General features: G+C 42.1%; 3 protein-coding genes across 11 annotated transcripts in view; all 3 read right to left on the reverse strand.

Annotated features, from left to right (window-relative positions):
* Positions 1 to 5,122: 5,122 nt before the first annotated feature.
* On the reverse strand, positions 5,123 to 69,216 carry PLOD2 (procollagen-lysine,2-oxoglutarate 5-dioxygenase 2). Of its 2 annotated transcripts, XM_083739441.1 has the most exons (20): positions 68,442 to 69,216; positions 49,311 to 49,402; positions 45,807 to 45,943; positions 33,985 to 34,148; positions 31,095 to 31,207; positions 29,694 to 29,757; positions 28,835 to 28,932; positions 28,467 to 28,568; positions 27,142 to 27,267; positions 22,877 to 22,998; positions 20,059 to 20,163; positions 18,563 to 18,688; positions 16,495 to 16,636; positions 15,281 to 15,343; positions 11,305 to 11,418; positions 10,909 to 10,974; positions 9,936 to 10,040; positions 8,777 to 8,923; positions 7,624 to 7,749; positions 5,123 to 6,206 (listed from the first exon to the last, which is right to left on the reverse strand). In XM_083739441.1, the coding sequence occupies exons 1-20, from the start codon at positions 68,548 to 68,550 to the stop codon at positions 6,051 to 6,053; spliced, it is 2,277 nt and encodes a 758-aa protein (XP_083595567.1). In that variant the 5' UTR covers positions 68,551 to 69,216; the 3' UTR covers positions 5,123 to 6,050. The 2 variants fall into 2 exon arrangements, with proteins under 2 accessions (XP_083595567.1, XP_083595568.1); XM_083739442.1 differs by lacking the exon at positions 15,281 to 15,343 and having other exon boundaries at positions 68,442 to 69,187.
* Positions 69,217 to 97,639: 28,423 nt separating this feature from the next.
* On the reverse strand, positions 97,640 to 120,404 carry LOC310844940 (phospholipid scramblase 1-like). Of its 8 annotated transcripts, none has more exons than XM_083739743.1 (10): positions 119,842 to 120,404; positions 114,011 to 114,043; positions 111,835 to 111,945; positions 110,323 to 110,441; positions 109,646 to 109,688; positions 107,627 to 107,853; positions 106,568 to 106,729; positions 103,539 to 103,700; positions 100,384 to 100,470; positions 97,640 to 98,872 (listed from the first exon to the last, which is right to left on the reverse strand). In XM_083739743.1, exons 1-9 carry the CDS (start codon positions 120,140 to 120,142, stop codon positions 100,423 to 100,425), a joined length of 1,206 nt encoding a protein of 401 aa, XP_083595869.1. In that variant the 5' UTR covers positions 120,143 to 120,404; the 3' UTR covers positions 97,640 to 98,872; positions 100,384 to 100,422. The 8 variants fall into 8 exon arrangements, with proteins under 8 accessions (XP_083595869.1, XP_083595874.1, XP_083595873.1 ...); XM_083739748.1 differs by having other exon boundaries at positions 119,728 to 119,910; XM_083739747.1 differs by having other exon boundaries at positions 119,591 to 119,906.
* A 15,256-nt stretch (positions 120,405 to 135,660) lies between these two features.
* Positions 135,661 to 144,179, reverse strand: part of LOC310845023 (phospholipid scramblase 2-like) — a 24,424-nt gene continuing 15,905 nt past the window's right edge. The window contains exons 5-10 of the mRNA XM_083739896.1: positions 143,193 to 143,235; positions 141,060 to 141,280; positions 139,664 to 139,825; positions 139,096 to 139,257; positions 137,828 to 138,150; positions 135,661 to 136,834 (exon numbers count right to left, since the gene is read on the reverse strand). Of these exons, the coding sequence (XP_083596022.1) occupies positions 138,091 to 138,150; positions 139,096 to 139,257; positions 139,664 to 139,825; positions 141,060 to 141,280; positions 143,193 to 143,235 (648 nt within the window). The 3' untranslated portion in view covers positions 135,661 to 136,834; positions 137,828 to 138,090. The remainder of the gene's footprint in view (positions 136,835 to 137,827; positions 138,151 to 139,095; positions 139,258 to 139,663; positions 139,826 to 141,059; positions 141,281 to 143,192; positions 143,236 to 144,179) is intronic.

Raw genomic sequence — 144,179 nt, forward strand, 5'->3', positions numbered from 1 at the left:
CCCTTCAGAAGGATGAGTTTGGTTTTTTAAAAAAGGAAAATAACTTTTCTCACATAACTTCTCTTGAAGAAGTGTAGGATATACAAATATGATCGACGATTGTTTTCTTTAGAGTCAGACCATGCAGAAATTTAAACTGGAGGCTAGTTTGAAATTACTCCAGAAATTTGAGTAACAGATACTCATTACTCTCCTGTGGAAAAACTGGCAAATATTTTCAGTACAAATGTGTCCTACATAAATAATCTTGCTCTTGGAAAGCTCTCTCAAGAAAAAGTATAATATAGGAAAGGGGTCAATGGAACTTTGTGGTGGCAAAATTCAGCAGCCTATGAAGAAACTCTATGCCCAAGAAATATATATTGAGGATAAGATAGAGGCTAGCTGACAGGACTTGATTTACATGTATCTCTTCTTCTAGATGTCAAAGCCATTCGTTATTTATGCTTGATATTTGCAGCCAGTTTCATACAGTTGACATTTAAAAAAGCACACACTCCAACAAGGAAGTTTGTTGCTTGTTGTGTGTGAGCTGCATGACAAAACAGAACATCCCATTGGTCAACTTTTTGGATTCCATAGCCAACTTCCAACTCAGAAGATCCCTGGCCTCAGATAATCCTTATTTGGGGATTTTGTTTTTGTTGATCATCAGTAAACTGAAGGTCAGTCAGTTTTCATCTCCTCCTGTACTTGCATTTTACAACATTGTACTTGCATTACTAGACAATTTCCTTAAAAATAAAGTTTGATTTAATTGGAGGAAGTGAAGTATGACCCTGGTTGTGCAAAGAAGAAAAGGCCAGGTGAATGATTTTCAGCAAGAGCAAAGCTGAGCTATTTGTGATATACAACACTTTGAAATAATAAAAATAAAAAAAGTTTTACTTGTTGTAGATGAAACCAGTGGTGTTTGTTGTGTGGGAACCAATTAAAAGGCAAGTCTTAGCTCAAGTGGGATGTGCTGTGTGTGTAAGTAAAACTAAATCCTAGTGCAGACATTAAGGTTTAATCTGTAGCAGGTTGTAGAGTTGTGTGTTCATTCTTGAAAATTTGTTCTACTTTACCTTCACATCATGTCTGACATTTCTTAACCCTGCTGAAAATGAAGGATACTTCCAAACCCCTTTTCAAAACTGACTTTTTAAAGACAGTACAGTAAAGCCATGAAATATAACAAAAATATGGAGAAATGGTTTGGAAAAGCTTTTTTTGTAGTTATTGGGTTGAACACCTGACTCCTTGCTATTAAGTTTAAGCTTGTTTACTTGGAAACTTCACCAAAATGCAGACAAAGGCACACACTTTTAAATACTATTGATTTTATGGGAGAGTTAAGTGTGTATTTAACTTTCTCAGCCTGAAAAACCAATGGAGCTGAAAACTCCCTTACTGTGGGTGGATCATGCCCTTGAATTTGTTCAAAATAAACCAAGCAGGAATAGGCAGGTAGCAAAAATAAACCTTGCAAAATTGATGTGGTTCTTCAACTATATTCCTTCCGTACCTTTTCTGGGCATTTGGTCATGCAATAGTTCCATTCATCTGTTCCTGTGGAAACTATGAAACTTTCACATTGAGTCAGAAAATAACTTCTTTGAAGTTATGGGAAGATTCTGATTTTCTTCTCCTCAGGAGCCCTAAATAGAAATGCATTCCTCCCCACCTCCCCAATGCTGTGGCTTGGTTCCTTTTAGATTTAAAATAAATACAGAGGAATGATTTGCTTTTAGTTCACAAAAAAAAAAATCAAGAATTTATTTTGCTCACCCTATTCCTAAAGCTCAGATAAACCAACACTGTGTAAACTCAACTTCTATATTTTTAAAACTCTGTATAGGTGTAATGTCTGCTCATATTTTTATACATACTCATATTTAAATATAAACGAAATGTACCAAACATAAATATGTACTAGGAATATAACTGCAGTCATTAAAATAAATGTTTTACATAAGCCATGGGGAACCTATGGCCCTCCAAATATTGTTGAACTACAACTTCCATCATCCCTGACCACTGTTTTCCTCTTGTGTTTCATCATGTCTGGAAGAAGTACAGAAGCTGATCTAGGGGAGCACAACCAGTTTAGTCAAATCAGGCCCAGAGCTTCTGGGGTGCTGCACTGAGTGCTGCAACTATGAAGTCCAATGGACTGTGAGAGGCAGGGGGCAATGGATTTTGGCGTTGCACAGGACACCACTGAAATTTGAGATGCCAAGGTCCACCACTGACAAAAGTATTGAGTTTAGAGAGTGGAGGCCTCCATGATTCTTGCACCTGGAACCTTTCTACAGCATGGTTTTGGTGCAGTTGCACAGACTTGAGTAATGATATAAAGGACTGGAAGCTAGTAAGGAGGTGATATTAGACATTCCCCATCCTTCCTGCCCCTCTTTTTCCGTTTGCTACTTACCTAGAAGCTGTGTAACATATTAGACCATATTAGAGGTTTTTCTAAGGCGCTTGCTACAGAATGACATCATGTTTCTTACTATTCTTGGGATAAGTTTGACTTTTTTTGTTTTATTATTATTATTATTATTATTATTATTATTATTATTATTATTACCTTAAACCAGGTTCATAGCATCCATTGGAATCAAGGCCAGAAAAGTGGCAGACCTAAGGCAACTGTGCCAGGAAAACATGCAGACTTTTCCTGCTCCTCACCTTCCATCCTAAGCCAGTGCAAGCTGAAGGGATCTGGATGTGGCAGCAGATCAGCCATTCTGCCAAGCCTTGCCCCTCCCCACCAAGTATTAGGATTGTGCCCTCAAAGTCATTTGTGAGGAAATGATGCCAGACAGGGCAATAGTTCCACCTTTTGACTACACTGGGGGAGTTTCTGTACAGTGCATAGTTAAACCCAGGAACTTGGTCCCACAGAAGGCAGTGAACGACACCAACTTGGATGGATTTGAAAGAGGATTGGGCAAATTCATGGAGAATAGGTCTATCAGTCACTACTTGCTATGATGGCTATGCTCTGCCACTGAGGTATGAGGCAGTAATAATAATAATAATATTTTTTTATTTATATCCTGTCCTCCCCGGCCAGGGCGGCTAACACGAAATATGAATTACAATAAAACGTAATAGAAAAACAAACCAACCAACAAACAAAAACAGTTAATTAAAATACGGCTTAAAATGCAGCCTCATTTTAGTAGTAGCCCATAAATCAATACCATAAAGGGAGGAAACATCAGATATTCACCCGAGCCAGCTATCCATGCTGGTGCTACATGGGCCAGCAAAAAAGCCAAGGGAAAATTTATATACCAAATCCCATATAAGGGGTCAGAGTGAGTCCAAGCCAGGTGGAACAGCTCCGTCTTGCAGGCCCTGCAGAAAGATGTCAAATCCCACAGGGCCTAGTCTCTTGTGACAGAGCTTCCACCATATCGGGGCCAGTGCTGAAAAGGCCGTGGCCCTAGTTGAAACTCCTTGAAGCTTGGGACCTCCAAAGTGTTGCTATTTATGGACCTTAAGGTCCTCCGTGAGGCATACCAGGAGAGGCGGTCCTGTAGGTATGAGGGTTCTAGTCTGCATAGGGCTTTAAAGGTCAAAACCAGCACCTTAAACCTGACCCTGTACTCCACCAGAGTAATGCTTCTGAATTCTAGTAATGCTGGAAACCACAGGAGAGGAGAGTATTCTTGTCCTTGAGTCCTTCTTGAGGGTTACCCTCAGGAATCTGAGTGGTGACTGTGAGTACAGGATGTTGGCTTGGATAGGCCACTGACCTTATTATTATTTATTAAATTTGTACACCACCCTTCATCCGAACATCACAGGGCGGTTTACAGCATAAAAATACAAAATGAGAACACAAAATACATGATAAAACAAAGCAAAACCAATAAACCCTCTTCTCACAAACACATTTAAAATGCCATAGAATGTTAATCAGCCAAAGGCCTGGTTATAGACAAACATTTTCACATGGTAACTAAAGGTACCTAAGCTGATCCAGCAAGTTCTTATGCTCTAATGTATTTTTCTTGAGCAAAACAAAATAACACCTGTGGAACATAATATATTGGAGCCCTGCCTGGAATGGTGATTGGCAATGGTGACTGAGTCCCTGTCAGGGAAAAAGGTAGGGAATAAATTATTAAATGATAATACAGTGGTACCTCGGGTTACATACGCTTCAGGTTACAGACTAAGTTAACCCAGAAATAGTGTTTCAGGTTAAGAACTTTGCTTCAGGATGAGAACAGAAATTGTGCTCTGGTTAAGAACAGTTTCAGGTTAAGAATGGACCTCCGGGACAAATTAAGTACTTAACCCGAGGTACCACAGTACTGACTAAATGGCTGTTTGGTGACTATGCAGACCATCATAGCCCAGAGGGCTCTGAACTTTGGAACCATTATTGTAAAAAGAAATGTATTTTGAATGACTAAATGCAGAAGCAAAAGTATACATCATAAATCACTCATACTGGGGGGGAGGGGATGTAAATAAAATTGTTCATTTTAATTTGGGAGCTCCAACAGTTAATCATTAGGGCCTGCCCAAACAGTCTGAAGTACTTTGCTTGGAGTTCAGTAGAGATTGTTTTAATAAATACAGTTCTTTTACGGTAACTCAGCTAGGTGGGCCACCACAGGGTGCTGCGCTACCCCAACAGATAACAGTGTAATGCCAAAAATAACCTCATGAAAACAAAGATCACTTTCATGATCACACAGAGATGTTTGAATTTCATAACTTGCAGCATAAATCTTATTAAAAGAGGCCAGTCATTTGGTAGCGTTCACATTTAAAGGAATCTGGCCAGAGCTGAGAATCCACTAAACCAGCACTCTTTTGCAGTCTGTAAACTAGGAAATGGTAAAGTAGGAAACAACCCAGCTGCCCTGAAAAGTAAGTTAGGTTTCTTCTTACTGTAGTTTTCAGCAAGCTAGTCTATTGCATCTTTTCCACAGTGGTGGCTGCTGATGTGGGGGATGCAAGACAAATAGCTTTTCTGAAAAGTAAAGCATTTGTTAAGATGTAAAACATTTTCAATTTACTGAACACCCTCCAAAATGTAATAAAAGCTATCATACTCCGCTTATAAAACAGAAACCAAACACTGCATATTTTTAAAAGCAGACACAGCAAAAACTTTTCTTAATTTAAGACTTCTTTATTTTCCATAAAACTTAGAAAATATGTGCATTTTAGCACCTCAGGTTTCATGCTTCAACATTCTTTTTTTTTCAAGTGTAACCTTTAAATTACAAACAGTAGGCACAGCAGGAATAATTTTAAACTGATCCCTTAAAAAACAAAGGCAAGTCAAAACCCTGCATGTTTTATAAAAGAGCAACTTCAACCTCTTGATCTCCTGATACAAAATTCAAGTAGTGTTAAATAAGAGTAGACAAATTTGGTTTCCCAAGACATCTTGGTATTAGAAAGTTTTCAAAAAGAGAGCTTGGATTTCCAGCACTGAACTGATGCAAAAAAAAAAAAAAAAAAAAAAGTTGCAGAATAGTTCCCAGCCTGATCAAAGGACACTTGGAGACGAAAAGATTTCCAAGTTGTGGATTTCTTCTTTTAAAGGCTTTTTTTTTTAAAAAAAAAAAAGTACCCATATGTGTATTTTTGCCAATGCTTTGCATTTATCTATCATGCACTTCTTTCTTAGAAGAATATTCATAGATAGCTGGATATGCAAATATTTCTTTCTTTAATCAAGATATATACAAAAGACATATTCGTAATGTTACTGTAACGGACGGAAAACCCACATGAAAAGTTTTATAGATAATCGGCATCAATGATTTTCCCCTTTCCTTTTAGACTCCCTTTTCACAAGAGGGCGAAATTATAATTATTTAACTTTGCAACTCAAGGCTCAGATCAGATGCTTGAAGGTTTATATTATTTTTTAAGAGTTTGGGTTTCTTTTCCTGCTCATTCTTTTAGCCCAAAGAGAAGCAGCAATCTAGAAGAAGTTTCTTTTGTCACCATCTTCTGGGAGTAGAACTATAAATAAGAGTTTGTCATAGATTGCCAAACGTTGTCTGTAACAGGCCAGGGAAATAAGATTAAGGGTCAATAAATGATACTGCGATGTATCTTGTTCCTTTCAAAATGGGAAGTCCTTCATGTAAATGCGTAAGTCTTCCTGGATGCATGAAACTCCATCCTTTCCTGGGTGATTCTATGGAGCAGTTGTACCTCAGAAATTTGCATCCACCTCCCTATAAAAAAAATCAGAAACAAAAGTCTTTAAATCACCATCTGGCAGAAATCAATAGAAACTGGGAGGGTTTTTTTTTTTGTATATAGCCCAAGACAATAATCAGAAGTGCAATCAATCCCAAGTGCATTAATTTGCACCAGGAATATACTGCATTTGAACAATAACACACCTTAACATTTCCCTATTCTAATTCATATGTAGATCAACATCATTGTGGAAATTGCATGATAGTGGCCCTGTTTGCATCAAATTCTAAGTCAAACCATGCCTTAACATGTGTGTTTTGGTAGCAAAGGTTGCAGCTACTACTGTTCACCTGATCCTGCAGTTGTTCCACCCAGGCATAAGCTATGGTTTGGCTTAGTGTTGTATTCAAACCTGGGTGTGTAGTTTATCTACCCCAGAAAACCCACAAGCAGTTAACCAAGGACAAACTTTGGTTACAACTCATGGTTTGTCCAGAGTGAAACAAATCATGAGCCCTGCTTTGGATGTAGCACTAACACAAACTATGACTTAGCACTGGATAGCACAGCAGCAGCAGCAGCAGCAGCAGCTGCTGCTGTGATCTGCATACCAAGAATCAACACATGTGCTTGTTTGTGCTAAGCCAGGCTACCTCAACCTCGGCCCTCCAAATGTTTTTGGCCTTCAACTCCCATGATCCCTAGCTAGCAGGACCAGTGGTCAGGCATGATGGGAACTGTAGTCTCAAAACATCTGGAGGGCCGAGGCTGAGGAAGCCTGTGCTAAGCCATTGTTTGGTTTAGCGTTACATGCCAACCAGGTCAATAGCTTTTCTAGTCTAGGCATCAGTAGTGGGAGGTCGCTAGGCCTACTCCATCCCTTCAAATGCTGCATCCTAGAGGAACAACCTAGAGGAAAAAGATTGGAGGGGGTGGTTTCCGAGGCAACAAGTCATATCACTTGGAGAGACAAGGGAACTTTGCCTCTATTCCTAAACCACCCTGTGCAAAACTGAGGGATGTGGTATCTACTTCTGTTGCCATGTGCCAGCTACTGCAAATCATTCTGCAATCTACCTTCTGCTGGCCACTGTCTTAAACTATTTGTAACATGATCCTTCAAGAAAGCAATTTTTTTGGTGAGGGATCTGCTCCATCTCCTTCTCCAACAAGACACTCCTCACAGGGAACTCTTTCAGCAGCCATACAAAATAATCCTATCACTGATTTCAACACTGAATACAGCTGTCTGCTTAAACTGCCATGTCACCGCAGCTTGATGCAATTATACTGTCACTGTAAGAAACGCTGTTCTAATACTTTAAAAGAACCAAGAATTATCATTGTGGTGTCATTTTCTTATTTGGGACTTCTAAGCAAGCTTAGTGGGAAATGAGTCAGAGAAGTTGAAAGCCATTGCTGCAATAAACAGATTTGCTCCAAACGTACTTCAAAATCTCTTCCCACTTTGTTGAGAGCTATGTTGATAGTAAATGTTGAGGAGTCGTGATGAGGTCTGAGGGAACGTTGTCTCTCAGTAGTGTATTTCACAACAAAATTCAGCAAGGCATGGCCCTATAAAGAAAGAACAGGACAGTTAAGAAAGGATAGCTCATGGGAATCCCTCAAGCCTACTCCCTGTGATGATAAATATCTGTGATTTACTGTCATGGATCTCCTCCCACCCACTGTTTATAATAACTCCTTCACTTCCAGATGTCCTCAACTTTTGTCTCTCTCTTCCTTTTTTAAAGATTCTGAGCCTGCAGACACAGAGTTCACCTAGCACATACTTCATAGGAAACTATTGATAAATGGAATAAATAATATTTAGCGTCTAATGTTGGCTCCTGCGCATGAGAACATAAGAAGAGCCTACTGGATCGGGCAAACAGCTCATCTTAGTCCAGCATCCTTTTTTCACAGCCGCCAACCTGATGTCTGTGGGAAACCTGGACACAGGACTCAAGCAAAAGAGTACTCTCCTCTCCTGTGCTTTTCAGAAATTAAATAATTTGCATGGTACAGAAGCTGAAGTAGGGATAGTAATGGTAAAGGGACCCCTGATCATTAGGTCCAGTCGTGACCGACTCTGGGGTTGCGGCGCTCATCTCACTTTATTGGCCGAGGAAGCCGGTGTAAAGCTTCCGGGTCATGTGGCCAGCATGACTAAGCCACTTCTGACGAACCAGAGCAGCGCATGGAAATGCCGTTTACCTTCCCGCTGGAGCGGTACCTATTTATCTACTTGCACTTTGAGGTGCTTTCAAACTGCAAGGTTGGCAGGAGCAGGGACCGAGCAATGGGAGCTCACCCCATCGCGGGGATTCGAACCGCCGACCTTCTGATCAGCAAGTCCTAGGCTCTGTGGTTTAACCCACAGTGCCACCCGCATCCCGGAAGTAGAGATAGGAGAGGCATGAATAGCTCTCCTAGTCTCTGCAATGCCCCCTCCTGTTGCTTGCATGTTCTTGGTGCATCCACATTGGCAGAAGGACCTGTGGGGTGGACATACTGGGTCTGTCGTGACTACTCTGTGTTTGGGTACTGTACCTGTGCTTGAGCCTTTAAGTCTTACTTTTTAATAACCATTTTAACCTACCTTTGTATAGTAGCCGGCAAACACTTTTAGTGTTACAGGCGCTATGTATTCTCTAATGAAATGTAGCCACACGCTTTCCAGCCCAATTTGTTTCATGTGAATGTCATCAGTTGGAACGTTTTCATATCCTCCAGAAATGCGGCTGTCCTAAAACAAGACATCACAGAGATGTTCAGATACATAGGGCATAAGGTTATGTTTTCAAATCATATGGGACACTTTGTAAAGTAGCACATGCCTGTCTAATTCTAAAGCTTTCATACACCGTTACCTTGAGACAGATCCCAGTGAAGAAATATACTCGTCGTATGGCTTATTTTATGGGACCAAAATGGCAATCTCTTCTTCCATCAAATGTATTGTATAAGGAATTGGTACAACAATACATTGTTTTGCTCACCAGATAATTCAGTAGTGGCTGAATACATCAATAGATGTTTCATTAAAAAAAAAAAACGGCACTTGAAACTATCAGCTGATTATTAAAACCATCTTAGATGAATGAAAAGGAGCTTTTTAATATACAGAAAATGTAAACTGCCTTACAATGTTGAAGAAAATAGTAAAGATGGCCTTTCTTTTATCATTTGTTATAGTAACATAACTGGACCCACCCTGGGACCTCATGCTGAAGAGTAAGTAAGAAACCCAATAAATAAAAAATCACAATCTAACCCTTTATCAAATTTACAAAGTCAAAATGCCATATGGATTTGGATATAAAACTAATTGTGTACTTTGAGGTAGATGTATTATGAATGGACTTGTAACAAAAATAACACTGTATCTCCATTATTTCTATAATACTGTCATCATTGCATTGTGCTTGGTATTTTTTTCATAAATAAAAATAGTGACATAAAAGCTAAAGTGTTTTTTTTTATATATAAGGTAGCCCAAAACTCTTAATATCACTGATTAAAATTTGCCAATCTAAAATTAAATTTTGCGGTCCTGATGGAAACATTGGACACAATCCTGCGCCAACGAACTCCCCCTTAGATGAGTGTATGTGAGTACCTGCAATGACAGTCCCATGGGTGCCTCCCACAGGGCACATCTGCATGTGGATTGTGCTCACCTTTTGTCAGCAGCACATACTTTATTTTCAAAAACACCCATATAAAAAATAAAAGAAGTCTCCAACTATTATGCTTACATGGTGTTTTCCACCTGACCAACGTCCATAATGTTCCATCTCCTGGACCAGTTCATCACAGGCTGTCTCAGAAAATATGGGGAACCAAAACACATCTGGGCATGGCTATAGGTGGGAGACATAAACCTGTGTGTTAGCATTTTGTGCTCCTTTGTATGCCAGATAAGGCTGTTGCGTAGCTTATACTTTACATCTCTGAATCTAAGGTGGAGGAGGGCTGCAGGACTACTTGGTCCATCACTACAGCAACTAGCCTGACCCCTTTGATTTTGTTTTGTTTCTTAAATGTCATTTCTTGTCCTTTAGCTTGTGGATACAAGAGTTATGCAGCAGTTGCTCTGCATCATGCACTTGGCCAGCTACGTAAGAGAAAACACAGCGAAATCTCTAATTATCTGAAAGGAGAAACCATTTCAGTGGCTGCTTGGGTCAGTCACTGTAGAGCAGTTTCCTCTCATGTGCCCACAAATACCCACAGCAGAAGGTTACATTTGTACTGATCTACCCAGTGTTCCCATATTTGAGGAAAGGAACATTTTCGGCTGTGGTAATTTGGTTTCCCCTAGCAGGACTGGCACTACAATGTAGTGAAGAACAGCTGCCCAGGCTTCCAGCAACTCAATTCATCCAAGTTTATGGGACTCTTGATGCTAACCTGCTGATTCTTCCCACATGCACATGAGAGAGAGAGAGAGCACAAATTAGCATGGCATGGAAAGCCAGGTCTGCTGAAGAAGAAATGGTTTTTGAGTGTCAAAGCAGAGAAGTATTGGGCCACCCCAACCCTAGGTGGTTTCCATTATTAGTGGTGCTGCTGCCAAGTTTCGGGTGGGTGTGGGAATTACAGAAACACATACAGAGCCCATAAATAATTAGCTCACTCCAATCCAAGTTAAAACCCATTTGTATTTTAGTTCAGCTCATAAATGAAGTGCAGTCCCTTTGTGAGTCCCCAAATAGAGGTTTTCCTTACCTGTTCTACTATGTGCTCAGTGAAAATTTTTGAATAGTTGGGGTTTATGTAAGTTTCCTTCCAATCCTGAGAACAAAGATTTGTTTGTTAAATTAAAAATAGAGAGAGAGAACAACCCACACAGAAATGCTTAGAATGTAGGGTTTCAGCAAAGGATAGTCCTACTCAAAGCAGACTCACTAAAATTGATGAACATGACTAACTTTGTTCCATAAACCCATAGGATTATTTTTTTTCAAACTGAGCAATGAAGGTTAATGTTGAAAAATTAAATGGATTAAGATCCCCATGTAAGATAGCATTTTGTGATTTGTTTGCTCACAAAAGAAAGGTTATTCGGGGTTTTTTAAAAGAGATGAAAATACTGGTAATTCTATTGCATTTTTTGATACATACCACTGGATTTTCAAAGATCTGCCAAAGGTCATTGTTGTAGTGAGATATATTGTAGTTGGCGGTTGATAGAAGTCTTCCAAATTCATGTCTGTTAGTGATGTACATAAAGACACCCTACCACCAGACAAAAAACATCCTTATGTTAGTTTACATTTAATATTTAGAAATACAAAAGAAGTTATATTATCCAGTCTATATTAATACTCATCACCCAAACTCACTATCATCCCCATTCTGAATATACAAACTACTGTCCTCTTTATCTGAAATTCTAACTAAGCTGTACTGCCAACTGACCAGATATAGTCAGTAAACAAAGCATGGATTCTGATATGGGCTGAGGCAATTTGGTTTTTTTTCCTACATGCAGTCCATGCATACAGAGCATTCCCAATTCATGAAAATGTAGGGAGGAGAAGCCCTGAACATAAGGCGATCCATACCTGTATCAGAGACCCACACACAGCAATCTTGGTTATGTTCTTAATATCTATACATTTATATAACTGATGATGAGTGACCAGATTGATTTATGAAGGAAAAGTGGGTATATTTCCTTCTATACATTTTTATGTAGTTGTCTTACGTCCTAAATATTTAACTAATATTGATCTGTTGAATTCAGGTAAAGACATGAATAGAGAAGCAAGTGTCAGAGCTCTATAGAGTGCCAATTTCAGCCCATTTCCTACCAGATCCTTTGATGAGTTGACCTGTAATGAAAATGTTCCCCTTCAAATAGTTATTTTGATGAATATGATGAAAACAACAAACCACTGTGCAATGCTTGAAGAAGGATGAAAAGCAAAATAAACTGGAACAGTAGCAAAAGCCACATGATCCTTGTAGGACTGATTAACTTCATATTAAATTGAACAAATCAAATTAAGTAAATTGGGAAGGTATGTTGTTTTCCTTTTCAATATAAACAGGCCCATGTTTTCAAACTGATCAAAGATACTGTTGCATTTGTCACAGCCCAATCGCTTGCCATTTTGAATAATGGTGCTTCAAGACATTTGCTGTTTCTGACACTTGTGGTTTTGTGAATGGCTAGCATGCTGGTCACCTACAAGCCAGACATCAGCCACACTGGTCCTCATTTACAGATAGGTAGCCGTGTTGGTCTGCCATAGTCAAAACAAACAAAAAAAAATTCCTTCCAGTAGCACCTTAAAGACCAACTAAGTTAGTTCTTGGTATGAGCTTTCGTGTGCATGCACACTTCTTCAGATACACTGAAATAGAAAATTCACCTTCTCACCCCTTGCTTTTTCCTGTAAGACCTATTGCAGTCGTTAAGAGTCGTCAACAGGCTCATCACAGCTATCTGCCAATCACCCATTCCCACCACCCTTCTGAGTAATACCCCTCCCCACCTTCTCACTATATAGAAGGGTCTGGAAACTTCTATTTCAGTGTATCTGAAGAAGTGTGCATGCACACGAAAGCTCATACCAAGAACTAACTTAGTTGGTCTTTAAGGTACTACTGGAAGGAATTTTTTTTGTTTTTGTTTTGACTGGTCCTCATGTTGATGATGATCTCTGTCCAAGCAGGCTAGTAGAACTAGCCAGGGGCAGCACCAACTGAACAAGATATGTGATAGTGACTTCAAACCTACATGGCAATACAGGCCTATCCTATAATGAGGTACTTCCTGGTTTGGTTCTGGGTCTGTGGCTACCGTCTCTAAGGAAGCAGATGTCTATGAGTTTCCTCAGTGATCAGGATAGGGCAGCCTTTCAAACCTGGAGCTGCTGGGATTGGCATTCCAAAACATCTGAAGGCTACCAGGTAGACATAACAAATACTGTCGCATACCATGTTGTATAAGTAGCGAGGCAGATACATAAGGGTACATAAGGGTTGGGTCTAAGTCTTTTGGGGGGATTTTTTTTTTTAATGTTGTAATGTTCTTTTTAAAAACACGAACATAATAAACATGTACTCAACCCCTGGCTCTTATTAAACAATAAATACGAAAAGCTGAATCAAAAAAGCTCTGCCAAAAACAGTTAAGTGATGATTATGTAACACTTCCCTCTGCTACAAAAATACACCACACCACTGTCCAGTTTTATGCTCCATTACTTCCAATGGAATTGCATCAGCATAAAACTGTAGAAATACAGTGGTAAAGCATGCTTTTGACAGTGGGTGTATTGAAAACCATGTCATTGCGTTAAAGACATAATTTCTCATGAGAAGTGTAGGGAAACCACAGTATGTTCTGTTTTTACAGCACAGGGGAGCTTCAGTTTTAATCATAACAAGATATTGAAAAATGTGCATTAGGGGAACAGGGAACAGCAAGCAACCCTTATTAAACAATGGATTTTCTGGTTCCTACAGCTACAATGGATAACAGAGTGTGGGTAACTTTGTCTCAACAACAAAAAGCCATTGAATTACATCCAGTTTTAACTAGAAAGAGCCCTTTAAATTGTATGCAACTGTATGCAGTTTATGAATGACTGTTTGGTTCTTGACTTAAAGACTATTTTGGCATTATATTTCATTATTTTTTCTACACTTCCATAAAAAAAATCATTCTGATATTTTGACTTTATTATGCTGCTAATAGTTGTGGCTTCTTCTATTTGCTAACGGTGGGACTACCTCTCGAATGATGTGGAGTGGGGACAATCATAGATTCATTCATTTATTAATTAATAGGGTCACATAATTTGGGTTCTACCAGCTGATTGTAAGGCTTCAGGGAATGAAAGAGTTTCCTGCAATTAATCCTCTCCCTGCAGCGTCTCTTCCCCTCTAAATCTGGGTTAAGAGTCCCTCTGGGTTTTTTGGAAAGTGGGACAAGCGGGGGAAGGGAATTTCCAAAAATCCATTCCCTCTCCACTCTGCCAGCAGAAGCTTTACTGTCAGCTGAGTGAAACCCATTGGATGTAGCCTTTTAACATCCAAAACAAGTGAAAGTGATATAGCTAAATGAAAGACAAAGAAAGTTCAAAAATGAAATCCTCAATCTCCATTAGTATCAATGGAACATGAGCAGATGCCCACAATGAAATTAATGGAGACTGAATCTTAGAAGCAATGGTCAATACTAAAATGAGTTGTTACTTAAGACGATACCAAAAAAATTGTGATTCTCACATGTATATAACTAGGAAGCAGGGACTTGTAGCACAAGAATGATTTGCATTAAAAGAATGAGGATAAGTTTATTTTTTGCGATTACGGCACATCAGAATTTTGGGTGTATGTTTAAGTACACTAGCATATTGGTTTACAAACTCAACAATGTGGAAAACGTGCTACTGTTTGGGCTGAAACTTGCCCTCCTGCATGCAGAAGGCATCTTCTACTCACTATTTTACGTGAAACACAGAAGAAGCAAAAAGCATGTTCTTCCATTTGGACAAAAGGCTTCACAAGGCTTTGGGCAACCTCCTATGCAAGCATAATAATGAAAACTGCCGATCAGCAGTGGTCGCTCGAGTGGTGGCACTTACCTGACCTCCTGACAGCCCCATTGGTGGGGCATGCCACAGAGTAGGGACAAGGAAGAGGTGAAGTTGGTTTGGTACACACCAACCAGGCAGAGAGTGCTAGATTGGCTTTGCCAGTATGTCTGCATCATAGCGGCCTTTCCTTTCCTAATACACTGTAGCGATGAGGATGACAGGAGGTCAGGTAAATGCTGGCAGCCAGTTGACCACCATCTATAGAACCTACTCAACATATCCCTGTGTGAATTATTGTACACAGGTTTGTGTGGGGCAGCAGTGACAGCTGTTTTTCCTTCCATTCATGATTTAATCTTTTGAACAGCCACAGGGGAAAAAAAACAGATTGGTTTTTGCAAAAGTTGTATCCATGGGGCTAAAAGCTCAAGACAAAACAATGCCCAGTTATCACTGGGATACAGGGAATGGAAGGAGACACCTCCCTCTAGGAGACTAAAACCGCATTGTAATAAATGAGTAAAAAAATGAAAAGAAAGAAAAACCTTTGGGGGTCTGAGCATATGGAATGTTTCCGCAGAAGGGGAGCCTTTTTCCCTTTGTAAGGTCTAAAACAAAGGAGGAGAAGGACCACATCAGTTGACCTTTCATTGCTCTCTTTCGCACTGTTAGAGCTGCATTCGCTTTCTGCTGCCATGTTAGATAAACAAGATCCTTTAATCAAAAGCTGGTATTCTGAAATACCATTTACGGACATCATGCAGCTCTAAGCAAAGCTAAAAAACGTACGGGTTAAAAGCTTGAACTCTCAGCCTCTTATCTGCTGCAACAAATATATACATATATATGTATATGTATTTTTAAAAACATACACACAGAGACAAGCTCGTACCAGGCTGTTTCACAGCATAAGAATGAGAAAAAGAAGACTTTTTCTGATGAGCCACCAAGTCAGATTAGTTGGACGTGAGCACATGGTAAGCACAGATTGCAATAACTGATGCAGGAAAGGTTGAGAACAAGAGAATGTTGATTGGACTATTCTGCAGAACGAGTACAAACAAAAGAAAATCATGCCTTGTTAAAGGAGGGAATAAACTTCAATACTTGCCAACTTTTCTTGTTCAATTCAGCAAAATTATTTTTCAATGCTACATTGCCTGGAAATAGCTGTCATTTGATTCTGCTCTGGAACTAGTGTAGATATCAGTACAGATACAGATTTACATTTGTATTGCAATGATATTCATATATGTTCTCATAATGCTAGCATCCATTAAACACTAATAACGACAAGGAGCATTGGTCCTGTTTAGCAAAATTTAATCTGCCTTGAAATAACAAGATCAATCATTCCTGCCCTTGAAAAAGACAATTCTACAATGCAATAATGTGACATCAGTTCTATTGTATCCTTCATACAATATATAGCATTTGCGATGGTTTATTAACTCAAGAACAAAATTTAGAAAAAATAGAAAATCAGTGCTGAGCTACAATTACCATTTGAAATAGGTATTGATTAAGTTCACAAGTAATTTTGCATTCAGAAACAGGCAGCACACAATATTTATGAGTGTTAACTATACTCAAAGCCAAAAAGTTGTGATGTGAATTGGTTTAACTGCTGCCATTGTGAGGAGGTAACAAAGAGTCAGAAAAGTGATTGTAACTCACAAAAAAATTGGCTAGTACTTTAAATTGGAAAGAAAGAACAACCAAAGTGTAGCGAGACATTTTCAAAGCTCATGCAACTCACCATTTCCCTGGCATTCCTGCAGAGGGCCATATCAGGATCCAATCTGTCCCTTGCAAAATAATTTCTCTCTTTCATCTCAGATCTGAGGGTTTGTCCTTTGATCAAATATATGTTAGCCACATAAGGGATGTTCCATACACCCCTGGGGGGAAATGGTAAAATGAGTTGGGTGTAATATACACTTGGATGAATTTCATTCAAGTTTCATCATTTGTTCATCATTTGTTTCCTATGGTGAGAATTTTCCACTCATGAAACAGGATGAAAATACTATAGAGCATAATTCTTTTTTTTAATCATTTGTACTCTTGTTGCGGAGAAGCTCCACAAAGCTCCACTATACAGAACTGAGAGAACATTATCCATTTGTAAACAAGACTAAGGAGACCAATAAGTTACTGTGGAATATTTGGTAATGCAACCACATGGAGAAAGGCACAAACTGAACCATTATAAAATTATATTTAACACCCAGCTGTAGAACCACATGTCCCAGAATGCTACTTGACCCTGTGGCGGGTTTCTAAAGCTGGACAAACAATAAACAAGCAAAATCAATCAGGTTTCTCGCTCACAGACCCATATACAAGAATAAAATCAAGAATAAAATAGCTGAATTGAGAACATTCACTTTTAAATCTCCCTTCCATTTTTTATTCAATTAAAGCTATTGACAGAGCACATATTCTTCAAAATCAGCTTATAAATTAAAATATATGGCAATTACAAGGAAACAGAATTAAAAGCAGCCTTTCCAATAACTAACGTCTTTATATGTCACTTCTTTTATGGTTGTTGTTTTTTTCAAATAATTTTTTATTAGTTTTCCAATATTCCCCCAATAATAGCCAGCTTATAACAATATCAGTTAATTCCTTCTTTTATGGTTTCTGGCTGAGGAAAAAGCCAGAACTGAAACATGTGGGAAGTATGGGGAAAGTAAATTGTTTGGGGGTATGCTGAAGGAATTTAATACACAGTCAATGCAAGCAATTCAAACTAAGTTACAACCCAGGGTTATGCAGAACTTTACAAGCGTTAAATAAAGTCCTTCTTACCGGATTCTTCTTTGGTTTTTATTTTTTACTTTGACTGTGGGGCATGCATGGAGACGGGTTTTGAGGATATCCACAGGATATTTCAACACGTTACAGGGATTAGTTAGCCAAAAAAGGGCTGAAAGCCACTCACAGCTGACTGTGTCTTAAAAATAACTCACTTTAAGAAATGTTCACTGAAGCAATACTCAATACAGCCACCACAATTGTGTCCGTCCGTCCCCCAGAACCAATTTATTTAACACATACGTTGATGTGGCATGTTATGTATGTTTTATACCCCACCATTCCTCCAAAAAACTCAAGGTGGCATACATTGTTCTCTTTGTCCCCATTTCATCCTCACAACCACCACGTGAGGTAGGTTTGGTGGACTACGACTGGCCAAAGGTTACCCAGTGAGTTCTCTGCTCAGTCACGAAGCAGCTCCTTGGAGCAGAGCTGGAATACAGTGGTACCTCAGGTTACAAACACCTCGGATTACAAACACTGCAGGTTATAGACTCCACTAACCCGGAAGTAGTAACTTGGGTTAAGAACTTTACCTCAGGATGAGAACAGAAATTGTGTGGCGGCAGCAGGAGGCCCCATTAGCTAAAGTACCTCAGGTTAAGAATGGTTTCAGATTAAGAACAGACCTCCGGAACAAATTAGGTTCGTAACCAGAGGTACCACTGTATAGACATGATCAGTGCTTACATACGTGCCAAATCCAAAAAAGTATGAACAAGGTGGTTTTTCAACAACTACTATTGGGATAGCTGTTGGATGTCTGTATGTGGAATTGCATGTGCCCAGGGTGTGCTCATGTGCAACTCTGGCACACTCACGGTGGGCCAATGTCACTCCTGCACATCACAGGGGTGTGTCGATATGACATCAACATGCTCCAGAGTGTACGCATGCCACCAAGTCGAATCGGAGGGGGGGTAGCAGCCCCTTCATTTTAAATTTGCACCCAGGGCCCCACATAGTCGGCACCTATACAAAAGAGCAAACAGTTAACTTACACTCTGTTTCCTTGGACAATATCCACGTAGTCTTCAGACCGAGCATAATATCCATCAGGGCTCAGCGCCCCCCAAAAGTTTGACCAAAGCTTCCCATGGCGCAGTACAAGAGGGGCAATCATCTTTCTGTTTTAAAAACATGATTGCATTGAAAGTTAACAAAAAGATTGAAATGTGAGGCAATCACAAGGAGACACTCTATAACTGGGGAACAGACGGGTGTTAATAGCTGTCACATATTCTAAATAGGCCTCTTTGCTTCCAGTCACTGCCTCTGGGATAGTGAGAAAAACCAATTCTTTCTGAATTCTGAATTTGTAAAGCAACAACTGCAACGTGAAATTTCAAGGGCCATAGCTCAGCGAAGCGTATATGTTATGCATGCATGCATGCATAAAGTCTTATATTCCATCATTCGCATTCCCACTGAAAGGCTTCTGCTAGAATAGCGATGAAAGATCTCTGCCTGATGTCTAGGAAAGGGGCTGCCAATCAGGATAAAATAGATTAACGGTGTGAATGATAAAAAGCTTTTTAAAGCCTTAACTGACACATAGTGAAACTGAGTCTCTCTTCTAGACACACTGTCGTCAAAGTCAAGAAAGTTGACGTGATCAAAAAGGAAACATGCTGAAGGAAGTGCCTTTACTGCAATATGTGCAGAGAAGCATGGGGGAGAGGGTCTCCATCCCAGCAGCACATATCCACCAATGACAGAGCATTCACATGATTAAGAAGAGCCCCCTAAATCAGAATTTTTTAAAAAAGACTGGGAACCTTTTATCATGTATTTACAGAAATACTGTAAAGATATGGACTCACTAGCAGGGTTTGATTAAACACTTACAAGAAAATAATATCAACGGTTAAGTAAGGACAACATGGAATGAAATTGACTGTAAGATGTAATCATGAAAGAAAATTTGGTATACAGCTGATAAGAAAATACAAGTATTAAGGTATAAGATTATAAAAATAAGTTAATAAATACTCAGAAGTAGTAAATATTTAAAGAACCAGAAGGGGAAGTTGAGGGAAGTCACGGGGAGGGGGGGTGGGATTTCTTTTTCTTTTATATGACAAATGTTATATTGTGTTGTTTGATTGAATATAAAACTGTAAAAATCCAATACATTTTTTTTATTTTATTTTTTAAAAAAGAGCCCCCCCTAAGTCATAATGGAAGGCAAGTCTGCACATAAAGGAGTGCATTAATATTCTCCTCTGCCCAGACATAATGGGCGATATCCAGTGATGCAGAAGTAATTTTCCTCTCCTCCCCCACTGCAGCTCTCCACAGTTCTTATGGGAAACACCACTGCGCAAATGGAAATCTACTCTACCAGTAGATGAACACCACTGGATGCCACCCGATATGTCTTCTTTCATGAGAAATCTATTTCAAGGAATTACTAACCAAACCTATAGTAGTCAATGAAACCAATAAAAGAACCTAGAATTGATAAGTTCCCCAACCCCTCCTGCCATAAGCGTACCGATTCTGTTCTATCAAGAGTTTTAAAGTCCTGGGGTTCGTTAAAACAACATCCGCATCTATGCTGAAATAATAGTCGCATCCTTCATTCTGCCGACAGATGTCCCTTGAAAAGGAAGAGACACACAAGGCATTAGCAATGCAAACATGTTCCATTCCAAAGAGATGATAATAGTTTTAAGCATACAGCTGCAGTGTGCATTTAAGAAGTTATTTTGCTTAATAGCTACCTGAATTGGCAACTCGACTCCTGAAACAAGTCTACCTAAAGCAACTGTTAGTAGTTGAAAGTAATAGGTTTTATGGCTAATAATACAATCTGGGTTTTGCTTGATTTATCTATCCACCAGAAGGAAGTTTTTCAAAATATCAGTCTCACTCTTTGCACAGAATGTCTTGGATTTTTGAAGATGATGTTACTACCAATTTGGGGAAATTTGTCCATCTTCTGGAAGATTTGCATAGTGAAATTCTTCTATTTCTCCCAGATTTGGAGAGCTGTATTCCCAATATTTTCAAAACCCCAATTTTTTTCTAAATTCACATTCACTGTCATTAACTTGTCCCTTCCCAGTAAATGAAAAAAAAAAATTCTTAATAACAATGCCATCAATTAATCCAAGTGTACACCTAATATGTTGAAAATTAAATATGGCAATACAATAGCAATTTATGGATACCCACCATACCTATTTCATACCTATTCCTGAATACATGATCACAAATATAAATTACATATTAATACAACCATTGTCTTCTATGTACAGCTCTAATTTCTGATCACAATATTATCCCCCACATAACAGACAGGTAGGTAAGTGGTAAACATAACCCTAGTTTACTGTTTTACTATTGGACTGGAGACTCACGCAATAGCTCAGTTGGGAGGGCCATGGACTTGAGCCCCACTTTGTGCAAAATGATTCCTGAATTGCAAGGGGATTAGACTAGATGACCCTACTGCAGTTAAACTGTGGATGTTAACAAAATACTGACATAGATAGTTGGCTGGTTTAATACCAGGGAATTCTGTTGGAAAATAAAATGTGATATTAAACTGCTGTGCTGCACTGTTAAAGTAAATGACCAATCCAGTACACATGTATATGCGCGAGAGACAAAGAGATGTGATACCGGGATCTGATTATAAAAGCTATGGAACATAGATCATTTTGAAGGCTATGAACATTCTCGTTCCCAGAACTTTCATAATTTATAACAGCTGCATCTTTTTTTTTTTCCTGTGGTGCAACCTTTCAATGAAAGAGGAACCAGCTGTATGTTATCATCCCAAACATATGTTGCAGGTCATACAATGATGAGGGAGCTATTCTGTTCAGTGGAAAGGTTGTTTGAGAGTGAAAGCCACAGGGATATTTTTTTTCCAGGACGCAGCCCCCCTCCACAGCAAAAAGACACTCTGTTGAGCCGTGGCAGCGTCCACCTCTGCTAGAATTGCAACAAGCTTCTCACGTCCCAGGGGAAGTGTCTGGGCCTTGGGAGAGGCAGCAAGAATTCACAGGATCAAGGTGTGGAGGCCAGTGAATGCTTGGAAAGAAGAAAACCACAGCTCACAAGCATGGTAACAGGTGCCTTACTTATAAACATCTGAGCAGGGCAGCCCACATAACACTGTTAGAGATGGGTAGAGATTGGAGAGAGAGTAGTTTGGGGAGGGGGGTTGGTGGTGCGGACCAGTTCTGGACCCGTTTCCCTAGAGCAGGCATCCCCAAACTCAGCCCTCCAGTTGTTTTGGGACCACAACTCCCTGTTAGTTTCTGTTTGCCACTAAGCAGTGCTTTGGAGTCACAAGACTCTGTTTACATTCCACACATTCCATACTGTTGGAAGTCTCACGGGAGATGGGAGACGGATGTGACGTTAGTGGTTTCCTGTTCCTTTGTTCCTTTGTTTTCAGTTGCTCTCTGCTTTCATAGAGAGAGGATGTATTTTTCTTTGCTGTCTGCGTAGCTAGAAAATAAAGCATAGCATGTAGCTCATACTATCTCATCCTTCCACGTGCTGCTTTGATTCTCTGCTAGATGGGAATGTGCCTGAGGCCTCATCAAAGGCTCAGGTCGTTAATCACGTTGGAGGGCAATTCTGGAAGATGTGCTTTATCAGCTCGGTCGTAACTGAGATGCTGACACTCCCATCGTCCTAGCTAACAGGACCAGAGGTCAAGGATGATGGGAACTGTAGTCCCAAAGCAGTTGGAGGGCCGAGTTTGGGGATGCCTGCCCTAGAGGCACACAGCTGGTGCCTATGTTGTTAGCTTCTTGGTGCCAGATCAAGACAGTTTTATCATCCTGAACTTCTATTGGATGATCTATTTTATACCTGCTGTTTCCCTATTTTTATTGCTAGTCTTTCTGCTTTTTAAATGGCTTTTACAATTGTTTTATTACTATTACTACTGTATTTTACATTACTTGAATGTAAATGCTAGATGTTGAATTTTAAAAGAAGTTAGCCAACCTTCTTAAAAAAAACACCTAAAAATAAAATAATGATCTTAACAGAGGGGCTGATGAATAATCTACAACATCTGCTGAGTTTCAACATGAACTATTAGTCTTAGCACTCTAAAAACATATGTTGGAAGTCTCAATGATAGATCATTAAATCTTTGCCAACAAGCAACGGCCCTACAAGAAAGCAGCAGGAATTGCTCATAAACACAATACATTGTTGGGGCCACTGCATCAATGATTTGGTTGTGTGTTCATTTTAATTAGACATCTTCCCATCTAAATCTACACATTTCATTCCTGTCCATATATAGATCTGAGGAGATAAATCGTTAAAAATAAAATTACATTCCCATGTTCCTGGCATCAGCTTGACTCAGATATTCTTCAGGCCCCACAATTTGTATCGTTTTGAACATGTGCTTGGCTTTTTCCCAAAATGTCTTGATATGTCTTTCATGGTGAACTTCCTGAAAACGTAATGAAATAATAAATAAATGAGAAATCGGTAATACCGTGTAAAGGCCAGTACTAGCCTGTGGTATAAGTTCTCCATAGAGATGTAGCAGGTGCCTTCACTATACCTCCTGCAGAAGGGCATCCTTGACCTACAGACATTTGTTTCAAGGTCCAAAGGAAGGCTAGTTGCATAAACTTGCTTCAGACACTGAAACATATGCACACAGATTGGTGGTGGAGCCCCAGGCAGGAATGCCTCCCCTCCCCATACACATGCTTGTTTCCACCAGGGACACCAGAAATCAGGAATAGTAAGAGAAAGAGACCCAGAGGAAAGGAAGATATACCGTATTTTTCCATGTATAAGACGCCCCCTATTTTTGGGGACTCCAAATTAAGAAAACACCCCTCAGCACTACCCATGTATAAGAAGAGCCCCAATTTCAAACCTAACTTTTCGGTTAAAGAAAACACCTAGTCTTATACACAGAAAAATATGGTATTTTGTTTAGGAAGCAAAAAAAGAATCAGAAGAACACACAGCCCAGTGACAGGAAAATACCATACCTGAAAAAAGAAGGTGCTAGAGGAAATAACATTTTAAAATACAGTGGTGCCCCGCAAGACGAATGCCTCGCTAAACGAAAAACCCGCAAGACGAAAGGGTTTTCCGATTTTTTAGCGGCTTAGCAAGACGAATTTCCCTATGGGCTTGCTTCGCAAGACGAAAGGCCATAGGGAAATCTCTGGGGACAGCGGGAAAGCGCAGCGCGCCTTCTCCTCTGTTCCCGGACCTGTCCTAAGGCTTGCGGTGGGAGGTCCGGGAACAGAGGGGAAGGTGCGCAGCGCTTCTCCTCTGTTCCCGGGGCTTGCGGTGGGAGGAGGGTTTTTCCTCCCCACCGCCAACCTTCAGAACAGCCTTCTGCATGTTGGCGGTGGGGAGGAAAGCCCTCCTCCCACCGCAAGCCTTCAGGACAGGTCCGGGAACAGAGGGGAAGGTGCGCAGCGCTTCTCCTCTGTTCCCGGACCTGTCTTGAAGACTTGCGGTGGGAGGAAGGTTTTCCTCCCCACCGCCAACATTCAGAAGGCTGTTCTGAAGGCTGGCGGTGGGAAGAAAAGCCCTTCTCCCCCGCCAGCCTTCAGAAGAGTTCCCGCCTAGGCTGCGGATAGCAGCCTGCTGCCCCGCGCAAGGGGCGCTCTTAAGCAGAGCGCCCCTCGCGCGGGGCAGCAGGCTGCTATCCGCAGCTTGGAGAGCCCTCTGGACCTCTTCTGAAGGTGGGCGGGGGGCAAAAGTCTTTGTCCCCCCTGCTTGCCTTCCCGGGGGCTTTTAAATCGCCCCGGGACAGCGGAGAAGTCCTCCGCTGTCCCGGGGCTTTTAAAATGCTGGAGGACGGCAGCGAAGGCTTCGCTGGCGCCCGCCAGCATTTTAAAATCGCCCCGGGACAGCGGAGAAGTCTCCGCTGTCCCGGGGGCTTTTAAAATGCTGGGGGACGGCAGCGAAGCCTTCGCTGCCGCCTGCCAGCATTTTAAGATCCCCCGGGACAGCGGAGAAGTCTCCGCTGTCCCGGGAAGGCAGGCGGGGGGAAACAAATACTCCCCCCCCCCCGCCGGCCTTCAGAAGAGGTCGGGGGACAGACTGTCCCCGGACCTGGTCTGAAGGCGGTTTCCATAGGAACGCATTGATTGATTTTCAATGCATTCCTGTGGGAAACCGTGCTTCGCAAGACGAAAAACTCGCAAGACGAAAAGACTTGCGGAACGAATTAATTTCGTCTTGCGAGGCACCACTGTACTTTTGTTTTATCTGCATCGCGCCTATAACACAACTAGATCTCTGACAATTGATTTTATAGTTACTCATTTTTATAATGATGGTGAAAAAATAAGAAGAGCAATAATCATTCTAAAAAGTCAGTCTACCTTTACAGAGTTCCTCTTTAAATATTATTTTGCCTCAAATAAGTTCCACTTTGAACTTGGATGTTAGCACTTACTAAAAATATTATGATAATCAGCAGGAACCGTCACAGTAAAAAATAACACTGGAAATTTAGCAGCAGAATAAACAAGCCCAAGATCAACTACTATTTTACGTCACTCCTGCTATTTTACAGATGCGTTAACTCCTTAGGCTCCAATCCTATAAAGTTCAACCTGGGTGTATGCCCCATTGAACACAGTGGGAGTAAATCTGAGTAGACATGCCTAACATTAAGCTGTTAATGTATTGGATTTTCTTATTCTTAAAAGAAGCTGGGTGGAAATGGAAGGTTGTAGCCAGTTTTTGTTAATTAATGTAGAATATATGGTTGTGATATTTTGCCCATGGCATTACCTTCTATACTATAGAGTGACACTACATATTAAATATTCCCTAACTGGGATTTATTATTCCTAGAGAGATCTTATCTTTTTACACATCAATCAGAGTAGTTAAAAAGTGATAAAGGGGTGGACTCATTGCTTGTGGAAAGTCAGTTTCATTAGATAAGCTCTAAAATCTGGGGGGGGGGGTGTAAAACTATTTCAGTATCTTCCCTGAACCACTAAAACCATACTAGTTAGCGAATAAAAGATATGTGAAATTGTGCCAGGCATAAATTTATAAAACTTTGTTTTCAGTTTTGTGACTCTATTTGAGTTGCAAGCCTCAGTATATATAGAATTGTTTGCATTTGTAAAAATGAATAGCAATGGTTCTCCATAATTCATTATTTGCTCATGAATAAATTGGGATGTAACCTAAGCAAGGTCTTTGATTGGACCAACCTTTTTTTAGGTGTGGAAGCATGCAAACATCAATTCCACAGAACTAACTGCTCATCAGGGTGTGGTGGTGGACATTGCTGAGGTCAACCCTAGGTAAGCGTGCTGTTGCTGGGTGGATAAACTGCCCCAGCATGGCTGAGGGTGCCTGAAGTCATCAGATGTGAGTATCCAGCCATACACTTGAATGGTGCAGCTGCAGCAACCCATTTCTTTACTTCTCAGCAATTATAAAGTTAAGAGAATTCTTCTCCCTCTCTATTACCATGCAGTTGCCACCAGATATCACATTGTGAACTGCTTCACCAGTCGTTGCTTGCTCCCCTCTCAATATTGACTACCCCAAAGATATTCAGACAAAATAAGCAAAAAATGTAAGATGCGCCTGTTAGATCAGGCCAATCACCCATCTAGTCCAGCATCCTGTTCTCTCAGTAGATGTCTGAGGGAACCTGCTAGCAGGATCTGAACACAAGAGCATTCTCCCCTCCTATAGTCTCCAACAACTGATATTCAGAGGCAGTGGCCTGAGCTGTGTATACTTTCTATGAGAAATAGGTGACAGTGAAGTTAAATGGAAGGGATAAGCAAGAGATGAGGAACCTTTTTAACCTATTGGGCAAAGATCCTTGTCTTCTACTGAAAACATTTGGAAATGGACTTCAAAGTGCAAAGTGAAGGTTGTGCCTTTACCTCCTTCCCATGGGCATCAAGGGTTGAAGAGGTGGGCATGGTTTGTGGGAAATGGCCTCATGGGAAATTAGGCCTGTGGGCCATTGGTTCCCCATCCATGGTATTAAAAGAAGGGGGGCAGCAGAGAAAGAGAGAAAGAGAGAAAGAGAGAAACTTTCAGATCTGAAGGTATACTGGAAAATAAACTGGAGAAAAGCATCTAGAGGCCACACAAGGAGCAGTCCAAATAAAATGCTCTTTCACAAGTGAGGAGCTATACCCCCAACACACACCAACATTCCCCCCTCTGCTTATACTTATAGATGCCAAAACACAGGAGCTTTAACAGCTGCCCTTAAAAATTATTTGGAGGAGCTATTTAATATTTATTGGTAGATGGTGTAATTCCACCACTTTCAAAAACCAAAAGAACAAGTAGTTTAAGTCATGGTGGCATAGCTGCATGTCTTATAAACAGTACTGAAGTGAGGAAGAATGGAGAAGTTAACATGCTTTTGATGAAATTTTATTCTAAACACGTGTGCATGTACATACATGCATGTGTATACATATATGTACACACACATTATTTTTCTGTAATAAGAGATCAATTTAAATGTTTAAGAACTTAACTTTGTTGTCAATCTACATAACTAGACCAACTTCATTAACTAATTTACAAATGTAACTCTTCAATTACCACCTAAAGTACTTACATTATTGTGAATGAAGAGGGTAATTTTTTCCTTTGCATAGTCCAGAGTCAACAATCTGTCTAGAAACTTAGGCAGGAAAGGAGTTGGTTGTTCAATGAAAACACCAATTGTTACTGTTGGAGTCTCCTAAAAAAAAAGTGCACAAAAATAAAAGAAACCACGAAAAGCTTTTACTTTAAAGTTTAAAACAGTATGAACAATCTTATGAAGTTTAAAACAGTATGAAGTTTAAAACAGTATGAACAAAATGATCCATATTATATATCTTGGGAAATAACCTCCAGTTTTACACAAGTTATAACTCTGAATACACTTTTAATTGCTGTTTTGAGACACTAATAGCTAAAATAAAATGATACAATAAGAATCAATGAAATTCCTCCTGAAATAAGTGAGCAAAATGCTGTCTGAGAAATTAGTAAGTTTTATGCTGCATTCCTATACCCATATTCCTGAAAGCAAGCAGATGTTCTACCACTGAGCTATGACCCTTCTCAGGCTGTATATAAGTGTATTAATGATGCAATCAGAATATATAATATAATCACTAAGGGGTAGAGTGTGAAGGATGGGGTGGGAAAACTCACTGAGAATTTTGAACAATGGAAGTAGTTTCCTTGAGTTCTAAAGTTCTTATGGGATCAGGTTTTTCCCCTGAAGACTATGGTAGCCTGGCAATGTAGCTGACCCAGATGGCATTCAGGAGTTATCTTACCCCTGACACTGATGGAAGAACTGCTGCCAGAAATTACAGTGGACTGCAAACGTATAGCCAATAAGCTTAACAATCCAATTAGCCAGTAAGAATCCTGACGGTTGCATATGTAAAGTGTAAGATTTGATGATGTCTATGAAATGCCAGCTAGCAGTCGGTTCTCTTTGAGTGAGTGCAAAAAAGCTTTGTCAGCTATTCCCCCCCCCCCAAATGATACTTTGAATCATGACTAGCTGTCAGTGCCAGGAAAAACATTTCGTATATTATCTGAATCAATGAAGACCAAGAATGTACTGTAACCTGCACAAACATGTGCCAAAAAGACAAAAAAAATATGTTTCTACCGCTGTACCAGACACGTTATATAAACATCTGGAAACTGTGAAGCATTAAGTGATTCAGACCAAAACTAAATATGGGCATGAAGGGCCTGGAAGAAAACTGTGAAGATGAGGGAAAGGTAGGTGGTAGCAGGATGGGAAGGGTTGATAAAAGCAAGGAGGGAGAAGCTGGAGCAACAGTCCAGGTGCACAAGGAGGTAGACAATGCCATGACGATCAATATGTAGCTCAACATTGAAAGAATTCAGCCACGTGCAACAGATACTTACCTCAAGTGTGGCGAAGTCTAATAAATCTGTATCACAGGCACCACATCCAGTTTCACGGGTCCAGCCATTAGGGATATAATTTCCAAAGTAATTGAGATTAAGCTACAATTGGGAGGTGGGGGGAAAAACAGCCCTAATTAATTCAGCAGTATAATAAAATCTTGTCTCTGTACCTTTCAATTAAAGGCCAGTTCCACAAGGCTCTGCTGTTGTGCTCACTCAGCTTAAATGAGTGGAAACCAGGGGTGAAACAGAATGTGATAATTCTGCCCTACTGCCACTGTCAACTAATTCTCATTAGGCTGCTAGTATCCCAGTATCATTAAATAAATAAAAAACTTAGCTGAAACAAAGTCGCCGTTACTCACTTTGGTTGGGCCGTTTCCATGGAGAGTGATTGGCAAAGTGTCATACAGTGAATTTCTCGCTCTGGCTCTTCCATCTTCAAATTTCAGGAGCACTTCATCTGCAGCCCACCAGGAAGTTAAAGATACATCATCTGTAGTTTACTAAAACAAGACTCTCACAGCATTCTTTGCATTCCTCTGAGCATCCATTAAAAAAAAAAAATCTCCATATTTCCTGTCATTTCAGCCTACGATCCACAGGCTGTTAATTTCTACTAGGAACATTTTCAGTTGCCAAATAAGAACCACAATATTTTGTTTGTTTGTTTTAAATATCATTATTATTCCCATATTTATCATATTTATGACAATGGGACCTCCTGCTTCCTCAGAGGATCATATTTATGACAATGGGACCTGCTTCCTCAGAGGAACAGGGTGACTATTTCCCAACACTTGTTGTAAGTCAGGGCCTGTCCAGATACAATCTTTCCCCCTCAGGGCTGTTCTGGTAACAGTGGAGGCAGACTTACTTCTGCCACCTCTCTCCCTCTCCTTTGCCTACTTCTATTGTGGGGAGAAAAAAGCTGAGATATCTTTCTAGGTTTTATTTTTCTGGGATGAGGAGTGATCCAATGTTCAAATAACTACATGATCTTCCAGTTGGTCAGTCAGTTCTCCCACTGGGAAGCCAATGAAAGTCTACATAAGCCAGGGGGCATGTAACCAAACTCCACTTGATGTTAATTCCATATGAAGTATAAATGTACAGAAAGCCCCTTGGATGTATTGTATTATATAATAGGTAATGCAGAAATGGCAAGGAAGAAATCTGAGAGGCATATCCTTCATCACTCAATAGACACTTCAGAATACATACCAACTGCTCCATTGAGAGTCTGGAAAATGTTGCACTTGTGATCCAACGTGATATTAATGCGTTCCTAAAATGTAAGTATATAAAATATGCTAAATGAGGTATTATAAAATCAAGGGCAGTACAGTGGTACCTCGGGTTAAGTACTTAATTCGTTCTGGAAGTCCGTACTTAACCTGAAACTGTTCTTAACCTGAAGCACCACTTTAGCTAATGGGGCTTCCTGCTGCTGCCATGCCGCCAGAGCACAATTTCTTTTCTCATCCTGAAGCAAAGTTCTTAATCTGAAGCAATATTTCTGGGTTAATGGAGTCTGTAACCTGAAGCGTATGTAACCCGAGGTACCACTCTACAAACAGAATTCTAACCATCTTGACAAATGTAAACTATCTGTAAACATGACTGGATGTTTTCGCTGACAATTCATTTTAATATCCTTAATTCTTATGCCAGATGTTTCCCAATCCCTCATATATCCTCATAGTTCAGCGTGTCATACAGATCTGTCCCTCGTCAAGAACATAGAATTCATTTAGCCAACGGTTTCTATCATCCTACAAACAAAGGCTTGCTTTCTGTTTTGTAAGCCAAGCAAATTAAGTTCATGACTTCTCAAAGAATGATGAGTCAGCGGTATAGGAGAAGAGCTGCCAATTGACACTAATACATTAACAGCTTGAAATAAAGAAAATTTGGAAATATACCAGGATATATACAGAACAATTTGGGTGACTTCAGATGTTGCTGCTATACATATTGACTTTCTTGTTTGTGCCTTGCTTTGAAAAAAGAGAACGAGCAGCAAACCGTGTTCTTCAAAGGGACCACTGCAATAGAATTCTCACCCAAAGATCTGCTAAAATCTCCACTAAAATCAATACAACACCCATGTAATACTAGAATTGTGCAGGAGTTTATTTCCTGGATGTCCAAAAGTCCTTAGGCAGACTACCTCTAATTTAGGCGGATGACAGCATGAAACTAAACACATCGAACCTACAACAAAATGTTACAGTGAGGGGTGTTCTTGTCCAGGTTCCTATTGACCAGGTCCTTTTCTAGAATACTCCCATATGCAACACCCCCCCCACACACATAATCTGCCAGCATTCCACCTGGCCACTGAACATGCACAGTCATCATTGGAAAAAAGAATTCCATCCCAATGAAAAATCTTGAAATTTTGGGGTTCCAAAATTTTCCAAAACCCTGCATCCAAACCCTCTTGTTTGTAGATGCCATTTGAGCTAATATAGGATATTTATAGAAGATAGAATCATTCTTTCAAGTGACCTAAACATAGCCAGAATTTTAGCTTGGTTCATCACTCATTTTTCACAATTGTGTGCAAAGCTGATGTACTCCAGGAGTCATAAAAATGATTCATAAAGTGGTTCAACATACCCTCTTTAATTGGTCGATATAGATTTTTGTATAAAAAAGCTGATCGTCATCATTATCTTGGAGGTCCCATTGTTGCACAATACTGTTTACAGATGGAGAATATCCAATAAATCCTGAAAGAGACCATAGATTGAACTAAATAAAGACATCACTGTTTCCACTTGAAAATGAGCTGCCTGCACCGAACATCTAACTTCAGGAAGTCCCAGTAGATGAAACTAGGTAAAGTTTTCCCATCCATTTATGACCAGAGACTTGTCTTAGTACAAATTCCCTGAATCTCTGTGCAAGTAAAATCCTCAATGATACACTGGGCAATAGATATCGGTCATAATATAGATATGGAAGTATGGGAACAATTGTGGAATATGGATATAAAATTTACAGCACGTAAATGATATGAAAATGATATATCATTGGTATCTAACACTGAGTAAACTAACAAAAAATGTATAAATCTAAATCAAACAAGTGTTGGAAATGTAAAGAGAAAGAAGGTTCTTTTTATCACATGTCTTATAGTAAGGTTAAAGCATACTGGGAAATGATATATAATGAATTGAAAAGGATGTTCAAAATAACCTTTGTAAAAAAAACAACAACACCAGAGGCTTTCCTTTTGGGAATTATAGAGACAGAACTACCTAAATTGTATAGAAATTTATTTATGCATGCTACTACAGTGGCAAGAATGCTACTCGCCCCAAAATGGAAAGAAGCAGAAATCCCAGCAAAGGAAGAATGGATATAAAAACTTATGGAATATGCAGAAATGGTGAAAATTACAGGAAGAATAAGAAATCAAGATAACAAACTTTTAATAAAAGAATGGAAATGGTTTATTGAATATTTACAGATAAATTGCAAACAGATAAAAACATTGGCAGGATTATTGTAATAACCTGTAGTTTCATAAGAGTATCCATTTAAAGTAGATAATCAAATGAGCAAATTAAATGTAGTTGGATATGCAGAATAATAATAATAATAATAATAAAATTTATTTATATCCCGCCCTCCCCAGCCGAAGCCAGGCTCAGGGCGGCTAACAACAATCAACAATCAAACAATCAGATATTCACACATTCTAAAAATATTTCATTATAAAAATCAATTAAAATCAAATTAATGGCAACTAATTAAGCAAGATTCTAAGCAGGTTGCCAGAGGAGGGAGTCAGGCTGCGCCCTGACCAAAGGCCTGGTGGAACAACTCTGTCTTGCAGGCCCTGCAGAAGGATGTCAGGTCCCGCAGGGCCCTAGTCTCTTGTGACAGAGCGTTCCACCAGATTGGAGCCGCAGCCGAGAAGGCCCTGGCTCTAGTTGAGGCCATCCTAACCTTTCTGAGGCCTGGGACCTTGAGGATGTTATTATTTGCAGACCGTAGGTTTCTCTGTGGGGCATACCAGGAGAGGCGGTCCCGTAGGTACGAGGGTCCTAGGCCGTATTAAAAAATAAATTTAAGGAACCACAGAAAGAGAGGGAAGGAAGTCAAACTTTGAAATGTTAAAATGAATGTAAAATTAATGAAATATATAAATTTGAAAATATAAATAAATTAAGGAGGAGGAGGAGAAGTGGTGTGGAATCTGTGGTCTCCCAGATAATGTTAGGCTTCAACTCCCATAATCTCCAGCCAGCATGTCCCATGGAGTCAGGAGTGATGTGAGTTCTAGTCCAACATGACGTGGAGAGCTTTAAGAATGGCATCAAAGTGTAAGAGTATGTCAGAGTTCATTAGCTGCTAGATAAGTCCTGCCCTGGATAAATAGAAAACATCTAGTTTTCAGAGTGGGTGGAATCTGGAATATAGAATCACAGAACTGTAGAGCTGGAAGGGACAACCAGGATCACCCAGTCCAACCTCCTGCAAAGAGTGTTCTCCTTCATGGAAAGCACATGTTGCAGTGGGGTTTAACAGGACACCCCATCTTGGTTACTGGGTGGGACCATTTGGATGGCCATGACTGTGACTGGGCCAATTTGGGTTGTTGGGGAGATTTCGATGTTACCATTTAGAGGGTTGGCCCAAAGGTTATATATTCTTGGCATGCAGCTTTTTTCAGTCTCTTTTGCTGCATGCATTGGATCGCCCACCCTCCCTAATTTAGGGCTGTTGCGTTTGACCTTGCTATGCCTGTCATGGGGTCGTCTGCTTCTGGGGCAGGGGCCTGGTAGGAATTTTGTCCATTTGGCAGATTGGCTGGTGCCATTTGGTTTTTGCCTACTGCGTAGCAAATTGTCACAACTTGTAAGGTTGTGGTTAGGCATTGGTTAATTTTTGGTTGGTGGAGGGGATGTGGTTGGCAGTGCCTGCAGCCTCCAATGCTGCTGCTGCAAGGGAATTGTGTTAAAGGAATCCAGGGGCTCGCCATGCTTTTGTCTGAATCCCTGGTCTGGGGCTGCGCAAGCCCCTGGGAGCATGAAGAGAGGTGAAGGCCTGGGGCTCATATCCATTTTCTCCCCAATATTGTTTTCCCTTACTGGCTTTCGCTGGAATCTGGGAGTCAGTTCTGTCCCTGGCCGGGGACAGATAGTCGGAACCAATGCCTAAGCAACCACTTATGTTTATGTATTTTAATAAAGTTGTGGCCAAAATTATGCCAAAAACCTTAAACAAAAATTCTGTGTGAATTGTGATTTATTTATGGGGTGGCTTGGAGATCTCGACACTCAATGCAGGAATCTTTTTGCCCAATGTGGGAGTCAAACCCATGATCCGGAGTCTCATGCTCTACCAACTGAACTCTGGGATCGGCAGCTGCCACAGAACTCTCCAGAAGCAGTAGGAACACCCTCAGCACTAAAGAACCGTTTTTGAAGTTTCATTACGATCAAGCATTAAATAAATATTGTGAAATAAATCAAACAGTTTTGACGAAACTACCTACCTCCTGCATTAAGGTACCGTTTTCCACTGCGAACAACAGGGTACTTGTCTGCTAGTCTTTTATCAGGCCATATCAATCCATCTGCTGCAAACACTACCTTGTGATTAGCTTGCTGGAACTTCTTTAACAACTCTTCAGGTCCCCCAGCAAATATAACATCATAGCTGAAGTTTGGAGGGATAAAAGGATGACCATTAAGGGCACATCTAGGCTTAACATAGACATTCAAAACAGGAGTGAGTGAGTGTACACACACAGACACACACACACAATTAGAATAAATCTCATTTTCAAAAAGTTATTTCATGTGCATATTTTATTATTTAGAAAAGATGATGCATGCAACCTCAAAGAGATGCATACAATTCATTTACTCCGAAAATCTGGCTAATTGTCACCATACCATTCACTTGAGCTGCATTCATACTGCAGTTTATTCCATTTTATTGACATGATATTTTGTGCATTATATTTGAGCTTTCACACAACATAAAATGTACTTCCAGAAAACCAATTTTCTCGCCATGTATCATTTCCCAGAATACCGTCGCTGGATGCCCTTTCTTCAGTTCTTCCTTTCGCTACCACACAACAAAACCAGTTTGCTTCGACTTACACAAGGCACACTGAAGTATGCAAGTCTAGTTTCCTGCAGTGAGCACAGATGAGCCCCCACAAGAAGCAACATATCAGGATATAAATAATAAAATTATTATTGTTACTACTACCTATACACTACACCAGGAATGGCCAATGTGGTTCTCTCTCTCTCTCTCTCTCATTAATCCTTGCCAGCTTCACCAATAGTCAGGGTCCTTGGAAGTTGTAGCACAACAACATGTGGAGAACACCAGGGACAACCAGAAAGAACCAATTAGAAGCCATTTTTCTTCTTCGACGTTTGTTTTAAATTAAGTGAGCTTTGTTCTCTAGAAACTGGTTTCTATTCAAAAGATATGGTGAAGTGGAAAAATAAAAATAGGCCAAATTATCTGTGTTCTCCACACCTGTACTTGACAAGCCCTGAGAAACATTTGTGGTCATGTCTCAGAAACAGTAAGGTTTTTTATTATTATTATTTTAAAACATTCGTTTTCTTGTAAGAATGCCTTGTAAATCTAGAAGACGGCAATAGGGAGCTGCAACAAATTTAGCAGAGCCATCCCTGTGTGCCTCTTTCCAAATTTTATGAAGGAACTTTTAAGAACCGATAAGCAAAATCATTCTAATAGAATGTTCTTTCACAATCATTTTAACCTCAGGAGTCAGCATAACAGTCACTAATGTGATTAAGCTTAGCCCCAAACTTTTCCATCCATTTAACGATATTGTTTTGTTTTTACATATTTGTCTTAAATTCAGGAGTGGGAAAGCATTATTTTCTGTTGAGGGCAGCATCTTCTTTCTGCTAAGGCAATGTGGCCCTCAACAGAAAAGGCCAAAGCCAGTAATGGGTGAGGCCAGAGTCGGAAGTGGGCAGGTCCACTCTTTCTCCTTCTGTGCCCCCTGCCACTTCCCCCCATTTTCTTTCTAACAGCCACTTCTCTCCCTTCCTTGTCTCGCTCCCTCCCACTCTTCCACCTTCCTTCCTTGTCAAGGAAAGTACAAACTATTCTGCTCAGAGGTTGAAACTAATCACTTGCAGAGAGCTATTGAAATTATGTAAAGCCTCAGGACTTCAGGTTCTCCACCCCTGTCTTAAAGCAATAGCTGCTAGGTTGATTTTATTAATACAGTGGTACCTCTGGTTAAGAACTTAATTTGTTCTGAAGGTCTGTTCTTAACCTGAAACTGTTCTTCACCTGAAGCACCACTTTAGCTAATGGGGCCTCCCGCTGCCACTGTGTGATTTCTGTTCTCATCCTGAAGCAAAGTTCTTAACCCGAGGTAATATTTCTGGGTTACCGGAGTCTGTAACCTGAAGCATATGTAACCCAAGGTACCACTGTATAAGAGGGCCCTTCATACATTCACCCTCCAACTTCTGAATGGGGATGGCGATAGAGTGTGTAGAGTTTATCAGGCTCATTCCTGCTCTCGTGTCTGTTTTGTACACAAATGAGGTGCCTGAAAGGGGCTAGTGCAGGCTTCCTCAACCTCGGCCCTTGAGATGCTTTTGGCCTACAACTCCCATGATCCCTAGCTAGCAGGCCCAGTGGCCAGGGATGATGGGAATTGTAGTCCCAAAACATCTGGAGGGCCAAGGTTGAGGAAGCCTGGGCTAGTGTTTGGGTTTTTGTTTTGTTTTTTGTATCAGATTGCTTGCTCTTTAAGTGCCTGCATAAAACACCACTGCCTTGTGAGTGATTACAAATTCCCAAATCTGACTGCTCTATCATGGTTGTACTTTTACACACCAGTTCCAAACATCAGTGATAATATCCACAGCTGGCAATACCAGTTCACAAACAGTTTTTCAGAGATTGAGGCTCACTGCTGATTCCTCTGCAGAAATAGCTTGTTTAGGATGTAACATGCTGAATGTTGTACCGCATGATATCACAAACTATGGTATTTTTGCTGATGCTGCTGAGATTTTACAACTAGCTGGAGACATATATTTGAGAAGCAATGTTTTAGCAGTGCAGCATTCAGTATATACAAAGCATTACTATGGTCCTTTGACAAGGAGTGATACCAATACAAAAGGGCAACAGAGTGCAAAATGGGCTGCTTTCATTAAGGTGGTTTATAACAATCACTTATTGTGTTCTTCCTTTGCCAACACATGTTCTCTGGAAGAAAACCGATATGTTGGCTTTGGCATGCCAACTTTCAGTAGAACAAGGTTATTATAGACGCTACCGCAGGTCTTAAGACACAGGGCTCTGTCACAACACACGCAGTTTGCAAAATGAAACCCCTGCTTTCTGTATAAAACCATGAAAAGGGCTAACAATGAATGAGCCCCTGTTGGAATCATTGCACTGCAAATTCATTAACTCAAGGAGGCCTTTGTCTAGGAACCGGAGCAATTATTGACTTGATTCCACTCAGGCAAATCTCTATTCTGCCATCACCATGCCCTTTTCATCCAATGTCTACCTTCTTTGCAAACACAGTTAATAAAACTGACTAGTCAATAAAACACAGACTACTTGCCTCTCTGAAAGTTACTTAGCTCAGTCATTACATCCAATGCTACTGCATTACATGTTCAGCTGCACCTATTTTAATGGCCTTTGGAAAGCTTAAGAGAACAGAATTGCTCTTTTGGATTTCAATAACACTGTTTTACAGCTTGGTGTTACATGTGCGCATCTGCACTCTCTTATTACAGGGTCCCCCCCCCCCTCCAAAAAAAAATCGTTCCAGGTTGTCTCTAGTTCTCCCTATGCAGCACTTCAAATATTTTCTGGACACACGGATCCATTACCAGGGAATAAAGAAGACTTATGCCTCCTTTCATTTTCCTCTCCCCGACCACAAGCTTGCCAAACTGTATTCCCCTGCATCTGGTAATTCAGCAGTCCAAGATCTTGGCTGCCTCTATCCTTCCCCTCCTTGTCTCCCCAGCTCCCTTTTTCCTCCAGTCTCTCTTCAGAGAGCGACTACCACAAATGCATAAGCTGTAGAGGTCCTTGTCATTTGGCAGTTTTAAACCACATGAGGGGAAGAAAAAGAAGGCCTTGTTCTTTTCGTTCTTTTTGCAGTCATGAATGTGCACTCAAACAGGTTTCCTCTCTACTAAACTATAGAGGATGTGAAAGATGTACAGTGGAACCTTGGTTTCGAAATGTAATCTGTTCCGGAAGACCATTCGACTTCTGAAACATTCGAAAACCGAGGCACAAAGGGCAGTCTGCAAATTTACAGAGAAAATTGAGAAAAATACAATGCCCATTCAACTTCCAAGATGCGTTCAAAAATGGAAACATTTACTTCTGGGTTTTTGGCAATCAAGTTCCGAAATGTTCGTCAACGGAGACGTTAGAAAACTGAGGTACCACTGTATTCTTCATTTTATGTTCTGCTTGTCATCTTCTCCACAACCCTATATTTTCTTGCTGCTGCCACACCTTGGTTTCCTCCATCATCAGCCTAGTGCTTGTCAGATGTTTTGCACTGTAACTCCCATCAGCCCCAGTGAGCATGGCCACTGGTTACAGACTATGAGAGTTGGGAACCAAAACATCTGAAGGACACAAGGTGTGCTTTCCTTTTTTGCTTTCTTCTATATAGACTTCCCAGACAGCTAGTCCAACAGAGGCAAGAGAAGGAAACCTCATCCATGGAGCCAACTCAGCCTAGGGAGCGAGGACCTATACTTTCTAGGACAGCAACTAGAAGTGCTGGCAATGTTTGTGGAATCCCCAACCAGCCCTGATGGTAGAGAAGGAGCCAGGAATCATTTCTCCAGGAAATGGGACATTCTAGGCATCACAAAGGAAAACAATACCTCTTCAATGGGGCTTTCCCAAGAACAGGAGTGGAGGACTGAACAAGAAAAGGATTTGAAATGAGCATGTCACATTATGTTTGAAGACAGGTTATGTGAAAAACAGCAGGCACAGGATCATGGTCTGGCTGTGTTTCAGTGACAGAAGCTTTACAGCAGCATCAGGCAGAACTTTGCATTGCAAAATATTATTTTTTCTCCTCATACTACCAGACTGCTTTTTTAAATTATGAAGTCCTCTTACTTTTTGTTAACTCCTTTTATGTTTAAGCTGGAAGCATTGCCCAGCTGCATAAAAGGATGATGTCACTGTACCAAAGTAGGTAGAGTTACATTTCAGACATCCGTGAGCTACATATGCAAGTTGTGTTTGTCCTTTGGCTACAACTGCATGTTATACTGTCCAGCTCTGGCCAAGCTCTCTCTCCTGGGGGTGGGGGACATTGAACTGCCACTGGGGGAACAGAAACACTCCAGCAGCACTTAGGAAAGGCATAAGGGCCCTACTTCTCCTTGGCAATGCTACAGTACCTGAGGGCCATTAACACAGTGCTGATCTAACAAGTCCAACAACATCTAAGTGAGCAGAGCATTCAAAGAGACAGAACCAATGCAAGACAGCAAGGCCACCCCTCACGGTGTGGGGCCCTTCCACCAGACATTATGCTTGGATATCAATCTGCTTACTATAGAATCAGATTGTGATGGCTTCTGTTAAGTTGTGGGTGAACATATCACATGACACAGTGATTATTCAAACAACTCTTGTTTATTCACAGGCCAGAACAGAACTGAACTGAAGGGTTCAGTCAGCCTGCTTATATAGAGCTCCACTACATTGCAACTGTAACACTTTCTGTAACTATCCAATCACTGAACGTCACTTTCAATCCCTTAATTGCATATGTGGACCTGAGTGAAAACTATCTACAGTATCCCCCTGCTGGCCAAGGGTGAGAACTTCAGTACATAACAGGTTCAAAAGAGGAGGGGGGACCTTGGATCACAGAACAAGGGGCCTATGTCTGAACATCTGTGCCTCACATATAAAGGACTATTATCCCACTTTGACAGTCATGGTTCCCCCGAAAGTCTAATGTGACCTGAAAAGAACAAAGAAAAGCAATGTGATGTGGGCAGGGGTATCAGACTAGACCCAAGGAAACCCTCATTTGAATGGCTACTCAACCACAAAGCCTAACTTGGGCAAGTCACTATTTTTTATCCTAAAAAAGCATGCAGCCTTCTGCTTTTGGAGAAAACTGGGATAAAAATCTGATAGACAGGTGCAGAACTGGGCCTGTAGGAAATGTATAATATGATCCTTCAGAAGCTTTACAACTGTTGAAGCAGATAAATGCTTAGCAAAACATAACAGAACTAAAAAAATGTCCCAAGGAACATTAGCATTCTCTGAAGAGTTGAAAGATATAAAGTAATACAATACAGTGGTGCCTCTGGTTACGAACTTAATTTGTTCTGGAGGTCCGTTCTTAACCTGAAACTGTTCTAAACCTGAGGTACCACTTTAGCTAATGGGGCCTCCTGCTGCCACCGTATGATTTCTGTTCTCATCCTGAGGTAAAGTTCTTAACCTGAGGTACTACTTCCGGGTTAGCAGAGTCTGTAACCCGAAGTGTTTGTAACCCGAGGCACCACTGCACTGTAAATGCAAGGTATTTCCTGAAGGGTGGGGGAAACCAAAAATTCATTCCAATCAGGTCAAAGAAGTACTATATAATGAAGCCTTGTAAGAGCAATGTATGAAGAAAAGTTCTTCAGGGTTACCTAATCTGAATTAAAACCACTGGCAGCATGACAGTAGTGGATCATATAAAAAAAGCCACACTGGCCATGGTAAAGTTCCACTGCCAAAGGAATGCCTTGCTCAGAAGTTATGATGTGATTTAGCGATGTATTTTCTGGCCTTTACACTTTCTTTTTTAAAAAAGAAATCCTTTGTTGGTAGGAGAAGAGGGAAGCTTAGCTAGCAAAACAATATTGATTTCACTCATAGACTTGAAACATGATATTTTAGTTTGAAAATCTATCCTTCCTTCAGCTGCAATACTGGTATCGTCTGCAAACTCAGGAACACGTTTCTGAAATGGTGTACTTGAAGTCCTTTATACAGAGTCACACTGTCAGAATTCACTACTGTAGTGGAATAAATTATTGCTGTAGCCGGTCTCCATTTCCCTGAGAGGACTGAAACCTGTGTGAAAATGCACAGAAGCCTTTTACATAGAAAGATAAGGCTTTTAACGGTTTCCCCTGCTATTTTATTGTATATCACCTTGAAACGATTATAGAGATGAACAACAACAGCAGCAACAATCTCCACACTTAGGTTTTAAATACTGTGAATCAGGGATGAGGAATTCAGCACCTGGTATTGAAAAGTCTTGTCTAGATTGGTGCCTCAAAATGTTATTGCACTGCAACACCCATTGCCCTTGAGTATTTGCTTTCCTGGCTGATGGGAGCTGGAGTCCACAATATCTGGAGTGCAACAGGTTACCTATCCCTGCTGGAAACCATAGCAAGCTATTTTTTACAGAAAAACAACAACAACAATGCCTTCTCTGAAGGCAAGGGTATGTTCAAGACAGAGGACACTGACTTTAGCACTGCATCTGCACACATTGGATTGATCCAGAACGTGTTATAAAGTTATGCCATTCTTTGCTGAATTTATTGTCCTCTTGGTGCCTCAGATCAGTGGATTTGAGGCACCAAGAGGATAATAAATTCAGCACAGAATGGCATAACTTTATAGAATATATTAAAGATCACTATAAACATTTAAAAATGTTAGCAGGATTGATATAGCACTTGTAATTTAAAACAATAAAGAATAAAAATGGAAATGTAATAAGTTAGATAAATGCAATTAGATGCAGCAAAAAAGGAAGGAACTTTTTGGAAGCCATGGGAGGGGTAGAAAGAAGTACGGGGGTTCAGGGAACCCCATAAATGCATTGACAAGCATTGTGGTTTTAATGTAAACAAGTGTCTGTGTGTGTAAAAAAATGTTATTTGCAAATTTTAAAATAAAAACTAAAAAGAAAAAAAGAATGCTGATTTGAGATTTGGGACACACACACACAAACACACACACACACACACACACACACACACACACATACACACATATACATAATTACATACATAAATATAATTCAGAAGTGAAGTGGTGTTATTTCTGTCTCTATAGCAAGGAAGCTGACATACCATCAATCAAGTATACAAGGCTACACTGATTATTCGCTTCAGAATCAAAGTCAAGAGACTGAAGAAATAATTGATCCATTGATTTATTGTAATGTATACACTGCCTTGGGACGCGGGTGGCGCTGTGGGTTAAACCACAGAGCCTAGGACTTGCCAATCAGAAGGTCAGCAGTTCGAATCCCCACGATGGGGTGAGCTCCTGTTGCTCAGTCCCTGCTACTGCCAACCTAGCAGTTCGAAAGCACGTCAAAGTGCAAGTAGATAAATAGGTACCGCTCTGGCGGGAAGGTAAACGGCATTTCCATGTGCTGCTCTGGTTCACCAGAAGCAGCTTAGTCATGCTGGCCACATGACCCAGAAGCTCCCTCAGCCAATAAAGCGAGATGAGCGCCACAACCCCAGAGTCGGTCACGACTGGACCTAATGGTCAGGGGTACCTTTACCTTTACCAATACCCTGCCTTTGGTTGCTCCAAAAATATACTAAAAATAGCATCTCTTGCTTAAAAACAGAACAGAAAGTAAAGCACAAGAAAGAATATAAATTGGCAGGTGGGTGCCAAGTGAGCCTCTCTGGAGAATATGTTCTAAAGTAGAGGCACAATCAAGGAAAAGGTCCTTTTCCCTGGTAACCATCTCCCCCCCCCCCCATCCCATATGATGGCAGGGGAAATGATGAAGGGCCTCTCATGAAGATCTCAGAAAGCTGAAACACATGGGAAAATAGGTAGCTGTTACATAGGTAAGGTTGACTGACATGCTGTGTTTTTCGTAGAGGCAAATAATCTCACTGCAAAAGAAAGCTGGAACAGAAAGCTGCTGATTAACAAGGGGTAAGGGGGAAAAGGCAAAAGCTCGTCTTTTGCTCCAAGCGGAACGGCAGGTATTTAGAAGCTTTGCAGGGAAGGAAGCCTATTAAGTAAGCTGTATAATGTTACCCAGTGGGTTCATGAAGACTCCCACTGTTTTGCTTTTCCCCAAAGTTTGGCAGAAGAAATGTGAAAAGTGTGCCTTGGAGTTTCTCCAGCTCTCAACAAAAAATATAAAATGAATAAATGAAAATGGCTGGCTTGTGCTCCAGACAACCCTCCATTCAAGCTGGCTAACCCCAGAGTTGGACCTAAAGCACAGTGTGAAACAGGGGATGCTCTGAGAGGAGAAAGTGGTGCCTGGCTCAGAGCTGCATTTTCCCTTTTTGCAAAGTTGTAGCAGGAACTTTCAGTCAGTGACAGGAACCAGATGCTCTCTAGAGTATGAGCTCCCAGACAACATTTTTCCACCACAAGATGGAATGACCTCATGTTATTCCTTTGCTTTTCTGTGTCCCAGAGTGGCAGCATATTAAGGCATTCAGAGAACTTTTGAAGTGGTAACAGTAGCAGCCATATGACAGAGTGGAAGGGCTTAAATATTTAAAGTATGTTTACAAATTCCAATTCCAGATTTGTTATCAGTTATAAATAGCTATATCAACCATGGGGTTTAATTGCTTTGAAATTCTGCCTGTTCCAAAGTGGCCAAAGTGAGTATTTTCCCTATCATGAAAACATTTGTCTCATGGCAAAACACAATTGACCAGGCCATACTTTTTGTGTCATGAGCTACTGGGAGAATCTGCAAGTCATTTGAGGTTTTTTCTACAATCAAGGGGTATATAAATTTCATTAAATAAAATAAAAAAATAAATTATTGTTATTATTGTTGTTGTTATTAATTCATGTGTTGCCTTATACTCGAAGATCTCAAGGTGACATACATAGTAAATATTGAAAATATACGACATCTAAAAATGATCACAGTAAACAGCCCCCACAAAGTACACATTTCCTGCCACAACTCTTTCTTTCTTTCTTTCTTTCTTTCTTTCTTTCTTTCTTTCTTTCTTTCTCTCTCTCTCTCTCTCTCTCACACACACACAGAGCGCAATAAAACAGAAAGCTGCTAAAAATCACCAGATATCAACATTCAAATGCTTGAGGTGTATAAAAGGTCTTTAGCCTGAATGTACTTAACAATATAAGCAAGACTCAAACAGGTTTTTAAAAAGTAAGAATATGCATTTAATTCTTATGAACAGAAATTGAAACTCTAACAGCATGCAAGTTTCAGAAGAAATGTGCGGCTCATTACATTACACATCAAGTCTTCCACTTCCTTATTATTTGGGTTTCTCGCCTTGAGAATGTCTTAAAGCCTGTTTTGAAGTCTTGGAGAAGCTGCTCTCCTAGCTAATCATGGGAAGCAGAGAATGCTGTGCTGCGGTGTTAAGTTCAGCCAGAGGACCTGCCATTTCTCCCATAGGAAGGAAGTTAGATTGGCAGGCTTCCACAGGCCATGTGTAAGTGACTGAAGCCGAGTCCAGACAGTTATTCCCCTAGAGCTAGACAGTGGCGTAGCGTGGGGGGTGCAGGGGGGGCTGGCCGCACCAGGCGCAACATCTGGGGGTTAGGGTTAGGGGGCGCAAATCCATGGGTTAGGGGGCACAAATTACTTGCCTTGCCCCGGGTGCTGACAACCCACGCTACGCCACTGGAGCTAGATATTCAGGGTGGGGAGGGCATTACCAACTAGGTTGGCTCATTCATGGTGCCCAGCCTCCATGCTTTGGAGGCGATGTCACACACTTGAAAAATGAAGGTTACGCAAGGGGCTTTTTTGAAGAGGGAACTCACAGGAACTCATTTCCGGCATCTCTCAGGTGGGTGCCATTGCCATTCTAAGAGAATGAGGGAGGTGTTCATGGTGAGTTCCGGCACCTCTTTTTCTAGAAAAATAGCACTGGATATTCATCATTAAGAATCCACACCTGCTGACATGTATATGCTTAGACACTTTTGTGCAAATGTCATCTTCAACATGTGAAGGACTGGTGCAATAAGTGAGCCAGCAGGCAGGATTCAGACTTTCCCCCTCCACACTCACCATTGTAACACAAAGACCGCATGCAAAGGGTCTGAATCTTTATGCTAGTAAAGCAAACAGAACAGACCGGGAAATGGCCGGCTGTGCCCCATGCTGTTAAGACTATTACTCCCATCATCCATGACTATCGGTTGGTACTGGCTAGGGCTGATGGGAGTTGTAGTCCAACATTGTATGAAGGGAATAGACTTCACTGTGATAGTCTTTATTGCAACTCTAATCCCATTAAACATTTCCTCGGGATTAATTGCCTCTGATTCTTTACTCGAAAACTCCAAGGTGGGTGAAATTCCCACTTTAGCTATAATCCTGTACAGAATACAGGGGGAAATATGTGTGTGTGTGTGCGCGCGCGTGCATGCGCGCGCACACACACAGAATACAAAAGAATGTCTAAAATATTTTTGAAAGGCGACACCAATTAATTATAAAACATGCACCCTAAGAGTTAGGGCTCCAAAATAACAGCTTTTACTTCTGAGCCTCATATGAATTATGGATCACCAGGCTCAGCCCTGCAATTTTCTTCAATAGGAGGGCCTGGAAAACATGGGGCTGGGGAGAAGATCTAGGAGATTGTATGAAGGACATCATTGAATAACTTCAGCCAGTTCCCACACAAAACATCTGAGACTGGTGGAGGAAGTCTCCCAAGTCAGAAAGAATTACAACATCGGGAAAGCTTGCATCCCAGCACTGGACCTCTGAATTTTAGAAATTAGCCAATATGCTGTCTTCCAGATGTTGTTGGACTTCAGCTCCCATAAACCCTTGCCAACATGGCCACTGGTCGGGCATAAGAGCTGGAGGGCACCAGGTTGAAGGAATCTGCTGTAAGTTTAACATAAATTTGCTGCTACCGCTCACTGTGCATTCTTTCTAAGAACACTTTCTTATTTAACTGCCAATTGTGCAGGTCATTTACCCATTTACTTCTGACAGGAATTTCTAACTCATAAAGCAGGAATGTTTATTTTAGACTGCGTGTCTCACAGCTTCTTGAAGCTAGATAACATCCACTCCCCCCTCCCTTCAAGCAACACAACATGCCCCGCTGACAGTTTCTGCATCTGTAAATCTGTTAAACAAACAAAGACTGCTTCTTATACGGCCTAAAATCTCTGGAAGTGGATAGAAACACTAGCTTTCCCCATTTAAAAACTAGGACACAGGGAAATATATGCATGTTAACCAACAGCATGTCACAACAAAACTGATTTTCCTCCACAGTCCAAAGTACAGGATCCAAAATAAATAAGTTATCTTACCAGTCAACATACATAACCACCAAATCCTCTTGATCAGCATATGATTCCAATGCAGACTTCAACAGGCGTACTTTCTGACCTCCTCCGATAGAGTTTAGAATATCTCCTCCTTTCCACTCTTCGCCTTTACCCAGCACCTAAGATAAATAATGAAGGGTCTTGAGCAGAGTGTGCTGTCACAACCTGGACCATTATTGATCAGCAGTGAGATAGTATTTGGTCTTCATCCTATAAATTAGTGTCAGCTCCAGGGGGACTGGCTAATGTGTCCTCTGATGGGATTCTTCCTCTGCCGGTAGGTCTTGGTATCTCCTGGTATTCTCCTGATGGACACCTGCTACAACTGCAGACATCTCCAAGCAAAAACACAAGCAACTGTCAATGGCAAAAGCCACTGACTAGGGCAGTCCATAACTCCAACTTGCTTGCTACAGGTACCAGAGAATACTTTCACCCAGAGAACTGGCTGTTTGTCCATCAATGGATTTGACTTTGGCAAAAAAAAAAACAAAAAAAAAACCAATACCTGCTGCTGGACTAAAGGCACTGGTTGCAGTAAATCACCACAAGCCCTACTGTCAGCAGAGGAGGCTGTTAGTGGCGTTGCTTCTGTCTCATGCCTTTTTGGCACTGACCCATGACCCATGAGTCTTCTTAGTGGTAGTTCACCATTGGTGGAATGCCTCCCTGGTGAGCTATGTCTTTCTCCCTCCTTATCAACTTTCCAGAGAAATATAAAGACATTCCTGTTTACCCAGGCATTTGACAGCTGATGGAACTTTAAAATTAGTAACTGTGAGGGTCTGTGATAGCTTTTTAATGTTTTTAGGTGTTTTAGATGTTTTTAAAGGTAAAGGACCCCTGACAGTTAAGTCCAGTCGCGAACAACACTGGGGTTGAGGTGCTGATCTCGCTTTACTGGCTGAGGGAGCCGGCGTTTGTCCGCAGACAGTTTTTCCAGGTCATGTGGCCAGCATGACTAAGCCACTTCTGGTGAAACTAGAGCAGCACACGGAAATACCGTTTACCTTCCTGCCGGAGCAGTACCTATTTATCTGATTGCACTTTGATGTGATTTTGAACTGCTAGGTTGGCAGGAACTGGGACTGAGCAATAGGAGCTCACCCCGTCGTAGGGATTCGAACCGCCGACTTTCCGATGGGCAAGCCCAAGAGGCCCAGTGGTTTAGACCACAGCGCCACCCGCGTCCCCCTTAGATGTTTTAAGGTGGTATTTAATTGGATTTAAATAGGGATTTTTATTTTGAATTGAATTGTTTGCCACCCTGGCTTCCTTTGGGAAGAAGAGTGGGGTACAAACACAATCAACCAATCAATAAATTGCACAAGACAGAGCTGCAAATGGATTATGGAGGGTTAGTAAAAAGTCAGCTATCATTTTATCAGACAGTTTCTCAGGTCTTATGGGGCCTGTCAAATGCTCAACCCTTTCTAAATCAGACTTTTTCTTAAATATGATTACTGTTGTCCTATCTAGTGGATTAGAGGGGGGATCCTCAATTCACTTCCAAAGAAGAAACACTGTTTCCCTATCACATTTTAATTCTCAGTGCATTTCCTGTACGTCAATGAGTAGAAAAGAAACTTATTTGAAGTGAACATGTTTAGGCTGAAAACAAGTTACAACAAAGCTCAACACACACCTCCCATGCCTTCCAACAGTTTAGACATATTAAAGACAGGATTTCACTGCCCATAAATTTTCCATGTCCCAAGCAGTCCTGAGCACTATGACATCACTCTAGAAATATGAGAGGCGATTCCTAAGCAAACAGTAACCCAGCAATTACTTTCCACCACATAAGTCGCTCAAAGCCCCAACTTGCTGAGAAAGAGAAGGAAAAGCTTTTGATTCTTAAACTAGATAAGTAGAGTATTTCCAAGGATAAATCACAACTGGGCTAGGACACTGTGGACAATGGAGACGAACACCACTAATCTGCATGTTGAAGGAGTTTCGTTGGGCAGTGGTAATTGTAAAGTTTTGCCTCATTTGCAAAAAGGAATCCTGCACTGCTTGTGTTTCATTCCTGGCCATCGCAGTGGGATAAACATTCATGCTATCACAGCTAAGGCACCTTCATAGTGTTGAGGTGCCAGAACAGATGGTGCATTCAGGATGGAATAGTATTTGTTTAGTTGGTTGGCCGGGATTTCTTTTTAATCTATTTTAGCTGAAGAAAACAGATAAAGGCTCTGGGAACTAAATTAAGAGAACTGCATGTTGATATTGCCTACACCAGCCCCTTCCTTCCATGCACAAAATAAATTGTGCATATATAGGCAATGTCCACACAACTGGAAATTACCTTTTTGGGGGTTGCTGAATCCTGATTGTGTGGAGAGACCTTACATACACAAAAGTTCTTAGCCCTGCTCACAAAACAGCATGCGGAGCCTGATTGTGATGGCAGGCATGACCCAGCTTCTTTGTCACATATTAAGTAGCAACCAAATACTGATGGTTTTAAAAGGGGCTTTTAAAAGGACACAGGGCCATAGCTCAGTGGTACAATAAGTCCCAGGTTCAATCTCTGGTTGGGCTGGGAATAAAATCCTATAGCTGTTGCCAGTCAGTGTAGACTGCATTGAATTAGATGGACCATAGGACTGACACGGTGAAATGCAGTTTCCTAAATTTCCTACATTCACTGGCAGAGTACAGGCATTGCATGCAGAAAGTTCAAAGTTCAGTCACTAATGTCTCCAAGTAGGAGTGAGAAAATCTCCTGTCCAAAACCCCTGAGAGCTGCTACTGGTCAGTGTAGCAATACTAAACTTAGATTAGCCAGTAATCTGACTCAGTACATGTCATATCTCTATGCCTTGCAGTCAGGCCCGTGGGAATCTGCTAAGCAAAATATTTTTATTTTTTTTTACCTCCATTGCTCTGGACCTCTCTGATAGGAAATTCCCTTTAAAGTTGAAGTGCTAAGTCCTTTACAGCCTATTTCAGTTATCAGTGTTTTCCTACAGAACCAAGTGGAGGAGCACCCATTCCTTGCAGAAGTAACTTTTTTAAAGCAGCAGTTGGGATAAGGCCAAAAATAAGGAGGAGATATAAATTCCAAGAAATGGATGCATTTTATTCTGAAGATGCAGAATATTAGTGGGATGCTTTCGGATGAAAATAGTTACCAAGCATAAGCACAAGTTAACTGGAAAGGAAAAGAGATAATATTTACACAGACTGTGGATAAAACCTTGCCAGCCCTTAAGTCTATAAGCCTGTGGAATAGCCTCCTGAGCTAAGTAGAAAACTCTACCATCTGGAATATTAAGAGCTAGACTAGGAGAAAGATTACTAAACCTACAGTAGGGAATAATTCTGAATTGGCAAAGGTATGCAGCAAATGACCGAAGTGGTATTTTCCATGACTTCATTCTACAGTGGTTTATTTTATGAGTGTGTGTGTGCGTGTGTGTGAACTCACACACAGAAATTATTTTCCATATTCTGAAAGAGCAGGAGGGCTCACAATACCTTTATAGTGTAGTTGAAATGCTTTGCTGATTGCATGAATCTGTGAAAGCCGTCCGTTTCCTTTGTTGCAACAGTTAGAATTAGTAGCTTATCTAGGAAAAAGGGGAAAAGAGAGAGAGAGAGAGGTGTGAGTTCTTCACAGATGAAATAACAACAACAATAATTAATGGATTTCTAGCCTGCCTTATTAGGATCTGACATGTCGGAAACACTGGACTGCCTGATTCAATATAAGGCAGCTTCATACATGGCATGCATATGGCATGAATAAAAAAGTAGAGCTAATTCTCTCCTGATTTACAAATAAATATTCTTCCCTTCTCACCTGGAGGCAGTTATTGCCATAGGCCATGAGCAAGGTAGCTATTTACAAATGACTACCATATTCCCATTTTGTGAGAACGGCCGCAACCCTGTGGTACAGTATCTGCTTTGCAGAAAGTACCATGTTCAATCCCTGGCATCCGCAGGTGGCACTGAGAGTTCCCTACCTGAAACTCCAGACAGCTGCTGCCAGTCATTGTAGACAGCACTGAGCTACTTGGAGCAATGATCTGATTTGGGATAAGGTGCTGTGGGTTAAACCACAGAGTCTAGGACTTGCCGATCAGAAGGTCAGCAGTTTGAATCCCTGTGACGGAGTGAGCTCCCGTTGCTCGGTCCCTGTTCCTGCCAACCTAGCAGTTTGAAAGCAGATCAAAGTGCAAGTAGATAAATAGGTACCACTCTGGCGGGAAGGTAAACGGTGTTTTCGTGCGCTGCTCTGGTTCGCCAGAAGCAGCTTAGTCATGCTGGCCACATGACCCGGAAGCTGTATGCCGGCTCCCTCGGCCAATAAAGCAAGATGAGTGCCGCAACCCCAGAGTTAGTCACGACTGGACCTAATGGCCAGGGGTCCCTTTACCTTTAACTTTACTAGCTTTCTGTGTTCCAAATTAAACCTATCCAAAGCAGTCGAGAAAGCCAAGCTTGTGTCTTTCTTTTGCCCTGAAAAGTGGCATACAAACATTAGGAATTATAGAGGGAAATTCACTGGGGAGCTCAGAGCTACCCACCCTGTGTGGTAGGTTAGGCTGACAGATAAACCCTTGGCCACTCAGGAAGCTCAGCTGAACAGGAATTTGAAATTGAATTGGCTACTAACCACTGCACCACATTGGCTCTGTGTTACAGCATTTACTTTCTCTTAGATTCAAACTGGATACAATAGAACTAAGCAGCTCACAAGAGAAAGTGCAGCCATTCAAGCTCATGAACAACTTTCACTTTAAATACTGTACTGAAAAGCAAGTTGTCAAAACCACATGGCAAGAAGGGGCCCTGAGGCCCCTGAATGATGGTTTTGGAAATAAAGTTGTCTAAATGAATGTCTGTGTCCTATTATTCAGGATGCAAGGAGTCAAAAGCCCAGGCCAAAATCATAATTTGCTATCCCTAATGTGCCACTTCTGACATAAAGACTTGGAAATGAAGCCATTTGGAAACCCTTCAAACTCATGGAAAATTATACATTTTCAATAAGCTAGATTTTATAGCGCAAAAGAGAAAATCCAGTTTGTGTAATAAAAGTATGTTGTTTCAAGCTATTATGTCACCAGCTTGAACATTATTGGGGATTAGTTAGTTAAAAATGCATCTCTGTTTCCAAGCATTATTTTAAAATAGGATTGCTACTAATAGTGGGTATATTTCAGCAGCAGGAACAAATTAGGTTCACAACAGCATCCTACAAACATGATAAGAAAAATCGGTATTCTGTCTAACAGATATGGCTGGAAGTTACAAAGCAGATATTGGCAGTTTTCCCATATCTTTCCCTTGTCCTCTTATAGGCTCTGAGAAGGCTGAGCAAAAAAAAAAGTACCAACTATGGGAAATAAACTTGCGACCAACCCACTGCCCCCCTTTGATTTATGGAGCTTTTGAAAAGAAAGCACCAGTAATATACTGGAAAATGTGATCATAGAAGACTAAGTAAGCCAAATGAATTCCTTATTACATTTCCCTGTATGAACTATTTTGATTTGAGAGCAATTTCAGGTTTGGATTTGGGAAGCTATACCGTATTTTACAGCTACACTTGCCAGCAAGTTGGAACAAATGTCAAGACGCTTTATAATCACTCCAAAGGAAATAATCTGAGGCATAGCAGCCAACACATAAACACTCAGTAGGCACCTCTTGTGACAGAGATGAGGAAACTGTGGCCTTCCAGATACAGTGGTACCTTGGGTTAAGTACTTAATTCATTTCGGAGGTTTGTTCTTAACCTGAAACTGTTCTTAACCTGAAGCACCACTTTAGCTAATGGAGCCTCCTGCTGCCCGATTTCTGTTCTTATCCTGAAGCAAAGTTCTTAACCTGAAGCTCTATTTCTGGGTTAGCGGAGTGTGTAACCTGAAGCGTATGTAACCTACAGCGTATGTAACCCGAGGTACCACTGTATTGCTAGATGGACAGAATCAGACACACCCTCACATGAGACCCAGTTCATCCCAGAAACTGTGCAGTGAGGGATTATTTACAAGTTCAAGGGTCACTCCCATGACCTGCTGTATATACAATCTGCATTTTGAAGGCACGTTGTGAAACCAGACAATTTTAAAATATAACATTTTAACAAATCTTTCTGAGAGATCACTGGTGCTTAGTGATAGAATTCATCTCTTCATGGTTAAGGAAAGCTCACAAAACCCAAGGAATCTCACATCAGAAGGAAGGCATTTTGTACAATTTCATATTTGTGTGAAGGTTATTACCTCTCAGTAGGTTCATTTCAGCTTTAAAGCTAATAAAATGTTTATGTTACAGTACTTCAGCTGTCATCGATCAGCTCTATTAAGTAGCAGAGAATGTTCATGAATACACAGTTCTAAACTTTGGAAGAAATTATTCTGAGGGTGCTTAAAAACTGAATGAGTTTACAGGAACTCTCTCCTTAGACAGATACAGAGCAGACAGAAAATGCCGTCATCCCGTCTATTATGTGTCTGGAATAACACTGTAATAAAGAATTAAGTTGCAGTTACATTCCCTCCCCCAGAGTGCATTACTAACTCTCTGAAACAGGGAACTGGTTTTCCAAATAAGCTGTAGAAAAAACACTTTGCAAATTTCATGTTCCTCATCCATGGACTTTCTTTACTTTCATACTGATTTTCCAGCACACAATTCTAACTGCAACTAATACCATTAAAGGGAGAGCAAAATATAGAGTGGGCTTTTCTTTACAAATATGGAAGCAAGCTGATATTTACAGTTTTCTCCCAGCCTGGAATTTGATAAATCACAATGGCATCCCTGTAGCTTTTTCCAAACATTTACCGTGTGTGTAGACAGGAACTATACCAAGCAGAAGAGCCATAATTTAACAAATAATCAACCATTTTGCCTGATTTGGGCACAGCAAAACTCTATACCTTTACTGAAAAAACTCCTGCTTCTGTGCCTAACGAAAACAAGGCTCTTCCAACATTTGATTCTAATGTACTACCAGCCTAACGAAAACAAGGCTGTTCCAACATTTGATTCTAATGTACCACCACACGGTCCTTGGGGCTAACAAAGCATTGCTCCATATGCAACGCTCTTCCATCACATAAGGGAGAGATGGGGAGCCTATGGGTGAAGGTTGCATGAGACCACTGGCCTAATTTCATGCAGGTGCTGAGAACCCAGAGAAAAAGGAGAGAAGATGAGAGGATTGTCAAGCAATCTCTCACATATTGTGCATTTTTAAGGCATATTTACGGTACTTAGGCCTTTCACAGGTGCTGTAGACTGGTATCGGTGGGCACCACATTGGTGACCCCTGTAAGGGCTTCCCCCAGACACAGCCAAATTCTAAAGAAAACAGATTCTCCCCTAATAGTCCATTTCTCAAAATGTTTAAAGAAGTTTTATGTGGTTCTGTACATTGGCATCCCAAATCCATTTTTTAAAAAAATGATAATCTAAATGGAAAAAACAATGATAAAATCTGACTGATTTATTCCAATCTAATTTTCATTTTATTTAAGACAGACAGACAACTGGCAACATTTTCCTTAATTATGGCTTGTTCAAAGGAAGACCTTTATCCGTCCCTTTGATGACATTTCCATTGACATGGAAGCTGAAAGCAGAAGCATGCCCCTGAAATAAATACAAGATGTGACTCATTTATTCTGTTTAGAACTGGCAATTTGTGTGCCCACAGAACTTCGAATTACAAAGCTCTCCCTACTGCAGATTTAGGGATGAGAGAAGATTAGCCAGAGGCTTTGCTTTTGCATTCCCTACCCCCAACATATTCACTTTCTAGAAACAGGAAGACTGATATTGTCCTGGAAAAGCATCTCTCCCAGGGAAACACACTTGCACTCTGAGATGACACATGTCTGTAATGGTTGTACTATAGCCATATCTATTTACTGCTCATTTGAATTCACTGCTGCGGATTTAAATGCTTGAGGTAGGAAGGAACAGACAACCCCAAGGATTCATGTTCATTGCACTATTGATTTAATTTTCCTTTGTACTATGCCTTATTTGCTTGATTTATTTCACTGAGGTGCTGCTTGAATCTGCATATTGTTCCGGTCTGTTGCATTCATTTCTGCCTAAAAGATCCTTTGAGCCTGGTATGCTATTTGTATTTCGGTCCCACCCACAAAAGGGACGCAGGTGGCACTGTGGTCCACTGAGCCTCTTGGGCTTGCTGATCAGAAGGTCGGCAGTTCGAATCCGGGTGAGTTCCCATTGCTCTGTCCCAGCTTCTGCCAACCTAGCAGTTCAAAAGTATACCAGTGCAAGTAAATAAATAGGTACCCTTGCGGCAGGAAGATAAATGGCATTTCTGTGTACTCTGGCTTCAGTCATGGTGTTCCATGTGCCAGAAGCAGTTTAGTCATGCTGGCCACATGCCCCGGAAAGCTGTCTGCGGACAAACGCTGGCTCCTTCAGCCACACCCCATAGTTGTCTTTGACTGGACTTAACCATCCAGGGTTCCTTTAGCTTTACCCCATCCACAAAGCAATATGATCACAAATTACACAACATATTTCTCAGCTCTGAAGGTTCAATTGTACTTAGCTTGAAACTTGGGTGCACCCTATCATTAAAATTTGGTTCATACAGATTAAGCCTGGTTGACATCACAATCAAACTATGGCTTAACATGCCCTCACAAGCTCTGGAAAAAGAAATCGTTGCTGCTTTGCCTCGGTCCAGTATATCCGAAGGAGCATCTCCACCCCCATCATTCTACCCAGACACTGAGGCCCAGCACTGAGGGCCTTCTGGCGGTTCCCTCACTGCGAGAAGCCAAGTTACAGGGAACCAGGCAGAGGGCCTTCTCAGTAGTGGCGCCCTCCCTGTGGAATGCCCTCCCACCAAACGTCAAAGAGAACAACAACAACCAGACTTTTAGAAGGCATCTGAAGGCAGACCTGTTTAGGGAAGCATTTAATGATTGATGTATTATGGTATTTTAATAGATAGATAGATAGATAGATAGATAGATAGATAGATAGATAGATGATAGATAAATTTATTGTCATTGTCCGTATATACACAGTATACACAACAACGAAAATCAAACACCCAAGACCGGATTCACATACACATTTGCACGTATCTCCAACACTCTCATCCTATTCAGACATAATCTATTAAAACATAACATAATCCAGAATATAACATAACCTATTAGAAGCATAGCATAACCTAAAACCTATCTCATTCCTTACTACTCACTGCTTGCTATTTCTTACAAAGTATTTCTTATTTTTTGGGAAGCCGCCCAGAGTGGCTGAGGAAGCCCAGCCAGATCAGATGGGCAGGGTATAAATTATTATTATTATTATTATTATTATTATTATTATTATTATTATGCCATTCTGCTGCTGTGAGGTGCTAAACCATGGTTTGATTTAGCAAGTCTTCAGAATGCAGCTCTTCCAGACAAACCATGAACTGCAAACCATAGGTTCAGGCAGCGTGCTAAGTCAAGCTATGGTTTAGTGCATGACAGTGTAACAGCAGAATGACTAGAAGAGGAGGAAAGTTGCCATATTTCAGAAAGTGAAAATCCAGACACAAAAGTTGCTGAGCTATGGGTTGCCATAGGTCTGGATTTTCCAGAGCAATTTCTGCCCAGATGCTGCTCCTAAAGGCTGAACCAGGCCTAAAAGATGGCCATAAATTTATCTGTAGCAGGGGAAGGCTAATGGTTTAGCAGCAATGCATACACTGCATGGTCTGGTTTGCATAAAGTCTTTGTTTCATTCCCTGCCATTTCCAGTTAAAAGGCCCTCTGGTAGCAGAGCTGTGAAATATATCTTTCTACATTCCTCTGTGGATGCAAAGAGAGGATTCCGCTTCAAGTCTGGCTCAGGATTTTAATTTTATGTGCCGTTAAATCCAGAGCAATTCTGGCAGGCAACCAAGTACTGATTCTTGAATGGTGCAACGGCTAAACTGAATTTAAAGTTCATAAGTTAGGATCACACTCCATATCTGCATGCAATGTGAGGTCACTTTTTGGAACAATACCAGGAAAGCCAATATGCCTCATGGCATTTCATATATATCAAGCTAAATAATCAGGATTTTAATAAAGGACAGATTTAATATATCCTGGGTATTGCTTTTCTTACTATTTAAAGGGGGTGGGGAGTGAAGATTTGCTTTTTCTTTAACATGAATCCCATCTAGGTTCACATTTGCCTGTGCATTTCATGGAATATCTGTTACATATTTGTACAGTGGAACCTTAGGTTGTGGATATAATCTGTGACGGAAGCACGTCCACAACCCGCAGCGTTCGTAACCTGCAGCACTGCATCTGCGTGACACGATTTGGCACTTCTGCCATGCCACTCTCCAGGCCACAGTCCTCAATGGCCAGCTCTGTGCTCTTTGAGTGCCTACATTGGCTCCCAGTATGTTTCTGAGCACAATTCAAAGTGTTGGTGCTGACCTTTAAAGCCCTAAATGGCCTTGGCCCAGTATACCTGAAGAAGTGTCTCCACCCCCCCCCCCTCGTCCTGCCCAGACACTGAGGTCCAGCACTAAGGGCCTTCTGGCGGTTCCCTCATTGCGAGAAGCAAAGTTACAGGGAACCAGGCAGAGGGCCTTCTAGGTAGTGGCGCCCGCCCTGTGGAACGCCCTCCCATCAAATGTCAAAGAAATAAACAACTATCTGACTTTTAGAAGACATCTGAAGGCAGCCCTGTTTAGGGAAGCTTTTAATGTTTGATGTTTTATTCTGTTTTTAAAATTTTGTTGGAAGCCGCTCAGAGTGAGAGTTTTGTGCATGCAGAGGTGTGTGTGTGTGTGTGTGTGTGTGTGTGTGTAAACACCAGGCATTTGTATGGATGCAAAGTAACCCACAATGCACCTCTGGCATGAGGCCACACTGGAAGAGAATGAGGCTCCCGTTGAAAAGGGGTTCCAGCCACCAATGCAGAGCAAGCCTAAATTTGGGTAATTTTTGCAAATCACATACTGAGCAAAGTGCTTAAGGATTTGCCCAAAGGTGCACACACCTATTAAGAACCAACAGACATGTCATGTCTTTTACTGGAGAAAATGGGAAGGAATGCAAAACAGACCTTACATGGTCATCCTGCAGTCAGTACTATCATGGGTTTATGTGTTCATAAACATGCAAGTTGTTTACTCAGATCTGTCTACTCGTATATAGCAAGACTGACGAATGTGAGCTACTTCTGCACTGACTAACAAATGAAACAGAAAATGTTCAAATCAAATGCAGGGCTCATAAGGCTGAGCATGGAAAAACACTCTACCAGAACATATTCTTTCCCTGGCAGGAATCTGAAGCCAACGGTGTATATATTTATGCTCCTAAATTATCAACGGCCAAATATGGTGCCTGCTTCCTTCTCTGTCCTGAAACCTGCCTAGAATCCTATAACTCATCCCACATATCTAGTATGGAGTGGTGATAGCTTATTCAGGACTATACCTTTGGATATGAATACATTAGCAAAGAGACAAGGCTGTTTATAATGCCTTGGAATTCAACATATAGATAAAATGGAAAGGGGAAATCAGGTTCATTACCTTGAGCTTCTTTGAGGAAAAGTGGGATATACAGTGGTACCTTGGGTTAAGTACTTAATTCGTTCTGGAGGCCCATTCTTAACCTGAAACTATTCTTAACCTGAAGCACCACTTTAGCTAATGGGGCCTCCTGCTGCTGCCGTACCACCAGAGCACAATTTCTGTTCTTATCCTGAAGCAAAGTTCTTAACCTGAAGCACTATTTCTGGGTTAGTGGAGTCTGTAACCTGAAGCGTATGTAACCTGAAGCATATGTAACCCGAGGTACCACTGTATTGTAAAAATGAATGAATATTACATTACAATTCAAATTTGTTATAACATAATATAAAATGTGGCTGTGTTTTATTTTAGGACAGAATTATAGTTACCACCAGGTCTATCTTACATTTAAAGCACCATTCTACCACTTTGAACAAACAAAGCTTGCCACAAAATAATCCTGGGATGTTCAGAGTGCTGAGAGTTGTTTGGCGACCCCTATCCCACTCACAGAGCTACAATTCCTAGTTTAGCAATCAATTCCTCTTCCCAGAAACCTCTGGAAACAGTAGTTCCATGAGGAAAGTAGGGGTCCTTAACAAACTGCAGTTCCTTTTAATTTTTTGTGGGGAGCCATGACTTGTGCCATAGTGCTTTAAACTTATGGTGCACAGATGGCCTCAGTTGTGGGAGACCTCTAAGTTAGTCATTCTTAGATTTACACAAGGAAGGCCACGTCTCTGCAGTACAATGATTTAACTATTTTGTTTCGTGTTAAACATGTGGATCACTGATGTTAGACAAGCTTTAAATCTTTCAGGATTTTAAATCAAGCCAGCTTAACAAGGAGCATATTATCTGAAAAAAGTGTACATTTTAGCAGCTTACTGGGTTGGAAATAAATTGCTGGCACACAGCTGCATTCCAAATATTAAAATATGACCTTCAGTTTCCTACCCACTCCCATGTTTACAGAACTGCCTTGTGAAGAGTGAGTCCAAAAAGGTGGGCAAGAAATTAATTTGGGTTTGAACCCAATGGGTTGTGTGCATGGGATACAGCTCACACAACTGAGTTCTCTTTTCCCCATCTCTCCCTATCACCATGGCACTATCCCAAACTCTTCAGAGGGTTGATGAGGGGGTTCCCCCTGAGAATAAGGCGTTGTGTCACATGGAAGGGGACAGTTGACTGAAGAGGTTTGCAGCAAAATCCTTTCAACCATATTCAGGTGATTCCTCTCTCCCACCTCAGACAGGTTTTCTTTTGGGAAGGGGTACAAGAGGAAGAAAAAGATGGATTGAATGAGTTGGCTTCCAATTGTACAACCAATGGATACAACCTTTGATCATGAATAATAAGTAACATACAGAATAAACACACTCCTACCCAGTTCGTGTATTTTGCTGGGGTCCAGATCTAGGATAAGAACTGAAGGAACAGTTCCTTCGCCCTTTTCAAAGCAAGCAAGATGTGATGCAGGGACCACAATCATAGACACTAAAGCCTATTTTGGGAAAAGTGGGGATTTTATGAATTAGACCTAAGCAAATATAATAGTCAAGGCACATGCACACCCATACCATTTTCATGCAATGCAGATCCTCTGCCAGAAACTGTTTATTTATTTATCACATTTATAGATCGCCCTGCATCCAAAGATCACAAACTACATAACAACAACAACAAAAAATACAAGCCAATACACTGCACAGACACATTTAAAAGGCCATAGTATTGTGCATGTGAACTGCCATCCAAAAGAGAAACGTCTGTGGGGCATGCGTTTACATCTGTAAAGCAATACTAAGAACTCATTCCATTTGCATACCTAGAGGACAAATCATGTCCTCATCATGGAGGGCATGCATTGCAGAGAGTTCACCAAGACCGACCTCACCATTTGCATGGGTGGGATCGTTTGGATAGCCACAACCCAATTGGGTCCCTCGGTTGCTGAGGTAATTCTAGCCAATGGCGTTGAGAGAATTTGCAGCCGGGGGACCTACTCATACCACTGCATGTTGCCTCTTAGCGCCTCGTGCACCGGATCACCTGCCCACCCTCCCTATATTTAGGGTCTTGCTATGCCATTGTGGGTCATCTGCTTTTGGGACAGGGGCCCGGTAGGAATTTTCCCATTTGGTTGAGTGGCTGGTGCCACTTGAGTTTCTCCTGCCGCGTAGCAAATCGTCACAACTTTGTAAGGTTTGGTGGTTAGACATTGGTTCAAGGTGTGGTGGAGGGGAGATTGTCACACCTGCCACTCCCAATGTGTGATAGGGTATTCCGTTAAAGGAATCCAGGTGCTCGCCATGCTTTTGTCCGATCCCCTTCTAGGGGTTAGGGCCACGCCAGAGCACCTGGGAGCATTTTGGGGTGAGGTTGTGTCTGTGGTAGGACCAATGTTCCCCCAGTATGTTTACCCTTATTGACTTCTGCCGGTGTCTAGTTGTCAGTGCTGCCCTGCTGGAGATGTAGGTGCAGCTAGTCAAACTAATGCCGAAGCAAACCACTCACATTCTGTAATCAATAAAGTTGTGGCCACAATTATGCCAATAATCTTAAACTAATACAGTGGTACCTCAGGTTAAGTACTTAATTCATTCCGGAGGTCCGTTCTTAACCTGAAGCAGCACTTTAGCTAATGGGGCCTCCCGCTGCCGCTGCGCCGCAGCTGCACGATTTCTGTTCTTATCCTGAAGCAAAGTTCTTAACCTGGAGCATAATTTCTGGGTTAGCTAAGTCTGTAACCTGAAACATATGTAACCTGAGGCGTATGTAACCGAGGTACCACTGTATTGGTGACAACTGTGTCTTTCTTTGGGAGGTCTTCACATGCAATGAATGTTTCAAGTAACGGACGAAACAGCTTCTGCTCTACTCAGAGCCAATGCAGCGCCAGCATTGCAAGCTATCAGTTACATGTATGCTCAAGCACTAATCTTAATTCTTCTGGGGTGCAACATCTGAGGCAATAGATAATTTTAGGTAAGCACGTCATTTGCTGCTACTGCTTATTGCAGTTGAAGGTCCACATTGTATCAATGAAACATCTACTGTACGGCTGAGAAAGTTCAATCCCGGGTGCTGAAAGTGGCCCTCCAAAAATCATTATCTGGCCCTTGGGATTCTCCCCATGTCACATCCTTTCCCAGCCTTGCTCTGCGCTCTTTTTGAATGCTTTTCCCTAGCTGGAATAAGTCTTTGAACTGAGATCATGCCTCTTATTTTCCTGGATGCCTGAAAATTCAGTTTGACTTTTGTGTGCCTGTAATGTAGCCCACTAGAAAAAGAAAAGAGGTAATGAGGCACATCTGTTGTGCCACCCACTTCTGCCTCTGGGTTTGCTGACCACTGTCATGCTACCACTGCCACGACCGCAAAGTTTGCCACGAGGAAATGGAGACCTCCGGCTAAAAAAGGTTTCCCACCTTTTAGTTACAGTGTAAGTGGTGAACATCCTTGAAATGTGGGTTGATATGATTAATGGTTATCCCTGATCTAGCTTTCAAGGCTAGCTCAAATACCATGCACATGCCAGCATTGGCAAAACAGTTCTTTGTATTGGCTCTGCATTGATCAGAAGCATGACCGGAAACACCCAAAATTATCAGTGTCAGGCACTTAGCATCAATTATATTCTGCAGCCAACATTGGAGACAAATAGCTCCAAAAGGAGTGAGAGGCCTTGCCAAACCACGTCTTGCCTTCCCTTTCCCCGCTTAGGCATGCTGAAGTCATGGTGCTGAGTTAAAGTAAATAAGTTACAGTTCTCTGGTGAACACTGCAATTACACACTGGCAATTTAGAGCCCGCATATATTGCATCATAAGCCCAGTACATACTACCCCGACAGGAAATTGAATAAATCCATGTATGCAATAGCCAAATGCATGTTTTCATAACCTTTTGTGCTTTCGAAAGCTACATCTGTAAAGTCACAAAAATACCATACGAATTTAAGGCTATTATATGGAGTCAGACTACTGACCCATCTAGCCAGTGTTGTGTTCCCTGACTGGGAGCGGGTTTCCAAGGACTAAGCTTTGTGAATAAGTGCTCCTTTTAACTGAAGATGCCAGGACTGGACCTTCTACATACAAGCCTTACATTCTTACCTTGTGAGCTCCTGTAACTAAATCCGAAGCCAGATATTTCAGTCACATTTCCAAGCACAGAAAAATGAACCACCAGGAAATTACTAGTTTGGCCTAAGTGTCTGTTCGGGTCTGGAGGGGGTGGATAAGACTGGAACTGTCAGACAACCGGTTCCAGTACCAACACATGGTTTGTTTGGCCTAGTGAGGTACAAAGACCTTGACTTCAACTTTGCCGCCTCTGCTCAGAAGCCAGCAGAGCAAGACTAACATCGCTGCTGCATTCTTAGTTTAACATACTGTTCTGTGTTTGTTTTTTAAACAATCAATATGACTACAGTTTCAGCAACTGGCATCACTTTTACAAAGTGAGAAGAGTTTACTGGCACAGAAAGCTTTGTGCCCTCAAGGTATTTTCTTCTCCTTTTTTACAAGGCCAGCTGTTTAAACAGCAGCTGTGAAGCAAGATCCCCAGAACACTTCAAATTACTCTTTTAGCACCCAGTTTATTGACTTTTGACCAGGAGTATTTTCCTCTGCTTTCACATTGATACTTGATCACTCACCCAGCCAGACTTTTTCCTTTTCACTCTCTTCCTTGTCTCTCTCACTTCACTCTAATGCCACACATATTGGCTAAATCATAGTTAAGATGTGAATGGAGCACTCACAGAATCATGCAGCAACCAGATGCATAAGAAGCCACCTCAGACCTTAGTCAGAACATTGATCCATTGAACCCAGTATTGTCTACACAGACTGGCAGCACCCCTTCACAGTTTCAGGAGTCTTTTCCCTGGAGAACCCGGGACCTGCCACTGAGTTATTATAGATGCAGATCTATGGAAGCAGTAACTTTTGAAGAATACAAAAGCACTACAGTTCTCCTGTATATCAGTGTGTCGGTGGTGTATTAGAAGTGCAAAGGTTTTTTCTTCCTATAGTAGATGACATAAAAGGGGTCTCTTCTCGCATGCTCCCTGCAGCTTGGAAACCACTTCTGAGCTCCAGGAGTGTTATATATTAATTCAATCTCAATCTCAAACCTTTACTGGCATATAGACAAAATTCCAAAAGGTTCAGTACGATAAAGTCACTCCGCAAAATCTGCATCTAACAATTAAAATACTGTGGTATAACATTCACAAATGTGCATTAATAAAACACCTACATAAGTGGGATTGGCAATGTGTTATGGCCCAATCCATGCCATCCATGCTCTTTGTACATGCTTTTGGACCAGAGTTCAAAACCCCACTCATCTATGAAGCTTGGACCAATCACTGTCTATCAGCCAAACCTACCTCACAGAGTTGTTGTAAATATAAAAGGGAGAGAGACAGCTACTTGGAGGAAAGTTAAGATATAGATGTAAAATAATAAAATCGCACTAACCAATCTGTCTGCCAACTACTGCCATCTGTAGGGCAATAGGCCCTTCCTATGACTTATTCATGCCACTCATATTGTCAAAGTTCTGGTGAATCTTCATGGTTTAATTGTATGCTGTGCTCTTTCCTTATATTTTGGTAAATTGTCTCACTGTTGTTGTTAGCCACTTTGAGTACAGGAAAAGTAAGCTACAAAATACTTTAATTAATAGTTATCTAAATGAAAATGGGCTGTTTTCAGTTACAAATTGCCACATTACCCACAGTTGCAAAACAAAATAAGACATTCTTAGTCATATTAAATTGGCTCATGTTCTGCTGACTTTTAAAGTGTCCAGTATTAAACATTTACCTAACAAATTCTACTTTTTTAAAAAAAGAGAGAGCTGCACACATATTCTAAACTTGTTCCAACTCTATTATGAATATTCAAAGCCATTTAAAATGCAATGAACACAAAAAACCAATGTAGGTATTTTATAGAAGTGGCAATTATAGTTTTCTAGAAGAAGAAGGAAAACTAAGAGCCTGATGTGCATCCAGTCAAGAATCTAAGTCTCTGGAATATAATAGGACTGTTAGTTTAGGTTCACATGCTTCAGCAAAACTTTTTGTGGGTCAGATTGGCACTTGTGCAAGCAACTAGAATAGATGACTGAATTTTGCCATTTCAAAGAGGCAGAATGCAAATCTACTGAAGACACACCAGCTTTCAAGTTCCACTCAATTTTGATCATGTCGAGAGACAGGTATAAGAGACAGCAAGAGAGAAGGAGGTGTAGCTATGCATATAAGTGCGGTTTTATCAATAACCACAAATTATTCCATGTCAGAAATAGATGTGAAATTTACAAAGGAGACTTTGTAACTCAGTTTTTGCTCTGTTTCTGAGTAGCTTTTCAGGACCAATAAGGTCTCTTCTAACAAACTCTAGCTTTCATAGACTCACTCAATAGAACTTTTGTCACATAAATCAAAAGTTACACAGTAATCCCTGAATGTTATGTATCTCTTTTTAATGAATAACACACTTCCTGTAGGTTTTCACATCAATCAAACATGCTCATTTGTTTTAATTGCTATAAGATGGCTTGGACAGAAACCTTTATTATTATTATGGTTACATCAACACTGAAGGACCTTGTAAATTTGGGATTCACCTCACAATGGGTTTCTCCTCAACCATACAATTAGGGGGGGTTGTATAAGGAAAGTTCTTTGTAGCTTAAACGCTGCTCAAATCAGACTTAGAGGCATTTTATTAAGTATGAATAGGATATAAATTATGCAGAATAAAACAGAACCTACATCAATGTCAGTCTCATTAGATGTTGAAACGTCTGATCAATGGCAAAGAAGTGTATGTAAAACAACTCAGAAAATTAAACAAGGATTAAAACTGGAGTCTGTTGTTAACAATCCCTGCAATGTCTGGGGTCCTGGCAGAAGTGGAGTCTGCTATACATCAGTGAAGATTTTCTTACTGTTTATGTTAACCAGAATCCACTATTATTATTTTTACTCAGTAACATGCATTTTATTAGCACTGCTTCAGCATTCTAGACCATTGCCTCTTCATTAAGATGGCTTGAACAGTGCTATTCCATAATAATTTACAAATAATAAACTTATTTGGGATTAAGTTTTTTACTCCTGTTCTGTTTATTAGCCTGGGATGGACTCCAGGGAGTTACAAAACAACGTCCTGTTCACACAAAAGTTCCTTCTGCCATGCGGGGGGGGGGCATGTGTTTGGGGGGGGTTATTAACAAATCTCATGCACAACTCCCCCCACATACAGAATCTGCCTGTATATGTGTACAGCCCTAAAATCTGTAAACTTCAGTAAAGGGAATGGGCAAATGATGCATCCATGAGACATCTGGATATCTGCACATAGAAGGCAGATTGCAAGCCATGTTGTACATCTGTGCCTGCAGAGATAAGGAGATAGATAGAAGCTGCGCACAAGAGTCACTGTTCTGTATTGTCTTCCACAAAGGGGACTGTGTGAACCAATAAGTTTTCACTAAGGGTCACATTTCAAGTTGAGGAAGTGATGTGATGTGGCCTTTATGATATGTGGGTACCTTGGTTCTCAAATTTAATCCGTTGCAGAAGTCCGTTCCAAAACCAAAGCGTTCCAAAACCAAGGTGTGCTTTCCCATAGAAAGTAATGCAAAATGGATTAATCCATTCCAGACTTTTAAAAACAACCCCTAAAGAAGCAATTTAACATGAATTTTACTATCTAACAAGACCATTGATCCATAAAATGAAAGCAATAATGTACTGCAGTCACACAATCAATCAATCAGTAGTTGAACTGGGTTCCACACGGTCTCACACAAAAAAGCCGCAAAAAAACAAAACAAAAAAGCCGCAAAAACAAAAATGCTAAATAAATAGCAAAAACAGACAGACCTCAGTGTAGCACTCAAAACGGAAGTGTGGCACTCAAATCGGAAGCATAACACACAAAACAGAGCATGTTCAGCTTCCAAAAAAAGTTCACAAACCAGAACATTTACCTCCGGGTATGCAGTGTTTGGGTTCCAAGTTGTTCGAGTACCAAGGCGTTTGAGAACCAAGGTACCACTGTACTTATATAAGCCCTTATACAAGTTATGTAGTTGAGCAGAGAAGTGATTGCCCTAAAAGTATTTTAAAGAAGAAGAAATAAAGCTTACAAGTGCTATTATTCCTTATAAGACACTAACAAATAAGTGAGGAATCAGACAAACTACAGTACATGCAATCAGGCACACCAATTCTATGGGGATGGGGCCTCTACAGCCCCCACCCCCCCAATTCCACAGGGATGGGGCTCAGTCCCAATCTTGCGGGCGCAGAGGAGACCTGGTGGGAAGTCGCCCCATGCCGTATATCATCAGGAGGTGCAGCACAGCCTGGTCAGAATCACCCCAGGCAGCACAGCATTGGGAGGCGCCATGCAGAGCAGCACGGCCTTGAGTGCAAATGTTGCATTGGGAAGAGCTTCTTCAACCAAGCAATGGGTACAAAAAATGCATATGCTGAAGTAAAGTGTGCCAAAAAAAGTCATATACTGGTAAAATAAAATTTTGAAAATGCATCATATTAGGAGAAATTGTTTTGCAAAAAATGGGTATATTAGGCAAAACTGCATATCAACACGAGTAGATTAGGAGATAACGTGCACAAAAATACTGATGAATTTTCATGAAGACTTAAAAAAAAACAACAACCCACAAACTGATGTGGAAATGTAAAGTTAAGATTGGGAAAAAATGAAAAACTGAAAGAAGCAACTATGTTCCTTCTGTGTGGCAAAACAATCACGGCAGAGTTTTGAAGCGAGCCATTTACTACCTCAAAGGTGTGAATCAAAACTCTGAGCTCTTTTTATTACCATGTGAAAATTATAAATCACAGATTATGGTTGATTTCCCAGGACTGATGCGAGCGAGAGCTGGGAACGCAATCAAAGGCCTGCTCAGGATCCAAGCTAGAGGCAGTGTATGGCAAGCAACATGATGTGTATTTAAAACCAATTGTCTCTTTTGACTGGAAGCACTAGAACACATTACGGGCCCTTTCCTTTAAACAGATTTTATGCATGTCTTTCCTCTTCTGTTTTGCACATTGAGGATTGAATTTCTTTCTGCCTTCCAGCTCCCTGGAACAAGCACTTTACACGACCCAAGGAGCAGAATGTGAACAAGGCTGGGAAGGAAACTGGTTGAAAATCTGGCCAGAAAAAAGGGAGGGGGCAGGGACACAAAGTAACACCTTTCATGTTTGAGAGACTATCAAATGGAATAATCATGTCTTCCAGGTGCCAGGTCTCTTCCACCAAGCATCATGACTAACAGTGCAGCTGTATATCGTCTACTCAGGAGTAAGCCTTGCTATGTTCGATGGGGCAAATAGGCAATGGTGTCCCTATGGCGTAAACTCCATTACACACAGTGGGATTTACTTCGGGCAAACATGCACAAGACTGCACAGTAAAATACAGTGGTACCTTGGGTTAAGTACTTTAATTTGTTCCGGAGGTCCGTTCTTAACCTGAAACTGTTCTTAACCTGAAGCACCACTTTAGCTAATGGGGCCTCCCACTGCCACCGCAATATCGCCCCACAATTTCTGTTCTCTTCCTGAAGCAAAGTTCTTAACCCAAGGTAATATTTCTGGGTAAGCGGAGTATGTAACCTGAAGCGTATGTAACCTGAGGTACCACTGTACTGGAAATGAGAGAAGTTTCTTGTAGGGCAAACAATCACGATTGTATTTAAGGCTTAGCGGGGAAATAGATGTTGCATTTCTATATCGCTTGCCTTCTCAAAATCATCCTAAATATTGATCATCGCCAGTATGAAAGTAATGATTCAACTCTTCACCACAGACAGGAAAAGACGGCTCATAAGGTTACAAGGTGCTTAGAAGTAAGGACTCTTTTAAGTGATTGTTGAGATATCACAAGGATCGTTGGGAACAGGTTTTTCAAGCTTATCGCCCACCCACCCCCGTAAATTCGGGTTAAATTAAGGGGGTACAAACTGGAATTCTGATGGCAACAGCATTGTGTGTGAATGCTGCAAAGAAAGAAATGAGGAGCGCAAACCTCACCCATCTCCCTTTGCTAACTCTCTCTGCATTTTCCATGTTAAGGAAATTGCCAACCTACATGAGAATGCACACCTAGTGAAAATGGACCTAGGCATCTCGGAGAAACTGTTTTCCTCTTGAAACTTGGAAACTTTGTTTTTGACGTTACTGTATCTCAAACTGACTCCTTTTAAAAGACTCAGCTTCCCAACGTGGGAACGCTGCTTGCTGCCTGTAACTTGTGTCTGGGTGGGCGGCCAAGAAAACCTTCGCCAGACGTTTATGTTCCACATGAATGTTACAAGGAAAGTGACAGGGAGAAGGGAAAGAAAGAAACAAACACAAAGCATGTGCAACAAATTCAGCACTCAAGAGGCAAACCAGACCCGCCTGAGAGCTGGGGAAATCAGCTGCAGTTTGAACAACGGGGCTTTTGTCTGAAGATCCCGAAGCGGGGTCTGAATGAGAAGGTATTTTTTTTTCGGGGGGTGGGGACAGGGTCTCACTCCCCGTCTCTCAGAAAGTAACGGACTGGCAAAACCCGCCTTGCAGCAAAAGAAACTCATTTCCCCTAGGGATATTTCCTCTCTCTTCACGAACCCAAGCTAAAGAGAATCCACTTTCACATTAAAGGGGTGGGGTAGCGTCACCTTTTAATTTTAATGTAAGAAAATCAGGATTTTCACCAGCAATCCATTCATTTACTCGGTCATAACGTGGACCTAATCAAATGTTAAAGTGGGGGGGGGGTTGGGGGGAAGGGTGGATTTCATATAAAAGTACCAGGGCGCAAATCCACACCCCAGTCCCTCTCTTCTAGAAGTGAAATCAGCTTGGTCTATGCAACAACTCTGCACATGGCAAGGAGCCCTCTCGCCTTCTTCCCTGCTCGCCGCGCGCGCGTGCTAAGGTTAAGCTTCGCAAAGAAATGGAGGAGACCCGGCTCAAATGAAAACGTGGGGGCGTCGGGGAAGCAGGAGCGGGTGCGTCAAGTTACCGGTGGGAATGGGCGATCTCTCGGCCTCGGCTGGGTGGGTCGGCTGCAGGAGATGGATAGCGAAAGCCAAGAGGAGGGCGAGGGGTCCAGCGTAGCTGCGGCTGGCCATCTTCGGCGCTCCAGCCAAGCCGGGAAACGAAGCAGAGCCAAGCAGAAGACCCGGAGAGGCTCTTTCCCTTCTTCCCTCCCTCGCCTGCTCTCCCACCCGCGACAAGAGTCCTGCGAGGCGCTCGGCCGGCCGGCTTCCCCGTTCCCTTGTTCGAAGCGCGTGGGGCCGCCGTGAACTCCAGAAGGGAATTGCTTCGCGGGGTGGAGATCCTCCAGAAGAAGGGTCGTGATGAAAAAGTGCCGGGAGGAGAAAGAAAGAAAAAGATCCGCTCGATCCACTCGCCCAAGGAGCAGCGGGGAAGCGTTCCGGAAGATGCGATCAGGTGGAGGCAGCGCCGCGGATCCCGCCGCCGTCTGGCCCTCGCTTAAGGGCACCAGGCAAAGGGAGCCGTCGGTGCGCGCTGGAGCCTTTATAAGGCGAGCGGGAGGGGTGGCCGTCGGGGAGCCCCGGGCGCGGCCAGAGGAGAGCTTCTACCCAAAGTGCTGCCGGGTCCTCCCAGCTATTGGCCGGGGGGCTGGCAGGGAAGGGGGAGCAAGCCCGAGGGGTGGGTGGGGTGGGGAAAGGGGTGTCTCCCGCCTTGCGCGTCCCCCAGGCGCGCCTGGACCCTGCCGGTGCGAGGACATCCTCTGGCGCCCTCGCAGGAGCAAATGGGAAGCCTCCGCACATGCTCGGTAGAGACGTGAAGCCCTTGCCCAGACCCGGACTTGGACTTTTGGCAAGCGCCGTCGGTCCTCTGGCGCCGGGCTGCTTTCCACATCCTAAGAGGTGCTCTTCTCGGGCTCTGCAGCTTTAAGGGGACACGAATGGCGGCGAGCTAACAAGTGACAGCTGCTGCCTAGGACGGCGTTGGGACGGAACTGGTTGTCGTGGGATGCTTTAACCGTCGGTTGATGCAGTTACGTTGGTGTTACTTTAGAGGAGCAAAGTAACGCGTGGAGTAGAATAATAGAATTGCAGAACTGGAAGGGACCCTGAGGATAATCTAGTGCAATGCAGGAATTTGCGGTTGCCCCGTACGAGAATCGAACCCGCAACCTTGGCATTATCAACACCATGCTCTCCGAGTAGGATGTGCCTGCGTTGCAGAATAAGTACTATTCACGTAAAATGTGTTGCAAATGATAAGCACTTGTTACTAGTTATTGTTGCCTCCCCCCCCCCTTTTATGGTAGTTCTAACAGTGCCAAAGATCTCCAACGTTAGTCATACTAAGAGTTGTTGTTGTTTAGTCGTTTAGTCATGTCCGACTCTTCGTGACCCCATGGACCAGAGCACACCAGGCACTCCTGTCTTCCACTGCCTCCTGCAGTTTGGTCAAACTCATGCTGGTAGCTTTGAGAACACTGTCCAACCATCTCGTCCTCTGTCGTCCCCTTCTCCTTATGCCCTCCATCTTTCCCAACATCAGGGTCTTTTCCAGGGAATCTTCTCTTCTCATGAGGTATTGGATCTCAGCTTCAGGACCTGTCCTTCCAGTGAGCACTCAGGGCTGATTTCCTTAAGAATGGATAGGTTTGATCTTCTTGCAGTCCATGGGACTCTCAAGAGACTCCTCCAGCACCATAATTCAAAAATACTAAGAGTAGACCCATTGAAATCAGTGCATTGATTTCATTGGTTCTAATACAGTATGATCTGTGTGCACACCATACATTACACATTTAAAGCACACACTAGAATCCTGGGAACTGTAGTTTAAGGGTGCTGGGAATATTAGCTCTGTGAATTCCAAGAATTCTTTTGGCGTAGGGGGTGTGCTTTAAATGTACAGTGTACATGGGGTTTTAGATACCACCCCCAAGTCTCTTCCTGTAAAGAGTTTCAATATTTGTTTAGGGATTTCCTGGCGTTAATTGTTACTGTTGCCAATGCATTTATTTATTTGTCTGGTTGATACCCCGCCCTTCCACCAGAATTTAAAAACATTCCAAAACAGTTGAAACATTCTAAAAACATGTACAATTAAAACATTTAAAAGCAGTTACAGTTTACCAAAGGCTTGCAAATCCAAACATTATGATATCTGTGCACAGTCCCTCAATTTCAAAAAATTCTTACAGCCTAGCACTCCACAGAACAGCCACTTCCAACATTAATCCCATTTTACAAGTGATGCTCAGGGCAGTTTCTGTTTGCTTGTATGCTTTTTTGCATTTTCCATATCTGAAAATGGAATGCAAAACCTGTTGGGTAGAACACACATTCTCACAATGTGAATAGCGGTGTCTGAATTTGCAAGCCTTTGGCTACCTTTCTCAATAAAGCTGAACTGGGACTGTGGGGCATACTTGATTTTTTTTGTGCAGTAAGTTTGTCTTGTGCCTTAATTTGCTTGTTTGAGGGATCACTTTTTACGATGTCCTTCAGTAAAATCCCCAGGGCAGAGCCCATGTGCAATTGTACCTGAATAAAACTGTACAAATGACTTCAAATTACTCACTCCTATTCTGTTCAGCAGTGAATCACATGTTTACTGTTTTCACATGGCATGAGAAATCTATGACCACTCAAAGCAAATGTGGAGCTCCTGATTTGGATAGGAGACATAGATTCCCCCTCTGTTTTTGACATCTGTCTGTCTTGAGCAGGCTTCCTCAGACTCGGCCCTCCAGATGTTTTGAGACTATAATTCCCATCATCCCTGACCACTGGTCCTGCTAGCTAGGGATCATGGGAGTTGTAGGCCAAAAACCTCTGGAGGGTCGAGTTTGAGGAAGCCTGGGCTTTAGAGACAATGGAGTGTGCTTCGGGGGGGGGGGGGAATCCAAACGGCAGTGTTTGCAGCACCGAAGTGACCTCCCCATGGTGGAAACTGGGGCAGTGTGTATGGGGGTCCTGGGCTGCCCAGACAACAGGACCCCACTCTCAGCCTTGCTCTGCCAAAGGAAAGCAGAGCAATATGTTTGGCACCAGCTTGGCTGCTGGAGTTGCCCGCATGAGGTGTACAATGCGCCACCCAACTGTCTTAGGGACTCCACTGCAGATTTGTGAATGGTTTGCTCTTTAGCCTTTTCTTCTAACAAATATATCCTGCAAGATAGTGGTGGTTTAGGATCAGAGTTTTCCTTCTCCTAGATGGGCTCCCTTCCCAAGTTGAGAAGCCCCATCTACCCCTCACTTCCCTCTACAGCACATGCAGAAACCACCTTCATGATCAATTGTTGGACCCACTATTGTCCCACTCAGTGCGCCAGAGCCTGTGTGTGTGTGTGTGTGAGAGAGAGAGAGAGAGAGACTGGGGTACCATATTATGGCCCTCTGGTAATAGCAACATTGAGCTAGGACTTAAGTGGAGCAAATGATCCAAGGGGGAAGGGTTAAACAGTCTCTCCTTGTGCCATGGCCCTAATAAAAATGACTTTTTGTGGAAGTGAAAGATATTGAGAGATTGAACTGTGGAAAAAAGTGTGTCTTATGGAGCGAAAAATACGGTGCCACACATATAACAAGATAGGCTGCCACAGTGCTCATTTGTAAAACTGCTCATCTATAGAGCAGCGCATTCCAGAATTTATTTATTTTTTGGTTAATGTTACTTGTGAAAATGATATTAATCACCTGTGTCTGCTTGCCACATCCCCATGATGTACATTACTTAATGTTAAATATTTCATAGTGCAAAAATATTTACACAATATAAAGTCTGAAATTTGCTTCGTGGCATCTTGGAAAATTTCATAAAAATCCAACACAAATTAAGGCTGGTGGTTGCTGGTGGCTTTTTGTATTGTTTTTACAATGTAGGCTTTACATCTGAATGCAACTGCTTCTGTTTAGCTTCCATCTGCCTTTCATTATGACATATAATTGTATTAATTTTGTGCTTCTGAATGATGTGACGATGACATTTATTTAACTGATTTCAGAATGCAGCCCAGAGTTTTATTTTGTTGTTGTTTTCTCTCAAAACAAGCACTGGTGTCCTAATAGGTTATGGCATGGTGCACAATGTCCAGAACATTATTGTCTATTTTAAAAGAATAAACACATTGCATGCTTTTCTTTCTCCTTCTCCTCTTGCTTTCCCACATCAGGACGACTATTGCTCCTCCAGAATATAAACCATTGCAGAATTTGGCTGGTGGGCATGAAAAGAAGCTGTGCTTTGCTTTCTGGCAGCATCTTTCGATATAAATGCTTATTTTGCATAATTGTATCAGATTAAATACAAAACCATAACATGTACACATGGCAGAGGTTTTTTGGCTCTGTGCATCATACTGCCCCAAGCACCATGGGGCCAAGATTGCTATGGCTCCCTGCCACATGATTACACAATGGCAGATGTGTTGTCCAACATGGAATAGTTAATATAGCTGTCAGAATATGAAAAACCTACACACACAAAAACCTATCAGCCTTGGAAACTAAATAGAACTTCCATGCTCAGAGATGATGGGCCTGTGAATACCAATTTCAGGCAAAGTGAACAGAAGCAAGGAGCCCCTGTCTTCATGCCCTGCTTATAGGTTCCCTGGTGGTCTCTAGCAGGCTGCTGTTTTTCCTTGTTACGGTTGGCAGAGCATGAGACTTAATCTCAGGGCCAAGGGTTTGAGCCCCACATTGGGCAAAAGATTCCTGCATTGCAGGGGGTTTGACTAGATGATCCTTGTGGTCCCTTTCCAACTCTATGGTTCTGTGATCAACTATGTTATGTATCTTGGTGTTTTATATTGTAAACCTCCCTGTGCTGCTTGGATGAAGGGTAATATAGGCAAAAAAATCAATCAATCAATCAATCAATCATGTGGACTTCAGATGTGTATGTAGAGTATTGCAACCTTGTCCAGATGCCAGCTCTAGCAAAAATTAAAATTAAAAACATAGGCCCTAGAATCAACCATTCCTGGTCGAAACAGACATAAAGCTATTATTATTATTATTATTATTATTATTATTATTATTATTATTATCATTATTAAACATCTTTATTGAAAATTCAAAAAGTTCCTAATTATATGTGCACTAAACATGGTGAGATGTAAATAAAAGAGAAAAAGAGAAACAGAACTTGTGTAGAAGGGAAAATATAGGGGGGGGGACCCAAAACTCTATAGTTTACAAAGTTGTTATTGTACTTCACCAGATCTTAATCTATTACAGTACTTGTAACAATGGATTCCAAATATCACTGAATTTCTCCATGACAAGTCTGTGTATATATGAAAGTTGTTCATATGTTGCGAGTTTGTATAAGTCTTCAATCCGATTGTAGAAGGGAGCCTCGTTTTTCTTTTTCCAATTCATCAGTATCAGTCTTTTTGCTGTGGTAAGGGCACTGAGAGTCCACTCATATTGTCCTTTTGTAAGGTTCCATGTGCTGGGTATATAATTCAAGAGGTTATTTTGCTCTGTAAATGTAAGGCACAGTGGTACCTTGGGTTACAAACACTTAGGGTTACAGACTCCGCTAACCTGGAAGTAGTACCTCGGGTTAAGAACTTCACCTCAGGATGAGAACAGAAATTGTGCGGCAGCGGCAAAGTAGCAGCGGGAGGCCCCATTAGCTAAAGTGGTGCTTCAGGTTAAGAACAGTTTCAGGTTAAGAACGGACCTCGGGAACGAATGAAGTTCGTAACCAGAGGTACCACTGTATAAAGCTTTACCACAGTTGGTGGATGGGACAGGGGGAGTCAACAGTGTTGCTAATAGTGACCTCCCTTTTCTCTCCTACCACTCTTACCATACCACCAGAGCTTTCTTCGCCACCCTCACTTCTCATTTCATCTGATATGAAATGGAGACAGTCTGAGATATGTGCTGTGTAGAGGGAAGATTCAGTGTGTGTAAACAGCTAAGGGGAGAATAGTTAAATTTCACAAATAATTGGTGCTGCCCTCAAGGAAGCTTGTTCTAGATGGACATCTTTATGGTCTGGTGATCCTAAGTCTGTTTACTCAAAAGTAAGCCTCGCTGAATTAAATAGGACTTCCTTCCCAGGCAGTATGCCTAGAATTGCAGCATTATATTAGTGGAAGCAAAGGCCGAGTCAGCCCTACTGAGATTTGAACCTGTGGTTCTGGGGAAATGTAGAGAGGTTCCATAATTGAAGCTTAGGCCACCAAAGAAGCCTACAGGAAGTTGGCAGTTTAGATTAATCCTGGAAGATTAAGAGTTGTATATATAATACACTACTGTGCTGCGCAACTCAGACATGACAATGCCAAGAGCAGTGTCTGTGCAGATCCCCTGAGAAAAAAATACTGGATGCAAACCAGGTGGTCTGAGTCAGGTGGTCTGGGTAGAGGGGAATGGAGGGCAAAATTTGGGTCTGAGGCTCCCCACCCCTGTTTAATGTTTCCCCCATTAACATAGCAAGAACATCACCCCTACTTGTTTCTTACCAGGCTGTCATAGCCAAGATAATATCCGACCTTCCTTTCCAGTTTCTGTTATTTACGTTGTAAGCAGTAGAAAGTTAACCATTCATGCTAGAGTTGCCGGCTGACCTGTATTTGAAAGAGTTGTGTCTTTTGCTGGCCCAAACATCTTTCCTGCCCCAAAGGACACATTGCCTCTCCAGTTTCCTATGTACAGAAATAAACTGGACCAGCAGGTGACTCTCACTTCAGCACTGGCAACAGCAGCGCTCGCTGCTACATCAGAGGGCATCAGGCTAGCTGAAGAGGTTATGGGGAAGCTGCGTGGTGCAAACGGCTGTTTCCTCCAACAACTCACTCACTGCCACCCTCTGCCTGGCACCTGCTTGTTAATGAAACAAATGGTGCAATAGCCTTAGTGCATGGGCTGAGCTAGCTACCTCTCTGCCTGTTTGCAATTGTGTGTCACTTTCAGTAATATATGCATTTCTGTGCACACTTTACCCCAGCGTATGCATTTTTAAACATGTTACATGACTGAAGAACTAATTTGGAGAATTGTACATTTTGAAGGGTTTCAGTTCTCTTATTATTTTGGAAAATGTGAATTACAGTGGTACCTCGGGTTAAGAACTTAATTCGTTCTGGAGGTCCATTCTTAACCTGAAACTGTTCTTAACCTGAGGCACCACTTTAGCTAATGGGGCCTCCCGCTGCCGCCGCGTCACCACCATGCGATTTCTGTTCTCATCCTGAAGCAAAGTTCTTAACCCGAGGTACTATTTCTGGGTTAGTGGACTCTGTCACCTGTAGCATGTGTAACCTGAGGCACCACTGAACATAGGTTCTGTTAATATGAACAGAATCTGATTTTGTCTCCATCCTTACAATCCAGAGCCCCATACACAACCCGATGCTTGAAAATTCAACCTCGAGGTCACATGAAGTGGTTTCTCCCATTCTCTTCACTGTAGGAGGAATTCTTTGTCGGCATATCTGCAGGAACTCTGACACCAAGAAATGGTTAGTGGAGGGGGATGAAGATTTCTCATCACAAATTTCTCCGGGGGGACATAAATCTAGTTGTGGTTTGGCCTTATCTGTTGGGATCTTTGAAAACCAGCTTCCTGTGTCCAGCCCAGATTGATATACTTTGTCCTTTGCTTACCCTCTTCTTTGGATAAACTTTTAAAGAGCTGCTAAATATCTGTTTAAATGTTTTAAAATTAACACATTACATTTTTTAAAAAACTGACTAAATATTTTATGAGCAAAGCAGGCCTGCCTTTGAGGCAAAAAAAAATGAGTTTCTGTTTTGGCACACTTCTGACAGTGAAGAGCTTTTTTATCATTTCACTCCCTTTCCCCAGCAGTGCCCTTATAAAATATTCAATATACAAAAATCTTAATTTGGCAGAGATTTAAATCCACAGAAAGGCACTGCTCGCAGGCCTGCCACTAAATACCATGAGATTGATGGAGGGCAGGGAGAAACCTTTAATGGTAGACCTTCATCTTTGCAATCCTTTCCCCCAGGAGGTGGACGTGGTACCCACACTGATGGTTTTTAAGTGGATGGATGGATGGGGGGTGGGTGGGTGGATTCATTCATTCATTCATTCATTCATTCATTCATTCATTCATTTAAAATCACCTTTGAATTTCATCCAGCTTTTTACTGCTGGCCTGTATTTTGCTTCATGTTTAATTGCTTATAATTGTTTAATTTCCTAGTTTAGGAGCAATCCTATACCCATGAGGCTGGCGTAAAGCAAGTTTGATGTAAATTAAGCTGGTGCACCAAATCCAAACTCCATTCAGGAGCAGGGCTACCACTGGCTGTGTCGGCCTAAACAAGCCTTTAAAATAGTGTCTGAGCGAGACTTCTGGGTTAGCGCCATCGACTAATGGTGGATTCCCTCCGAGCTCCGGAGGGAATCGGCTCCACAGGATCGGGTCTTGTCCGCGGCGGCGACGCGGGGACCCTAAAAAATCACAGGCGCAGATGCCTGTGAGTGTGGTGACTCGGCGGGCACCATTTGCGCCCCCCCAAACTGCGAAGGAGCCTTTTTAAAGGCTACGGAATGGGGACGGGGTACGGCGCGGTGCTGTGAGTAGACTGCTACTTCTGTGGAGCGAAGCCGCATGCCATTGTCGGAGAAGTGCTGACTTTTTCCTTGGAACATTTGGACCTAAAAATAAGAACCCGTGAGTAAATATGGAATTCGGAATTTAAAGAAAATTTTGCTGAATTAGGAACGAATGGGGAAGGGTTAAAAAGGAAGTCCGCCCCCCCCCCCTCTTTGTAGATATTTTAAAGCAAAGAGCCTGCTATTTAAGGTCGAGAGAATCTTCTTTTTTTCCTAAAAGCTTTTAACCTTCACGGTTGGACACTACAAGAATTTTACTGGAGGATAAAAGTAACTTTGCAAGTTAAAGTTTCACACACACCCCCGAACCCGGGGGCGTTCCACGAGAGAGCCTGTTGATGAAGTACTGAAGAGTTTGACAGCTGTCAAACTAGCTGTCAAAAGGAAAGGAAAAAGGGAACTTTGTCTTTGTCGCTTCTGTTGGTTATATTTGGTTATATTTGTGGCAATTTTTCGAAAATAAGGGAGAGCTGATACAAACTAACTTGTTTACTGGGTTTAAATTGAAAGACAGTAAAGCACCAAAATCCCCCTTGTGGGGGGTTGGGACATTACAAGAATGGCTGAAGGAAATAAAAATCAGACTGAACTCAACAGAATACTTGTTCTCCTGGGAAAGTTACAAGATCAGACCGATGTTTTGACTACAAGTGTGAACACTTTGGTCTTGGCAGTAAATAACATTGCTGAGACTGATAAGGAGCGGAAGTAAGAAAACATAATTGAACAACCAGAGAAATCCGAGAGCCATGAGAATATGGAGAAAGAGGCACATGTTGTTTTTGAAGAAAAGGAAGGAGGAGTTCTAACCTTGCAGATGTTAAAGGAGAGCTATAATTCGGGGCCTGACATGAAGGTAACAAAGGAGAATAAAAATTTGAGGTGGAAAGCCTGGCCTGAGATGGAAACTGAAGACCTAAGGATTACAAATCTGACCAAGGTGGAAGTTGGAGCTTGGGGAACTTTTGGACTTGAGAGGAAGATGAAACTAGGTTTGGAGCACCCCATAAGCGTTAATTTTAAATATGGAGGGCTAGTTGGAAAAAACATGGATCCTGTGGGGTTGGAGCCCCTCCGAGCCTTGGGGCTTAACACCAAGGACTGTCAAAGAGGCCGACAGAGAGGAACTGAGGGTGACTTGAGAGCCTCGGACGTGAGATCTCCAGGCTAAACACTATATGATGAACACTTGTTGGGGACCAAAACCGGGACAGGGGGGTGGAGTCTGGTAATCCAAAGGGTATATAATTATAAATTACTTTGTTTTAATGTGTTTGTTATTTGCATGGAAGTTGGGAAAGCCGTGGAAGGGAAATACTGGCCGACTTTAAGAAATATGCTTAAGAATAAGAAATGACGTATAAGTATTGATGTTTAAGTTTAGATAAGTTAAAATTGGTTTTTAGAATGGTCAAATTAAAATGAAAATAAGAGTTGTAAAATAATTTAAGGAAATGGAAGAAAGAGGAAAGGTAAAATTACAGTATGTAAAATTATTAAGTGAAGGTTGAGAAATAAGTAATAAGGATTTGCTGGATTAACAATTGAATTGGAATACAAGAAGGGGAGGTGTGAGGAGGTCTGAGAAAGAAGTTATATGAAAATAAGCAATTGAAATTTCATGTTTTTAATTGTTCTTTTAAAGTTTCTTTTTGTATTTTTGTTATTTTTTTGTCTATTTTTGTTATGTTTGTTATTGAAAATGTTAATAAATATTCATTAAAAAAATAAAATAAAATAGTGTCTGAGCTGCACCACCGTTTTTGCTGACTTAACTTAGTCCAGGTGGCCAAGTCATGTGACTGAGTTGAATGGACTTAGAATCCAGCCTAAGTTCTCCCTCTCTGGTCCCCACCCCCAGCTAGAGCTCCACCAGACTTGGCTTAGCTGGCAGCAGCCCAGTTGAGCTGGGATGGGGAAGATACACTGACATGTCTTCTGCTCAGCTGAGGGGGTTGAGATGTTGTCACCTGGCTGTGCTGGGAAGCTCTCGGCTCAGCTAGAAGTTTGATGAATTTGAACCCCACTCATCCTAGCAGATCTTGCTATAGGACTGCCTCTTTAGCTTTTAAGCCTTCTATCTGTCTCTTAATTTATTTCATTTAAACCCCACCTTCCATCCAAGGTGCTCAAGATTGGTGTCCATAGTTCTCCACATTTTATCCTTCTCATCAACCCAGTGAAGTAGGTTAGGCAGAGGGACAGTGAGTGGCTCGAGGTCATCCACTGTCACAGAACGAGCTGGCAGTAAATCATACTGTTCAACGTTGGAGTTAACGATTTACTAGCAAAAATATCTTCACAGGCTTGTCAGGCCTAATGAGAACAGCAGCTCATCTCCAGTAGGTATTACCCCATGAATCAGTTGCCGAGACTGAAAGTCCCCCCTCCCCACAGCCATCTATGTCGCCTCCTCTTCAGGCTTTCCCCCAAGTAATCTGAGACTGTGCCAGCATGCCATCCTTTGGTCCTCCTGCTTCCTGCATCTCCTGGCCCTGGAAGATCAGAGGGGAGAGAAGCTTGTCAAAGCAGGAGAGGGTGACCCCCTGTGCTTCTTCACCAGCCTGACCCATCTCTGCCTCTTGGCCACCCTCCTCCCACTTGCCAGCTTTGGCTTCATGCCTCTCATTCTGAACTTCTTTCTGCCACAGACTCTCCCAGCTCACTAAGCCCTGTTACCTCCTCAGCTTCCGGTACCTCCCCTTCCCAGTCTTCTCTCTCTTCTCCCTCAGACCACTCATCATCATACCACCACCACTCCACAGTCTCTGGGCCTTCTTCCCTTGGGGGTTCCTCAGCTGGTTCCTCCAACCCATCCATGGGTTGCATCCAACCCATCCATGACATCGAGTGAGGTTTAGAGCTAAGTAGAGATTTGAACCCTGCCTCCCAGTTCCCAGTCCAACACTCTGACTACCACACCACACTAGTTCTATATACTGTACAGTGGTACCTCGGGTTAAGAACTTAATTCGTTCGGGAGGTCTGTTCTTAACCTGTAACTGTTCTTAACTTGAAGCACCACTTTAGCTAATGGGGCCTGCTGCTGCCACCGCGCCACTGCTGCGCAATTTCTATTCTCATGCTGAAGCAAAGTTCTTAACCTGAGATACTATTTCTGGGTTAGTGGAGCCTGTAACCTGAAGCGTCTGTAACCTGAAGTGTATGTAACCCGAGGTATCACTGTATTTACTAATTATTGCCAGCCACCTTGTGAGGGTTTTATCTTTTAAAGGTAGGATATAAATAAATATGCAGTACTTTTTTTGGGGGGGGTGCAGGGGTACCATACCTCTCAACATTTTGTGAATCTAATGGGAGAAGAAACAAAAAAAAAAATAGTTACCTCTCTAGCATGGTGAATTGTCAGTTCCATTGCTACCCCCAATAGTGGCCTCATTTCCTTTCCCTGTGTTTCTTGAGTCTTAGACGGAAGCAAGCATTTAATGTGTGAAGCAGTGTGAAATGTGGATGTGTGGTGTTTTGCTGATGAAAGTCGGGAAGATGTTAGTGGACACAACTCCATGCCAGTGTGGAAATTACTGTGAGGTGTCAGCTGTATAACATGAGATAATGCATATTCCTTGTACTTTTGTCCATTTACTGTATTTATTTATTTCCCCCGATTTGAACTATAACATGGTGATTTTCTTGAGTCAAAATGAGAGTACCCCTAAACATCTTTTTTAAGTGCTATAAATATATAGACTGTATACCCTCATGCCCTATATTAGCATAGCACCTAGCTTGGTTCCCAGTCTCCCCCAGTTTGTTTTCCTTTGAGGTGGAGATGGAACTGGAATCTTCCATTCTAACAGCATGTGCTCTGCCACTGACTGATGTCATGGACTAAGACATCTGAAAGCCAAACATCAGCAAAAGTGGAGTGACTAGGGTGGCTTAATCTGAGCTTAGCCTCTCAATAACTGCACATATTTGAATTAAACTAGCATCACAAACAAACAATGCTACTCTTTTCCCTTGGTCAAGTTGGGAGGTCCAGTTTGGAATGCATGGACAAGGGTCAACAGAAGATGGATGAAGTCAATGACTGAGGTCAGTGCTGGGAGCTCTGGCACGCAGCCCAGAATGAAATCAGGAAGTGCCAGAGCAGCAGGGATGAGGTGTGTGATAATATATGCAATACAAAGCATGCATTCTCTATTTAGTACTGCAGGATTATAATCAAAAGAAGTGTATTTTCAAGTATTGTACAGTCAGCAAAAAGTCATGTGACATCATTGCCACCCTCCCATTGAGTAGGGCCGCTATTCAACCTGTGCAGAGTTGGCGATGTCTCTTGGCCCAGAGTTATGTGTGGATAGGATTTCCCTGCCCACCATGTGTGACTAAGAGCAATACTTCTGGGGTGAAAGTTTTGTTTTCTTTGCTTTTAAAGGATGTATATCCATGTCATCGCAGGCAGCATCTAAGAAGACGCATGCCTGTCGTGTCTGTAAGAAAGGGGACAGCACTTCTTCTTAGATGGCATGTGGAACCTGCAGGTTTTAGAAGCATTTCTATAATGCTACCACTTTTTAGTCAATGGTCAGATTCATCAAGGACAACTTTTTAATAAATGCAAAGGTGTTAAGTAATTGACAAAACGTTTTGGCCCTACATTTTGGATGTCAGTGTGGGACCTTTTAATGTATTACTACAGTGGCAGAGGAATCACTTTTCTCACTCTGTGGTAATAATGTTTGAAAGCCCAGCTCCACAGTGACAGGAAAGCACAGGTAATTTCCACTCAACCACAGCCAGGAGGGGGAAGTCAACAAATGTCTAGAGAGGAGTCATACAATTGGCCCTGTCTGTGTAGTGCTAGGACTTGAAGCATTACCACAGTAACCCCATCTTTCCTCTAAGGGACAGCAAGCATGGTTTTCCCTCACATTTTATCATCATAACAACCCTGAGAAGTAGGCTGATCTGAGAGTGGCCCAAGATCACCCAGTAAGCTTTATGGCTGAGTGGAGATTTGAACCTGGATTTCCCCAGTCCTAGTCTGAGACTCTAGCCACGCTACCCTATTGACCAGAGAGTAAGCCCACACCACTATAAGGACATAGAAAGGGGCTCCAAGTCACATAAAACTCTGAAGGCAATCGAACAGCGTCTGTATAAAGATCTGAAAAGGTACAAATGCTTCCTTAGCAGGAACATGAAGTGGGGCGGAGGTCAGAACCATAGGAAAACATCTCTCATGATGGCAAACTACATCACCTCTGTGCTATGAAGATTCTTTGAACAGATGGGGAATCTGACATGTCTGGTAGAAGTCAACAGGCCTCGTGTTGTCTGGGCGGTGAATCATTCTTCATTCATCTCCACTAGTCTGATCTTTAATGGCTTTTATGGAATGACACAGCTCATTCTTTTTCTCCTGCAATTCAGCCCACATTTTCTGTCCCCCCCCCCACTCAGTGAAAAGTTACCCCCCACTTTCTATTAGTTAGTACATTGTACTAAAAGTTAGTACAATGAACCCATGATATCATTGGTTGGCTGCATTGAAAGTGTGGAATTTTGTCAAGACTGGGTGTAAATGTAGTTATTTCAGTAACCTAGTTTGACTCTTTATTCTTTTCTTTTTGTTTTAATATGACCCAAGAGGCATTTATTACAGGATATGTATTTGGCTATTGCTTTCAGTTAATGTGCCATGCCTGATATCTGAGTTATTAAAACACTTCCTCAGCAGGGCAGCTGAAAATAAGATATGCCAATTTTAGAACGAGAAATGGATTTCACACATGCAAAGGTTGACATTGGTCAGTAGAAACATCAAGCTGGAGTTTGGCCATGGGTTTGAGAAGGATGTGGATTGCATCAATTATAACAACAACTCTCTCATTCAGAATCGGGCAAATAAAAGTGAACAGACTGAAATAATGGAAAGTTCAGAACATTCTCTGTTTTTCCCAGTCTCACAGGGAAAAAACCCCTTCAAATATTATTCAAAAATATTTCGTTATGGCGCTTTTAACCTTCTCCTCAACATGCCTTGGAAACACATTATTAACGTGTCTAGCACTAAAGAGATTTCTGTTTTTTGTGTTCAGACTCAAAAGTCAAAGGCATATCAGAAAGAGCAAAAGCAATAGGAGGCACACCATGATTTAGCAAACTGTGTGACTACACAAATGTGCAACCTGTAATAAACTTGTCTTAAGTATCTGAGATTACAGCCTCCTGAGAAATGAAGTGCTAGACTGCTCATTTTAAGTCTGATTATAACTGCTGCCGTAATTGTGAGCTTGCCATCTAAAAATAGATTTCTTCTTGTTACATTCCTTTAATCTTAAACTTCAGTCAACCATTTCCTCTTAACTGATGGCTAGAAATGCTATTACGGGATTTATTTATTTATATATTTTTTTAAAAAATCTTTGTTTGTGTATGGTATTCAAAACCTTTTGCTGACGACTGCTAGCACCGACTCCTTATGCCAACAATACCCTTCAACATTCTACATAGGACAATCAAGCCAATCCCAACACAAAAGAATAAATGGGCACACATCTGACATCAAAAAGCTCAGTATGCAGAAACCGGAGGAAATGAATCCCAGCCTTAAGTGGCCATTCTTGAACAAAGGTACTTTGAAAAGAGACACCAGTGTGAAACTACTAAGTTTGATTCTATCATCTGTGGCCAGAATCAAGATAATGGACTTTTATCCCTCTACAGGTGTGAATTAGCTTACCAGTTCCAGGATGTTTGTGTTATGGTCACTGCTGTGTGAATGGTCACTGTAATAAAGTTACACAAACTTAAGCTTTAATATAATTGTCTGAACTGTCTGCATTTTATTTCCTTCTAGCCTTATCTATACATGCCAATTTAGGATTGCATCTGATGAAATGGACTGTGTCCTATGAAAGCTTATATCATATTAATTTTAAAAAACTAAAACCTTAAGGTGCCACTTCCTTGTTTTTCTACAGATATTGAAGTATGTGTTCAGGATCTTACGTAACAGGAGGCTCTGGCTACAATCCATTATACTTGCCCATTTATAACAGACCAGTCATAAATAGCTGTAAATTGAAGCTGGTTTGATATTTTCCTTGCTGTTTAATTTCTGAAGGCGCATTTTGAAAGCTCATAGCTTGTCCAGCCCCCTTTTAGCCTGATTAACAACAATGTTAAACCCAAACAGCTTAAATGCCACTCTGGCTATTTGTTATCTCCACTTAATTCATAGACTCTCGGGTATAATTGGTGCTTAAGGAATGCTAGATTAATGGCATGTGTTCTCAAGCAGCTAAGGGTAGTGTCAGCTGAAATCTGATAACAGCATAAAAATGGTTTCAGGAATCTGATGGGAATATACTTTCCTTTACTCTATTCTGGAGCCAGTGTAACACGATGCTGAGGCTGAGAAAAGGCAGCATACTTTCACCCCTTACTAATCCTTTGTTTGAAATACATCATTATAGAGTTTACCCTCTTCTTCCTAAAAGCCTTATAGAAAAGCTCACCAGATCTGATATGGGACTGCCTACATATTTCAATCAACATAGAATCATAGAATTCATTTCGTCCAACCCCCTGCAATGCAGGAATCACAGCTAAAGAACCCCTGACAGATGGCCGTCCAATCTCTGTTTAAAAACTGCCAATGAAGGACAGTCCACCACTTTCAATGGTAGATCATTCGACAGTGGACCAGCTCTTACCGTCAGAAAGTTCTTCCTAATGGGATAGCTCACTCTGGGATAGCTCAGTTGGTAGAGCATGAGACTCTTAATCTCCAGATCATGGGTTCGAGCCCCACACTGAGCAAAAGATTCCTGCATCCCAGGAGGTTGGATTAGATGACCCTCATGGTCTCTTCCAACTGTACAATTCTATGTTTCCAATGTTTAGTCAGAATCTCCTTTCTTGTAATTTGAATCCGTTGGTTTGGGTCCTACTCTCCAGAGCTGGAAGAAACAAGCTTGCTCCATCTTCCGTGAGATATTTGAAGATGGCTATCATATCAGTTTTCTCCTCTCCAAGCGAAACATGCCCAACTCCCTCAACCATTCCTCATAAGGCTTTGTTTCCAGATCCTTTACCATAAGGGCATCACCCACCTTTGCACATGTTCCAGCTTCATTATCTTCTGAAAAGAGTTTACGATGTGCATTAGTGGTAGGGGGTGTGGGTGGGGCTGCAGTGTGGACCTGGTTTCCCGATTCCAGGCATTGTTCCTGGTTAGAGAGAGAGAAGGGCAAGGTGGCAGGAAAACAGTATAGTCACAGCAGCAGAGCCAAACTGATGCTCTTGCTGTGCCCTCACCACACCAAGCTCCCTGCTGCCTTGCCCCTCTCCAGGTCAGCCACGCAACCCCACCCACAGCACTATGACATTTGCTGGTGGTGTCACAAATGATTCAGTGCATAAGCCATAAGCCTTTTTTGGGTGCCTGGTGAAGACATTTCTGTTTACTGTGGAGTAGGTAGGACTGGATGAGCATTTTATTATCAATTGTCTTCACTGTTTTATTTTAATTATTTTTTTCTGTTGCGTTTTATCAAATCAAGTCACTCTGAGACTTTTTTTTTTAAGCACCTCACAAATATGATGATAACCAATATCTTTCCCTTCTGGATTTTAGTAGGCACTGCTTTGTAAGATAATGAAATTGTCCATGGTTTTGTTTCTCTAGTGCCAGTTCGAGAGAGCTACTGCTTTTCTTGTGTGTGGTGTAGGAGTAGAAGCCTAGAATGCGGGTCTCTCGGGAGAATTGAATAAATCTGCAAACCGCACAGGTCCCTCGATAGAACATCTGGCCATCTGGAATGCATCTGGAGGTGGGAAAAATATCCCATCATTGGAAGCTGAGGTGAACCTTAACAGACATAAATTACTCATTATTGCTTACACAAGGAAGCATATTTTTTATGCAGCATGGAGTTAAAGATGGTTATTTCTTAATCAGGCAGTGCTGAAAATTGTGCTGCAAAACACCAATCAGGTTGTTAGTCTTGAGAGCTGAATGCAGTCTTCCTGAGAGAAATGTTGTGCAGTTGACCTCTTGCACGTACACCATCCACACATATTTTCCATGCTGGCTGCTTTCCCTTCAGCCAGTTTGGGTTGTGTATTTGGAGTTGACTCAGCTTGAGCTTACTTCATACTTTCATGAGGGAAACCTGCTGGTCTGGAAGCCTGTGATTTCCAGTCAGACTTCCAGAGGCCTCAGGTTGAGTTCAATCTTTTTCTTTCTTTCTTTTTTATCCATCACTTATGCTCACTGACACATCTGTATTAAGTTAGTCTCCTTCACACTACTGAATAAATGTACTGCTGAATTTAAAGCTCCTGCAACTGTGTGACCAAGGGATCGGGGGATCTTGGACCCAGTTACTCCCCCGCCCTTTCCCAAAGAGATCCAGAAAAACAGAAGCGATTCATTTGCAGTTAAATCCAGATTCTGTTTACACATCTGTTCAGTGGGAACTACTCCTAAGTAAGTTTGCATAGAATTGCTACCTGAATTTGGGTACAAATCACACAGGAACAAAATTCATCTGTACAGTTACTTGTACGGCAGCTAGCTATGCTTTCAGATGGTTAAGGCTGTAATCCATTTACCTGGTAAGAAATCTCAATGAATTCATTGACATTTATTTCTGAGTAGGCATGTACAGGATTATACTGTTCATCAGAAATCTTCTCCGGACAGCAGTGTTATCTTATATATCATAGAATCATGGATCAGAGTTGGAAGGGTCCCTGAGGACTATTTAGTTCAACTCCCTGCAATGCAGGAATATGCAGCTGTCCCTTAGGGGGATTGAACCTGTGACCTTGGTGTTATCAGCACCAAGCTCTAACCAACTGAGCTGTCTGCTCAGAAGTGCATTCCACTGAGTTCAATGAGTCTTACTTCCATGTAAGTGTGCATGGTAAAGGTAAAGGGACCCCTGACCATTAGGTCCAGTCGTGACCGACTCTGGGGTTGCGGCGCTCATCTCGCTTTACTGGCCAAGGGAGCCGGCATACAGCTTCCGGGTCATGTGGCCAGCATGACTAAGCGCTTCTGGCGAACCAGAGCAGCACACGGAAACGCCGTTTACCTTCCCGCTGGAGCGGTACCTATTTATCTACTTGCACTTTGTTTTTTGTTTTTTTTAAATTCTCTTTATTAAATTTCATTTACAACAGACAAAAAACATTAGACAAATAAGAATACCAAAATCCAAACGAAGAGAAAAATAGAAAAATAAATAAATAAATAAATAAATAAATAAATAAAAACAGATAGAAAAGGGAAGAAAAAAGAACAGGCACACATGACAAAAACCGTTTCAAACATACAAATTGACTTCCTTCCCTGCTGGATTCGGGTTTCTTAATTAAGAACTCCATTTTCTGCAGCTGGTATTGTTACTTGGTTATACATCGTAAGTTTTATAACAGACCTGCTATAGTTGTTAAGTTTCTATAATTTCCTTCAATGTATGCCATAAATTTATTCCAATCATCAATAAACTTTGTATTTTTTTGGTTTCTAATTTTTTGTGTCATTTTTGCCAATTCAACAAATTCAAATAATTTTGATTGCCAATCCTTCACCGTTGGTATATTTGTACTTTTCCAATTTTGTGCAATTAGTATTCTAGCCGCTGCTGTCGAATATTGAAACAAAGTTTTGTCTTCTTTTCTAATTTCATCCCCAATAATTCCTAATAGAAAGGCCTCTGGTCTTTTAGGGAAAGCGTATTTGAATATTTTTTTTAACTCATTATAAATCAGATCCCAGAATTTCTTCACTTCCTCACATGTCCACCACATATGAAGGAAGTTGCCTTCTTTTATTTTGCACTTCCAGCAGGCCTTATTTCCTGTTTTATACATCTTTCCTAATTTTACTGGTGTTATGTACCACCTATATATCATCTTTTCTAAATTTTCTCTAATTGCAACACTTGCCGTAAATTTTATTCCTTCATTCCATAATTTTGACCACTTTTCATATTCTATATTATATCCCAGGTCCATCGCCCATTTTATCATAACCTCCTTAATTTCTTCGTCTTTAGTATCCCATTCTAGTAATATGTCATACATTTTGGATAATAACTTGGTTTTGCTTTCAATTATTTCTATCTGAAATCTAGATTTCTTTTCATTCATTCCTACTTTTTTGTCTTCCGTCCATATTGCATTTATTTGATGGTATTGTAGCCAGCCTGTTAGTTTTCCTTTCAAATCTTCATATGGTCTTGATTTCCAGCCGCCTTCAGATCTTATCAAAAGGTCTTCGTAAGTCAGTCTTTGCCTTTCCATATTTGCTTTTTTAATTATTAGGATATCTGTTGGTGACAACCACCAAGGTATTTTCCATTCTAAAAGTTTTTTGTTTTTCTTCCAAACTTCATATATTGGTCCTCTAATAATATGGCTTGAAAACCCTTTATGTACCTTTTCCTTATTTAACCGCAAATAGGCGTGCCAACCGAACCTATTGTTGAACCCTTCTAGATCTAGTAAGTCGGTATTTTCCAAGGTTATCCAATCTTTAACCCAACACAGGTAGGCGGCCTCGAAGTATAGCTTTAAATTCGGAACCGAAAATCCCCCTCTTTCTTTTCGATCTGTTAGTAATTTAAATCTAATTCTTGGCCTTTTCCCCTGCCATATGAACTTCAAAAGAGTTTTCTGCCAATCCTTAAATAATTTGGGACCTCTAATCACTGGGATGTTTTGGAACAGGAACAACATTCTTGGGAGTACATTCATTTTTATTGCCTCCATCCTACCTATCCACGAAAGTTTGACTCTATTCCAAATGTCTAAATCTTTTTTAATTTCTTTCCACGTTGTCAAATAATTGTCTTGAATTAAATTTATATTTTTTGGTGTAAGCCATATTCCCAGATATTTTATTTTTTTAGTCACTTTAATTCCGTGTTGAATCTCCAATTTTTCTCTTTCATCTTTTCCCAGATTCTTAGTCATCATTTTTGTCTTTGATTTGTTCAGTTTAAACCCAGATAGTTTGCCATATTCTTCTAATATTTCCAGCGCTTTGTTAATACTTTTATGTGGCTCTTCCAGGGATAACATCAGGTCATCCACGTAGGCTTTTAGTTTATATTCCTTTGTTCCTACTTTGATCCCTTGGATCTCTGGTGTTGTTCTTATTTTATTTGCAATCACCTCTAATACCATAATAAACAAAAGCGGGGAGAGAGGGCATCCCTGTCTTGTTCCTTTTTCGATTTTAAATGTATTTGTGGAGTTGTTATTTATAATCAGTTTGGCAAATTGGTTCGAATATACTGCCTCTATACCTTTCATGAACTCGCACTCTATCCCTGCCTTCTCCATGCTTTTTAGTAGGAACAACCAAGAAACATTATCGAACGCCTTCTCTGCATCTATGAATATCAGCGCCGCAGGTACTTCATCTTTAGCTTCCAAATATTCAATTATATTTATAGTATGTCTTACATTATCTTTCAAGATATCTACTTGCACTTTGATGTGCTTTCGAACTGCTAGGTTGGCAGGAGCAGGGACTGAGCAACAGGAACTCACCCCATAGTGGGGATTCAAACCGCTGACCTTCTGATCGGCAAGTCCTAGGCTCTGTGGTTTAACCCACAGCGCCACCCGCGTCCCTAGTGTGCATGGTATTGCAGCCCAAAAGGTGTGGGGGTTTGCTTTTGGGGGTGGGTGGGTAAGTGGGACAGATAAATTATCTGTCATTCCCTGAATTTCTGTAACATTTAGATTTCAGGGGTTAAGCTTCAGATTCCTCAGTAATTTTCTGGCTCTCTTTAAATCAGGGGTGGCCAGACTGTGGCCCTTATATACACTCCCATCATCCCTGACCACTGGTCATGCTGGAAAAGGCTAATGGGAGTTGGAGTCCAACAACATCAGTAGAAGCACAGATTCTCCATCCCTGGTTTACATCTTTAAAGCTGCAATCCTATTCCTGGAGTAAGTCCCATTAAACTTAATAGAACTCTGACTTAGGAATCTTAAGGTGAACATGTGTTTATTCCAGTTGGAGTCCTCCAGTGTACTATTGGTTTGTTTGTTTTAGAGTTTTGTGTTTTGTTTTGCGTGTTTTTTGAACATTTCCTCACTGCTGCCCTTGTCTCCCTACAGTTTGTTCAGTGGAAAAGGCAGGCACAAGGCACACTGAGCTCTTGTCTGCATCCAGCAGCCCAGCTTGTATTTATTTTTCCAAGTTGGCAACAGGTAGACTAGGCATAATATTAACGCAGGGCTTGAAGTTGTTGCCCTAGTGTAACAGTTTCATGAAGTCATGCATTTTGTATGCTTTAGGCTTGGAAATGTATTTACTGAGGCCCTTGAGAAATGTGGTATCCAGTGCATACTGCAAACTTAGCTAGATTTTGGTGGCCTGAGCTTTGAAGGCTCTGAATTTCAATCTCTCCTTACTCTCCTTCCCAAAGCTCCACTGTGCATTATGTTCAAACAGTATGGTATATAGAGAAACGTTGCCCATGGAGAAAAACGATGGAACTGTCTTATTTTGGAGATTTTATAAAACGTGAAGAAATGCATATTCCAACGTTTGCTTTTCCTTATGTGAGAAAGCAGACTGATTTCAACTGATTCAGTTTAGCTCATCCTGATTTAGTTTAACACATCTGATACAGAGTTTTGAACTGCACAGAATGTTCACTTATTCTTCCTTTCCATTTCCAAGTTGGCCCATAACTATAATTCTGGATGCATTAGTCTTGTTGAATCTGATGCTGAGGAACCATATAGTACAAACCCTCAGAGACCTGCACTGACTGCCAATCAACTACTGAGCCCAATTCAAGGTGCTGTTGACTAGAAATGGGCAAATTTCAATTTCAGTTTCTCTCCGTTTCTGATTTTTCCAGTTCTCTCCACATCCAGATCGCTCCACATTTCCACATCACCTTGCTATTTTTTTTAAAGGCCTCATAATATCTCATCAGTAGTTTAGTGCAGACTTTTCCAAATAAACTCATTTTTGTATATTTTTTGCCTAACATACACATTTTTGTAAAGCAAATTTCACCAATATAATGCATTTGTGTAAGCTATTTTTACTAGTGTATGCATTCTTATATACACTTTGCTACAGTATATGTATTTTTGTACACAATCCTTGGCTGAAAAACTGTATTGCAAAATTCAGAGAAGTGTGACTTTTATTTTTATTTTTAAGGATGGCTTTGTTTTGGTTGGCATATCATTTTGGGCATGGTGGGAGGAAGGTTGCCGGATGGAGCCAATCCAATCTCATTTTGTTTATTTGTTTAAAATATTTTAAAGCCCTTCATCAAAAAGATATCACAGTGGTGTATTACATGTATGAAACCATAATGCAGAACAGTAAGTTAAATATGAAACCATCAATAAGATTTAACAAGGTTGAGCATAATCTATTTTTAAATACCATTTTAAAAAATGTGCAGCAGCAGCCTTTACAATAAACATTCCAATTAAAGGACAAATAAAACAGATAAGTTAAAGCCTTCTTTAAAACTGGAGCAGACAGAACTTTTGAAAGAGAATTCCATTGGGTAGGAGTCACCACTGAGAAGACAACCACCCACACAATTAATCAGGAGTTAGTACAGTCTCCGACTCAAGCCTGTACAGCTTAAAAGGACCTACGTTGGCTCCCAGTACATTTCCGAGCACAATTCAAAGTGTTGGTACTGACCTTTAAAGCCTAAACGGCCTCATTCCTGTATACCTGAAGGAGCATCATCACCCCCCATCGTTCAGCCCCACTGAAGTTCAGCTCTCAGGGCCTTCTGGTGGATCCCTCACTGCGAGAAGCGAAGCAACAGGGAACCAGGCAGAGGGCCTTCTCGGTAGTGGTACCCACCCTGTGAAACGCCCTCCCTTCAGATGTCAAATTTATTTATCGGAAGGCAGCCCTGTTCAGGGAAGTTTTTAATAACTGATGTTTTAATGTATTTTAAATCTTTTGTTGGAAGCCACCCAGAGTGGCTGGGGAAACCCAGCCGGATGGGTGGGGTATCTATAAATAATAATAATTGTTATTACACCCACCTTACCCCCACACCATAAAGCCTACTAGCCATTTTTGTATGGGAGCCCATTAGAAATTGAACTCCTCCTGTGTTTTCTTGTTTTGTTTTTTAAAAGAAACAACAGCCACCAAGGATCAAGTACCTTGTGGGCCATGAAACATGGATTATGGGCATCAGATTGATGGATCCTTGCATTTGTGGAAACCTACTGCAATGGGATTTAGATTAGCTGAATATAGGACTGCAGCTTCAACAACCACATACCTAAAAAGCACAAAGCTTAACAGAGCTCTGGAATAACAGTGAGCAATCTCCCCTGCCCTAATACCCTCTTATGAAAATTTAGACCACACATGAGCCTATAGCCTGTAAGTTCTGTGTTTGGTTGGTTTATTTATTTATTTCAAAATGAGGTTTTGGACCACACATTACCAAGCACCACAAGGAGGGAAAACTCACTCTGAGTGCCACAAACTACATCAATTAATCCTTAAGACAGCAAATATGAAGAAAGTGAATATGTCAATCGATTAAAGCAGCTGAGACTAAAACTAACAGAGTAAATGGATGAGAATTTTTAGGAAAACTGAGCTGGAAATGGAAGGATTCTCTTCCCCCGTGACTTGTGGGCTATATTCCTTCTTCTGAGACTTTGATGCTGTTCTCTCCCCCCCCCCCCTTATCCATGTTTTGGAGGTTTAGCAAAAAATAAGAACATATGAAGTATCCTGCTGGATCAGACCTACGAACCATCTAGTCTAGTTCTCACTGTGGCTAGCAGGAAACCTAAGGAAAATTCAAGAGCACTCTTCCCACTTGTGAATAAAAATATAAGATTAGACACAATGCTGGCTGACCATAACTGTGGGGCAGGCTCAGGATTCAGTGGCCCCCAGGCTGCCTCAGCCCTGCCCACCCTTGGAAAGCCCCATTTGGGCTGATAGGGATTCCCACACGGTGGGTTTAATGTTGCCAGCCTTCACATCACATTTGCAGACATGTTTATGACCCAAGTTGATTTGGTGCCTGAAGCCAGCTCCCTGTAATGCAAATCCTCGGGGATTCTGCAAGGCACAGAAATATACACAGAGAAACAAACAAACAAATGGGAGAGGCAGCAGTGCAGATTTTTGCCCCCTATGGCAAAATGTGTAGATCTGGCTCTGGTCAGCACCATTCAAGTGATGCTGGAATAAGTCTTTTGGTGGCAACCAGCAGCAGTTTAGCTCAGCCAGGGTGGAGAGTGGAGAGATGGCCCTGGTTAATAGAAACCTCACCCACAACCTGGCCTAAGGGTTTGCAGATTTTTCAAGTTCTGCCTATTTCTGTAAGCTGCTGTGAGCATTATGTAAAAGAAGCGTTGAAATCCTTTAAGTAAATCCTTTTATGTTTTTCTCTTTTGACTGGTGAACAACACTGTTTACTAAGCTTCAGCTTCATCACATCGTTGTGATACGCAGTGGCTGTGATGCAAGCTGGCACTATTTTGGCATTGTTGTTTAGTCGTTTAGTCATGTCCAACTCTTCGTGACCCCATGGACCAGAGGACGCCAGGCACTCCTGTCTTCCACTGCCTCCTGCAGTTTGTGGTGAGATTCATGCTGGTGGCTTCAAGAACACTGTCCAACCATCTCGTCCTCTGTCGTCCCCTTCTCCTTGTGCCCTCAATATTTCCCAACATCAGGGGTTTTTTTCCAGGGAGTCTTCTCTTCTCCTGAGGTAGCCAAAGTACTGGAGCCTCAGCTTCACGACCTGTCCTTCCAGTGAGGACTCAGGGCTTATTTCCTTCAGAATGGATAGGTTTGATCTTCTTGCAGTCCACGGGACTCTCAAGAGTCTCCTCCCACACCATAATTCAAAAGCATCAATTCTTCGGCGATCAGCCTTCTTTATGGTCCAGCTCTCACTTCCATACATCACTACTGGGAAAACCATAGCCTTAGCAATAGGGACCTTTGTCGGCAAGGTGATGTCTCTGCTTTTTAAGATGCTGTCTAGGATTGTCATTGATTTTGTCATAGTGTTTGCTATTTGTTAAAGAAAAAAAAATTATCACGCTGCTTTCTTATGTACCTTAAAGGTACACAGAGGATACTGTTGCCACTATGCCAGTCTGATTTGTAAAATTCCTCTACGGAAGTGGAATTCTATTTTATTTGTTTAGTCGAGTGTTTGGGGCACAGGTTTCAAAATGTTTCTGAAGAGCTCCAGCACCTAGAGATGTTAACTTTGTTGCTCCAGTGGGAAGAATGATTCTTCGTATCATGCCACTTGAGAAATACAGCCTGTTTGTTAAAGAGCACAGATGCTGTAACTGAGAGGGGAAGAAGGACAGGCCAGTGGTTCAAAGAAGCTGGAAAGGTATATGCATATGGAAATAAACTAGGGTGTTACTGCCCTCTGTTGTTCACTTTGGTGAATAGTAAAGCAGTACAGTATTTGAGTTTTAAGTTTATTTGAATCCATGTTTGAATTAAGTTTTCTACAATAGCATTGAAGGTGTTTTTTTTGGGGGGGGTGTTGTTGTCACTTCATTGTGCTTCCTTACCAGTACTGTATATTTAATTTGTAAATTTAATTTTGCTAACCGGCACCAGGCGGAAACGTTCCTGTTTAACCACAACCCTTTGGCTGATTTGATTTATGATGCCCTTTTAAAATGTTACAGGAGTGGGGGGGGGGGGTTATTGGGTTGCTCTTGTTTCTATTTTGATTGTGTATTTTGTGTTTTTATATTGTGATTTTGTGCTGTGAACTGCCCTGGGACTTGTGGGTATAGGGCAGAATACAAATTTAATAAATAAGAAAATAATAACAATTGTTGTTGTTATATTAAGTTTGTATACCGCTCCTCACCCACAGACCTCAGGGCACTACACAATCTAAAATTACAATATAAAACCACAAAATACATAGTAAAAAAAAATTCACCGTTTTATACTTCTACAAATTTGGGGGCTATTCCAAGCTTGTCATCACTTCTGTCTTGTGTGGATGGTGGCATTTGGGCTACATAAGGATTGATATGGAAAGATTAAGGCTACACAGCAGTTTATTCCATTCCCTGATGTTCCCCTAACTGTTAATTTCTACATTCCACTTGATTTTTTACATGACATGAAAAACACCTCCAGAAATATAGTGGAATATAACACAACTTTAACACTTATATCTGTGTTATTTGCCTCCAGAAAATAATTTGGTTTGAACATCATGCAGTAATGAATAGTAAACTTGTGCTGTATTCCTCTATATTTCTGGAAGTGGCTTTTACATCATGTGAAAGCTCAATATGTGGAAATTCACAGTTAGGGAAACATTGGGAAAGTAGTATTAACTGTCATGTGAATGTAGCTATCAGTAAATGTGGGGAAAGGCAGATAACCACTCCTAATAAAGAGGATGACTAATGGGCCCTAGATCAGGCATAGGCAAACTCAGCCCTCCAGATGTTTTGGGACTACAACTCCCATCATCCCTAGGTAACAGGACCAGTGGTCAGGGATGATGACTGGCAGCCACCACTGGTGTAGACAGTACTGTGCTATATAGACTGACTCATTTCAAAGCAGCTTCTATGTTCTTGTAGCCATGTTAGCAAATTAAGCTATGCAACCATTGCTGATTTGGAGCTCTTTTGTAAAAAAGCACAAACTCTCTTAAAAGAATGTTTCATTTTGTTTGTGGTAAGCTAACAGGACCAGTGGTCAGGGATGATGGGAATTATAGTCTCAAAACATCTGGGGGGCAGAGTTTGCCTATGCCTGATCTAACAGATGGGCATAGACTGTGTTTAGCCGGGGAGCAAGGCTCACTGCAGAGGCATACTATGGATAGTTTCTCTGCACATTGAATGGAAATAATAATAATAATAATAATAATAATAATAATAATAATAATAATAATAATAATAATAATAGGTTTGCTTGAAACATACAAAGCATTTGCCTCTTAGACCATAAACCTTTTATGGTACCTGTAACCAAGGCCACAATGTATGATCGAAGGACTATGATATTTTAATAGGTCACAAGGCATGCAGGTCTGGTGTACATCCTACCTGTATGAATGTTTTAATTGGGTTTAAAACTATCTTCTGTCATATTGGAGATGATTTACAAATTCACAAACAGCAGCTACTGTCAGCCCATACTAAGCTGTCTGAACAAATGAACCTTTATTTACAGTAGTTGTATTAGGTTGTTTGGTTTTGGCAAACACTTCAGGAATCAGTCAAGTTTATTTTCAGGTCCTATAGAAAGATATTAAAGTTTAAATAAGTATATAATGTTGGCCTATATGCAGCAAGAATTTATAGCAATGGCACAGCTGACAGAGAGAGAGAGAACCATCTGGGAATCTCATACTATGAATGTTTTATGTAATAGTTTTATCTAAATCAGAGGGAATTAAATAACACATTCTAAGCTGAAAATCTTGTAATATTTTCAAAAGCCTGGATTTATGAACAGGGAAATAGACTGAGCTGTGTTGTTGTTGCCTGGCAGATAAGAGAAAGATCTCCTGTTTCTGAAATTGTTTTAAACCTCAGTGCGCTTAAGTCCTCCCCACCTCCACAAAAAAGAAGCAATATGTCCTTCAAAATAAGGGAAACACAAAGTTACTCACACAAAAAAGAAGCAATATGTCCTTCAAAATAAGGGAAACACAAAGTTACTCATGAGGTATGCTTTCTTCATAATTTTCTGCTATATATGTTGGAAAGTGGCGTTTGTCCATCTGTTTTCTATGCATTTGGATGCCTGAGAGCCAGTGTGGTGTAGTGGTTAAGAGCGGCAGTCACATAATCTGGGGAACCGGGTTCGTGTCTCCGCTCCTCCACATGCAGCTGCTGGGTGACCTTGGGCCAGTCACACTTCTGTGAAGTCTCTCAGCCCCACTCACCTCACAGAGTGTTTGTTGTGGGGGAGGAAGGGAAAGGAGGTTGTTAGCCGCTTTGAGACTCCTTAAAGGGAGTGAAAGGCGGGATATCAAATCCAAACTCTTCTTCTTCTTCTTCTATTGGCATAAAACTTGGCATGACAGTTCCTGAGATGGAGGAGCTGGTTTGGATACCACTGGACATCATTTTGAATCGAGACGGTGGACCAAAACATTCCAAACTGCACCAGTTAGGACACTTCTATAGATACCATCACCATGGTTGGTATGACTGCTCAAGAGAAGCGGCTTTTGCTCTCTGTTTGGAAACCATCAAATGCCATTTTGAATCAAGTTGGTGAACTGTCACTGCTCTGAATTGGACAACTTTCAATATTATGGTCACTCAATTTGGCAGGATGATCCCTGAGGTGATGGTTTTGGATACCATCAGACACGATTCTGAATCAAGATGATGGGCCACTAAACCTTTCAAAACTGAAATGATTGGACCAAATTTGACAGGAAACTAGTAGGGCCATGCCCAAGATTTGGCCAAAGCCTGAATCACAAACTGAAGCAGATTCAGGCTTCTACCGGGTGGGGTCACAACAGCCCCAGGTCACCCCAGGTTGGGCTGCCTGGAGTGATCCAGAGCTGTCAGGGAGTGGGGTTTTGGTGAGAAGGCAGAAAGGCAGGCAGCCTCGACAAAGAGCTGTTTCTTTTTTAAAACAAAAATTTATTTAGTTTTTCAGATTTAAAAAAAATTACAAATTTCAAACAGCCAACATAAAAGATAATTCCGAAGAGCTGTTTCAAGGGGACTCTCAAACAGTCCCACACTGTGTTTTGGTAGTGTATACAATCCATATGTATCCTGTATTTGCCCTGTCGTTTCTTAGGAAATACTGTGTCTTGATTCATTTCCCCTTGAGCTGGTTCAATCCAAATTGAGAAAAAGAACAAGCTGGTTGTGTTTTAAGCCAGTTTTGCACACACAGTCCTACACTGAGTGCACAGTCATGGCACTACTCAGCTTCATTGTCAATTACGTTATTTAGTGATTTCGTAGGTTAGATAGCTGTGTTACCATTGACATGCTCAATGTAGCTTCCCAAAAATATACAACTGAACAAAACAGTTGCACAACAATACAGTGTGAAATAATGCAGTACAAAATCATAGCAAACATCTTTCTTTTTGTTACACTTGCAGTATAAAATATAAAAAAGGCAGACGTTAGGACCATCATATAGAATACAATCCTTAAAAGGCACTTGGAGAGCAGTAATTTGGTCACTTTCTAGGCTTTTCAACTGCAGCAGTGAATAAAGGGTTGGATTTCTGCCGCTTTGCTACTAAGCCTGTTGGTGATCTGGAAAGGATGTGCAGTACTTTAACTATTATTTATAATTAATACTTATATTTATACAGTGATTTATTAGCTGAATCAAAATAGTATTTTAAAGCAGTGCAATTTTTTTTGGCAATATTTTGAGTTACCTAGAGGGAATATTATAGTTTATAGGGTATGAAGATTACAGCGGTAGTTGCAAATTACCCAAATAAGCTACTATGGCAACCCAGTCAGATTGGCAGGGTATAAATGATTTTAAAAAGTATTATTAATACTACTACTTTAAATGCAAAGCAAAAATAAAAAGTAAAATCCCTTTTACAAGTTGGATAGGTAACTTGTTTTAGTAAACAGATATGGGAGAACACAATTTTGGCTATTCACACTCATATTTCCATTTTCACATTGCAAAATTGGCCTGAACTAACGTTGATGTAGCCCATGATGTATCCCCGTATGATGATGTCTCCCATGATGCATCCCTGCATGATGATGTCTCCCATGATGCACCCCAGCACCATGGTGTGTTCCATGATGCACCCCAGAACGACGTTGACGGTTTCTGTTTCCCGCACGTTCAAAAAACATGAAATCCTAAGTAGTAGAAAAAAGAACTATCAATTATATGAACTCTGGACTCAAATCCATAATTTATTTTATATTTTACAACAACTATCCCAATATTATTTAAATAGAACTACTGGAGAAAACATGTCAAGCAAGAATAAGGAGCATGTAAGCCTCTAGATTTGGCTGAGCTACAACTCCCAGGAGCCCCAGCCAGTAGATCTAATGCTCAAGGATGGTGGGCGTTCTAGTTCAACATCTGGAAAGTCACACCTTTTCAATCTCTGCACTAAAGTATGGCTCACTGAACCCACTGCAGTGGAAAGTGTGTGCAAGACTTGGGCACAGGCAACAAAATGTCCAGCTTGTTTTTATTTTGCTTTAAATTCAAGGACTTGCATCCAGTAGCAGCACATGTCCCTAGGTCTGGTTCCTTCGTATCTTGAATGCAACTCCATGAGGTTGTAAGCCATTTATTGTTTGAGGGTTGAGGTAATGTTTCCATGCTTGGAAGTTCATACTTTGGGGGTGGATACTTCTTCACTGTTCCTTTTATATCAAAAGGGGTAGGTCAGTCAGTACAGCATCAGACTCTTCATCTCAAGATTGTGGGTTCAAGCACCACTTTGGGCAAAAGATTCCTGCATTGTAGCATGTTAGATAATCCTCTTGGTCCCTTCCAACTCTGCAGTTCTATGATTCTATGATACTAGGCCGAGCATTAAAAAAAAAAATCAAATGTAAACTGAAAATTGTACAATGCACATAATCTTGTGCAAATTTGCATTGGGTCCTTTTATTTTTAAAATTCTGGATTATTTTGTTAACACACATTACTAGGCATGACTGCCCATCTTTTCTGGCACTCCAGTTAAAGTAGTGACTGTTCAGTACTCATCAGAAATAATGCCTCAGAGTGACATCATGCAGCTGCGATGGCTACTGGAAACCACAGGGTGGCAGAGGGCTTGAATCCTGCTTGCTGGTTTCCCACAGGCATCCGGGTTGGCCACTGTGAGAACAGGACTGTGGACTTGATGGGTCGTTAGTAGGCTGTTCTTACGCTCTCAACCCAGTCATAAAATCTCCACCCCCATCATTCAGCTCCGAGGGCCTTCTGGCGGTTCCCTCACTGCGAGTAATGAGGTTGCCATGGAACCAGGCAGAGGGCCTTCTGGGTCGTGGCACCCATCCTGTAGAACACCCTCCCATCAGATGTCAAGGAAATATGCAACTATCTGAGTTTTAGAAGACATCTGAAGGCAGCCCTGTTTAGGGAAGTTTTTAATGTTTGATGATTTATCATGTTTTTAATATTATGTTGGGAGCTGACCAGAGTGGCTGGGGAAACCCCGCCAGATGGGCGGGGTATAAATAATTTTTTAAAATATTATTACTACTACTACTACTTTAAAGGGAAAACAAATTTAAAAACTAAAATCCCTTTTACAAGTTGGATTCGTAACTTGTTTTAGTAAAATTATGGGAGAACACAATTTTGGATATTCACACTCATTGCAAAATTGGCCTGAACTAACGTCGATGTATCCCATGATGCACCCCAGCACGATGATGTATCAGTCATCACGGTTTCTTTTCCCCGTACGTTCGAAAAACATGAAATCCTAAGTAGTAGAAAAAAGAACTATCAATTACATGAACTCTGGAATCAAATCCATAATTTATTTTATATTTTACAACAGCACATGTCCCTAGGTCTGGTTCCTACGTATCTTGAATGCAACTCCATGAGGCTGTAAGCAATATATTGTTTGAGGGTTGAGGAAATGTTTCCATGCTTGGAAGTTCGTACTTTGTGGGTGGATGCTTCTTCGCTGCTAAGTCAGAAGTAGCTCAGTCAGGACAGCATGGGACCTGATGGGTGGGCTGTTCTTAAGCTCTCAACACAGTTATAAAATCCATTAATCACGCAAAAAGAATAAATAATCTAGCAACATAACTATGGCTCTGCCACAGCTGCAGTGGCTGAGCCCAGTTCAAAGTATTGACCTAGAAAGCCCTATATCGCTTGAGGCCCAAAGACATGACACAGCACCTCTCCCAGCACGAAGCTACCTGGACCCTACATTCATCCCCCCAAGGCCTCTCTTCCAGCTATGGAAGGCTCTGCTCAGCGAGGGTGGCCTCAACATATTTTCAACACCAGGTTAATACTTACCTTAGGCAATTGGTGAATTCTGCTGGGTTACCATAACCCATAGAGGTTTGTATAATAAGAAGCAGTTTATAAATTCTTTAGGAGTAAGTAAAAAAGTAAACTAAAATATACAGCTGGAGTTTTTAAAGTTGCTGCTGCTGCTGCTTTGTTAAGTGTCATGGTAATTGGTATGCTTTTAACTCTATATTTTTGCAATGCCTGGAACTGTTTTAAGGAACAAATAAATAAAACAATCATAGCAATGCTACTCTGCATATATCTACAGCTCTGGATTCAATGCATGTTTTGACCAGTTATCTTCCAGTAATAGCAGCTGGCAATGTGACCTTGTGTACAGCTTAAGCTACTTCAGAATAAGCAATGAATTTTGCTGCTACGACTGAGATGCAATTCCTTCCACATGAAGCTTGCTTGCAAGAAGCCACCTTCTTCCTCACATCATTATCCTATTAGTACCAGCCTCTCGGTCTTCTGTCAGAAATAGATTACCATTTAGTTCATGCCCTTGGTATAATAGCCAAGGAATCGGCAGGTATGGAGATCCAAGAAACGCATTTATGAATAAGTATGGATTGCAAAGAATTCTAGAGCAAAGAAGCTTTCTTTTACTTGTCAGAGCAAATCATCCAAAGCAACTGAATTTTGACGACTGAAAGAATCCTTTCTGCCATTTGTATTGTTGGAGAAGAAAATGTTCTGGACAGAAATTTTAGCAGTTGGAACCACTGTAGCTGGGAGAAATAATGGTGGGTGGTTCTCTACCCTTGAGAATCACAAAACTTTGCAATAATAGTCTGCCTGCCTGCCCTTCATAAATGCCCTTGTCACTTTCTCCTTAAGATTTCAATTTTTAGTATATAGTAGTACCTCGGGTTAAGAACTTAATTCGTTCCGGAGGTTGGTTCTTAACCTGAAACTGTTCTTAACCTGGGGTACCACTTTAGCTAATGGGGCCTCCTGCTGCCGCCGCTGCACAATTTCTGTTCACATCCTGAAGCAAAGTTCTTAACCCGAGGTACTATTTCTGGGTTAGTGGAGTCTTTAACCTGAAGCGTATGTAACCTGAAGCGTCTGTAACCTGAGGTACACACTTGAAGAATTGTTGCTGGCTAAAGAAAATATGGCCTTGCCTCAAACGTAAGAAGAATGAAAAACTTGATCTTGTCGAAATCATCTGATGAAAATGAAGAGGTTGTAGCTGAATAGGCCCACTGTCTCAGCAACATCCAAGCGGAAATAGAATGTCTATTTTATCCATTTTCTCAACTACTTTGTGATGGCCTGGGATTCGGACTCGGAGGCTGAACCTGAGGGATCCCAGCCTGCACAGGAGACCCCGCCTCCAGAACCAGCTGAGCCGGGGCTGGATCTTGAGCCTGAAAGGTCCTCACCTGTGCTGGATCCTCAGGTGCAGGCACCAGCTGAGTCTGTTCTGGCCCCTGAGGACCCATTGCCTGCAGGTGCTTCACTCTCAGCCCCGTCAGGGGAAGCTGAGGTGGCCTCTGGGTCTGGTAACCCTCCAGCCTTTCCTGAGCTGCAGAGGCTCAGAGCAGAGAGGCGGAGGGAACTAAGTTCCCGCAGGAGGAGTGCTCACCTCCAGGCCAGGAGAGGCGAGTCACCTGTGGACTGGGGCTGCCCTATGCCTCAGGGCAGATAAAAGTCAGCCAGCCCCAGTCCCAAGTTGCAGGAGCAACATTGTTGGTAGCCAGTTCCTGCCTGCACCTGTCCTGCCGGATCTCCTGACCTCACCCGACTCCCTGCCTTGGACCCTGCTTCAGCTTTGACGGACTGCTTCCATACTGCAACCTCAACCTCGGACTGGACTCGGATCTCGCCTCACGGTTAGCCCACGGGACCAGCACATACTTCTTCTTCAGCACACTGTCTACTTTGCTCACTTATGCTGCATTCTCCATCCATCCAATATCATCTCCTTATCTTCTCTGCTGTGAAGTACAGCACTGTTTGTAAGAAGAGACTGCTGGATCAGGCCAATGACCCATCTAGTCCAGCATCCTGTTCTCACAGCAGCCAGCCAGATGCCTGTGAGAAACCCACAATCAAGATTCAAGCATAAAAGCACTCTTCCCTCCCATGGTTTTCAGCAACTTGTATTCAGAATCATTGCTGCCTCCAACGGCAGAATAGCCACCATGGCTAATAACCATCAATAGCCCTCTTCTCCATTATAAGTTTGCTTATAAGGTTGAGTGGGACTTCAGTCTTAGATGGTAGCTTCTTCATTTTAAATGAATTAAACCATCAGTGTAAAGGAAATAATTTACTATATTCCTAATACCAAACAAATTGGAATCTTGTTTGGTAATAGGAATTTAGTAAATAATTTCCTTTATGATGACAGCTTAATTCTGTTGCACATGAGCCCTGGGCATCCATTTGTGAGGGGTGTAACATTAAAATAAAGGTCCTTGTGCCAGTTCCCTTGAACCACTGCTCCAGTGCAATGGACCTTAATATCATACTGTAGAGTCTGAGGTACAGTATAAGGCTTACCAGAAGCATGCAGGCCCCCATGGTGATTGCTTTCATTTTGATATCAAGGTCCATGGGGAATTGGACTTCAAAGTTGCTTGCATCTGTGGCAGCCTCTCTTGCCATGCCTGTCCACTTCCTATTGATTGTTCCAACTGTAGACGTCCCATCCAGTGTCTTCACCTGGTTTTTAATATGAACAGAAAAAATATTTTATTTGCAAGGTGTTCTTTTGTTTTCATTTAACTACATTTATACAGTGCATTCAATAAAACACCGCATTTTTTGCTCTATAAGACTCACTTTTTCCCTCCTAAAAAAGTAAGGGGAAATGTGTGTGCGTCTTATGGAGCGAATGCAGGCTGCACAACTATCCCAGAAGCCAGAACAGCAAGAGGGATTGCTGCTTTCACTGCGCAGCGATCCTTCTTGCTGTTCTGGCTTCTGAGATTCAGAATATTTTTTTTCTTGTTTTCCTCCTCCAAAAACTAGGTGCATCTTGTGGTCTGGTGCGTCTTATAGAGCGAAAAATGCAGTAAGCACACAGTACAACATAAAGCACAAAAATAAGGCACAGTACTAATAATTAAAATAATGAAATGGTCCTAAGTATAGATAGTTCATCATCAGACATAGCATATCAATAAATATACATCAACTTCAACATCAATTAAATATCTTAATAACAATAAATGCTATAGTCATTTAAAATGGTCCAGTGGATCTCCGACTGAGCCATGAGGTTCCTGGTTCAAGCTGATCTACACTGGTGAAACTCCCTCAGCTGGAACACCCCTAGCCAGCTTGAGATGAGCATGGCAGATCTTAAGGTGGTGTAAGCCCTGAAAGCAGGGAATTCCAGGGGTGAGACCGGGGCGGGGGGAACCTCGGGCTGGACCCTAAGTCACATTACCTGGTAAATTCGGCATAAGTTATGCCAGCAAAAAATGGTATAACTGCAAACCTTTGTCCCATGGTGGGACGTGGGTGGCACTGTGGATTGAACCACAGAGCCTAGCACTTGCCGATCAGAAGGTCGGTGGTTTGAATCCCCGCAACAGGGTGAGTTCCCATTGCTTGGTCCCTGCTCCTGCCAACCTAGCAGTTCAAAAGCACGTCAAAGTGCAAGTAGATAAATAGGTACCGCTCCAGCAGGAAGGTAAACGGCATTTCCGTGTGCTGCTCTGGTTCGCCAGAAGCAGCTTAGTCTTGCTGGCCACATGACCCGGAAGCTGTACGCCGGCTCCCTTGGCCAATAAAGTGAGATGAGTGCCGCAACCCCAGAGTCGGTCACAACTGGACCTAATGGTCAGGGGCCTCTTTACCTTTAACCCTGCTCCCAAATGGAGTTTGGAACCGGTGCACCTTATGCTGGCTTAATTTAAGTTGACATACTTCACATTAGCTTCCCATACTTAGGATTAATCCCACCCCCATCTGTTCCCTTTCAGTTTCTCTGCCAGCATATCACAGGTGTAAGCCTGTAGCTTAGCGGAAGAGCTTTTGCTTTGTAGATTCACTCCCCAGCATTTCCAAGTAGGTCAGCGGATTGAGGCTGAATCTCAACAAGGCAGATCTATTGTTTCTGGGTGACAGGGGTGAGCAGGTGTGGAGACTCCCTGGTCCTGAATGGGGTAACTGTCCCATTAAAGGACCAGGTGTGCAGCCTTGGGATCACACGTCAATTCTGTGTCCAAGCCGTCTGTCTACCAGCTCTGCTGGTACGTAAGCTGAGACCCTGCCTGCCTGAGCACTGTCTCACTGAAGTGGTACATGCTCTGGTTATCTCTTTTTTGGACTACTGCAATGCACTCTACGTGGGGCTACCTTTGAAGGGGACTCAGAAACTACAACTAATCCAGAATGCGGAAGCTAGACTGGTGACTGGGAGCAGCCGCCGGGACCATTTAATACCGGTCCTAAAGGATCTTCACTGGTTCCCAGTATGTTTCTGAGCACTATTCAGAGTGTTGGTGCTGAGATTTAAAGCCCTAATGGCCTTGGCCTTGTATACCTGAAGGAGCATCTCTACTCCCATCATTCAGCCAGGACAGAGATCCAGCTCCAAGAGCCTTTTGGCGGTTCCCTTATTGCGAGAACTGAAGCTACAGGGAACCAGGCAGAGGACCTTCTTGGTAGTGGCACTCAGAAAGCTTGTAATATCTGGTGTTTCATTGTATTTTTATATTCTGTTGGAAGCCGCCCAGTGTGGCTGGGGCAACCCAGTCAGATGGGCGGGGTACAAAAAAAATGTTGCTGTTGCTGCTGCTGGAAGAGTCTGCCTGAAACCCTGGAGAGTCAGTCCAGACATTACTTAAGCTAAATGGACCCATGTTCCCACTCAATATAAGACAGCTTCCTATGTTCCTGTGTACAGGTTTTTGCTCAACCTTATGTTGTGCTTGCAGGGGTTCAGCAGTCTGATGCTTCTAAGTGGCTATAGCATTTATTGTTCTTGCTTTATGGTTGCCCCCAAAATCACATGTTCCTTCCATCCACAGCTCTGCCACAACCCAGGCCTGGTGCAGGACCTGATGCAAGGTCCCCCCAACACAACACACTTGCCAGACTGGAACAAAGCAGAGTATGGGGATGCAAGGAAGGAGCCAATTCTGCACCATACTGTGTATGTCACTATCAGCACCTTCCCCATTCCAATACAGTCTGGCTTCCACTAAAACCTACACAGTTCATCTTGTTATCCCACGGTGAGCAAAATTAACATAATTAATTAATTATGTGATCAGCGTCAATGCATTTCAATGGAAGGGAAATATCAAAAACAAATAGGAAATATCTGCTGTGTGCACGACGTTTGCAGACAGCAAATGCCCATCATATTTGCTTTTATGATTTCCATTCCTGACCTTGAACAAAACGCTTTGGACAGAATTATCCAACACCCCTGGCCCTGAGACGCTAACACCTGCTCCTATGAGTAAATTCAATACCCCAATAATGAATGCAATTAGCGTTCTGATACAATACACCTCAATAACAATGATCTGGCAGGGAAACCTAGGAATTTAGCTTTTTAAGGATTGACTTACCTCGAAATGAATATCCTGCCAACAGCGGCATGGCACACATGGCCCAGTCATTTTAAGTACGCTTTCTCTGGCCTCGTTTTGGAGATCAAATTTCGGGAGAAAGGGATGCCACTTCTGTTTAACATAACCAATGACTGTGCCTAGTGGGGCCTGAACTTCAAGCTTCAAAGGAAAAACAGCACAGTAAGAACAGGACCTTGCACTTTTGTCTAGTGCAGAAATACACAAATAAGAATTTCCAGGTTTATAATATGCCCAGGATGAAAACACATGGGGGAAATAGGTTAACCAAAGGTATAGTGTGTCCTCACATACATGGTATGTATTTTCTTGAGGAAAGAGGTGTGAAGGTACATGCTGGCATAAATGGGTATTTGCAGAGACCTAGGACTGAAGAGGTCTAAAATAAACACACATACACTTGCTAATGGTAGAGAGAGATTCACTTAAAATTGTCACTGTGGCTTCAGAAAAAGAAAGGTCCCTGTCCCTACTATAATGGAAAGTTTCATAATTCTAATGAATTGAATCTCTGCAATTAAAAATAGGAACTGAAATGATGGGAGCCACCTGAAAAGAGCCACAAAGAAATCTTGAGAATTAATAAGTAGGTATCCCTAAAGACGCGGGTGGCACTGTGGGTTAAACCACAGGGCCTAGGACTTGCTGATCAGAAGGTCAGCAGTTCGAATCCCTGTGACAGGGTGAGCTCCCATTGCTCGGTCCCTGCTCCTGCCAACCTAGCAGTTCAAAAGCACATCAAAGTACAAGTGGATAAATAGGTACCGCTCTGGCAGGAAGGTAAACGGCGTTTCTGTGTGCTGCTCTGGTTTGCCAGAAGCGGCTTAGTCATGCTGGCCACATGACCCGGAAGCTGTACGCTGGCTCCCTCGGCCAATAAAGTGAGATGAGCACCGCAACCCCAGAGTCAGTCACGACTGGACCTAATGGTCAGGGGTCCCTTTACCTTTATCCCTAAAGAGTATTATCTTGAAAGTTGGAAAGACTAATTTGAGGAAGAAAATCAGAAGATATCTCCTCGGAAAGGTGCAAGTTTACCTCTTGCAAGCAGCAAATACAAGGGCAGCAGCAAATGGAACACTGGAAATCTCTTGTCAGTTGCATGATTGGCTGGCTTGCACTGTCATAGAACTTAATGGTGAAGGGGCGTATTGACCCATAACAATTCAGGGTGTAGTCGTCATTTTCCTCAGCTGCAAAATACACCATCTGCCCCACAGAGTTTTTGACTTCATATCTGTTGCAAGTTTCAAGGCCACTTATCACTGAAAAGGAAGCAGCAACAGTTTGAGTGCTTACGTAGTTGATCCAAATGCTTGTAATGAACATTATGAACAAAAATTAGAGCCATCAACTTTAGCCTCAGATCTACAGTACTAAAGCCTTAGAACAGGGGTCAGCAAACTTTTTCAGCAGGGGGCCAGTCCACTGTCCCTCAGACCTTTTGGGGGGCTGAACTATACAGGTATTTTGAAAAAAAAAGAATGAATTCCTATGCCCCACAAATAACTAAGAGAAGCATTTTAAATAAAAGGACACATTCTACTCATGTAAAAACATGCTGATTCCCGGACCATCTGTGGGCCAGATTTAGGTGATTGGGTCGGATCTGGCCCCCGGGCCTTAGTTTGCCTACCCATGCTGTAGAAGGATATTCAGCTTCTTGCCTGTCTAGTAAAATAAGACAACATGTAGGTATTATGCTGCCTTATTGTCTGTCCAAACACTGAACCATAGCTGTCAACCGTCCCTTATTTGGCGGGAAAGTCCCTTATCCCAGCGCTGTGTCCCGCTGCTGTCCCTTATTGATGATGTCCCTTAAATTTCCTGGGTTTCAAAGGAAGCAGTTCCTCTCCCTCCCTGCCTGCCGGCCAGGGAGGAAGGAGGCTCCAACTGTGTTGCTTGGCTGTGTTGCTCACCCAATAAGGAGTCTAAGAACGACTGGGGGGTGGAGCTTGCATGCCTTGTGCCGATCAAATCGGCTGCGTTGCCTTTGATCAACGCTTCCCAGCGGAGAGGTGATGGTGGTTTTCCTTGCTGCATCCCCTTTGCCGGGTTGCTGCGCTGTGGGAACCACCGCTTGATGCTTCGTTTGGCTGCTGGCTGGGCTTTCTGCCTTTGGTTCGGAGGGGCTCAGAAGTGGAACATACCTGTGTTCGAAAAATCCCTTATTTTTGCTGCTGATCCCTTATTTCCAAGGCTGCTAGTCCCTTATTTTCAAATCTGTAAGTTGACAGCTATGCACTGAACCAGTTGAGCAAGCAGCACAGTGAGGCTGCCGGGCCTGACTACAGGTGACATTAAGGACATGATTAGCAACATATATTTGTAAATGTTAATATACTAGGTTCAGAGGGGATGGTTAAAGATTTCAGCAGGAGGAGGTGTTTAAACCTGCCTCTCCAGATGCAGTTTCCACAAAATCTAACGCCTTCATGGACAGTAATTAGCATTGGAGGAAAGTTCCTCTTGGTGTCAATGAGAACTTTCCCCCCTAATGTTAGCTGCTGCAGGGTGGGGCATGATGTCAAATGAAATGGGCCTAGAGAAAGGATGAAGCCTCCACTCCACTCATGTCTAGGTAACAACCTGGTCCTTAATATTTTTTAAGGTACAATGTGATTGCTCATCATGTCATTAACATTACAGGCAGTCATGTTTCAGGATGTGAAAATCAGTTTGTATAAATAAGGGAAGAAAAGGAAAAGAATGCTCTCACTTGGATTCTTAGTCTTTTTTGCACAACACATTTTTTTTTTACTACTACTATTTATTATTATTTTTGATCTTTGGGTCAGCTGGCTAATTTGCTTTTACAAGCGTGCTGTTTCACCCCATCCCATTTTTGCTGTTTTCCCCAATTTGTTTTATTCTGAGTTCTTGTTTATCACACACCACCTCTAGTATAGGGAAGGTGGCTAATGCATAGCTTTAGTAATAGATACATATTAATTTGCCACCCATGAGAACATCCTGGATTTACAAAAAGCACAGCCATCAATTTGAAAGTCACTCTCACTGCTCAATTAGAGTTTAACTAAGATAGCAAGATCATACTTTCCATGAGCTCAATCTGCTGTTGAATTGATAGGTGATCAAGCTGTTGCAAAGATAAAAGGCAAAAGACAAGAGCATACATGTTAAAACAGAAATGCATTACAAAACTATTATATAGGTGCAATTATTTTAATGTAACGTTGTACATTTTTGGTAATATTTATGGTCATTTACACTGCCGCCATTTTCGTTTTCTGTACATTTGCTTAGAGGTGCTATATCCACTGTTGATATTCATCTGTCTCGAGAGACAATGGAGTGTGCCTCCAGCGGTGAAGCCAAACTTCTGCATTAGCCAGCTCCTCCTCAATGAGGAAGGCAAAGCAATGCAGCTCCTTTTGAATGGTATGAAAGGGCAGAAAACGGCTAATTATTCTTTTTATCATTTATTTTATTTTTATTGCCATGGTGGGTGTCTGAGGGGAGTGGGGGAGGGAGATGGTAGCCATCTACTCAAATCAAGAGAATGTGATTTTGAAAGTTTGGGTGGTTAGAAAAGAAAAAAAAAGAAAAGAAAAGAAAAGAAGGAAAAACCACAGCTGGTTCTTGTGCATGGCTTCCCAATTATGATTGCCAGGATCAAGGCAGGGTTCACCATGGCAACTGTGGTGACCATATTTGTGGAGACTGCTGTGCTTGGTAAATGATGAGACATAGGGATAAATGGAGGGAGATACCTGGCTTAAATATTCCAATCCTGGAGGGCATTTTGGAATTGCAGGAGGTGGCGGCATCCAAATCACAGGCGCATTAGGCTGATACTGAACCGGGACAGCACTGTAAGTTGCTGGCAGACCTAGGAAATTTGAAGAAAGTTATCCAGGAGTGTTTTGAAAGATCAAAACCTAATTAAAACATTATTTTAACCTCTAGAATTCTTGAAGACCCTAAAGCTGCAATCCTAACTCCCATTTACCTGGGAGGAAGATCCACTGAATTCAATAGGACTTGGTTCCAAGTCGACATGGCGCTAGGGTTGCACTGCAAATCAGAAACAACTGAAAGCAAACTGAGCAGCTTCAGAAAGGTTTGTGGTTGTACTGTATGTTTCAACAACAAACCTTCACCCATCATTCAATAAGGTGGAAGGGTCACCTTCAGTTTCCATACACTCTATACCTCCGAACTACAGCCTTGCTGTATTATATTTGATCATGGATTCCTTCCACTGTGGCAAATCATTTTGGATAATTTCACAAATGTGATTTATAACTACTGAAAATAAATTCAATGTTAATTCTTCATCATATTCCAATTAAATTCTGCAATAATCTCAGTCAAGATTGCAAGACTTTCTTATTTCTTTTTCTTTTTTAAGTTGGCTGTGTTACAGGAAAGAAAATGCATTTCAAATGCAAGTTTTTCACAAATGCAAGGTTTCACAAACTTGTCATCAATGGCTGAAAAATCCACTAGAGGGCGCACAGAGTATTCACCATACACACAGGGGTGTAAAATGAAAAATCAAAACACTGTACACTACTTTATACAAACCATTTCCACCACCTCATTGTTGCTAGATGTGTTGAAGGCCTGTAAGGGATATGGGGACAATGCACTCTCCAGTTTCAATTCACCTGAATTCCAGTTCAAAACATAATTTAACTTCAAGCAAAAGTTTCTTTGCCGCCCACTTCTCCCTGCTCACGTTGGGAGGAAGCAAGCTATCATGTGCAAGCCAAGAACAAACTTTGGCTATGAGTTGTGCTTTGTTACTGGCAAATAAACCACAATCCCCACCATGGACATGGCACTAAACCAAGGTTCATGGTCTGTTTCTCCCAGTGGTGACACTTCCATCATCCACAGTGGGTGTGAGTTCACTCTCACACAGTAAACCATGGTTTTTTACTTACTGTGTGATGTGGTGATGCAACAACTCAAGTTTTATGCTGTGTGCCTTAACATTGTACTACAAAATTCTGAACAGATAACAGCAACTGAGTCGTGATTAAGGATAGCAAACAGACTTTCAAATCCCCAGGAAGCCAGGAAGCTTAGCCTAACTTGTTGGTTTTATTGGGGGGGGGGGAAATATGGGCAGAAGGTGGACCTTGGAGAAAAGGCAGGATATAAATGCAATAAAAGATTTAAATGAATAGTCATACAACCACATTCTGAATATTTCACCTATCTAAACATCATTTTGTAAGCAAACTAAGAAAGCTTGCATAGACCCAATTGCTTACCTGGGACTGCAGGTCCAGGTGCATTTGGAGGATATCCATATTGGGCTTGGCCGGGTGGATATCCTGGGCCTGGATATTGTGGTGGTGGTGGGGTAGGCTCAGATTCCTTTGCTGGAAGAAGAGAAAGACAGTCAGGTGTATGATGCGTTACGCTTGTTCCCTGCATCTCCATTATCCATACCTAGACACTGTGCATGTGAAACACTGTGAAGCCTGTTAATGCTTTTGGGGGTGGGTTATTGGTTTGTTTTTGTTTTAATTATGCATTTTGTGTTTTGAATTGTGTATTTTTTTTATGTGAAGTGCCCTGAGATCTGTGGAGGAATACATATTTCATAAATAAAAATAAAATAAATAAATACATGAGAGAGGTGAGGACAAAAGATTATGGATCAAAATTCAATTGCCAATCGCTGAGGATCCTTACACCCCTATTTTAGCCTTTTCAGAAATGCTAGCTTGTTGCAATATTTATATAAAAATGTGTTAGGTTTACCATTTCTAAAAACATTTATAAATGTTTATAAACATTTTATAAAATCATTTCTTTAAAATATTAATAAACACATTGCCATTTTAATTTGGAAGTCAGCTGGTTGTAGAGAGAAAAAAAGTAGGCTGTGAGGTCAAGAGGGATGCAAAACACCAAAAGTTGTCAATCTGCAACTTCTGAGTTTCATTTCCTTTGACCTCAATGCCATTGGGTGCCTGGAGGCAGTTGGAGGATGGATGGCAGCTAACAGATTGAGGTTGAATCCTGACAAGACAGAAGTACTGTTCTTGGGGGACAGGGGGCAGGCAGGTGTGGAGGACTCCCTGATCCTGAATGGGGTAACTGTGCCTCTGAAGGACCAGGTGCGCAGCCTGGGAGTCATTCTGGACTCACAGCTGTCCATGGAGGCGGAGGTCAATTCTGTGTCCAGGGCAGCTGTTTATCAGCTCCATCTGGTACAAAGACTGAGACCCTACCTGCCCGCAGACTGTCTTGCCAGAGTGGTGCATGCTCTAGTTATCTCCCACTTGGACTACTGCAATGCGCTCTACGTGGTGCTACCTTTGAAGGTGACCTGGAAACTACAACTAATCCAGAATGCGGCAGCTAGACTGGTGAATGGGAGCAGCCACTGGGACCACAAATAAAGACCTACACTGGCTTCCAGTACATTTCCGAGCACAATTCAAAGTATTGGTGCTGACCTTTAAAGCCCTAAACAGCCTTGGCCCAGTATTCCAAAAAGAGCATCTCCACACCCATCGTTCAGCCTGGACACTGAGGTCCAGCGCTGAGAGCCTTCTGGCAGTTCCCTCACTGTGAGAAGCGAATTTCCAGGGAACCGGGCCGAGGGCCTTCTTGGAAGTGGCGCCCACCCTGTGGAACACCGTCCCATCAGATGTCAAAGAAATAAACAACTATCTGACTTTTAGAAGATATCTTAAGGCAGGGAAGTTTTTAATGACTGATGTTTTAATGTATTTTTAATCTTTTGTTGGAAGCCGCCCAGTGGCTGGGGAAGCCCAGCCAGATGGGCGGAGTATGTATGTATGTATGTATGTATGTATGTATGTATGTATAAATAAATAAATAAATAAATAAATAAATAATAATAATTACCACCAGGTTCATCAGTCTGTGCAGACTTTTCAGCACCGGATTTATATGCTGCCAATACATAGACTGTCCCACCAACAGCCTATCTGCAGCATTTTCAATCAGCCTCCTATTTTCCTAATATAATGCATTTTTGTATGGTTTTGGCCCTTAAATATACATATTTAAACCCACACTTTACTCCAGTTAATATACATATTTTACACATTACTCGGCTGGATAATTGTATTGCAAAATTCAGATAAATGTGTATTTCAAACGTTTGCTGTATTTTGGTTTTGTATGTTATTTCAGGGAGTGAGAATTATGTAACTCTGCCTTCAAATGTAACCTGAATCAAATTTCTCTCCCAACTCTACCTAACAGAAGAGATTCCTGCTTCTGTGGCATTATTTTAAGTCTTGCTCTTAAATTGGAAACTTGAGCACCTTCCTACATCAGACTGGAAATAAGAACAGAAGCAGAAGCAGAGAGGCATTCATGCAAGCAAAACCAAGGAATGTGCATATTCCAAGCTCAAAAGCAAATAAGTCACACACACAAACTGCTTTTTGTTGTTTTACTCACATGGCATTTCCATGATTTTGCATACAATCCTGTCTGAAAAAAATAATATATTTATTTTACAGTATGATCATTTCTCCCCACTTCAGTTTGCTCTTTGGGGTGATTGACAAAAACAAATGTTACATCTGACCAGCTGTTATGAAAAGATAACATAGTCCATGTTTGTTTTCAAGGCACTCTTGTGGAGACATGAAATATACAGCTATGGATGCTACAATCCTAAACACACTCACTATGAAGTAAGTCCCATTGAACTTGCTTCTCTAAATATATATGTACGGGACTGAACTGTACAAAACTGCAGACAGAATTCCATTTTGGTTCCAGGTTTTTTGGTTCCAAATCATAGATTTCCACAGAACCCCCCCCCCCCCGCCTGTTCCAAGGTTTGTTCAGTTGTATTTGCACTGCCATTCGCCATCCCCCTCTGCAATGTTATCAACTATGCAATTCCTTCAAGAGCATGAATATAATCTCTCAGTTGAAGTCACAATACATCAGGGGCTTTCTAATCTTACCAATGCACACACAGTATTTCTCAAAATGAGGGGGAGTTAGAAAATGTTTTGGAAATCCTACAGCACAACAGAAATTTCTTCTGCGCAACCACTGTTTGCAATGTTAAAGTTCTTTTACGCAATAGGCCATTCGGAATGGTTCTTCTAACACATACTCAAGATGTCTGGAGCAGGAATGAAGAATCTGTGGCCTCTGGATATTGTTGAACTCCAACTCTTATTGTCTATCGGCAATGTTCGCTGCAGCTGATGGGGTTTGGAACTACAAGTTTCCTATGCCTGCCCTAGGGAAATCCTGCAGGAAGCCTGTGTTGTGGGACCCAGCTAGTGCAGCATGTAGCGTTGTAATAATAAATAAACTAGTTCACTTACCACCATTTTTGTATAGTCTGAAATGAGTTATTCAATCCAACAGCCAATTGAAATACAATTCAATTTCTCAGAGGGGGACAGAGTTAAAATGAGAAAAAAACGATCCTTGAGACATGAATTTCCTTATTTGTTTGTGTTGAGGGATCATTTGCTAGACTTAGTGGTGTGGAAAGATGGGGTGGGTAGGCAGAGTATACTGAGGGTAGATTCCAATGGTTGGAATTCTATGGCATGTTATTAGCAAATGTTCCATCAGGTTGCCAGGTGGAATGACCTCCTTCCCCTCTCCCTGCGTGCTATTCTGTGGGTTCCCCTGAGCCAATTGGGGGGGGGGCATGGGGGAAGGAGATGGGAGAAGCTGCATGGCACAAGTGGAAGCCCTTATGAAGGGCTTCCTCTCTGGTGGGGTTCATCGGGTGAATCCCATCACACAACTGACAGCATTTGTCCTATATCAGCAGTGGCATGTGTGGTGGAGCAGAGCCACCTAACAATGCCATCACCACTGTTGTTGACCTGGACAGGGTGGTGGGTGGTGGTGAGGTCAGGGCTGTGTGGTTGCAGTGGCAGGAGCTTGGTGCAACCATGTGGCCCTGACCTTGCTGTTGCTTCTCTCCAGTTTCACTAAGGGAAGAAGCAGAAATGCTGGTATCAAGAGGTCGCCTCGCTCTGGATTACAACTGAATATAAACAATTATAATTACAGATTGGGACCTAGTCTCTGGGCAAATGTTCTCCTCATCAATAGACACTGCAGCTTCTGTTTAATAAGATGCAGTTTGCTGGCAGAACAATGAGCCAGATTAACGTAAGGGCCACCATCTTCCACTTGGGCCTGTCCAGTTATGGAGCTATGTACTGGAAAACCTTCTTCACATCCCTTTGCCTTCAAAAGTTAGATGGGTGAGGACTGAAGCAAGGCCCTCTTCAGTGGTGGTGCCATGATTCTGGAATTCACCTGGCCCTGGCCCAGGCAGGAACATTATCTCACAAACAAGACATTGAGATCCAATATTTCTGTGTGAGCCAGGCCTAGGCAAACTCGGCCCTCCAGATGTTTTGGGACTACAACTCCCGTCATCCCTAGCTAACAGGACCAGTGGTCAGGGATGATGGGATTTGTAGTCCCCAAACATCTAGAGCGCTGGGTTTGCCTATGCCTGGCTGTGAGCAATGGGCATGCAAATATCTACACACTCCTTGTTTTCCAACCATATTTATTTGCTATTGTGACCAGACCCAGAAATAAAGAGGTGAGGCACAAGTGATGGGTTGAAATAGGGCCACATTTTATTATTAACCAAAACTTTGAGCCAGCTCAACCTTCCCCATTTCAAGTGGCATGACAAAGCCTCGGCCTTATAGTAAGTAGGGAGGCCTTGGGCCCCACACCCTCCCAGGGCCCCACAATTCCAGGCAGGTGTGCAGGTGAGGCTCAAGAATGTTCCAGATCCAAGCTAAGGGCCCCACAACCTATATTGGCTGGCCTCCAGAAACACCTGTCACCTTCAAAGGAGCCTAAGGGTGTTCCCACTGTTCAACCTGCAACCTTGGTTTATGGAGCCATTTGATGCCTAGTTTAAATATTTGAGTTTCTAACACTGTCTTTTCCCTTATCTAACCATAACCTTTCCCACACCTTCCCGCCGATAATGTGACCCAAATAAAGCATGCAACCAAATCAACCTGTGATTCCCACCCCTAAATCACAACATCCCCTGAATACAGTATGGAGTGGGCAAAAAAAATCCCACCCAGCTTGGACAATTTGCAGCCAGACCAAAAAAACCCCCACAAAATCGCTGCTTAAACAAGACGCAGCTGGAAATCCTACACAGCCAACGATGGTAAAGTCTATGGCATGGGTGTGGTGCAGAAGTACACCGGGCAACCTGGTTTTGCAACTTTGTAAGATGGAATCTTACAAGGTTGGGCAATATAGACCACCTGCCATTCACCCCCAGTCGGCAGTGCTTTTCAGGCAGTATATATTTCCTCCTGTCCCATCCACCCCGCTTGTTTCATTCTGAGCATGGGCACTCCTGCTTTAAAAAATGATCAAAATGGCTGGGAACATTTGGTTTTTTTGCAAGTTTTTTTTTAAAAGGTTGATATACAAGTTTTCGAATATACCAACTTCCACAAAACTGCATACAAAACAAAACAAAAACCATGTTTGTGTGCTGCACCTAGGCCCACCAGCAGTCCACTAAGGAGCACCTCACCAATGGAAGCAGAGCAGAGGGTGTGGTAACAGATGGCACCCTGAGAAATGCCATCGCCCACACAGAAGGGTTGGGGTAGTGGCACACAATGCGCTCCAGTATGTCCACAGCTGGGTAACATACTCCCCCCCCCCCCTTAACGCATTAACCACACATTGGGAAAATCTTGATTCAATGTGGGGGAAAGTGCAGGCTGACATTTGGATGAGGACAATGTCACATTGCTGGCACACACGCCAAAACCCCATGTAGACATGGGATGTATCAAATCCACTTCAATTTGCCATGTGTACACCACCTGGGAGAAAAGCAATAGCTGGGGCATTTGGAGCAAAGAGCTGGGGATGTAAAGGTTAAACAGCCTCTCCTCTCTACAACTTCCAGTGCCTTTATCTGATCGCAGCACAGGGAGAATCAAAGGGGTATAGTTTCAGGGGATAATTTCAACAGGTATAGTTTCAGGAAATCTCTGCCTTCCCCCAAGTTGATGTGTTGCTTACAGGCAACGTGTTCATGGAGCTTTCTTCTTGACTTGTTTTCATAGAGACACCAGTTAATTATACTGTATTTTAATATGGGGGATATGGGATGGGAGATGACCTTTGATTGAGCAAATGTTACCCCACCACTTTCAGAGTGTTTCCCCATCGCTTACCACAAACAAAATGAAACATTCTTTTAAGAGAGTTTGTGCTTTTTTACAAAAGAGCTCCAAATCAGCAATGGTTGCATAGCTTAATTTGCTAGCATGGCTACAAGAACATAGAAGCTGCTTTAAAATGAGTCAGTCTATATAGCACAGTACTGTCTACACCAAAGTCGGTCCTCCAGCTGTTTTGGGACTACATTTCCCATTATCCCCTGGTCCTGTTAGCTAGGGGTGATGGGAGTTGTAGTCCCAACACAGCTGGAAGGCCAAGTCTGACCACCACTAGTGGCGCTGTGGGTTAAACCACAGAGCCTAGGCCTTGCCGATCAGAAGGTTGGCAGTTCAAATCCCCGCGACGGGGTGAGCTCCCATTGCTCAGTCTCCCTGCTCCTGCCAACCTAGCAGTTTGAAAGCATGTCAAAGTGCAAGTAGATACATAGGTACTGCTCCGGCAGGAAGGTAAACGGCGTTTCCATGCACAGCTCTGGTTCACAGAAGTGACTTGGCCATGCTGGCCACATGACCCGGAAGCTGTACGCTGGCTCCCTCAGCCAATAAAGCGAGATGAGCGTTGCAACCCCAGAGTTGGTCACGACTGGACCTAATGGTCAGGGGGTCCCTTTACCTTTACCTTAGTCTACACTGACTGCTGATGGCAGTCAGTGTAGGTTTCAGGCAGGGTTCTCTCCCAGCCATACCTGGATATGCTGGAGATTGAACCTGAGACCTTCTGCATGCAGTGCAGATGTTCTGCAAACTGAGCAACAGCCCCTCCCAAATGGAATCCCTAACTGGATCGAATCCCATTCAGAAATAACAATTATCTGGATGCATTCTTGGATTCCCACTTAGGAGCTGCTCTTGTCAGCATGCCATGGAAAAACAGGAACTGGACTCCAGGGTCTGGAAAGTTTGACTCTGAAAGGGGTTGTTGACATCCAACTCCTATCATGATTAGCCAAGTACGTGAGGCTGATGGGAGTTGTAGTCCAACAACATCAGGAGGTTCAAGGGTTAAATGACTGTAGTTTGTGATTATGTAATCCACCAATTCACATTAGTTAGTAAAGGTTTAACATTCTAATTAAATGTATGATTTTTTAAAAAACAAAAACATCACTACCACCACCACAGCGTTATAATTCAGAATTCGCCACTTGGCATCTTGTTGTAGACAGCCAAGATTGATATCTAGGAAGGCTGGATAAGCACAGAATTGTGGAGTTGGGACCCAGCGGGTCATCTAGTCCAACCCCCTGCAATGCAGGAATCAACATCTAAAATTCAACAGTTTCGCTTTTCTTGGCATGGATATACAATACAGTGGTACCTCGGGTTACAGATGCTTCGGGTTACAGACGCTTCAGGTTACAGACTCCACTAACCCAGAAACAGTACCTCGGGTGAAGAACTTTGCTTCAAGATGAGAACAGAAATTGCATGGCGGCAGCGGGAGGCCCCGTTAGCTAAAGTGGTACCTCAGGTTAAGAACAGTTTCAGGTTAAGAACTGACCTCCAGAATGAATTACGTTCTTAACGCGAGGTACCACTGTACTAAAGGGAAAGTTTCACCGATGGTGTTGGGCAATGCCATCTATGGAAACCTGATTTCGCGTTTCCCTCAGCCTGCCCTTACTTAACGGCAAAATAAAAAAAATCCTTCCAGTAGCACCAAAGAGACCAGCTAAGTTTGTTATTGGTATGAGCTTTCGTGTGCATGCACACTTCAACAGCAAACTTAGTTGGTCTCTAAGATGCTAATGGAAGGAATTTTTTTATTTTGTTTTGACTACGGCAGACCAACACGGCTACCTACCTGTAACTTACTTAACGGGGCGTCGAAGGAAAGAGAGGTTGATGCCCCGCTCCCCGCTCCGCCTAACCGGGGCCCCGGGCGGGGACCTCTTTTTAACGCGCCTAGTCTGGAAGGTTGCAAACTCGAAACAAACTCACTAGGCAGCTACTAATTCGAAATAAACACCCTTAGGGGTTGCTTTGCAACAGTCTTCACTCGCTCTGCCCTCCGGTGCCCATATTTGCTTTCTACCCCGAGGTGAAAGCCAATACCTTGCCGGTGGGTCTCTATTCGTTGCTTCTCCACGCGCCGCAGGCTCAGAATAGCCACAGACGAGACCCGCCCTTGCAATGCAGCGCAGGGGGACGAAGGAGGGGCTGGGAAGGAGATAAAATGGAGCCGGCAGAGGGAGGGGAGAGTGAGAGTCAAAACAAGAGTGAACGGAGGGAGGAGCTGGACGCAGCCAGCGGAAGCCAAGGCTGACGCTCGCTGGCCGAGGCTGCCCTCTTGATAACGCTCCCCCGACAAAGCGCATTTACATGCAGTTGTAGGAGCTGTCCAGTCCGTCTCCATATTAGAGGATCAGGAAATAAGCGTTGCCAGGACGTCCAAAAGCTGGCTGCCGCGGCTGTCGGGGGAAAGGAACTCTGCGCATGCACAGGAGTCTGCCCATTTTTATCACTCCTCACCATGTTCAAGGGCTGATCCTTAGGATCGAAAGAGAGTATTTCGGAGCTGTACGCCTGCAAACTTTTCCCCTAAGCGAAGAGAGCCACGCTGCCAAGCGGCAGAGGAAAACGGGTGTGCTTCTTCCAGAACAGCGAATGTGTTTATATTAATAAGCGAAGCAAATACCTTTTCTACAACCCAGAATGCAGAACTTTGAAATTCAGTACTACTGCTACTTTTTGTGCGGGCGTCAACAGTTGTCACCTCCAGTGCATTTTGGCGCTTGAGTTTACTGGGTTTCGCAGTGTATTCTGGTGCTGGGATGCGGAGTTTGAAATCCTGGCAGCTAGACAGAACCTCCATCTCTAGCGGCGCGTGAATATTATTTGCTAGAAAGCCAAGTGGAAGAGGCATATTGGGTTCATGCCCTTAGGCTTGCCTAAAGAAACAGGACAAAAGAAGTAATTATAATTTAACAGTTTCCATGTTATTCTATTTTATTAAAACAACTAGAAAAAATATGATGATGGGAAGATCTCACACAGGTGAAGGGAAGCAGTGGGGAGGAGGGGAAGGTTAGGTTGAATTTGGGAAATAAAATAATATATGGGACAGCAAAGGATATAATAGATTCTTTTAGAATAGTAATATATTGTAACCAGAATAGAAATTCAAAAGGGGTAGTAAATGTATTTTTAGTATTTTCATTATTGTAATAGTTATTATTATTTCTTTTTGGTAGAAGGCAATGTTAATTTAGGCTTCTTCGTTTTGCTGTCTGTATAATTTTCTTAAATCAATTAAAAGGGGGGGGGGGGAGAAACTGGATGTTGGATTAGATGTTCCACAGTGGGCAAAAGAGCCCCAGAATTGAAAGAGGTGGACTAGTTGATCCTCTGGGTCACTTCCAACTCTACAGTCTATGAGTCTATTATCTGTTGCAGTTGTGACCGCTGTCCATCATTCTCAAATGTTTTCCTGTTCCCTCTGCTATCTTTCTAAGAGGCCTAGATGCTCCCTGCTGAAGCCTACAACAGCAATAAAGATTGACAGGAAAGCAGCTGTTCCCATGCACAACTACCACCCTTTTCCTTTTATGTACAGTGGTACCTCGGGTTAAGAACTTAATTCGTTCTGGAGGTCTGTTCTTAACCTGAAACTGTTCTTAACTTGAGGTACCACTTTAACTAATGGGGCCTCTTGCTGCTGCCACGCCGACGCTGCCCAATTTCTGTTCTCATTCTGAAACAAAGTTCTTAACCCGAGGTAGTATTTATGTGTTAGCGGAGTCTGTAACCTGAAGCATCTGTAACCTGAAGCGTCTGTAACCCGAGGTACCACTGTACTTTTATAAAGAGCATCATTCACTCAAAGAGTGCAGTTCTTTCCTCTCCTAAGGCCAGTGCTTTTTTCCTTAAAAATGCTTAGGGGTACTCTCATTTTCCTACTCATATTGAAATACTGCCCCTCAATGAAGCCAAATTTGATTCACAAAATGTTTAGGGGTATGCGTACCCCTGCGTCCCCCCAGAAAAAAGCACTGCCTAAGGCTACAGTGTTTTTGGCATGCTGTATGGAGAGTATAGGTTCCCAGCTATAGCCATCTCAACGTAACCATAGGCTACATTACCCAAATACCCTCAGTTTTAATAGAAGCACAGAATTGTAGAATTGGAAAAAACCCTAAGGGTCATCTAGTTCAACCTCCTGCAATGCAGGAATCTCAGTTGAAGCATCCATGACAGTCATCAAACCTCTGCTTAAAAACCTCCAAGGAAGGAGGTATGTTTGGGGCAGGTAAAGAATTACAGACATTAATAAATCTTACAAACTGGATACCTTGGCCTATGATACACTGAAGGATGTGGTACAGGCACAGACTGGTTCGCCGGAACGATGGAGAGATATTTAGATATGATACTCTTGTATTACTCATATCCTTTTCCCAAGCTCCCATGAGAGGTGTGTACAAATTAATGCCTGGTACTGTCAGTGACAAGGGATGCGGGTGGCGCTGTGGGTTAAACCACAGAGCCTAGGGCTTGCTGATCAGAAGGTCGGCGGTTCAAATCCCCGTGACGGGGTGAGCTCCCGTTGCTCGGTCCCTGCTCCTGCCAACCTAGCAGTTCGAAAGCACGTCAAAGTGCAAGTAGATAAATAGGTACCGCTCCGGCGGGAAGGTAAACGGCATTTCTGTGTGCTGTTCGCCAGAAGCGGCTTAGTCATGCTGGCCACATGACCTGGAAGCTGTACGCCGGCTCCCTCGGCCAATAAAGCGAGATGAGCGCTGCAGATGAGCACTGCAACCCCAGAGTCGGTCACGACTGGACCTAATGGTCAGGGGTCCCTTTACCTTTTACTGTCAGTGACAGTGATTGAAGGATTTCCACATGGATTTCCACGGATTTCCACATTAAACTGCAAACATAACAGCAAAATTTACAGATTATTTTACTAGGATTAAAACTTTATTGTTATCCAGTACTGAGAAATTTTACATCTGAATTCTGAAATTAATTGTTAACTTTTTTGTATTACAGTTAAATTAGGTTTTTCTTTATATGTTTACAAAGTGTTCAGTGGAACAAACTACCACTTTGATTTTGAAACAATCAAAGCAGTAAGAGTTTTTTGATGTAGATAAATTCCTTTATCATAGAATTTTAAGAGGCAGCATTTTTTAAATTACAGCTTTAAGAACTTGTATCAAATATGTTTGTTTGTTTGTTTGTTTGTTTGTTTGTTTGTTTGTTGGATTCATTGTTTACCATTTTAATTGTATTACTGTTACAGGTTTTGTTTAGAGTGAGCTGCCCAGGATCATGGATAGACAGCCTAGTTTATCAAGAAGATGGTGATTTTACATGACATGAAATTGGTACAGAACAGATAAATACTTGCAGCTTGCTAGGAAGAAAGCAAATTGGTTCAATTTCACAATATCCTAAATAATAGATGGTGCACAGATTTTCAAAAGCTCCATAAGAGAAATAATGTTGTTGTTGTTGTTTAGTCGTTTAGTCGTGTCCGACTCTTCGTGACCCCATGGACCAGAGAACGCCAGGCACCTCTGTCCTCCACTGCCTCCCGCAGTTTGCTCAAACTCATGCTGGTAACCTCGAAAACACTATCCAACCATCTCGTCCTCTGCCGTCCCCTTCTCCTTGTGCCCTCCATCTTTCCCAACATCAGGGTCTTCTCCAGGGAGTCTTCTCTTCTCATGAGATGGCCAAAGTACTGGAGCCTCAGCTTCACAATCTGTCCTTCCAGTGAGCACTCAGGGTTGATTTCCTTCAGTATGGAGAGGTTTGATCTTCTTGCAGTCCATGGGACTCTCAAGAGTCTCCTCCAGCACCATAATTCAAAAGCATCAATTCTTCGGCGATCAGCCTTCTTTATGGTCCAGCTCTCACTTCCATACATCACTACTGGGAAAACCATAGCTTTAACTATACGAACCTTTGTTGGCAAGGTGATGTCTCTACTTCTCAAGATGCTGTCTAGGCCTGTCATTGCCCTTCTCCCAAGAAGCAGGCGTCTTTTAATTTCGTGGCTGCTGTCACCATCTGCAGTGATCATTGAGCCCAAGAAAGTAAAATCTCTCACTACCTCCATTTCTTCCCCTTCTATTTGCCAGGAGGTGATGGGACCAGTGGCCATGATCTTCGTTTTTTTGATGTTGAGCTTCAGGCCATATTTTGCGCTCTCCTCTTTCACCCTCATTAAAAGGTTCTTTAATTCCTCCTCACTTTCTGCCATCAAGGTTGTGTCATCTGCATATCTGAGGTTGTTGATATTTCTTCCAGCAATCTTAATTCCGGCTAGGGATTCATCCAGCCCAGCCTTTCGCATGATGAATTCTGCATATAAGTTAAATAAGCAGGGAGACAAAATACAGCCTTGTCGTACTCCTTTCCCAATTTTGAACCAATCAGTTGTTCCATATCCAGTTCTAACTGTAGCTTCTTGTCCCACATAGAGATTTCTCAGGAGACAGATGAGGTGATCTGGCACTCCCATTTCTTTAAGAACTTGCCATAGTTTGCCGTGGTCGACACAGTCAAAAGCTTTTGCATAGTCAATGAAGCAGAAGTAGATGTCTTTCTGGAACTCTCTAGCTTTCTCCATAATCCAGCGCATGTTTGCAATTTGGTCTCTGGTTCCTCTGCCTCTTCTAAATCCAGCTTGCACTTCTGGGAGTTCTCGGTCCACATACTGCTTGAGCCTTCCTTGTAGAATTTTAAGCATAACCTTGCTAGCGTGTGAAATGAGTGCAATTGTGCGGTAGTTGGAGCATTCTTTGGCACTGCCCTTCTTTGGGATTGGGATGTAGACTGATCTTCTCCAATCCTCTGGCCACTGCTGAGTTTTCCAAACTTGCTGGCATATTGAGTGTAGCACCTTAACAGCATCATCTTTTAAAATTTTAAATAGTTCAGCTGGAATGCCATCACTTCCACTGGCCTTGTTATTTGCAGTGCTTTCTAAGGCCCATTTGACTTCACTTTCCAGGATGTCTGGCTCAAGGTCAGCAACCACACTACCTGGGGTATACGAGACATCCATTTCTTTCTGGTATAATTCCTCTGTGTATTCTTGCCACCTCTTCTTGATGTCTTCTGCTAGGTCCTTTCCACTTTTGTCCTTTATTGTGGAAATCTTTGTACGAAATGTTCCTTTCATATCTCCAATTTTCTTGAACAGATCTCTGGTTCTTCCCATTCTATTGCTTTCCTCTATTTCTTTGCATTGCTCGTTTAAGAAGGTCTTCTTGTCTCTCCTTGCTATTCTTTGGAAATCTGCATTCAATTTCCTGTATCTTTCACCATCTCCCTCGCATTTTGCTTGCCTTCTCTCCCCCGCTATTTGTAAGGCCTCATTGGACAGCCACTTTGCTTTCTTGCATTTCCTTTTCATTGGGATGGTTTTCGTTGCTGCCTCCAGTATAATGTTACGAGCCTCCATCCATAGTTCTTCAGGCATTCTGTCCACCAAATCTAAATCCTTAAACCTGTTCCTCACTTCCACTGTGTATTCATAAGGGATTTGACTTAGATTGTATCTTACCGGCCCAGTGGTTTTTCCTACTTTCTTCAGTTTAAGCTTGAATTTTGCTATAAGAAGCTGATGATCTGAGCCACAGTCAGCTCCAGGTCTTGTTTTTGCTGACTGTATAGAGCTTCTCCATCTTTGGCTGCAGAGAATATAATCAATCTGATTTCGATGCTGCCCATCTGGTGATGTCCATGTGTAGAGTCGTCTCTTGTGTTGCTGGAAAAGCGTGTTTGTGATGACCAGCTTGTTCTCTTGACAGAACTCTATTAGCCTTTGCCCTGCTTCGTTTTGATCTCCAAGGCCAAACTTGCCAGTTGTTCCTTTTATCTCTTGACTCCCTACTTTAGCATTCCAATCCCCTATAATGAGAAGAACATCCTTCTTTGGTGTCACTTCTATAAGGTCTTGTAAGTCTTCATAGAATTGGTCAATTTCAGTTTCTTCAGCACAAGTAGTTGGTGCATAAACTTGGATTACTGTGATGTTAAAAGGTCTGCCTTGGATTCGTATCGAGACCATTCTATCATTTTTGAGATTGCATCCCAGTACAGCTTTCACCACTCTTTTGTTGACTATGAGGGCCACTCCATTTCTTTTATGGGTTTCTTGCCCACAGTAGTAGATATGATGGTCATCCGAACTGAATTCACCCATTCCCGTCCATTTTAGTTCACTGATGCCCAGGATGTCAATATTTATTCTTGCCATCTCATTTTTGACCACCTCCAACTTACCCAGGTTCATGGTTCTTACATTCCAGGTTCCTATGCAATATTTTTCTTTACAGCATTGGACTTTCCTTTCGCTTCCAGGCATATCCGCAACTGAGCGTCCTTTCGGCTTTGGCCCAGCCGCTTCATCAGCTCTGGATCTACTTGTACTTGCCCTCCGCTCTTCCCCAGTAGCATGTTGGACGCCTTCCGACCTGAGGGGCTCATCTTCCAGCGTCATATCTTTTATATCCCTGTTGTCTTTGTCCATGGAGTTTTCTTGGCAGGGATACTGGAGTGGCTTGCCGGTTCCTCCTCCAGGTGGATCACGTTTGGTCAAAACTCTCCACTATGACCTGTTCATCTTGGGTGCCCTGCTCGGCATAGTTCATAGCTTCTCTGAGTTCTTCAAGCCCCTTCGCCACGGCAAGGCAGTGATCCATGAAGGGGAAGAGAAATAATAAGCCAATCTAAAAAGCCTCTAATAAAAGGTTTATCGTTCCATTTAGCAACAGATGAAAAGATGGTTAAAGAAATAAAGAATTTCAATAATCTGCTTTATGGAAGGAAGCAAGAAGCAACAGAGAGCAGAATAAGGGCAGTTTAGAAATAGCTACTGCAAGGTAGACCAGAACTCCTTTAGGCAAACTTGAGTATACAGCTAGCAACTGAGGTCAAAGCACAGTGACCCACAAACTCTAGACACTACATATTTCCTTCTAGGAAAGAGCTACTTACAGCTCCAGGACATAAGAGTTATTAGGCAGCTAATTTGCTTGCTTGCTATAATGCATCTAAGTACAGCCATGCTACCTTCTACCACAGGCATAGGCAAACCCGGACCTCCAGAAGTTTTGGGACTACAACTCCCATCATCCCCAGCTAACAGGACAAGTGGTCAGGGATGATGGGAATTGTAGTCTCAAAACATCTGGAGGGCCGAGTTTGCCTACGCTTGTTCTACCACTACCAAACCACAATGAGAGTGTATGTACTTAAAGCTCAATTAAAGCTCAATTAATTGATGGCAATTACCAAAATGGATGAGGGCCCATCAACTGAAGCTACATCCAGAAAAAGACAGAAATGTTGGTGGGTGGCTCATCTGTCTGGATTAGTGGTGTTTACTCTGTATTGGACTGGGTTGCAGTCCCCTTGATTGAACAGGCATACCACCTCAGGGTCCTCCTTAATCCATCTTTGTTTCCTACCAGTTAATGTTAGTGTGGTAGCTGCCACCCTGCCTAGACAGAGATGTAGCCTGAGTTGTCCTTATTAGCTATGCTAATATGTTATATGTTGGACTTCTTCTGAAGATGGTTCATAAACTACCGGTAACAATACCGAGGAGCAGTTTCCAATTGGTTGCAGGAGCATCCTGCACTCAGGTGGAAGCTGTGTCAGACATTCAGTTTCTGAAAAATGATTGAAAACCGGAGGATTTACTTCCCGGTTTTCAATGTTCAGGAGCCGAAACGTTCCAAAACAGAGGCGTTTGGGAACCAAGGTTTGACTGTATGTTGTTTTTACATTTCAGCTGTATTTATATATTCTTTTGTTCCGGAGGCTGTGAGCTTGCTTGAACTGTGGAATAGATATTTCTGCAATAAACAAGGTTGTTTGCATGGTTGAGCATTTGTGATTAATTTCATATTGGATGTGCTCAGATGCATATCCAAGCACCAAAGCCCAGATTTCCCATCTACATCAGGTTGTCATCCACATTTCATAGAAACACAGTTCTCCCATCTTAGGCTTGGTCCTTCAGGCTAGCTGAGCCCACTGCATGTTGTTGGAGGGTTGCTTCCTTCTTTCTTGAAAAGGGTAAAGTTTAGTGCCTTCCTATTTTACACTGGCAGTAACAGCCAAAGAAAGAGCATTGAGGTACTCTGGAATCACTGGCAAAAACTGAAGTGTTACCTTGGAACAGTGCTGTTGTAAAAAAAATGTAGTTAGCAAATACTTGTTTGCGTTCAAAAGGAACCTCATCAAATCATGAAATGACCCACTGAGACACATACTAATGAGAAACTAAGCATGTTCAGAGACAGGGTCGGCCCACACATGAGGCAAAGTGAGACAACCACCTCAGGCGGCAGAATCCAATGGGACAACAGATCCCAATGTTGACCTTTCTGCCCCCCCCCCCGCTCCTGGTGTAGATCTTCCCTCACTCCTCCTTCCCTGGATTTGCAGAAAACTTGTATCAAAATAAAATGGATTCTGTATGACTTCTTTTTGCAATTATATAGGTTGCCATTAAAGAGATTTGCATTTTGAAGATTCACGCTGATTTCTTTGATCAAAATGCCCAACATCCAAAGTGGCTCTTTCCCTGAACTGCATAGAACTCCAATAGAAACGGTTCTGTTTCCAAAATATGTGTTTCCAGAGGAATGTGGTTATTAGGTTCATTATTTGGAGTAAAATTCTGGTGTTTCACTCAGTACAGTATAGGAAAACACAGAGTACATTTCCTTTTTGAAGAGACAAAGTTCTGTTTGTTTAGTAAATGGAAGAAAGGTTACCTCCATGAACAAATGTTTGCTAAATGGAACCATTTCCCATTTACCTGTGTATAGTTTATGCAGAGGCCTTTAAGGGCAAACATCCTGCAAACCAAAGTGTTAGCTGGTTCTTCAATAAATAAGCAGAGGACCTCCTGGAAAAGGACACTTTTTCCTGTAGTGACTGGGGCATACTATTATTGTTATTTATTTATTATTATTATTTTATTATCATCATGCATGCATGCATGCTGTAACCCTGGCAACCTCCCCTTCTCAATTATTCTGTCTCTGTCCATTGCTCAGAGCAAGGTGGGGGGGGGGCAGTATTTGCATTGCCAATTGCTCTTAATGGCCTGGTCCTCTACGGCTCCCTTTGTTTCTTAATCAATGGCACCTCTATCAGCCAATTTCCTGAACAGGAATAATAATAATAAACCAGCATAGATTGCATTTTTACACTGCTAATTTTAATGTCAGTAAGCTCACCTTAATCGTCTAAACACCGCTTGAACCTCAACACCTAGGAATCGAAGAGGAGGCAGGGAACCCTGAAACCTGGGTACCCACAAATCCATTACAATACTAAGCCAGCCACTGCTGCTGCATGAAGTCATATTCTCAGTGAAAAAGGATTTTAGACAGAATAGCAAAAATCAAGTCAAATTGCTTTCATATGAAACTACTCTCAGTAGCTCCATGCAGTCCATTTCCATACCTGCAAGTGAGTGCAAATGATCTTCTTGGAGAAAGCAATGGATTACATTCAGGCCTCAAGTGTCCATTTTCTTCTTACTTTAGGATTCTCACCAACCCTTGCTTTTCTGACAAATTATCTTGCATTCTAAGTGGCTAGGCAGAAAATCTGGAAGGAAACCAGGACTATGGTTCCATCTGCACTATACGTTTAAAGCAGTATAGTACCACTTCTAACTGTCATGGCTTTTCATTCAGAATCCTGGGAACTGTAGTTTTTTGTTTTGTTTTTAGAGTGCTGGGAGTTGTTGGGAAATCCCTATTCCCCGCACAGAGCTACGGTTCCCAAAGAGAGGGAGTGATCATTATAGAATCATAGAGTTGGAAGAGACCACAAGGGCCATCGAGTCCAACCCCCTGCCAAGCAGGAAACTATTATATCACTATAGGAATTGTAGCTCTGTAAAGGGAATAGTGTCTCCTATATGACATGGTGGGGAACTTAATTGGCAGGTAAACCCAGCTTCCAGGTGGTGCTTGTAGTGCCTTGGCTGGAAGCTTTTCTAAAGGATGGATCTGGTGAGTCTTGGATGATGGACTCAAGGGCATCCTGATCAAATTTGCAGATGACACCAAACTGGGAGGGATAGCTAACACCCCAGAGGACAGGATCACACTTCAAAACAACCTTGACAGATTAGAGAACTGGGCCAAAACAAACAAGATGAATTTTAACAGGGAGAAATGTAAGGTATTGCACTTGGGCAAAAAAAATGAGAGGCACAAATACAAGATGGGTGACACCTGGCTTGAGAGCAGTACATGTGAAAAGGATCTAGGAGTCTTAGTTGACCACAAACTTGACATGAGCCAACAGTGTGACGCGGCAGCTAAAAAAGCCAATGCAATTCTGGGCTGCATCAATAGGAGTATAGCATCTAGGTCAAGGAAAGTAATAGTGCCACTGTATTCTGCTCTGGTCAGACCTCACCTGGAGTACTGTGTCCAGTTCTGGGCACCACAGTTCAAGAAGGACACTGACAAACTGGAACGTGTCCAGAGGAGGGCAACCAAAATGGTTAAAGGCCTGGAAACGATGCCTTATGAGGAACGGCTAAGGGAGCTGGGCATGTTTAGCCTGGAGAAGAGAAGGTTAAGGGGTGATATGATAGCCATGTTCAAATATATAAAAGGATGTCACATAGAGGAGGGAGAAAGGTTGTTTTCTGCTGCTCCAGAGAAGCGGACATGGAGCAATGGATCCAAACTACAAGAAAGAAGATTCCACCTAAACATTAGGAAGAACTTCCTGACAGTAAGAGCTGTTCGACAGTGGAATTTGCTGCCAAGGAGTGTGGTGGAGTCTCCTTCTTTGGAGGTCTTTAAGCAGAGGCTTGACAACCATATGTCAGGAGTGCTCTGATGGTGTTTCCTGCTTGGCAGGGGGTTGGATTCGATGGCCTTTGTGGTCTCTTCCAACTCTATGATTCTATGATTCTATGATTATCTACCATGGCAGCTGCTCAAGGATGCCAAAAGTGAACCCACTCCACAGCACTAATGCACCCGTACAGCAGTTCTTATTAGTGCATGGAAAACTGTTCTGTCTAAAATACACTTTTTAATATAAAGGCAGCAACACTTGTATCACCTTGCTCCATGTTAAGAGGTTTCATTGACCAATGGTTTAAATATCTTTGCTAGCTAATAGGTCTACTCTGAGACATCAGTACTGAAGTCCTCATCCAGAGCCACGGGAAAAAAATAAGGGACCCAGTCCTCATCAAAAAGTCTGCAACCCTATACCAAGGATTTATCATCATCAATTCAATTCTTTACATACTCACCTGTCACCTTAGTGTCCCAGAGTGGGTTAATTTAAAACTCAATATTGTTAAAGCCACAGGAATAGGGTAGGTCTGGGGGCGGGGGGTATCTGGTGACAAAGGCCTGAGTAAAGGTGGAAAAACCTGTGGTTCTCCATGTGTTGTTGCTTCCAGCTCTGGTCAGCCCCAGCCAGCATGACCAATGGGCAGGGACGATGGGTCCTGTAGTGCAGAAACATTTGGTGGATGTGGATCCCCGATGCAGATCTTATTGAGCTGGAAGGACCAAGGCAGCTTTTGTGTTCAGTTCAATCCCAACTCTCATGGAGAGAAATGTTCCCATTCCAAAATGGTCCCCTACCCACAACAATGCTATCAGCCCTCTGAGAAAACAATATTAAGTACAGTCATACCTTGGTTGACGAATGGCTTAGTTGCCGAATGTTTTGGCTCCCGAACAATTGAAAACCGGAAGTGAGTGTTCCAGTTTCCGAACGGTTTTCGGAAGCCAAACATCTGGCAAGGCTTACACAGCTTCTGATTGGCTGCAGGAAGCTCCTGCAGCCAATCAGAAGCCACACCTTGGTTTTTGAACAGTTCTGGGAGTTGTTTCCAGAACACATTCTGTTTGTGAACTAAGGTACAACTGTACTATATTGTTCCTGTTTTTCTCTACAACCAGCTATACATTTTTCCATTTTGTACCAGGAAAAATCCTAGGAATTGTAGCCCAGCAGCATATAGAGAAGTTGGATCTTACACACACACACACACACACACACACACACACACACACACACAGTTTGAGCCACCCAAATGAGCCCTACAGCTGAGTTAACATTAAAAAATATAATTTTAATATTTTTAATACTTACACCCTGTCCATCTGAGCTGCTTCCAGCACTCTCTCTCACTCTCTCCACACACATACACATATAATTTCCATTCTACCTACCCTTCCTCTGAAAGAAGGAACAGTCTGCACACATCCCATGGAAAGGCTTTATTGTGACTCAACAGCTGCCATAGATTTCAGGGATTTGTGTGTGTTTAATCCTTTCCTTCTTCGCTTTTCTGTTCAAAGCCAATGCCCTCGGAGGAAACAAAGCAGGCTGCCTTGTTTTGTTTTGCTATACAGCAGGCATGTCCAACTTTCAAGAGACTGAGATCTACTCCCACTATAAAATAACTGGCAGTGATCTACCAAAGTTGTTGTTTTTTAGGAAGCCAAAGTTTTTGAGCTTTTCTTTTCTTTTTTTCCAAAATTGTGGGGGGTGGTGTTCCATTATCAACCATGATCTACCACATACCCCCCACAATCTACCAGTAGATCGTGATCTACCTGTTGGACGTCCGTGCTATACAGTATCTCTCTCGAAGAAGAAAAGCAACTGGCTTGGATCCTGATATAACTCACCTCAAGGAAGTTCATGGAGGGGAAGCTTCCCCTCAGCTCCCCAAAGTGCCTCTCTTGGGCCTCCCAGAAGTCTCTGGGGTGGGTTGAGGGCCCTCCTAAACAACTGGGATAGGACACCAGGGCGGGTGTCATTGTCATTTTATTACTATTAATATCTATTTATTTGTCACACTTTATATCAAAGTGCCTCAAAGCGTAATGAGAAGGGGGCGGGGTGAAAAAGCATGTGAAACTAAATATGAAAACCAGGAAGGGCAGCAGGAGGAAAGGAGAACTTTCCTTCCACGAGCTTCCTAAGGTGAATTTACCTCAGGAGCCAAGCCAATGTTGTCATTTTTTAACCATTATTATCTGCCTCTGAAAGAAACTGGGACACGGGCGGCGCTGTGGGTTAAACCACAGAGCCTAGGACTTGCCTATAAGAAGGTCGGCGGTTCGAATCCCTGTGATGGGGTGAGCTCCCGTTGCTCAGTCCTTGCTCCTGCCAACCTAGCAGTTCGAAAGCATGTCAAAGTGCAAGTAGATAAATAGGTACCGCTCCAGCGGGAAGGTAAACGGCGTTTCCATGCACAGCTCTGGTTCACAGAAGTGACTTAGTCATGCTGGCCACATGACCCAGAAGCTGTACGCCAGCTCCCTCAGCCAATAAAGTGAGATGAGTGCTGCAACCCCAAAGTTAGCCATGACTGGACCTAATGGTCAGGGGTCCCTTTACCTGTACTATGAAAGAAACCAGAACTATGGTGGTCCTTCTGAGCTGCCGTTTCCACCCCGTCCTAGAGATGGGAGAGCCGTGCTTTACAGCAAACATCTCGATAGCATCCAGTAAAGTTTTGTCAAAAGTGTATAAGGCATACAAAGGATGAAGAAGTTAAGTCGGATATGATTAAATGGGCTCAAGATCTTGGTCATAATATTGAATCTGATATGTGGAAAGATTATGGACAAAAATAATTAAATTTACTGCATATATGGCACTTAAGGAAAATTTAATGAAGATGATGTATATATGGTATTTGATGCCGACTAAACTTGCTAAAATGTATAGAACTCAAGATAAGGCATGTTGGAAATGTAAAAACAAAGCCTACTGGGATATGATATACAATGAATTGAAAATGATTTTCAAAAATACATTTATTTAAAAAACCGGAGGCTTTCTTATTGGCTATTATAGGAAAGGAAATTCCAAAGGTAAATATAAACATATTTATGTATGCCACTACAGCTGCAAGGACACTTTTAGCCCAGAAATGGAAGCAGCAGGAACTTCCAACTTTGGAAGAATGGCAGACAAATGATTGAATATGCAGAACTGGCAAAGCTGACAGGGAGAATTAGAAACCAGTGTGAAGAACTGTTTTGAGAAGGACTGGAGTAAATTTATACAATACATGAAAGAACATTGTAAACATTTGAAAATGTTTGTAGGTTTGACTTAAATATTTTGCAATGTTCATTTTGGAAACTGGTTTACAAATACTAAAGTAAATTTTACAAAATATAGAAAGACAGGGCGATATAGAAATGCCAAGATGGTTGTGATTACTTAAGAAAGCCAGGGAGGGCGGGGAGGCGATGCTTGGTAGGAGCAAAGTTGGGGACTTCCCTGGCTTTTTTCTGGCCCATGTAGGACCAGTTTGGATAGTTGGCCTTGGTGAAGATTTCATGTTTTCATGCACAAAAATTTTTTGATTTGAGCTTCTACTGAAATGAGGCTGCATTTTAATGTTTTACTTAATCTTGTTTTTAAGTTGTATTTTAATCAATCTTGGCTGGGGAGGGTGGGGTATAAATAATAATAATAATAATAATGATGATGATGATGATGTGAGGATATGATTCAATATGAATGCGACAAAGGATAAAAATGAAAATTTAATTTTATATCTATCTATCTTCTCTCATCTATCTATCATCTTTCTTTCTTTCTTTCTTTCTTTCTTTCTTTCTTTCTTTCTTTCTTTCTTTCTTTCTTTCTTTCTTTCTTTCTTTCTGATAGATCTATCTCTCTATTTATAAAAGAGCACCCCACCATGCAAGGAAACGGGAGAACTTCGTCAGGCGGCTCTCCTAGTTTTGCTTGCCAGTCATGCAAGGGGGTGGGAAGGGAGCCGATCCGCTCTCTGTGTAATACAGTACTAAGAGGTTTCTGCTTTGCACCCAGCGTCTCCTCCCCAACTTTCTGGGAGGAGCGAACTTGCAGCTGGCAGCCAGAAAAGATGCCCGCCAGCGAGTTAAAAGACACGAAGAGCCCCGTCGCACCGTCTTGCTCGCTTCTCTGTGTTTCCCCTTCTTGGGGGCGGAATCCGCTGGAGTTTCGCAGGCTGGAAAGACAATCGGGGGAAGTTGTGTAGAGAGCCGCCCTTGCTCTTCACGGCATGGGAAGGGGAGGAAAGGAGCGGATCGTGAAGGACGACAGCCAGGACAATAGCCGGATGGAAAACAACAGCCAGAGATAAAACACGGCCAAGCCCGGGGCAGCACGGACGAAGCAAGGAAGGGCCGCCCCTGCGCCATCTGCTGGCTCGATTTCTCCCCTTGCCTCTCGTCCAGTTTAATCCATTTCCAGACGCATCTTTCAAAGCGGTCGCCAGGCGTCTAAAATTAGGACACCGGGGATTTGGGGCCCGCTTTAAGGCCCCTTCTTCCCAGGGTGGGCTGTGGGCAGTTGCTCAGTGATGAGGGAAGCGACCTCTCTTGCTTGCTCAAGGGCACGTCGATGTTGTCAGGGTTGATGGCAAAGAGGCGCTTGCCTGAGCATCTGCAGAAATTAATCCCTTCTGCACACACACAACTATTTGCTTACACTTCAACCACAGACCATGCCAGTTATGGGAAGTTCTTGCACATTTTTTTGGTGGTGTCCTGGAAGGATCTCAATGGTTAACCCCTGAGAATGTAAGAAAGACCTGCTGCATCTGGCCAAAGGCTCAAATAGTCCAGCCTCTTGATCTCGCAGTGGCCAGCCAAATGCCCATGGGAGGTCCTCAAACAGGACACGACTCCTCAGAAACAGGGTACCAGACTTGATGGAATGTTGGTTTGATGATGCCAATTGGTGCTTCCTTAAAGGTCTGCACTTAATGTGTAAAGATGCCCAAAGTGATCAGTAGTAAAGTTCTGGTCCATCTGCTCAAGCCTAGAAAAGACCTGCCGAAATGCTTGATGTGTACAGTGATTACTTAAAAAAGAAGTACAAAGAGCCAGATTCCTTTTTATGTGTCTTTATAATTTAATTTTTCACACATACATATAAAGGCATACACATTTTTTCTCCCTTTTCTTTTCAAAATTCAGGCAAAAATACAACAGCATCATCTACTTCTGTGTGAGGTACAATCTGCAACCAATTGTTGCAGTATTGAGTGCTCCAGCCATATAGCTTTGCCTTCTGTCCGGATAATTCTTTCACTCCCCTCCCTACCCCAATACAGGCACTTGGCATTTTCTGACTAAGGAGCATAGTGCTTTTAAAAAAAAAGAAATCAAATTGGGGGGGGGGTTGTTCTCTTCAGGTATTCCCCCCCCCCTCATGATTTTTTCTATATCTGCAAACCTTTAATATCTCCCTCTCTTCTCCTTTCGTAGCCCCTCTTTGGCTATATAGGCACCATAACATATCAAAAGTTTGTTTTTGGAAGGAGCTATTTGCTACCCCATAAACATTGGACCACTTAATACAGTTTCTTACACACATTCTGATTGATATTCAACAACAGTCATAACGTAAGGTCAATGATTTTGCTGGGTCTGTTCCAAGTGTGACTTGGTTAAATAGCACCCTCTGATTGGTAAATGCATCTTTTCTTCACGTCCCCATTTCCCTCAGCAACACATGTTAGCAGCACTATATGTTATGATTGCTGAGTGAATGCTCTGGTGTTTTCTACAGCAAATATACAAGTTGTGGAAGCAAGGCATGCGTTTAAGTTCCAGGCACTGGTTCGTGGGTGCTGCATCTAAATTTCCAGATACAGGTTCATGAGTCCCAATGTTGGACTGGAGATTGTAGAAGCAATACATAAAATTTTTGCATTTGCACTGGGAACACTGAACAACAGCAGGGAAAACCCCAGGCACTTGGGAGGTATGGCATCAGCTCCTTAGTTACTAGGGAAGGGATGGAAACCCTCCAAATGTTGTGGATTCACAACAGCACCAGTCAGCATGACCAATGGTCAGGGATGATGGGAGTTGCAGTCCAGTATTCTTGGCTCAAAACAAAACAGAGGTTTAGCAGTATATTAGCCCTACATACAAAGAACAGATATGAATCCCTGCCTTAATTAATAGCCACAAGTTACAGATACTGCCCCTTTCCTCACACAAAATGCAGTTTACTCTCTGAGCACTGGCACAAGGAAGGATCTCACACCAAAAGTGTGTGTGTGTGTGTATATATATATATATATATATGCAGGTTTTGGTGTCCTCGGGTGTCTTCCCGTGTAAAAGTTGGGGTGTCTAGGCGACGTTTCGACGAGGTCTCACTCGTCATCTTCAGGCTGGTGCTTTCGGCTTCTTGTTACTGGAACAGAGCGGGATCTCAATGTTTGAGTTCCTATAAATACTGTAGAGGGGGTGTGGTGTCTAGCCTCCAATGTTCTGGGCAGAGAGGAAGTTCCCAGGCTAGTGTGCCTTTTCTTCTTTTGTTCCTTAATTACTTGAGAGATACCTTGAGTGATTTCTTGAGTGATATCCTGAGTACCACTTAGGTGGGTCATTAGGTGTGGATTAGTTGCTAAAGTCTTTGTGTCTTGACCTCTTGAACTTTGTGAAGAGTTTTCCTGAGAAGATGGCTGTATTGCACTTAGTTGTGCTTTGGCTTGGCTTCGTGTATAGGGGCGAGCTGTGGTTTTGTGGCTTGTGTCAGCCAGATCTGTGTAGGGATTGCAGGGGGGTGCAGCATCCGGAGGTGCCACCATGGATTGGCTACTGGATGGTGTCAGTAATTCATCTGTGGAGAGGGTCTGGGTTTGGGTCTGGTGTGGTTGATTGGTGTTGGCGTTCTGTGTGCCTCTGGATCTGGTGTCAGTTTTTGTGGAGAGGGCTAATTTCCAGATGTCTGGCAAGCGGGATGTGTCGTCACGCTTGTTCATGTTGTGAGGGTGTTTCTCTATCTCGATGGCTTCCATGATTATTCTCTTGTGGTGATGTTCCGTGTTAAAGAGCAATTTGGAATCTGCAAAATTAATTTCGTGTCCTGTTTCTTTCATGTGTTGGAAAAGAGAGGAAGTTTTTTCTTCTTTACAGCCTCAGGGTAAAAAATACAGAAAACAAGTTAACACTACAGGTTAACTTGCTTTTACACGGGAAGACACCCGAGGACACCAAAACCTGCATTCCTGTACCCGTGAAAATCTACGAAAGCAAATATATATATATATATATATATATCTCAAAAACGAAAAAAATAAAATGAGTATATATTTCAAGAATTGAGCAGCCTCTAATAAATGGAACTATTTCAACATAGGTGTGAAAACTGCAATCACAATACAAAAATAAGTAGTTTTAATGTGTGTGTGTGGGGGGGAATCCTTCAAAGCAGGCTTGACAATGATAGCGAGGCAAGACTAGAAGTGACATGAGGATGCGGGCTTTGTCAGAAGTATTTATAATCCAGAAATCTGCTCTGCTACCAGACCCCAGCTCGCTGCTGCCGATTTTGTCCAGTGTGTTCGAAAAACATGAAATCCTACAAAGGAGGGGGGGAGGGGACAGAGACCAAACAAAACAGACAGCAGTTAGGCAACTGCAAACCAATATTCAGACACTTTTCTACTTATTCCATTTTACAGAAGTTTTTTGAAAATCAATGCCATTTTAATGAGGAAAGTCATTAGAAGGAATAGTTACTAATCAAGATAGACCTTTATTAGCTCCAAGATCAAAGAGATCCCAAATACTAGCCACTGGGGAATATAAGTGAAAGACAATGCTATTGCACTCATGTGCTGCTTATGAGCTTCACATAGGTGAGAACATAAATCTGGACAAGTTAGACCTTTGGTCTGATCTAGTTGAGCTCTTTTATGTTCATCATTTTCCTGCTTCCATGTTTGTAAAAACTGGCACTGTGTCATTAAGCTGCAATTTCGGTTGCTTCCAGACAACCTGTCTGTTTGGCATTCATCCTGATTTGTTCACAGGGAGACAATTTTTTTTGGGGGGGGGAGCAGGTTTGTTGTGCAATAACTCCAAATCCACTTTAATTGCACAACCCAAATCTGCCAGTATGTGACTGAATCCCACCTGAAAAACACAACAACCTGGAAGGGACCTGAGTAGATTGAACAATCTGGTAGATTCCATCACCTTAAATATTTAATTTGATTCAGCATGGCTTTCCTTCCTCCATCAACCTCCTGGATGCATGCCACTCAGTGCTGCAGCAATGAAAGCAATGACTTGCGCCAAAGCTAAAATTGCCAATAATCATTCCAAGAAGTGCCAGCAAATCTCTGCAGCTCTTTAATTAACATAAGGCACTTGGGAAGTTTACATGACTGTCCTTATCAGCCAAAAGGAACCAGAAAGTCCTACAGGGCTCAAAGTGCCCTGTAAGGAGCATACATATAAAGTCCATTAAATTAGACTCCAAAATTCCCAATGGCACAACATTTGAGACTATCAGACTCACTATGAGGAAGCAAGCCCCAATCATGACAGCTTTCATTTTAACATCGAGGTCTTGTGGGAACTGGATTCCAAAGTTGTCTGCATCTGTAAAGGCCTCCCTCACAAAGCCTGTCCACTGCTTGGAAATTCTTCCAACGTTGTTTTTCTCATCTTTTGACTTGACCTAGTTGTTGTTTTTAAAAAAGAGATCATTATAATTGGAAATTCAAGACATTTTAAATCTTCACATTTGCAAAGTATTTAAAAGGCATGAGGCTAATGTCAACATTTTAAAATAACTTGTTGAAGGGAGACAGAGCGTGCAGCCTCCCAGTGTTTTTGTTTTTTTGGTCTCCCGGCCAATGGTGGAGGCCAGACCCCACTTCTCTACAGCCTCAGGGTAAAAAATACAGAAAACAAGTTAACACTACAGGTTAACTTGCTTCTCCATGAACTGGCAACACCAGATTACAGATTACTAGATTTCTCGCAATGCTAAACAACAAGTAGACAGGATGGCTTGTGCCATGATGCAGGCCCCTGGCCAACGTGATAAAATTTCACAGGACACGGTCCTATTGCTAACTTGCCTCAAAGTTAATATCTTCACAGCAGCTGCATACTATGCAGGGCCCGACGACTCTCAGTATTTCTTCTTGGGCTTCATTTTGGATAGCAAATTTAGGTAGACAGGGATCCCAGAGCTGTTTAATATAACCAACTGGTGTGCCTGGTGGGGCATGAACTTCCAGCTAAAAAAAACAAGGAACAAACAGAGCTGAGTCAGAAGGAGGTGCTTCAGTTTTTTTAAGCCAAGTCGCAAAATCTATGAAAAAGACATGTTCAAGCAAAGCAACTGCGCTGGCTACCAATTAATGTCTGGGCTCCGTTCAAAGAGCCGGTTTTAACGTACAAAGGCTTATGTTGCTCAGAAACCCCAGGAACCTCAAGGAACCCCTCTCCCCATATAAACCACCCCAAACCCCGCAGCCTTCATTAGAGGCCCTTCTCTCTGTGTCATCCAAGGGTGACTATAGGAGCATGGCCTTTTTCAGTAGTGTCTCCTCCCTCCAACCCCCAAACCATGCCATATGTGGAATTCTTTCCCCAGGACAATATGTCTGGCTCCATAGTTTCCTGGTGCCAGGCAAAGACATTTTTTATTAACCCAAGTTTTTAGTGGTTAAGTTAGCCTCAAAGGTACCGTATGTGTCGCTCCATAAGACGCACCCAGTTTTTAGAGGAGGAAAATAAGAAACAAGAAAGCAATGCAAAGCCTCTTGAGCAAAGAGGCAGGAGCGCTCCGGCTGCACTCAAGAGGCTTCAGCGATAGCTGCACAGCCTGCATTCGCTCCATAAGACGCACACACATTTCCCCTTACTTTTTAGGAGGGAAAAAGTGCGTCTTATAGAGTGAAAAATACGGTACATGACTTTTTAAATTTTCTGGGTTTTAAGTTATTTCATCTGTTTATTTTATATTTGTTGAGTTACTTCCACACATATTTTTTTTGTACAAAGCAACTAACAAATGCAACTAATAATAAGGGTGAGTACTTAAGAAAGCACTTCCTTCTCACAGTGCATCACTAACTACCAACTTTGAAGACATTAAAAGAAGATTGGACTAATTCATGGAGGAGAAGGGCTATCAGTGGCTACTAGTGGCAACGGCTGTCAGACGCCCTTTGCCTCTGAATTCCAGTTGCTGGGGATTTCAAATGTTGCCCTCAGGTCTTGGATTTGGGGCTTTCCATGGTCACCTGGCTGGCCACTGTGCGAGCAGGATGGGCTACTGGCCTGAACCAGCAGGGATCTTCTTCTCACCTGAGGAAGCTAGAGCTGGACAGGAAGCCAGTGTAAGAATTTAAGGAGGGGCATCTCACACGGTCAGAGAAATGAGAAAGCACCCCAAGTAAATATCCACATCTTGGTGGTTTTAAAATGAGACAAGCCAAAGGACTCAAGGAGCAAGAAGCCATTTACCTCTTGCAAACAGCAAGGACAGCAACAACTGGAGCACCTGAGAGGTCGCCTGAGCTCAATGACTTCCTGACCCACGTTGTCAAGGATTTTCATTGTAAATGGCCGGGATGTTCCACAGCAGTTCAGCGTACAGCAGTCATTTTCCTCGGCTGCAAAGTACACCCTTTGCCCCATTGCATTTTTTATTTCATATTTGTTGGCCGTTTCAAAGCCTGTGAGTACTGAAAGAGAAGGAAGAGAAGTCCAGTTCTTTTGATCCGAATGCATTCCCCGCTGAGCTACGGCCCCCTTCCCAATTCCAGCGATGTTGTGGGGCAAGAAAAACCTGAAGAACTTCATGACGTCACAACATTAGGCAAGTTCTACCAGGATTACAAAGATACCAGTTCTACTGGATGCAAAGCAGCCCTGTGTGATGACAGCTGCATGTCACCACTTTGGCCCTCAAGAAGATCCTGTGATTTTCCCACCCCTGAAGACACAAAAACTCAGTTTACAAGACTAATTCAGATTCAGTGAATGCGGTACTGGGAAGAGGGAGCAGAGGTGCACCCACTGGCCCTGATATGGTCAGCCAGACCTGTGTAAACAGCTTCTCTAAGTGCAGCAGTATGCCACCCAGAGCCACAGAGGTTTCCTGGGTACTCCCCACTGCTCAATCTCCTATGTGGTAACTTCCTCATTCTTGTAATGCCTGAGGAGATCTTAAAACAATGAATTTTTTGTCCATTTGAACAAATCAAGTGTGAAACATGTATTGGTGTGGACTTAAGTCTTTAACAGAAAGGGACTGACATTAAAGCAATAATTATTCCCACCCCAAAACCACACTGTTGGCTATTTTTGTGTAGCATAAGCCAGGGATGGGGAACTTAGGGCTCTGCAAATATTGCTGGATTGCAAGTCCCATAACTTACGGACGTTTCTGAGCACAATTAAAAGTGTTGATGCTGACCTTTAAAGCCCTAAACAGTCTCGGTCCTGCATACCTGAAGGAGCGTCTCCAACCCCATCATTCAGCCCGGACACTGAGGTCCAGCGCCGAGGGCCTTCTGGTGGTTCCCTCGCTGTGAGAAGTGAGGTTACAGGGAACCAGGCAGAGGGCCTTCTCGGTAGTGGCGCCTGCCCTGTGGAACGCCCTCTCAGCAGATGTCAAGGCAATAAACAACTATTTTACTTTTAAAAGACAACTGAAGGCAGTCCTGTTTAGGGAAGTTTTTAATGTCTGACACTGTATTGTTTTTAATATTCGGTTGGAAGCCGCCCAGAGTGGCTGGGGAAACCCAGCCAGATGGGCGGGGTATAAATGAATTATTATTATTACTGGTCATGCTGGAATCCAACAACATCTTGCAGGAAGGGCACAGGTTAGCCAACCCTGCAGTAAACTGTTCCCTGTCAGAACTATACCTTGATACATATAACCACCAAAGCAATCAGGGATTCTTTAGCTGTGATTCCTGCATTAGATTAGATGACCCTTGGGATCCCTTTTAACTCTACAATTCTATGACTCCTAATTGGCTATAAATTGCATCCTCTTTTATATACATGTATGTTTGGTTAGAAGGGACGCAGGTGGCGCTGTGGGTTAAAGCCTCAGCACCTAGGACTTGCCGATCGAAAGGTCGGCGGTTCGAATCCCTGCGGTGGGGTGCGCTCCCGCTGCTCGGTCCCAGCGCCTGCCAACCTAGCAGTTCGAAAGCACCTCCGGGTGCAAGTAGATAAATAGGGACCGCTTATCAGCGGGAAGGTAAACGGCGTTTCCGTGTGCGGCTCTGGCTCGCCAGAGCAGCGATGTCACGCTGGCCATGTGACCCGGAAGTGTCTCCGGACAGCGCTGGCCCCTGGCCTCTTGAGTGAGATGGGCGCACAACCCCAGAGTCTGTCAAGACTGGCCCGTACGGGCAGGGGTACCTTTACCTTTACCTTATGTTTGGTTAATTACAAACTGAATTTCATAAGTCACATATTTTTAAAAACAGGTTTTTCTCCAGCAACACCATAAAATAAAGTCCAACCATCCAATCCTCACCCTGTAGTAAACACACTGAGCATCAACTTCAGTTGAGGCATAATTATCTGAAATATCTTTCAATGCATGAACAATATTAAGTAGCATAAGATACGTACCTTCCAGGAGCTCAATCTGCTGATGAACTAATATCTGATCAATCTATGACAGGGATTAAAAAAACCCAACATGTTAAAACTGTCAAATAATAATAAAATTACACAAGTAATTATCTTGCAACCTGTTTACATTATTCACAAAACCCGAGGGACTGCTCTTTTAGATATTCCTTGCATTTCGAAACACATAAATTTAGAAGCCTCTTTAATGAAGAAAAGCAAAAACCAATCAATATAATTTGCTTCCTGGTAAATGTGTCAAGATTTGTATCTGGAAAGTAACTATAGTTGCTTATAGATATAGAGCAAATATAATGCTGCTAAGAAATTTCACAAATCAGCAAATGGAATTCATAAGTCCCTTCATGTAGGTATGGTGAAAAGTCTCTAAATCAGGGCTGATGGCCCTTTTATTTTGGGGAACTTAATTTCTGAACAACTGATTTTTGTGGGGTTTTGCTGTTGTTTGTTTGGAAAGGCTTCCTTCACCTGTGGAGGGGCTTTTCTGAATCTGTGGGAGCTGCTTGAGCATGCTCCATGCATGTGCAATGGAGAAAAAAGAATATGGGCAAGGAGGGAGGGACAGAGGGAGAGATACACCTGGGAAGAGAAGAAGGGGGTATATGTGCAAGCGAGAGTGTGGGGAGTTTTGCACGTGTGTGTGTGGTCTGTGTGAGAGAGAAATGTGATGTGTACGTGAGGGGGAGAGATGTACACATGGCTGCACACATGTGAAGTACATGTGCCTTTTGAGTCTCAAGTTTCATTTTTGCAAACTGCTGATTCTTCGGGTGACGAGCGATGGCAGTGGCAAATACCACCCCCAGTTAGGAATAAATGCCCCTTTGTACCTCTTTGAATATATATTTCAACATTTAGGAGCAATTGCAATGGTTATTAAATGGATCCTGAATGCTTTCACATCTCCCTATATGCGATTGGATCTATGGGGGAGAAAAAACCGTGCAGCGTCCCTGAAGTATTACT

This window comes from Podarcis gaigeae, assembly GCF_964106915.1.
Source record: "Podarcis gaigeae genome assembly, chromosome: 5".
NCBI lineage: Eukaryota > Metazoa > Chordata > Lepidosauria > Squamata > Lacertidae > Podarcis > Podarcis gaigeae.

Coding starts and splice junctions, on each gene's coding strand:
- PLOD2 (XM_083739441.1), bottom strand. CDS start 68,550: ATGGCCAGCCGCAGCTACGCTGGACCCCTCGCCCTCCTCTTGGCTTTC. Junction 45,944..49,310: donor ATTTCAACTACACTATAAAG/GTATTGTGAGCC, acceptor TATTTATCTTAG/GTGCTGGGTAAAGGCGAAGA. Junction 16,637..18,562: donor ATTGTCCAAGGAAACAGAGT/GTAAGTTAACTG, acceptor ATTTCCCCCCAG/GGGTGTATGGAACATCCCTT.
- LOC310844940 (XM_083739741.1), bottom strand. CDS start 120,142: ATGGAGACGGACTGGACAGCTCCTACAACTGCATGTAAATGCGCTTTG. Junction 107,854..109,645: donor GCAGATTGAGCTCATGGAAA/GTATGATCTTGC, acceptor CTTCCTTTTCAG/TGATAAGTGGCCTTGAAACT. Junction 103,701..106,567: donor GGCAGGATATTCATTTCGAG/GTAAGTCAATCC, acceptor ATTAAAAACCAG/GTGAAGACACTGGATGGGAC.